Here is a 144,179-nt window from a genome sequence, read left to right on the forward strand (position 1 = left end):
CCCTTGGTTATACTTAAACTAAAAGCCCCACTTACCTTTAAAAATATTGTTTTCATGATCAAGGGAAAGTGTTCCCTGCAGTGTATTAAGCTGCTCAGGGGAGAGAGGGAAAATATTAGAACTTAAACGTGGAAATGAATATAAAAGACGCATCATAAATTTCACAGACCCAGCAGCAGGTACTAAAAGAGGTCTTTATTTTATTAAAATATTAAACGACTCTTCAATTGAGCAAGTGGGACTGAAGCTGAGCTTCAGTAGGTATTGTTCCAGCTTTACAACGGAGCCACTACCCTTTTTAAATGTAAATGGAGGGTATCTTTTGTCATCAACAAAAGTTACAAGGAACAATGGAGAATGGAAGAAATGTCAGGAAAGCAAATGCAAGAAAGCACAGAGGTGGATAACTCAGCTGCAACATCCTTGAAAACATGCCAAAAATCCTTATCTACTGAGGGAGCTCCAGCGGGGACTGAGAAATCACTTATCCCAGAGAGGAGGGCTCCTTGTTTTCTTGTGGAGATGGCATAGGGCCAGAGTAGCCATCCAGAGGAAAATGGAAGAATAGAGTTTAGTAGAAGGAGGCCCAGGTGAAAAGAGAGAGAGTTGTGAGTGAAAGGGAAAAAAACAATTGCTCGCTGTTTTCCACGGCCTCCTAAGGAAGGACAGCCCTTAGGCTGGGTGGGTGCCTCAGGGTCCCTGGGGATTCTGTAGGAGACACCCCCAGTAGATAAAGGAAAAGCTGACACCTCTGCATGGGCTCAGGTAGCAATAAGAAGCTGGGCCTCTTAACATTCCAGCAACCTGTGTACCCTTTACCACACAGTCCAGGCCTGAGCCAAAAGGAATGTTCGCCCTGCAGCACCAATGTAGATAAACCCTCAGTTTACCCTGGTATTAGAAATAGAGAAATGAGATGAAGGAGAAGGCGCAGCATCGTTTGCTCAAATTGCATCTCTCCAGGCTGGTGGTAGAGGCGGTGAATGAGTGGTTAAGCAGATGGGTTTGGGAATTAGAAAGCCCTGACTTTGTAGCCAGTTTTGCCAGCTGTTTGTTACGTGATCTTGGATATGTTACTTAACCTCTCTGGGCTTCCTTTGTCTCATCTATTAAATTAGAAAATAATACCTTCTCCATAGGTGGTTATGAACGTTAAATAAGATGCCTGATAAAAGGTTTGGCCCAGTGTTTGGCAGAGAGAGTCTTACCAGCAAATTCAATGGTATTAGGGCAAGAGAACATTTTGAACTGTTATCCACTATCTTCCCTCTCCACTTTCACCTTCATCCCTCATTTCATTCCTTCACATGGACTCTGTGACCCTTCAGCACTCGCAGCTACACAGGAGTTAACCCTTTTCTAAGAGAAGGGTGTCAGCATACAACCAGGGGAGAAAAGTAGAAAAGTGTTTGGCTCCTGAGTTTCCAGAACTGTGAAACAAGTGTAAGTCAGACAAAGATTTGGAAGTATAAATGATCTCTCTTGGTCTTTACTCTCCAGACCAAGTAAAGATTCTAGGACTGAGAAGAGAGATGATGATTGAGACAGACTGGGTTAGAACAGAATAAGGAGAGATGGCTGAACTTGACCAAAGTACCATCAGCCCAAAGAGAACTGGGTCGGTGCCCTCAGGTGGTTCACTCTCCATTCCTGTGGTCCATGGGCACCAGCTAACCTGAGCACCTATATTCGTTTTCTTATCATCAGCTGCTGGGGGTCACCCACCGATAGCCTGCGTGTGCCCAATGACCACCCAATGATGGTCCAAAAGTGATCCACATTTGTTCCCTAAGATTCTGTTCATTCCTAGCCAACCCACTTTGTGACTCTCCTTCAGTGACCAAAACACTCATTAGCCCAGGCAACTTAAAAGGGCGATGGTGTTTCAAAAAAGAAAAGTCTTCCATATCTAGCAAAGATGTTACTTGATAGAAAGCAGCTGGAAAATCTCCCACTGAGCCAGAACATTTCCCATGTTACAATATCTATTGTTATTTTGATCTGTACCCATAAATCCTCAGACAAATTATGACTGTCCTCCATGCCTCATTTAATCTCCAGGAGCAAAATTAACTTCAGTATTTTGTAATTGCAGGGAACTCCCACTAGCTAAAAAAATTGTGGTTCTGTCTTCTGACCCCTTGAACCACACAGCTGAATGCAAAAAGGCCCATTTCCACAGCAGCAGAGTAACCAATTACTGTTCTAAGCCATGCCTGAAATGTCAATGAGTCTTAAAGAATTCTGAGGTTTACTTCTGCTCCTCTGCTGGGCAAGGCTCCTACAATGGCCTCTTCACACCTTGAAGTGACTGGAGAACTAAGGGAAAGCCACTGTCCCTAAATAAATCAGCTTTTAAAAAAGTCAGACAGGAAAGGGGCAGGGGAGGGCCCAAGAATTTTCTATGGAGACATGGAGGATAATTTTCCAAATTTCCAACTTATTCCTGAGAATTCAGGCAGCATGTGTTGCCCCTGGGGGTTGCTATACGTGAAACATCGGAAATGTGAACAAACCAGAAAGAGCAGGTAGATATTCAGTGAAACAAAGCAAAGAGCAAGGTGTGAATTTTCCATGCAGAATGTGCCCTAAGAATGATATGGGGTAAAGAAAGCATTTGTGAGTAATACCTATGTGATAAGCAACTGTCATGGCAGTTTGGCTTGACTTCTTTCTTCCTTTCCTTGATAGAGCATCGTAAGAAGCGTCCGCAGGGCAAATTTCAAAAAAGGCTGTATCTGAAGCCTTCCTCACCAAACTCCAGTACTGATTACAGGAATAGAGTACAAGGAATATTAACCCCCTTGTAACGCATGGTGCGTTAAAATCTTTACCCTTCCCTTTCCTTAGCCATCATCTGACCATACCACTGAATTTTTCTCCACTTTTCTTCATTCTCCATTTTCGACCGACTGTAAAAGAGATTTGGGCTACTTTCTAGGGAAAATAAGGATGCTGATAAGTAATATAGAGCATGAGTCATGAAGGCAGGAACCATGTCTGTCTCGCTCACTGCTAAACCCATGGTGCTGAGCCCAGTGTCTGGTTCGCAGTAGATTCTTTTTTTTTTTTTTTTTTTTTGCGGCACGCGGGCCTCTCACTGTTGTGGCCTCTCCCGTTGGACGCTCAGGCCCAGCGGCCATGGCTTATGGGCCCAGCCACTCCATGGCACGTGGGATCTTCCTGGACTGGGGCACGAACCCACGTCCCCTGCATCGGCAGGTGGACTCTCAACCACTGCGCCACCAGGGAAGCCCACAGTAGATTCTTATTCATTCAGTCAGTCAGTCATTCCACAAGTGTTTATTGAGCACCCGCTATGTGCAAGATACTGTTCCAAGAGCTTGAAGTATAACAGGAAGCAAAACAGAGGAAGTCTCTGCTCTCATCGAGCTTGCTTTCTGATGGAGCAATTCAAACAATAAACAAATAAAGATACAAAGTGCCAATCATTGACAAATGCTTTAGAAGAAATAAATAAATGAAACAGAATAATGTGACGGGAAATGTCAGGGAAGTACAGGCAGTGAGGATATAGTACATATTGCTTGAGGTGGTCAAAAACCTCTCTGACAAAGTGTCCTTTCACCAAAGAACTGAAAGAGTCAGAGAGTGAGTCATGTGGTTGTCTAAAACAAGAGCATCCAGGCAAAGGAACAGCAAGTCCAAAGGTACCGAAGAGGGACTGTGTTTGCTGTGTTTAAAGAACTGTAAGGAAACCAGCGTAGTTGGAACAAAATGAATGAGGGGGAGAGTGGAAGGAGATATAGTCAGAGAAGCAGTGGGAGCCTTGAGGAGGAAGAAGAAAATGTAGGGCCTTACAAGTTCTTTAAGGACCGAGTCATAATAAGTCTGTAAGAATATCGGTTTTTGTGCCGGATGAAGTTGGAAGCCCCTGGAGAGTTTTGATCAGAAGGGCAACATGACCTGACTTGGATTCTACAATCATCTCTCTGAGTGCTATGCTGAGGGATACTAGAGACGCACCACTGAAATGGGCCAGGGTGGGAGCAGGTAGATGAATAAAGAAGCCGATGAAAAAACCCAGGCGAGAGGTAATGATGACATGAACAAAGGGAGTATGGGAGAGTGGCAGGAATTTGTCAGATTCTGGTTATATTTCAGTGATAAAGAGCTGAAAGGATTTGCTGATGGATTGGAAATGGGATGTGAGAGGAAGAGAGATTCTTACCCTGAGCAACTAGGAAAATCAAATTGCCGTTGACAGTGTGGGAAGACCATTCATGGGAGAAGCAGATTTTGGAGGTGAGGGCAGGATCTGTAGTGCAGGTTGGGGCATGTTAAATTTGAGCTGCTTATTAGATATCGAAGTGTCTATCAAGTAGGCAGTAGGATATATCAGGCTAGCATTAAATGGAGGGGTCTGAGATGGAAGTATACATTTTAGAGTCAAATTATATAAAAGGTATTTAAAGTCATGAAACTTAGTCAACTGAAAGCTGATTGTAAATAGAGAAAAACACCAAAAGCTAAAACCAGGAACTGAACCCCATAATTTAGAAGTCTAGGGGTGGAGAAAAAAATTCAGCAAACTGAGACCAAGGAGTAGCCACTGCAATAAGAAAACCAAGAGAGAGAACTCCAAAATTAATTTCTATTGAAAATGAATGAATGAATGAGATCATGGATTTGGGAGCAAATACCATCTTGGTCATCCTTGCATTTCTACTTACATATAGTCTTAAAAGGATAAATGTAATTATGAAGGCAAATAGTCCTAATAGTAATGTTTCAAAGCGAAACGATCCCAGGAAACACAGAGCACTAGTTTGTGGCCTCAATTTCCCATTTGAGGCTGTAAAGCATTCCAGTTAGGAATGCAGGCACAGGGACTGGGCTATGAGGGCTCTCATTCCAGCTCTATTACTCACTAATTGCATGACTTTGACCAAATTACTTAGCCTTTCGCTGCCTCAGTTTCATCACCTGTAAAATGAGGACAATAACAGTATCTATCTCACAGGACTGTTAAAGATTAAGTGTTAAGACATATAAACTCTCTGAACAGTCCCTGGCATTCAGGAAGCACTCAAATAACTGTTACTATTATGTGACACATGATAGGTGATCAGTGACTGATCCAACTTTGTTTTAAGCCAAGAATTCCCTCCAAAGAAAGAATGCACTAGAAAATAAAGTTATTGTAGGACAGCCCCATGGGGTCCAAAATTTTCTGCTTAGTTATGTGCATGTCTATTTTATTTTTTAACAAAATTTTAACATACCCAGGACTCTTTTGCTAATGTAATATTTCTCTTTGTACTGTGCACATGCCCTCATCTTTTAAAAATCTCTTATGGATACTAAGGAAAGTCCTCACGTCTTAGTTTGTTCCAGCTGTTAGAACAACACAGCATAGATTGGGTGGCTTATAAACGCAGACATTTACTACAGTTATGGAGGCTGGGAAGTCCAAGATCAAGGCTGAGCATATTTGGTGAGTTGTGAGAACCCACTTCCTAGTTCATGGACAGCCTTCTTCTCACTGTATCCTCAGATGGAGGAAAGGGTTGAGGGAGCCCTCTGGAGCCTCTGTTAGAAGGGCACTAGTCCCATTCATGAGGACTCCACCTTCATGACTTAATCACATCCCAAAGGCCTCACCTCCAAATTTCACACTGTGGATTAGGTTTCAACATATAAATTTTGGGAAGACACGAGCATTCAGCCTATAGCACCTTGTTAAATTGAGTGTCTTATTTTAAAAAATAGTCTATGCTTTGTTAACATACTGAGTAGACTTTCCTACAAAAGTTAATCTAACAGGAATCAGGTTTTGTTTTGTTTTTTTCCATCAGGAAAGGAAAGAAAAATGAATATTTTTTTCTATGTCAAATGGAGGGGAGAAGAGATTCATATTGTAATTTTAGTTTCCATATTCTTCCCATTCACTCTCACTGAGTGTTTTAATTTTGTTTTCCTACTCTGAATTGTTTTTCCTTGAAAAACCACTCCTTCCTACTTGTTCTGCTTCATCTCATACTCCAGTGAAGGAGTTCAATTGAAATTGAACCCTATTTCCCTTGCTTTGTGTGTGGTACACACAAAAAATTCTATACACAGTTGATCTCATCAAACAAATCAATCAGAGGATGATTTTCTTTCAAAGTGATTTTTTTTGCTTTTCAAAAGAAGGTCCCAGTAGGATTTCCTTAAGTAGTTTTCATCTTCAGGACATTACTACTACAATCTATTGTTGAGAATTTGATCCAGCATATAGTAAATACTTAAGGAATATCTATTTTTATCAATGATGTGATCTACCTGATAACATAGGCATCTGTGTATATATCTGTCCCTCTCCTAGAGTCAGGATGGCAAATGGATTTTATTGCTTGTTCCAACTCAGATTGATTGGAAAGAGCTGCCTAGAGCATTGAATTTAAGAAGATTTTGAGGGACTTCCCTGATGGTCCAGTGGTTAAGACTCCGTGCTTCCACTGCGGGGAGCGTGGGTTAGATCTCTGGTCGGGGAACTAATATCCTGCATCCCACATGCCATGTGGCTTGGCAAATAAATAAATAAATAAATAAAAATGAAAGGATTTTGAGACCAAATCCAGATTCAGACAGAAAGAGCACTATGATCGATTAGAAGTGTCTGATGTGGGAGCAAGAAGGTATAGTGGCCGTCCATGTGCTTCCCAACCTTCACTAGCAGTAAATATCTTCAGAGAAAGATATCATGCATCTTTGAATCACTCAGAGAGCATAGCACAATTTATGGCCTGTGTAGACAGTGTATATTCATTAATTAAATTAAATGGAAGATTAGTGACTATTTGCAATAAACCAAGTGTCTTCTTATAACATACCTGGTACTTTTGTCACCCAACGAACACATTTATTGAGCATTTACCAGTTGGAAGAAGTCCCTCTATAGACAGTCAAATTCCCTCTCTCCCTCCTTGAAGAGATCAGTGTTCACTCAGTCACACACACACACACACACACACACACACACACACACACAGAGGCACATGCACACACACCTCAATCATAAACCCATGATAAGAGAGATTTTGATTTTGCCTTGGTTTGCCTTGGTTGTAGGACACAGGTGCCCCTAGAACCCTTGTACAGTTACCAACCCTAAGTTCATGATCACCCATGAGCATTTTTGCCTGCTTCTTTTTGCTAAAGTCATGATAGTAGGAAAATAAAACGCAGGTGAACAGGTCTGGCCTAGAAGTTGTATAAATATTAATACCATGTCACACTTCTGACTGCAGTCTCCTAAACTAAAGGGTAATATCGATAGTCCTTTAACTAAACCAGATCATAACCACTAAAAAAGTATATATAATCCAAAGATTTTCTAACCATCAATAAAATGGTCACAAAATTAGGAGAATTTTGACTGATTTTAATAATGATGATAAATTTAAGGTGATAAAGGCAATCTGGCCTTTTAGCAGGAAGCTTTCCATCTTGGGTGACATGCTGAGCAATGCAAGAAACTCCAAGGCAAGGTCAATGATCATGTGGGAAATCTTTCAGGCAACACATGGCATGCTTTGGGTAGCAACTTAAATGTTTCCTCAATTTCACCCAAATATACTATTATGGACCTGGGTCACAAGGAGAAACTTCTATGGGTCTGTAAATACTCTAAAATCCCAAGCAAAACTCAGAAAATGGGTGCATTTTTCTAAGAAGAGATTCCAGAAAAAGTCCAAACAGACTTAAGAAGACCTTCTACAGGGACTTTACTTTGTAATTCATGATCAGCGCCCCTTTCCTCTTTCCATGCCCCATCTTCATTCATCTGAACTCCAGATACATTTTGTGAAATTGTTCATTTTTCCAAGATATATACTATCCATGTCAAGGAGGAGACAGGTAACAGGGTCATATCCGTACAGTGATCTTTTCATTACCCATACTTAGCCAAAGGAAGTGCTCAGTAAACATTTGGTGATGGAAGGGATGAACCATCTATTTATAACAGTGGAGTCATTGAGCTGTTAAGTAAGATTATTATAGGCCTCGAGTAGGGTTTGATTTGGTGTCACTGTGTTCACAACTTGACTTTTTTAAGAGCTACAGATGAAGAAAGAAACTGATTCTAATCCTGAATTTAAATATTACAATAGATACCAATTAGCACAGACATCAAAGAGGTAGAGAAAATTTCATCATTAAGAGGATAAGGATGTTATTATTATAACCAAAGAAAGATGATCAGATGCAAACCTATTACAGCAGCTGTTAATAAAATAAAGCTTCATAAGATGGGTCAGATTACCTCCTTAATATTAAAAAAAGGATTTTACAGATGTATCTTGATGGAACTGAATATGAGGGCAAGCCATGGTACATTACTTCCCCTGTTTCTGCATTCCATGGTGAAGCCAGAAAATAAACCAATAAATGTAATCATGATCATAGCAATATTTATGGAGCCACTGCAATTTCCAATACCTTTCACACGTTCTCATTCCTTTATTAGATTAGAAGGTATTCAGGTTATGTTCAGGGTGTTTAAGACACAAATGTATAACGCACTGGAATCTACAGTTGTTTCATTAACGAGGTAACACATGTGACCACTGGCAATTTTTAGAGGCAAGTCCATGCCTCTATCAGAAGGGAAGTTCAGATTTTCTTAGCATTTCATTCTCCTCCCATAAACACATGGATCAGTCACTGTGAAGGAATTTTCCTGTCTCAGTGTCGTTCTTTAGCACCGGAGGACAAATAATAAGGTTGTAAAACAACCCCAATATAGTGTGTAGGCACACCTTTCATCCATGGTAATTACCTGAAGTCATACAATGTCTTAACGGGTCACAATTATTGTTCAACCTCAGCAAAACTACATAGTCTTTCAAAAGAAAGAGCAAAATGGCTTACAAATGAGGTGACATCTCTGTTTAACAGCCAAGGACAGCAGTGCAAAATAATTTGAGATGGGAAGCAAAGCCTACCTTATCCAACTGAACAGTGCAGGGGAACTTGAAGTTGTCAGAATGCAATTATCCCTGCTGGAATTTGGGCAGGCCAGCACCTGACACTTCCAAGCAATGCCGTAGGTCTTTTTAATGAACATGAGCCCTCCAGATTGGATTTCACCTCAATTCAAGGTATAAAGCCTGCACTCTGAGAATAGAGAGTGCAGAGATGTTAATTAGTTCACTGCTGTCAGGTTCAGAATTGCCCTCCTGGAGATCAATAGGTCTAAGGCCGTCATTTCACAGAAGGAAACTGAGGCCAGGTGAACATCACACAATAAAGAAATGAGTAACTGCTTTTATTGTGTTCCCTTTTGTGTCCCTGAGTCCGCAGTTTCCTCAATTCAATTTAATTCAACAACTATTTATTAACTCCTCCTCTGTGCCAGATCTCTTGCTGGGGTCCTAGGAATTTATAGGGGTAAAGGAAACCTGGTTTCTGCTTTCTAAAAGCTGCTGCTCTGGGTGGAGGGACAGACATGGACACAAGTAATTCTCTCAGAAGGCAGAGTGTGCTATGGGCTAAAGGACAGATAGGACCATGGGAATATGCCAGTGGGAAAGAGTTCCTTCTCTGGAGGAATGTGGGAGAAGTTCCTGGGAAAGGCCTGCCTTGCTGTACTTCCAAAACCCCACCTAACTTCCCAGTGAGTTTGCCCTCCTGATCAGTCTCTGCTCTGCCATTTCTCAGACCCAAGGTTTCATTCAAAACTTCTCTGGAATTCATTTTCTTGGGCTTTCCTGGATTTTGACCTGGGGACAGGGTTGGATCCATGTTTGGTGAGACCTAAAGGATATACAATTTGGGGGTTCTCTTTAAGAAAGAATGCAATGTTACGAATACAACATTATGCCCAAGGGTGAATATATTCGAATAAGAAAAGAGATCACAACAAACTGTTGAAGGCTTAGGAGTGGAATCCCTTTTTTCTTGGGTCTTATTGTCAATTTGCCAGAAATGCTTACATAGAGATACTTCCTACCCCCCCTACCATGCCACCTCCAGCACACACAGCTCCAAGAAACCCCTATCTCTCTCCAAGGGTCCACTAGCTTCACAATAAATCTGCCTTTGCTTGGAGAGATGACTGGCTCGAGGTCAGACAGTGAGTAACTGGTCAATCCAGGACTAGAACCAGGTTGCTTGAGTGAAACGAGCACAGACCTTGAAGTCACACAGACCTGGTTTCAACCTTGCCTCAGGCACTAACTAGCTGCATGCCTTCATGCAAGTCACTTCTAGGTTTCCCCTTTCTCCTCTAGTAAATGGGAATAAGAATCTTAAGCAGTAAGGCTGGTAACTAATCTAATTGCCTAGCATCATTCCTTACTTGAAACAATAAATGCTCAATAAATGGTAACCATCACAAAGACTACTTCTTTTCCTCAGTAATCCTCTATTCTTCCTAGGTAATAGAATTCCTAAATTTTAAACAGGCACCTAGATATCCTGAATCAAGTCTTCATTTCCCAGCCTATGTATCAGATAGATTTGGCCACATGATGAAAGTTTAGCCAACGAAGCATAAGCAAAAGCAGTGTGTCCAACTTCTGGGAAATCTCCTTATAGAGATGGCATATTCCGTTCTCCAACCATTCCTTTTTTCCTGGTGGTGGAGAAGAAGCGTCCAAATTATACCCTGAGGTGATGCTGAGAATGGGGCCACACATATAGGATTTTGCTATATCCTATTAGTCAAGGCAGTCACAGAGCCTACCAGGATTTGGGGGAGGAGCACATAGACCCCACCTCTTGATGGCAGAACGTTCAAAGCATGTGCAGTCATCTTCAATCGATCCCAGTATTAAACCTGTTGAAGGAACTTTCACAGAACTAGGAAGGCAGATAATTTGGCAGTTTGAAATATGTATTCATTTTCTAGGGCTGCCATAACAAAATAGCACAGACTGGGTGGCATTAACAACAGAAATTTATTTTGTCACAGTTCTGGAAGCTGGAAGGCCAAAACCAAGGTGCCGGCAGGGTTGGTTTCCTCTGAGGTCTCTCTCCTTGGAGTGCACATGGCCACCCTCTTGCTTTGTCCTTACATGGTCTTTCCTCGGTACACATGCATCCCTGTTGTCTCTTTCTTCTTATAAAAACATCAGTCGTATTGGATTAGAGCTCCACCCTAACATCCTCATTTACTTTAATCACCACTTTCAAGACCCAACGATCTCCAAATATGGTTACATCTGAGGTACTAAGGATCAGGACTTCAGAAGATGAATTTGGAGAGATGTAGTTCAGCTCAAATGGAATTCAGTTTGACATAACAAATGTCAAATCTAATGCCATTATATAAGTAGAAAAACTGAGGCCCAGAGAGAGAAAATGATTTGCCAAAGTCAGACAATACAGTGAGTAATAGAGTAGGAATGAGAGTTCTTTCCAGTGCAGCCCTTTTCCAAGACTTGTGTCCTGCCTTACAGGGGGCAGGAAACAGAGGCAGAGGAACCAAGAAGGGCCCAGTGTGGGGGCCAGAGATTCCTCTTTTTCTCTTGAAATTCCAGGCTTTTCACAATTATTTTATTCAGACCCAGATCTCAGCCCTGCTCATTCCTTTTTCTATTTCTTGGCTGACATTTCTGGCGTTCAGGTCACTATTTAGATTCTGAATCACAGTAATATTGGAGAATAAGATGTCCTTGTTTCTGCCTTAACATAGATCTGTCAAGACTTTGGGAACATCTCCTCAGTGATTTGCAAACTCAGACCCATTCTGGGACTCTGAGTCATCTCATTAGTCCCCCCTAATTTGCAGTGTATACCCCATCTTTGATTTGTAGTTCTTGGGTTTCAAGAATAACCTCCATTGTAGAAAGGAGTTGGCCTATGTTCTGTCGAGGCTTCTTCTAGGATGCATCTGCTACCTTCTAGGATGGAGATGGGGGAAGGGGAGACTCCAGATGTGGTTTAAGCCGTCCTACCTTCCTAGATCAATTCCCCCCACGTGGGTTGTCTTATTGAAAAGACAGAGGACTGGAGTTCTGAGTTAACTCATTGTATGACTAATATTTTCCAAATAGTTCATTGGGGAATTTTCAAAGTTTCTCTTAAGTGTATATATTCCAGGACCAAACAGACAAAACTGCATGATTATCAACTCAATGAGTTCTATATTCCCCTGCTACAAAATGATGGGGGGACTTCCCTGGTGTTGCAGTGGTTGAGAATCTGCCTGTCAATGCAGGGGACACGGGTTTGAGCCCTGGTCTGGGAGGGTCCCATATGCCGTGGAGCAACTAAGCCCATGCGCCAAAACTACTGAGCCTGCGCTCTAGAGCCCCCAAGCCACAACTACTGAGCCCGCATGCCACAACTACTGAAGCCCACACACCTAGAGTCCTGCTCTGCAACAAGAGAAGCCACGGCAATGAGAAGCCCGTGCTCCGCAACAAAGAGTAGCCCCCACTTACCCAGCAACTAGAGAAAGCCCGTGTGCAGCAACGAAGCCCCAACAAGCCAAAAATAAATAGATGAATTAATTAATTAATTAATTAATTAAAATGGTGGGACTGACCAGAGTGGCTTGCAAGTACTTCCATCTCTGAACTTCAGGGATCAGATGAAGATGTTAGGATCTCATATGCAAAGTCCTGGACAATGCTTTTCTATCAACTGAAAAAGAGAATGTTTTCCAGGATTGATGCAAAAAAAAAAAAGTAACTTAGAAGAAGAGCCCTGCATATTGTAATCGATTATTTACATTTTTTGCTGAACTTATGGAACCATTTGGGGATGAAGAGGAAGCAAAGTCCTTGAGCCTGGGGAGTGTTAATAAAGTTCATCATGTGCTATGAATGCAGGGCTTCTATAGGATTAATAAATGCCCGTTTGAAAATGTTCTCAATGAAGAAAGAGAGAAGATGCCTCCTTGCTGCCTAATTCTGTATCTCTCACTTATTTCCTGATCTAAATCCAGTGTTTACCACTCCTTTTGTGACTAGTGGAATTTTGCCAGTAGGAACACTGCTAACTGAAGGCCTTTAGAAAAGCTAGAGCCATTCTTCTGGCCTTCATTCCTTGCCAGAATCCTTCTACTCTTGCTTCCATAAGGTACTCTTGTCGCATCCTATTACTTCCACTAGTTTCAGAATGATATCACCTCAGTGAGGTACCAACGTTCCTCTCCTTACAAAAGAAAACAGACCTAGTTTCTTTAACCTTTCAGCAGAAGCAAATTCCCCAAATCCCTCTGTCATTCTGGTTGCCTTCTGCTATGCCTTCTCTAGTTCCAAAATATCCTATTTATAGAAAGAAACCCAGAATGAGCTCAGGACTCATAATATGACCTAACCAATCCTCTTTACATGACTAGAATAATTTTCTCTGACTCCTTTTCAGTTTTTCAATGTGCCCAATATATTCCAAGCTCATTCTCTTTTCTTTTATTCCAATACATATGAAATGACAAACATTCAAACTATGGCAGTGTTACTGTTGAGAGGTTGATGCCCATTGTATTCAGGAACTTTCTGGAATTAATGGGTTGAAAAGTAAGCTAGAGTTTGTGATTCGTGTAACATTAGGGTGAAAGGAACAGGTCCCTTCCTTGAATTATTTTTTGTTATTTGGCATTCACTTCAGTTAATAAAGAGATTAGCTAGTTTTCAGTGAAGCCATAATGCAGACAATACCATAGGCTGAAGCAGCATTCGTGAAGAACAGTCCAACCTGGGAATTTGTTAAAAATGCCAAATCTTGGTCCCCACCCTAGACTCAGAATCCACTTTTAACAAACTGCCCAGGAGATTCATGTGCACGTTAATTATGAGAAGCACGGTTTTGCACCTGTGAAAGTTTCCCTCTAGATGTTCTAGGCAGATTTGATCTGAAACATACCTTGTTAGGCCCTATCACAATATAGACACTTTTACTAGTTTTCACTTGCCTTTCCATGATCCTAAGTTATGTGACACCCTGGGGATTTGCTTTCTCTTTTTATTCACTTTCTAATATGATCTTACATTTAGTTCAGTATATTTGCTCACGAGCCCTGACCTGACATGTTGACCTGTCTTAATCCCCTATCAACTTTTCGTATTAACAACATCACTTCTCTACTTGCCACCCAGACTTCCTTTTATTCATTTCTTGTCTGTAAGATGGTTTAGACAGCGTCGTTCAGTTCTTCCTCAATATTCCACGTGGTCTTGCTTCAGCCTCATTGTAGGGTTGTCTGGTTTTCCTGAAACTGAGTTAAGTCACATCCAGATCTTCTGCCTCATGCTACTTGTCAGACTCAGGAATGCACAGAGGTTATTGCAACTAAATAAAACTTTTCGAAGCCTTTCTCTTGCTTGCTTCTTTTTGATGCTCTGATTGTTTCCTTTCTAACTAAACTAGGTTTGTAGATGGAAGATTCCTTGAGTTCTTTTTAGATATGAGCTCAACGCCAGGTTCTTGGCAATTGTTTCCTATTCTTGTTTTCAGAAAGCTTTCCAATTTGTGCATCGTGATTCTTTGCTTCTCCCTCTATTGCCTGTGGAGAACCATTATAGATCAGGAAGTGACTAAGAGAGCCAATCTTTCTTCCTACCTGGTCAGAATCATTTCTTATATCATAAGCAGAACCCTTTTGCTACTTGTTTTTTTTTTTTTTTTTTTTTCCTTAAGCCTCCAAGACAGCAATTTTGTCACCCTCTGAAGCCTTTCTGTGAACACTTTCCTTCATTGGTGATAACAACTGATCCTTAGTTCGGAGAAGGTAACTGTTGACCTCTTGGCAATAATTAAGCATGTGCTCTTCAACTGTATCATCTTCACCTGACTCAATGCCTCTTCATAGATTAGATCTTGGGTCTATTAGACGCTGAGATTCTTTAGGGTAGGGAATTCTTAATATATGGATCATCGGCCTCTATCAAAGTGTCTGGCACAGAGCAAGTACTGAAGGGGAAGGAGAGGAAATAAAAGTAAGGGGGAAGGACGGAAATAATCTATCCAACACAAGGTGAGATGGAGAGCTTGGCAGTTAAGTACAAACAAATAGATTTGGGGAAAAAAGTTGGGAGGAAAGAATGAAGTAGTATCTCATTACTTCTGCCTTGATATGGTGGAGGGAGTACCCAAACCATTCTTTTCAATGTGACTTGCTGAATTTCCTTTTAGAAATTAAGAGAGAGAGACTGTCTCAAGAGATATTCCAAGCATCTGTTAGTTGCCTAAACAAAAGGAGTCTTTTTCATTTCTGATTTCGTAGACTCCTGGTTTGTTCCCTCTCTCCCATTAATTCTGAGACTCTTGACACATCTACTTAATGATATCTTTGTGCCTCCTAGTCTTGATAAGCCCCTTCTTATTAATTTTTGTACCCTTGTTCATAAAGGTACAGGCAGAGGATAAACTTTATGACTATGGCTTTGGTAGAAAACTGCATATGAACATCAAACAATTCACCAATAAAGAACAGTACTGGTGGTTTGAAAGCAAAAATCCTTCCTTCTAGGTTGTATTAATACACTTTGCTTTAAATGTGGCTACATTGTTACATGGTAATCTTTAAGGAACAAGCTTTGTTTACTGTTCAGTTTGAAATGTTCTTACCATTGCTAAAAATGAATGGGATCAGATGAACCCAGACAGGTGTGATATTCATATCATAGCTGACTAGGTTCTTGTGGAGAAAATGAGATGGCCTCCAGAATAAGTGCTCTTGAGATTAAAACTGTGGCAGGTCCAGTACTTGGCATCTCTCTTAACAAATTAAATGACTGCAACCTTTGCTTATATTTGAAACTGGATTTCTGCAGGTGGAAAAAAAGAAAATATGTAAGTGAGTGGATGGAGATTAAAAGGTGGAAAGCTGATAACAAACCAGGAGAAGAGAATTCTTCTTCAGATCACTGAGAAATCAAGAGAGGAAAATATATGTATGTCAGACACCACCTCTTCTCTCCTTAACTCTCTAGAGCAACTCTCATTATATGACAACTCTTGCCCCTCATCTTGGTCTGTGAGTTGTAGGTTTTAGTAATGATTCCAAGAAAGAAGAACAGTGGTCAAAAATATTCCTTGGGAAATATTTTCAGCACAATCATGTATTGTCTAAATCATTTCAGACTAATCAATTGTTCATGTTTTGAATCCCCAGGCACCCAAGCTAACAGTTTAGGGTATCCCACTATAAAATATGACATTAATTTTCAGAATAAGGATCCACCAGAGAAGTAACTAATAGTCTCTATACAGACCACAACTACTGAGGAAAAAGTCATATAAATATATCACCTAGATGACGGTGGGGGGTAATTATGTCCACAGAGTAATCATCTCCCTGTGTTATTTCAAGATTTCAGATCTGTACTAGAGACACTGAATACTTAATTACAGCATTATGAATTGCTTTCTCAGGAAACCAGTTTTGTCCACAAAACCTGTACCCCAAGATCTCTGAGGATGGTATGTGCCAGCTGTTCCAGTCTTAGGGCAGCATCTGCTGGTTAATTCATGGATCGACAAAAAGTGGCAACTTGTGGACAATCTGAGCAGTCCTTTTAGTTGGAGGGAACTGTTGTGTTGGTGACTGTGGAGGTGTCTGGCATCCTTTTATGATGACCTATCTCAGGTCTCTAGGAGCCTGGCAAGTCTAGAACTGTCCCTAATGAGGTCTGATAAGCATTTGAATATATGTATCTTGGCTGGAGCCTAGGATAAGCTAGGTTGACTCTGGAAGCATCTCTAGAGCGATGTCAACTCAACACTGGACTTACAGTAATGATAACCGGGTACCAATGGAGATTCCAATGAACAGAAGTCCATATACAGAATTAGGAAGTGAAGCCTGTTTTCCATAAGTAAGGCATTTCTGGAATAGGAGGGGGAGGGGAGCAGGACCTTGAAGCAGCCACTAAATGCCGATGTTCTCTTGCTTCCAATCATCCTATCGTGTAACTGAGCTTTATACACCTAAGGAAGCACGACTGTCATTCAAATACAGCACTTTTGATCGGCATAAAGAAACTGGAAATTGGAAAGGGCTGGATGGTCTGAAACTTAAGAGCTGTCCACCATCTTCTGCAGCATCTCTCTGTCTCATCCCTGCAGTCAATGGCGCCGCGGCCAAGGCCTGTGACGCCGTTGGTGGGCTCCCCTTCGTGGGAACTCTGGGTGGAGAGTAAAATCTTGGTGTTGGTGCCAAAACGACGAAACCTGAAATGCGTCTGGGGACTTTCCAGGGCACTTGCGCTCCTCTGAGCGACCGGCATCTCCATAACAACTGGTTTACATTCGTCTTCCGTTCCTCTGCTCCGCTGTGGAGGCGCCGGCTGGGGGGAGGCAAAGGGCGGCTTCAGTGGAAAGCTACCTTGGGTTAGCGCCTCCCTAGGCTGGGGGGACGTTGCCAACGACCGGGTTATACAGCTCGTTGCCTGCGATTTCTCGAGCTCTCCCCAGGTCTCCAGCAGGGAGCGGCGCCCCTCTCCCACCTCTCCCTCCTTTACCTTTATTTTACACACGGGTGACGAGGGAGGTGCGGGTGAGGGGTGGGGAGCTGGTTTGTTGTCTTGTGCTTTTTTCTTCTCCTTGAAGTTCATTCTGTGCCTTCTAAGTTACTTTCCGCCGACACGTGACCTCTCCACCTCCCAGCCTGCGCCGCCACTGGTGGGGAAGCGCGGGTGCTCAGCGCGGGGCTTCCTGGGATAGCCCCCTCCCGCGGCTCTCCACCCCAGCCCCCGCTCCTCCGGAGCGCGGCTCTGCTTCCCATCGCGCTCACCCGGGCGCCCTGGTGGCCCGGGAGCCCCCGGATGATGCGGAAGCGACTCAGGGGAAGAAGCAAGGAGCGGACGCGGAGCGCCGAGCCGCTGCAGAGGCACCCCTCCCTGCCTTTGCCCGCGGCTCCACACTCCGCGGCGCGCCATGCCGACCTAGCTGCGCACCGGGGCTGTTAACTCACATTTGAGAAGCCATAAGCCATTAGAGCAAACGCAGTCATAACTTCATTCAACTCGGCCGCCCGAGAGCTCGGTTTACATAGGTTCCTGTGGGCAACTAGTGGCTCGCCCGAGTGCCTCTCGCCTAGTCATCAGTCCCTAAGAGGGAAAGGGAAAGTTGCCGGGCTGATGCGCGCTTCGACGCAAGTAGTTGTTCCCAAGGACAAGTCACTCACCCACACCCCCTCCCCGTCTATCCCCCCATCGCCCCCCACACGCATTTGATCATCACTCAAGACCTCATCAGCTGGAGACCCTTAGTCATGGGGGAAGGGGGAGGGGCACGAACTTTTCTAAGAAGTTTCCTTTTTACCAAAGGAGTCACAATGAGTTGGTCACGTAAACAGCACGGATAGTCGTCGTCGTTGCCGCCCCCCCTCACACCCTCCCCCTGCGCTTTTCTGGTATTATTATTAAAGCGGTAGCCTGCTGGCTCTGATAAGCAACAAGTTCCCCAGCGGTCTTCCCGCCCTAGCCTGACGAGGCGAAGGTTTTTCTTACCTGGCGACAGGGAAATCTCCCGAGTCGAGCTCAGCTTTGCCAGAGCCCCAGGTGTGACCTGAGCAGTGGGCAAGTGTGCAGGCTGGGTTATTTTTATGAGGGTACCCTGAAACTCCCCGGGAACTTTCTGTGCCAGGACCCAGTGACCGGCGGTTGGGAGGCAGCCCCAGGAACCACCGCTATATAGCAGGGCACTTGGGCAGTCATTGGAAACCTCGCTCATTCATTAGAATCACGTAAGAACTCAAAAGGAAACGTGTCTCTGGGAGTGAGGGCGTTTGCGTAAATCTATAGGTTTTACAACATCGATGACAGTTGCTTTGTCTTCTGTAGTCGCCAAGGTGGTTGACAGTTTAAGCTTGCGGATATTGCAAAGGGTTATTAGATTCATAAGTCACACCAAGTGGTGGGCGATCCACTGAGCAAAGCCGAACTTCTCACATGATGACTTCAAACAAGACACATTACCTTCCAGCATCTGTTGGGGAGACGGGATTTTAAGACACTTGAGTCTCCAGGACAGCAAAGGCACGATGGTGAGTAGCAATAAACCCTGCATTATAATTGAAAAATCTTGACATGTTGCTTAACAACGGGCATATCACAGCTCTTCCTAGCACTTCACACGCCAAAGAACAGCAGCTACTCAGGCCAGGAGAATCGGGTTTTTACACAGTGCAACTTTAATTGGAATCATTTGAGATTTAACACAGCAATGTGGAACTGCGTGGAACAAACTTGGAGTTGGGTGTGTGTGTGTGTGTGTGTTATATTGGCTGTTCAAGGCTGATGCTTCTCTCCCAGCCTTCTTGCATTCCATTCTCTGCCTCTATGTGTGTGGTGTATGAGCATATTCTATGATTTATATGTGGGCATGTAATTGACATTCGCAAGGAGGTTAACTTCCATCTAAAAACAATCATGCTATTAGAGATTGGGGTTAGGGGGTGGAGTAGGGGTAAGGATGGGATAGAGACTGGGAGTTTGGGTGCAGATGGGGGTGGGGTTGGTGGGAGAGAAATAAGTCAGAAGGGCATATCACCGGTAATGAAATGGGTAAGCCTCTCCTAGAAGAAAGGGGTCTCATCAACATGTGATCAACTATTAACAGGATGGCTTTGGCAAAGCCGTCTGCACGTGACAAAACGTAAGGAAGTGCAAGAAACCGTCTAGAGCAATATCAAATATCACTTAATTAGAGATTTTTTTATCCTTTTCCTCCCGCTGCGCCGGGTGTGTAATCCGGGAAATACGAGCCCATTCAGCACCTTGGACAGAGCCAACGGATTTGTCCTAGGTGGTGGTACCCCAGGTAGCCGTCTCGGCCCCGCAGAAAGCCGGCCCTGTGTCGCCCTTAAGAAGCGTCTTTTCGGAGGTTCGGCTCACACTGAGATCGGGGCTGGAGAGAGAGTCAGATTTTGGAGCGGAGCGTTTGGAAAGCGAGCCCCAGTTTGGTCCCCTCGTTGAGCTCGCTGAAGTTGGCTTCCTAGCGGTGTAGGCTGGAATAGACTCTTGGCAAGCTCAGGGTTGGTATACTGGGTTAACTTTGGGAAATGCAAGTGTTTATCTCCAGGATCTAGCCACCGGGGTGGTGTAAGCCGCAAAGAAGGTAAGCACCGGGGCGGGGACCCCCTGCAACCCCAAATTTTGAGCTATTTTGATACTCGATCTTCCCGAGAGGACGCGCGGTGGAGGGGAGGAAGTAGAAGGAGAGTGTGAGAGGGGGGTTGTTTCCTGGTATTTGCCCAGTTTGAATTGCCCTAGGTGAGAGCCTTGGGGTAAAGCGAGAAGGGGGGTGGGGAAGCTCAGTTTTTCTGCGGATATATTGAGTTTAGTTAACTTGGACCTGCAAATGTCTGATTCAAATGTAAGATTTCTCTCTCTCTTTTTCTCCCCTTCATCTGCTTCTTTTCCGTTTTCTTTGCCAGGGTGTGTGTGTGTGTGTGTGTGTGTGTGTGTACAGTAGGTTCATTAATTATGAAGCTTTTACACAACATTCGATTTCCTAAATTTTGACTTTGTACCATTTAGAATTAGGCGGTGGAGGTGGTGTGCGGTGAGGAAAGAGGAGGTGGAGGTTGGGGAGAGGGTAGGAGGTAACGCCAAATCTCCAACACAAAATGAATCAAGGTAATTTCAGCTCTTCTAGGCAAAGGATTCATTCTCTCTGTATCCCTCCCTCCCTCTCTCTCCCCCTCCCTCCTTCCCGCCCCCACCTCCTTCCACCCCGCCCCCTCCTCCTGCCTCCGTCCCTTCCTTATTCTCTCTTCCCCTCCGTCGCCCTCGCGCCTGGCTGGATGTTTCTTTCTGGTTGTTTTCTTTCTTTCTTTTTTTTTTTTTTCTCTCCCCTTCTTTCCTCCCTCCCTACGAGTTTCGGGTGCTGGCTTAGAGGGCTCCCGCTTTCTCAGGGGAAGGGGAGCCGCCGAGACCGAGCTCCGCTCCCCCGCCAGGCTGGATGCCTCTCTGAGCCCAGGTCCGAGTCAGTCGGGGTAACTAAGGAAAAGGGGGCCTCTACTTGGGAGGAGAAGGTCCTTTATGGGCCGAAGAGCCAGGGAGCGGGCCGGGGGAGGGGGCCTGGGAGGCTCGAGGAGGTGGAGGAGAACACTCGTAGCTCCGCGCGGCGGCTGGACCGAGCCACCAATCAGCTGGGCGCACAGACCGCCCAGCCACCGCGAGGTTGCACCCGGAGGCGCGTGTGGAGGGCGGCCGGCTCACCGCCGGGCCGCCGCCGCAGCCGCCCGGGTGGACCGGGGGGCGGGGGTGATCGAAGCTGCTCAGAGCCTCCCAGCCTTCCGTTCCACCTCCCCGCCTCCGCCCCGGGGGGACAGCGAGCGCGCGGCAGCGTTGTCCTGCCTCTCCACTGGGAGTCCAAGGACTTGCGCACCCCTGCGTGGGGGCCACCGTCCACTCCATGCTCCTACAACCCTCAACCCACCCCTTCCCGGGCCCTTTGTTCCGGCCTCCCGGCCAAGCCCCGTGGTAGTCTTCGCCCCAGGGCTTGAGCGTTCTGGACTCCTCCTTCCTGGATCAGCCCTTCTTAATTAAGAGGCAAGGCTTGGATGGGGGTACGGGGGAGCGTAGGGGGAAAACCTATTTCCGAAACTCACTTGACTGTTCTAGCGAACGAAAAAAGAAAGAATTCCAACTCTGCTCAGGTGAAAAGGATGGATTCATAGGCAATGCGAGGATATTGTGGAGATTTAGAAGGAAAAAAATAAAAACCAGGCACTAGGATCAGATGACCGTGATAGGCTGCTCGGCACACAAAGGGAGCGTTGGGCAGGGTTTACGGAGCAAGGCTGCAGCGAATGGGGCACAGATTGTTCCGAGATCCAGTCATTTTCTCAGTCAGATCTACGCGCAAGGAGGGGAGGGGAGGGCCTGGGAGGGAAGCGAGACGGGAGGGGCTGGGCTTGGGGGCGGGGGGATTTCTGATCAGTCTGATGCAATTCCAAGCGTGCTGCAAAGGAACTCCAAGGAGTCCGCATCACCATCGCCACCCACCCTTCCCAGATGGTGCTGTTTTAAATACGGATCTGCAGGGCTGAAAGCAGAACTGGGAGATTTATTGCAAAATCCCGAGAAGGGGGCGGGGGGTAACGGGGAATGGAGGGGCAGAATTTAAAGGTGCAACGCCTCCTTTTGCCCAAATCAAGCGGCAGCCGGTCGGCTTTTTTTTTTTTTTCCCCTGTCTGCCTGTCTCTGGATTCACCAAGGAAGAGGTGTAAATATTGTGACATTTTGAGGCGGTTTGATGGATGAGAAAAAAATCATCTGTCACTCTAAATCGCAGAGTTCCCTCTCTCCTCGAGATGCCTTGCTAGCGAATACCCGCTGCTACCTAATACAGCTCCTAGGGCTTTAAATGAATGCACCGTTAAGGGAATATTACGCTTTTAGTCGACATGCCAATTTATCTTGACAGTCGAATGGAGAAAATTGTAGATTTCGAGGCTTCGGGAGACAAGGAGGGAAAATGCTTAACTAATTCTTGTAACCTCGAGATCTTTAACAAACCTCAAAAGTGTCACGTCATCCTCTGTCACACGCGCACCTATAAACATCCTTGACTTGTAGATGAAATGGTTTCGCCTGAAGTGTCGTGAGAATGAGTATCACTTTAAGAATAGTGCACCTGATATTCACTGTTTATGTGTATTTACATAGAGCCCTTCAGCGCGAAGGCGAGAAATTTCAACTGTCCGGTTTGAAACCTGACAGAAGATTAGAAGGTGTTAAAGAGGAGAAGGGAAGAAAGAGGAGAGGGATATTTTTAACCTTAAAAAAATGAACAGTAACCTAGCCTACTTTTGTACCCCCTGGTCTTGTATATTAATATTTCTGTGTGTGAGATTTTTAGCTTGGTCTAGCTCCCCCAATGGACTATATCAGTACTGATTCAGATGAAAATATATTCATTTTGCCAATAGCTTTTTCAGTGTCACTGATAGTAAGACCTACAACACAGCAATTTTTGGAGGATGGAAGAGAATGTTTGAAAGAGCCTTGCAAACTGGGAAGGAGACACTCCGTAAGAGGGAGGTATCACTATGTCATTCTCTGCATACAGCATTTTCATTTGAACCAGAATGCTAGTTATTTTTAAATATCGTCTACTTTATACGGTAAGGCAGTAAATGGGATTTTAAAAGCAAGCTTCTTGTTGGTTCACAAAATATTATTTGTAAAATTGCCAATCAATGTAAATTGGAAAGAATACCTTTAAAATATCTAAAATCAAAATACATATGATTCTTCGTTCACTTATCAGACTCTTTCCCTATCGAATCTGTAATCTATATTCTTAATAAGAGGAGAAGCTAGTGATTTTAGTTTCTTTCCTTTTCCTGGCCTGTCCTCTAGGGGAAGCTTAGTAAGAAACAACATTCCATTATCAGGCAATGTGAGAGGCAAGGCCTGGATGACCACAAAATAGATACTCAGCCACAAAAACCAACAAAGAGAAACGAGGGGGGAAAAAAAATCAGCATTGAGGCATGATTTACAAAGGATTTTATTTCTAATTCTGTGATTTGGGGATGAGGCTCCAATTGCTCAAATAACATTCATTTGATCAAACTGCTTACAAAATGTCAGTTAAAATGATGTCTGACTGAACATACATATACTCCTATCAAAGGCCGGTAAAGCTAATCCTTGCCTTTAATTAAGAAAAACTAATCTAACCATTTAAATGACTCTAGTGAATATGAACTGATAGAATCTGATTTTAAGATTCTGCTTAAAACTAAATTTGTTCTGAAAAGCACTGACTTGCCAGAAAAATAGCTATTTTTGTAGCTTTCTTTTCACTCTATGGATAATTTAATGAGTTGCCTATTTTAATTTTACAACTGCTAGCTCAGAAGTATCTCAAATTATCTTTCTTTGGCTGGTGTCTTCCTCTGCTGATCTGCTCCTGCTGTGTGTGTGTGTGTGTGTGTGTGTGTGTGTGTGTGTGTGTGTGTATAGGCATGTTTCTCTGTGTGTTTCTAGTGCATTTAACAAGCGGTGAGTCTCTAATTTACATGCCATAATCCATGTAAAGAACAGTGTGTGGCATTTAATAAATAAAATGAACATTAACATTTAGTGAGAGCTTACCATTATTGAATCCTATGGAACTGGGGAGGGAGGGTGTTGCCTTTAAGTGAGAAAGATTAAATTCTTAAACAATAAAACGAAAAATTTCTCTCCTCTTTGGCCAATGAGTGACCATAATTTCAAAAATATTATAATCTTTTACTTTGGAAGTTAAAGCTACTGCTTTAACCAGTGTGTCTTGAGAAAGATACATATGGTCCCTAAAGACTAATACGCCGAAACACCAGGGTGCAAAGATCAAAATGTCAAATTTTTATCCCCGCCTCCATTGTCATTTGGCAATCTTTGGAGCATTCGTTCTGAGTTTTTTTAAAGTTCAGATGGGCTTTCCCCCTTTTACCTAACATTCTAGAGGAGTCCTATGAAGAATTCTGTATAATGCAGACTTTATTTGTATTTCCTAGTAATAATACTTTATATACACATAGTGCTTTGAAAGTTCTTCACAGATTTCCTTATCTGATCTCCTCAGCCAGGAGGGTAGGGTAGGAATTATCAATCACCTTTCAGATGAGGAAACTCAGGTTCAGAGTTTCCCAAGACCACATTGCCAGTAAGAGGTGAAGACTGACTCAGAATCTTCAAATTTCAAGGACAATATTTTCAGCTCTCTAGATCGTGCTGCCTCAAACCCTACTCAGGCATCTGAGGGGACTGTAGGCATTATTTCCTCCTATTTTGACTTCTTTAAATTAAAAGAAAAAAAAATAGTTCCCACAAGTCTGTAGTCCTAATGAAAAGTTTTTACCAGTATATGACCTTCTCCTCCTAAGCCATTCTTTCACTCTCCCATAATCGGAGGCTCAAAGAAGGCAGGGATCTTCCTAGGGTTGACATACCATCTAAAGGATAGTCACTAATTCCCCCCAAAAAACAACACAGAATAGGAAGAGCCAAAGGCAAGAAGAATTTTTACTTGCGAGCTGTAGAATCTGGGGCCTGGGAAATTTCTCAGGGGTCACTTAGCCCAGCCCCTATCTGATGCATGAATTCATGTTGGTTTGTTTTCTTCTAACCCTCTGGAATTTCATCCCAGTCTTTTTTTTTGCCCCCCCCCCCAATATCTTTATTGGAGTGTAATTGCTTTACACTGCTGTGTTAGTCTCTGCTGTACAGCAAAGTGCATCAGCTATATTCATCCCAGTCTTACATGCCTGGGATCTTGTTATCTCGGTAGATATTCTGATACTTATGGGGATCATGAGCTTGACAGACCGTTTTCCATTTGCCCAAGAGGTATACTTTCTATAGAGACTCTAATATTCATCATTTTATCTGTAAGCATTAATTGACAATCTACTATGTGCCGGGAGCTGTGCTGAAGTCTGGAGATTCAGCAACGTGTAAGACTAGAAGGTACTTATCTTGGTGGAACTCACAGCTTAGAGACCTGACTTGTCCTTGAATTTGCGCTGTTCCCTAGAAGAAGACAGACTTCTGGATTCTTAACCTTTTTCAAGAGAACTCAGTGAAACAGATTAAATGTCTGAGTTCAAGCTTTGCTGCCAACTCATTGTCAGTAGCTGGAAAAATCAATTAGTCCCCTTTGATCCATATTTCCTCCCACATAAAACAAGGAGGATAGCCTTAGGATCAACTCTAAATTCCATTTTAGCTCCAAGTTTGAGTGATATGATAGATAACTTATTTCTTGGGCTTAAGTCACCCTAACCTTTGGTGATTTACAATTTGGGGTGCCAGCAGTTTTTAACTTGTTTGTTAAGAAGCACATTATGAAAAATCAAAGAAACTTACCTGAACCCAGCACAGAAAGGATCCGGATATTGAACCAATCATTTTCTGAGAAAAGATGACTTGGAAAGTTTTAATTTGAACAATGATCCCAAACTTCTACAGATTACTTTTTAAAGGGATGGGATGATGAGAGACTCACTATCAAATTAAATGCTTATCTTCTTTGTACAAGCAGAAATTCTCATTTTTCAGGTCATTTCTTTTTAAAGTCAAAGATATTACACCCTGAAATTGTCTGGGCCTCATGAATAATGCATGATATACACATGATAATAGATAATCAGATGGACCAACCAGGAGAAACATGAAAGGGAGCTGGTAGCCCAAGGATTGCAGAAGGTGTGTAGGCATTTTGACATCCAGGAAATGCTATAGATTTGTCCTTAGCTAACTCAGCCTAGTGGAGATAATTAAGAAAAATGTGGGTGCAGAAAGGCTACACTCCTTGGGATTGGCTAGATTGCTGCAGTAGTTCAAAAACAATTGGCACAGCTGCCCACACTGGACATGATTGCCCTTTGAGGAGTCAGCTATTGACTTTTATAAAGATGCCATATTTAAAATAACTTCGGATGCACTCGGGATGACATACATCATTCTTGAATTCTATTTTAGACAAATGGCAAAATATATTTCAAAGTATTAATTTAAAAATAAAAAACTTTAAAGTCGAGTTTCTAAAAATCAGCAGTTTAGCAGTGTGTGACCTCCAAATTTAACAGTTCAGTCTGAAGCTAGGAGAAACCTCTGGCCTGTGTGAGGCATTTTGACCATTTATGAACATTTTCTGGATCACCCCAGGAGGTAGTAAGTACTTTGCCAATGTTTTCAACCTCTGAGTGAACGTTAAATGCACTCAAAAACCTTCTCACACTGGGAAAGGGAAACCCAATCAATTGCCCGAAACAGCAGAAGAAAATGCTCTGAGATCTTTGTGCCCAGAGTGCATGCTATGAAGTAATGGAATCCAGGATTCCTTCAGAATATGCTAAATCCCATACCCATCAGCACCAGAAGGAGTTGGAACTGATTTGTCCTACCTCCATCTTCAAGGAAAATAGCAACGACCTACTATCCCTAGGTAATAAGGTGACTGTGGGGAAAAAATAGCTAAGTTGGGTGATTGTAAAAAGGCTCCATAAATATCTAAAGCCTTTGGGATCGGACATTACAGGGCAAGTGAATAGAAAAAAGAGAGGGAACGTGAAAAAAATGGAGCAGAGAAATGAAAAGGGAAACCAAAATAGGGTTAGTATCACATGGGGGCTCTTGAATAGATGTGTCCACTCCGAGAGTATTCTTCAAGGCCATTTGTCTACTGAGCCTGATCTCTACCATCCATGCTCATTATTGTTCTGGTTACGTTGGTAGGAAACAATGATTTCTTCTGCTTTTACCTTCCTCCTCCAGTAAGGGCTTCTGTCTCCCCCAGCAACTTCCACAACCAATGTTTAAGAATGGCCTTGTTATTGCCTCTCCTTGGCATATGTTGGATTAACATGGGCTTGGTAACCACTTCTGTGCTGTGGACTCCACTCTTTTGGCAGTCTGTTCAAGCCTATAAACCCTTCTCAGAATAATGTTTCTAAATGAATAAGTCTTAAAAGCATATGATTACAAAGGAAGCCAATTACCTTGAAATATAGTTTTAAAAATATTTAAAAAGTAGATTGTGTGATATAGTAATATATGTGCTTTCTTAAGGCACTAAATAAGATCTAGCAGCAAGGTGAATACTATAATTTTGCAGTAGTGATAAGCATCAATGTATTTCAAGATATCTGTAACAACTGACATGTGATATGAAGGTGACTGTGATTTCTATCAGTGACAAAGTCTGCAAATACTACTGTGTAGCATTTCCCAAACATATTTGACCATAGAACGCTTGGAGAAGGGGGGCACTAATTAACATGGCATAGATTCAGAATTGTTAGTTTAGTCTCTCTCTGCCTTTCAGTGTGAGCCACTGAGTTTTCCATCCTGGCATTTGGAGAAATTTTTAAAATTCACTTTTGCCATTTGACAAGTTGCCAAGTGGATAAAGAACCAACTGATGAGATGGCTAAGGTGTGGTAGACATGTTTCTATTGGCCGAGCTTGCTGTTACTCCGAAGTTTATCCTCAGTACCACACGGGCTACCCCACTACCCTAGAATCCATTGCTCCATTGAAAAAGAGAAAAAGTCCAGTATCTGTTCATTAACTCAGTGAGCATGGCCTCAGATTCCTGGTGTGACTTCACTAACCTCAACAAGTTATAAAGACTTCATTTCTGTCATTACTATACTATGGGAAAGTATATGCAAATTATGATGGGATGGGATAACATTCATTTTGCATTTATCCAGGGCTAAGTTGTTTGCTTTGCATTTGACATTTATTATTTCACCCTCAAAGCAATTCTCTGAGTTAGATTATATTCTAATTGTATAAATAAGGAAACTGGAGCTCAGAGAGTTTATTTACCCCAAATTATACAGCTAATCTTAAATGGAAAAGCTAAAATTCAAACTAATTTTCTCCGGTTCCAAAGTTCATTATAAAACCACACTTCGCTATCTAATAGCTACCACCCAGATTTGATCTGGGCTGCCCATTATCAGGTTTGCACATACATTTTGTTAAGAGATCTTCAACACAACCCTTTGAGATGGCTGAGAATTTCAAAATCAGCGGCCACAAATGCCGATTTAGAATTATATTGAATCTTTTTTAACTAATGAAAAACTTTCAAACCACTAATTGTCACCTACCAACTTTGAAGCACCATTTTCACAATCATAATATGGAGAGAGTGATGTTACTTAAAGTGTTTGGGGAGGATCAGATAAATTAATAATCAAATCAAACTTTACTGAGTTCACTGTGGTGAGCATTCTACATTTCCATAGTTAATTGAATCCCCACGACGATCTTTCTAGGCAGAGATTATTAGTATTCCTATTTTAAAGATAAGGAAACTGAGGCATCAGTTAATTAATTAACTAACCTAAATTAGCAGCGCCAATAAGTGGCAAAGCTTGACTAAACCCAGGTCCAAGCCCTTTCTTTTAATCAGTAAACTAATCTGTAAGTCCCTATGCAATCTTAGCTGCTCTTATTATAATTGTTGTCATGTTTAAAACACTAACAAGAGAGAAAATTGTCCAGAAATAAGTACATAGTCACTGAAGAGAAAGATTACTATCTGGAACTCTTCACCTGCACGTTCTTCCTTCCACTTACTTTAGTTTATTAACCCCATGGATGATGTCTGACTCCTTTCTTAACTTGTTTAGGGCAGTTCCAAGTTAGTTGACTTCGGAGAGTTATTGAGTAGGAAACGTTATAAATTGTTTAGATTAGGAGTTAGTGTGTTTAGAAGCCTTTTCATAAATTTGCATTTTCAAACTGTTACTGGCTATAGCACTGCAGATGCTGTGATGAGGAACTCCCTCTCCAAAAACACAGTGGATGACAAACCTCCAAAGCTAACATGTTGTTTACAGAGATGGAAAAGAAGAGGATGGACAAGCATAATCCTAAACATAATTACAAGGCTTACAGTCCCTGCTGGGGACTAAAATGTTTATTGGCTTTCCTTGTGCAATTTAATGTTCTTCCTCCCAAAGCCCTACTCCAAACTTGGAACTTCTCTGGAAATAGCATCTCGTTTGAGAGAATGCCAAGTATTTGTGTCTGGGTCCTTTGCGTCTTTGCACCAACTCAGAACTCAGAATAGCAGCTCTAGAAACTAAGGCGGGGGATAGTCTGGGTAAGGGAGTTATACATCTACTTGTGCATCTTCCTAATAAATTTCTTCCATCTTCCTCCTGGAAAACAGCTCTTAGAAAGATGTGGTTTTAAATGAGAGATTGGCTGCATACTGGTAGTCCAAGATAGTACAAGTCAGTGGTCTCTGCAGAGCTGCTAAAGTCATATAAGGAATCAAGGATGTGGAGGTCAATGGGAAGAATTCATCCTGCCGCCATTCTGATCTATGCAAGGAAGGACGACCTGAACTCATAATGCATTTGATATGTCCCAGAGCTCAGAAACCAGCCCAGGGGGAAAGGATGATCTTAAAGGACATTTTGGTGTATGAAAAAGTCTACCTAAAACCTCATCAGAGATAACTATGTAGTATATAGCAGAGTATGAATCCTTACCTTGGCTCAAGGCTGTTAACTTTAGGGGAGATAATTTCATGAGTTCCAAGTTTAGTTTACCAAATGATACACAGTTCCTGCAAGCAGTCCAAATTTAGATAGAAAAAAGCCTTAAAGACGATCTAGTTCACAGGTTTCCCCAGTACACGGAAATCACCTGAATCATTCATTCCTTTGAGCTAAGGTCTGAATGTGCTGCTAGGCTTGACAACCACAGCTTATAGCACACTGCCCTGGTTTCATTGATCAGGCAGCTGAGGTGTACGGTAGTTAAGATTGCTCCACTTACTCAACAAATATTTCTGTGAAACTGATAGTATTGATGTGAACAATCTTGGGCTAGTGAAGTGATTTGCACAGGTCACACAGCCAGAGTGATAGTTTAAACTAGAACCCCAATTCTCTTGACTACTGAGGGCCTTACAATCATATCATGTGACAATGACATTTCTTCTATTTCCCAATAATCAAAACATAAGAAAACAACGGGGCTTCTCTGGTGGCGCAGTGATTAAGAATCCGCCTGCCAGTGCAGGGGACGTGGGTTCGAGCCCTGGTCCAGGAAGATCCCACATACCGCGGAGCAACTAAGCCCGTGCGCCACAACTACTGAGCCTGCGCTCTAGAGCCCAGGAGCCACAATACTGAGCCCATGTGCTGCATCTACTGAAGCCCGTGCACTCTAGAGCCCATGCACCGCAACAAGAGAAGCCACCACAATGAGAAGCCCGCGCACTGCAAGAGTAGTCCCCGCTCGCAGCAACTAGAGAAAGCCCGCACTCAGCAACAAAGACCCAACACAGCCAAAAAAATAATAAATAAAAATTAAAAAAAAAGAAAACAATGAATAGCCTTGCAAGATTTTAATTATCTTGATTTTCGAAGTAAAGCTTTTTTGTATATAGCTTAGATTAATTGCTTAAATATAAACATACTTAACAAAATGTTAATACCATTCCAATATGACATTATTAATTTCAAATTGGTAGCACAAAACTAATTATAGTATTTTAAATTTCTTCAACACTCCACAGTTAATTTACGATTATTGAGACGCTAAGACAAGATAAATTGAAACCTCAAATTTTCATTCATTCCTATATTATTCCCAGTGTTTTCAGTTGGTTCTAGATTTTTATCTGAGATTTGACAACAGCTTTATTTATTATTCTTATAGCTTCCTCCCCTCTCAACCTAGGAAAACAAAAAATTGATTTATTTTTCTTAAAACAATCAAGAAATAAAGATGAAATTCTAAATTTTCTTAAAATCCCTTGTCTTAAAAATGTTAGGAAATGTTTACTAATTTAAACTTTAGATTTTTAACTCATGTCATTTTCCAAAGAAATACTCTTTAAGACTGTTCCTTTGTTCTTCATATGACATCTATACATATAATTCTGCTTTTGAGATTAATTTCTATTATTAAATACTATTCTGAAGTTGTGCTCTTACCAATTCATTGAAGGGTAAATTAGAATTTTATAAATTCTTCCTAGGAATGCAGGGCAAAATCATATCAATAAATAACAATCTGACTTATTAAAAGCACAGTAACAAAAAGTAAAATTAGAAAAAATGTTGATTAGTCAAGCAAATAGTCAAGAATATGTCAAACTTTGACATATTTTTTTGAGATAAATTGGCATCATGTAGGTTAGCATGATCCTTTTTTATGGAATTCAACTTATTTTTACTCACTTTAATTAGTTTTTGTGTGCAGATAAAATGGAAGGCAATGGAAATTTGGCTTGCAAAGTAGTTCTAAGATGATCTACATCCACAATCTGGTTGTAATATCATAAAAATATGTTTATTATGTGAGAATGGTAATTCAAGTTGGCATTCAGTATAGACATAAAGCAATGAGCAATGCAAGTTAATTTCAGTTATTTATCCTGGGAATTTTTTTTTTTTTTTTTGCTAAAAAGGCCAGAATATATGATAGCATTGGCTCATTCTTCCCAAAGCCTCCTGGAAAACATGTCTATGAAATATAAGCTCCTCAGTGCTAAACATTTTACTGCATTTGGGAGAAGCATAAAATTTGGTAAGAAAGGAAGTGTTGGGTCTTCATTTTTCTAAGTTAGTGTGGAGCCTGCCTTAAGGAAAGCTGACCGTGGGCTGAATTTGCATCCCAGAAATATATTTAATTTGTATTACGGACTCAAAATCTGACTTCCAAAATTGGATATCTAGCCCTATTTTCCCCCACCTCACACACATCAGCCTCTCTCCCAGGTCATGACTACTGTCCAAGCAGAGAAAAATTAATTTCCCTGAGTACATATGTAACAATAACTAAAATGATAATTAATTAATTAATGGGTCTTGGGATTTAAATGTGTGGCTCTGCTTTCCCCCATTCAACCACATCTCTCTGCCCTCACGTTTTTCGAACTATTATATTTGTCCTATCCATCTGTATCAACATCACCCTTCCTTAGGTTCAACTAGATTCTGCACTTCTTGTTACCCTTCTTGGTAGACTAAGGTTTCAGAAGTTCCTACTTAACAGCAAACACTCTTAGTAATCTTTTGATCACAGAGTCCCTTGACAGTTTCTCAAAATGATATTATGAAGGGGAAGTAAATGTTCCCTTTTTCTACTCAGTTTCTTTTTAGAGTGTTGATTTCATTCCATGTCTGGCTTAATTTCTTCTTGGGATTGCTGGATTGATTTTGCAGTTACCATTGAATTCCTTCAACATGCCCTAAACAGACAACTGTGCGTAGTAGGAATGATATTTCAGCTGATCCCATGCTCTTCAGCCGGCTATCAAGAATTAGAAGGCCCCAAATATTTGGTCACATTGGATTGTGAAATCATAATTGAGATATACCTGACAAGTGAAATCATCAGTTAAACTTGATTCTAGGAATCACGTAGGTTAACATGATTCTCTTTTATGGACTTCAACTTAGTTATACTGTATTCTAATTAGGTTTTGAATGCAGACAAAATGAAAAGAAATGGTCCAATTTAGGAGAAAGTTCAAACTTCAAAAGTCATGTAGTGTTGTGTAGACCTTACCTTCTGAGAGAAATTACTTGAGAAGATGAAAGCACTCTCCTAATTTATCAGGTAAATGTGTACAACTTTGGACATTAAGTGGAGAACAGAAAAATTGTTCTTAAAAAATTTTGTTGAGAAGTAAAAACAAATGTCTTATTAAAGATCTGTTTCTTTTGAAAAATGCTTCATCTGAAAACTAAGGATAGAATATATAGCTTTGACATAAGGGCTCATCATTTATGAAACAATCACTTCTGTCTCCAAGTTGCAAGGGAGGGATTTGTCATTCTGATTGAATCTTCCCTTTAGTTTTTCCCAACAGCTGTGTTCAGATAATTCATGACTCCAGTGTTTCCTGAGCCCTGGATAATTTCACAGACATGTCTAATACGGGCCTCCATATTTTCAGAAGAATATGGAGATCTTGGAGGAGATCCAGGGTAGACCAAGGGACATGATTAATGGATTGGAAGTTGGAGTTTATGAAGAGCGTTTGTGAGATCTGATTTCTCGCTACGAGAAAAGGCTGAGGGGTGACTTAATAGCACAAGAAGGTTAGGAAGCAGCTGTTCTCCATCTTCACTAAGGTTGGATGAAATGAAATAAAATATAAATTGCAACAAGAACAAAAATGTGTTACAAGTGGGAACTTCTAAGCATTAGAATGGCTGGATTCTTAGGTCCTCAGAAGAAGGATGAGTAGTCTATTTCCCTGGTCTGCGGTGATAGGCCTATGAGTAGTGAGGAAGATGAGATAATCTCATAAGATCCCTTCTGGATCTATCTTTCTATAAGTCTACCTAACCATATTTAGAAAAATTATTTTCCTGAACTATGTCTCATTTTCTCCCTACCACTACCTCCACCCCTGATCCCTTATCCTTTGTCCGCCTTCTGTAAAACACTGCTAACCAAAAATGGCTAGGGCACTGATCAACTATGGGGGGGGGGCCCTCCCCAGCTGCTGGCTGCCCCTCCAGCTTTTTTTTTTTAATTAGTTAATTATTTATTTATTTTATTTTTGGCTGTGTTGGGTCTTAATTGAGGCACGCGGGATCTTTCATTGTGGCGTGCTGGCTTCTCTTGCAGGTTTTCTCTCTCTAGTGACACGCGAGCTTCAGGGTGCATGGGCTCTGTAGTTGTGACGTGTGGGTTCCAGAGCTCATGGTCTCTGTAGTTCGCGGCACATGGGCTCTCTAGCTGAGGTGTGCCAGCTCAGTAGTTGTGGCACGGGGGCTTAGTTGCCTCACGGCATGTGGGATCTTAGTTCCCTGACCAGGGATCGAACCCATGTCCCCTGCATTGGAAGGCAGATTCTTTACCACTGGACCACCAGGGAAGTCCCTGTCCCTCCAGCTTTGGGAACAAGTTTCTTGTCCATCACTGCTACCCCTTGGCCACTAGGGTCATGCTGATGGTCATTCTTCTATAAACTAAACCTCTGACAAGGGAAAACAAAACCAAACAAAGCATAATTTCCTACTTCTAACTAACTCACAAGTGGCCCAATGGATTAAAAGACAAACATTATGTCTAGAATTTGAGCAGCTAAAGGGCTGAAATGTGTTTTACTCATCGCCTTGATTCTAGTCCATAGAGCATAGGCTGGCAGTAGGTGCTCAGCAAGTTTTTATCAATTGAATGAATGGAACTAAGAAGTGAAGGTAGTTAACGGAAGTTGAGAAAGGTCAAGAGTGTTAGAGGTTTCCAAATGATTCCACATGTGAGACAAATCTAAAGCCTAATCCTTGCTGCCACATGTGTGCCATTGAGGACTTTATTCCCACCAGGCCTGGGCTATCCAGAGGACTTGGACAAGGCATCACAAGCTGCTTGGGTCCTTCCTCCAAAAAAAATTCACCATAGGCACTGTGTAGATTCAGAATCATGGAAAAATAGACCAGATTCTTAGTGTGATTTTTAAAACATGACTTTAGGAAGTTCAGTAATTATTTTTTTCTAAATTATATTTTTGCATATGTTGCTAACTTTCTCCATGAAGAATATAAAATTTAGCAGTAGGAAATCTCTCACCCCAATCATCACACAGCCTAAATAATTTGGGTCTCAAAAATATAATCCACTCCTTACAATCTGATTCAATGTCCTGAAACCCTTTGGTTTAAACTTGCTAAATCTCCTGGCTCTTCTCCCAGCAAAACCAGCAAAGAGTCAGCTACCATTGTCAGTTCTAACTTTTGTCCTAAGCCCTCAATCACATCCCTTCTGACTATGCTTACAGAAACATTATAACAAGTAAACCAATTTATTCCTCACTATTATTTTTAAAATGTTCTCAGGGAAAATCTGGTAACTCGGAGGGCTACAAGTTGAAGACTTATATGTCTGGGAGTTAGTTGTTTCATAATGGTTCTTATGCTTTTTTTTTTTGATCCAATTAAATATTATTCCCAGATGGGATCAGTTTTTGACCTTCTTGTGCTACTCTCCTAATCTTGGCCCTTCTAACATTTTCTTACTATGGTTCCTTTCTTTTGTTTGCCACTAATGGCCATGCCTGGTTACATAATTCCTGTAACAGGTGTTAACCAATTTGGACACATTTGAATATGGCACACAACTATTCGTATGGTTTATGAGAAGCTTACAGACAAGAAGTACACCTCATATTAAGGTACCATCTAATGAATAGGGATATTATTCCTCCCTTAAGATTTTTCTCAGGACGGGCCTTACTCAATAATTTGGAGGATTGTGAGTGACAGTTTGGCATTAGACTGGGGCTTTGAAATCATGAATTTGACATCTTTGCCACTCTGCTCAGCGGGAGAGTTTTCTGTTTACTTATTATTTTCCCTATGCTAATTACTCCAATTTTCAGCAGTTTTTGAGGTCAATTCATTTGATTCTGAACGCCTTTTTTTTTTGCAAGGAAGACTGAAGGCAGGAGTAACTAGGAAACTTAAGTAAACATAATTAAACATAAAATGCTTATAGTGATAGTAGAATTGACCTCAGCCAATTAAAATTATTAATAGAAAAAATATGTCAATGTCAAATCTGAGCTTACTGCCTTTGTTCCCACTTGGGTAAATGAGGATTAGTTCACATTTCCTGACAAGAATAGATGGGAATTTCTCCCTTACCTTTGTCCTTCTAGAACATTGTGTTAGGATGGTATTAGACCAAAACCAAAAATAGGGATTTTGACTAATTCAAAATTAATTTTGTAAGTGAAATAGGGAGCATTTTCTTTTCAAGCAGTGAAGTTTTTCCTCCTTTTGGTGATTGAGGAAATATTCAGATCACAAACTTGGAATCTTTGCTCCTAACACAGCAATCATGTCAGAGACCAATCTTTAAGAAGAGTCAGAAATACGTGCTCTATATTTTCAGCATCACCCGTGATCACAATAGGAAAATGATTTTGTAAAAAGTTTGATCTTAGATCAGACCTCTAACACTATCTCTATATGCTACCTGAATTAAAAAATTATTCAGAATTCCATTCAAGACACTGGTACAACTTTAATTTACCTTGGTGTCGTTTTTAAATGTAAGATGTATTTTTTTTTTTTTTTTTTTTTTTTTTTTGCGGTACGCGGACCTCTCACTGTTGTGGCCTCTCCCGTTGCGGAGCACAGGCTCCGGATGCGCAGGCTCAGCGGCCATGGCTCATGGTCCTAGCCGCTCCGCGACATGAGGGATCTTCCCGGACCGGGGCACGAACCTGTGTCCCCTGCATCGGCAGGTGGACTCTCAACCACTGCGCCACCAGGCAAGCCCTGTAAGATGTATTTTTAAGGCAAATAGGCAAGTGTTTAAGTATGGGCTTTTATTGTTTTGGTAACACCATAATCACAAATCAGAAAGTTTGGAAATGCTCAGAAGTGTCCAGAGGTCTGATTCATTAGAGGGTTTATCTGAATTGGCGTTTGATCTTCTTTTATTTCTTAATATTCCTGACATTTCTATTCATCTGTCTTTTCCTCAGTGAAACTGCACCACACACTGGAAAGTAAAGATATATGCATCTGTATAACATCAAGGGAGAGTAGGAGTAAGAAGACTGGCCATAGATACAATCAGAGTCTCAGAAATAAGGACACTCCTTCCTTCAGAAGAAATGCTGACGTGGCGACGTGAATTTAGCATATAGATTTGCCATAACTTCTCACTCAACAGCACTGAGAATGCTAAGATTCTTGATACGCACTGGCTAGGTATTTTTCAGGAAGGAACTAAATTACAAATGAGCTTAAAAACCTGAGGAAGTAATTCATTTTCAAGCAAATTTAAAGTTGGAAAGTAAGCACTGGTTTGAAGTTAGCATAAAATTATTTTTAAAAAATCTTAGGGTAGGGCTCCTCCAGTACTTTATAAATCAGTACATGTTTTGTTTTTTTAAATTTATAATCTAGCCTCTCAAATTGTTTTGCCATATTAAAAGAAATTGTGTCTGCATTCAGCCTACACCCCTGGGAGTCAATTCAGAGGTTCTTTGAGGTGGCCAGGCTGGGCTTCTTGGCCTCTGTCCTTCATTGCTTCCAACTAGCCAGTCTATTTCACTTACATTAAATATTCCACAATATACTTCACCATCTGTGCTGTATGGTAGTTTGTATTGGTCATGTATACCCTCAAGTTGATAGAGGTGCAAAGGTAAATGTGTGACACTCTAAGAATATGCATGTATTTGAATAATTTGACTATTCAGTCCAACAGTTTGCAAAAAGGCTCTGTAAGATCACACATCCTGATAACACTTCCAAGAAACAGACAGCTTCCCTTTATTGGGGGTGGAGAGAGAGGCAGGGATATTTCTATCTAGAGTTCCTGATTTATTAAAGTCTTATCTCTGGCATTTAGCTGTGTGAACTTGGGCAAATTATTTTGTGGCACTGAGCCTCAGGTTTTCATTTATAAAATAGGAATAATAATTTCTGTGACTGGTCTTTAGGAGCTCTAAAACAGCTAATATAAGTGCACTCATTTTTTAAACTGTAAACCCTTAGGTAAACTGAACTGAGTATATAATGATATTATATACTCAGTTCAACAGCACACTCTTGATAACCACAGGAGGGTCCAGGAAAGGAAACTGTTTATAAATCTTTCCCTTTCCCCAAATTAATGTTGGACTGTTTAGACAAATTTTTAAAGCAGTGAGTCTTAGCAATTATTAGGTCAAACCCCTTTGAGATTACAGAAAAAAATGCACATACACATAGAACTGCCTACCAAATTTGGGGGGAATGGGAGATTGCTATGACACTCATTTATGCATCTCTTAAGAAAGAGTGTTTCTCAAAGTGTAACCTCAGATTTTCTGCTTCCCATTTGCTAGAGGTGCTTGTTAAAATGCTAATTTCTGGACGCTGCCCCACCCTTACTAAATCACAATTTCAGGAGGAGAAATCTGCATTTTAATAGGCAACCCAGGTGGTTTTTTATGCTCGGAGGAGGTCCAAGGACTCCAAGTTAAATGCTGGGGTCTTGTTCCGTTCCTTATTCTAAATTTTAAGTTCTGTCCTAGTGCTTACGAATCGGTCGAACTAATGGGAAGAAAATTCAGCTTTAAAGCAGGAACCTAGGTAGACGTTTGAAAACGTTCGTCCAATGGCAAAATGAAAATGGTCCTCTGGACCCTGGCCACTTAAATTCTCTCCAAGGGTCTCGGCTACCTGCAACTAAGAATCCGAAAGACTGCTCTTCTGCTGCGGGGGGAGGGGCGCGAGGTGAGGATTAATTGAGCCAACTGCCCATCCCCTACACACACACACACACACACACGTTAAAACAGAGGCTTTTTATTTATCTTTGCTGCCCAGGTTCTTTATTAAAAGGGTTGTTTTATGTGTGTAAGTTTGCTAGGGAGGGAACTGAAAACATCTGCAGAACCATGCAATGCCCTTTAACGGAACTCTTCTAATAAAAGATGTATCATTTTAAATGCGCTGAATTTTGATTCTGGTAATTCGTGCACTAGAGTGTCTATTTCGAGGCAGCGGAGGTATCATATGACAGCGCACGTCAAGGCACCGTGGAGCCCTCTCGTGGACTCCCACCCACTTTCCCATTCACCCGGAGAGTGCTGCTCGCGCAGCCGCTCCCCCAGGCGAGCTAGCATGAAATCTCCCTGCTGCCGAGATCAAATGGAGCTCTTCGCTCAGGGGGTGCGAGTATTACCTCCGCCATGCAATTTCCACTATCAATAATTTAACTTCTTTGGTGCAGAACAGAAGGAGTACATACCGGGCACCAAAGACTCCCCCCTACCACTTCTTTTTAACCAAAGGGAACGTGAAAAAAAGAGTCTGGGAGTTTCGGTGCCGAAGTCTTCTCCAGAGCAGCTGCCTTGATGTTTACTTTGACAAGTAGTGACTAATAAGGTGGGTTTCTTTTCTTTCTTTCTCTTGCCGTTTTTCTCTGGTCGGCTAGAAAGCGTATGGCTTGAGTGAGGTCTGTCATTGCCTCGGCTTCCTGGCTGGAGCAAGTAACTTGGTGTAACGTTATCTGGGGGCGTTCATTAATAAAAAATGCCGTTATTATCTTGATTGAATTCCTATTAGGCAAACTCCGGAGAGGTCAGTGCACGAACTCTGTTTAAGCCGCGGCGTGTTTAAGGTAGCGGAGTAAACCAGTAGCCCCCATGCTCCATGCGATTTCATTGTGTGCTAGCGTTTTCAAGCTCCGTCGTGCGGGAAGGTGCGGGAAGGTGTGTCCATGGCCCGGGAAACGTACGCCCTCTCCCTCAGAACTTGGGTGCCGGGATGGGGCGGAGGGAGTTGCCGAGGAGGGGAGCAAGACCCTGGGGGCTCTGGATTCGCGCTCGCTAGCTCCCGCCCCGGCGCGCACAGCCTGGGTTTACGCGGAGGGCGCGGGACGCGGGGTTCCCCGGGGCGGGGGCTAGGTCGCCTCTCAGAGCCGCGGGCGTGGCGCGCGGGTCCAGTTGGGTCGCCCCAGGGACGGGCGCAGGGCTTGCGGGGCCACGTCGCGGGCCCCCAGCGACTGGCGGAACGGGGCGCGCGGGCCCGGGGAGCTCCGGAAGCCCGGGGAGTCCCGGAGGCCGAGCGGGGGCAAGGGAAAGGCGCGGCGTCCCCTTTAAGCGGCCGCCCCGCACAGGTCTCGGTGGCGGGGGCGAGGTCGGGGGGGGGGGGGGGGGGGGGGGGGGGGCGGCGCCGTTTGACCAATCGAAGCTCAACCGAAGAGCTAAATAATGTCTGACCCGAGCTCGAGGCGCAGGCTGGAGCTCTGGGTCCCCGTCGCCGCCGCGCCGGGGCGCACCCGCCCGCTCACCGTCCCGCGCACCCCGTCGCGCCACGGGCTCCGGGGCGGGGCCGAGGAACCGGCCCGGCGCGCCCCCCACCTCCTCCTTGAGAAGCTTTGATGAGACGCTTGAACTGCAGCTGCCACCCGCTGCTGTGGGGCCGGCGGCGAGCGGCTCCGCGACGGGGACCGGGGCTGGGCGCAGGGGCCAGGAGCGGGCCAACGATGTGACTCCGCCGCCGGGGACCCGTGAGCTTTGTGTGAACCCCGAGGTAGGCGAGCATCGGGTGTGGGTCTTGGCGCGGGAGCCGCCGGTCCTCCGGCGAAAGTTGGCTGGGGGCGGGGGGTCCTGAAGTTATGGGAAGAGGCCAGAACTCCTCCTTTCCTCCCTTGCACGAGTCCCGAGAAGGGGGGACTTTGAGTTGCTCCTTCGGAGCTTTCTCCTCCCACCCCACGATCCAGAGGGGCAGCCAGGACCCCCGAGGGAGAGGGACGCCAGGAAGCCCCGAAGTGGGGGAGAGAAAGCCAAGAGGAGAAGCAGAGCTGCGCGATGGGAGAAGACGGCGCCCCGGTGTCCCCCGAAACCCTTCCCCAGAGGCCGTGAGAGCGATTTAGGGCGCCAGCTGTCGGGGGCCCCGACTGAGGTGACGGGCTTGGGGCTGAGATGGGAATCTTTCCCATGGGCTGGGAGGTCCCCGCGCAGATTTCGGGGGGCCCCTTGCTCCCTCAGCCCGCATCCCCGTCCGGGCCTCCAGCCGGGCTGCACACTGTCACCTGCTCCCCAAGAGTTGAGATCAAAGCGGACTTATCCAGGTCCAGTACCAGTTTATCTCAGGAAACCTGAGACACTGCTGCAGCTCGGACGTGAAAGGGGCTGCGGGACTCCGGGGCTAGTTGTGCCCACACCTCTCTCCATCCCGTGCCCCTCCCTTGAGGCACCTTACAGGAAAGTAAAAAGTTTTGACTTTCGGGGGCTGGGAAGGATGTGTGTGTGTATTGGGGGGGGGACAGGTTGTGACTCGGGTAGGTCTCTGGGGATGCAGAGCCGGGAAGAGTAAATGGGTGAGTGAGCCGTGCCTGGAAAGAAATAGCTGAGGGTTGGAGGCTTTTTGCTCGACGGGCAGAGAAGGGGAATTGCAGACCGGTGGCACCCCTAGGAAAGAAAAGCCTTGGGGCTGCTGGGGTGAGCTAGAGTCACTGTTGGAGGATGCTGTGTTTGTGTGGAGCGGGTGGAGCGGGGTGGAGGGACTCGGTTCGAGGGGCCCGAAGGAGGTGGGGGGTGGGGTGGGGAGAAAGGCTCTAGGGAAGGTAGAGGGTGCCCTCTGCCGGCCAAGCTGCCCCGAGCAGCTGCTGGGGGTGGGGAAGTGGTAAGAGACGGCTTTGCGGAATCCCTTCAGTAGCTGGTAGGAGGGACTTGTTGAATGACGCTTCTGACTCCCGACTCGGATGAATTTCGACTGGTTGCGCCTCTTTGGCTCCAATGCAAAAAGTTTTCCTTGAGCTGGGGGAGCTTTGACAGGCTACGGTTAGTGGTGTGTTAGGGATTCCTGGATCTCATTTTAGTGTCCTTCAGGGATCTTAACGCTTACTTCTCTACGTCAGCAGTAAACAGCGAACGTTTTCTGACAAGAATGCAGGAATGTTCTTGGCCAGAAGCAAAGAAAAGCATATTTCTGAGTGTTTATTAATTCTAGTACAGTTATCTTTTAAAGCAAAGCCATATGTAATTGGGAACGTTGATTTTTCACTGCATATAAGACTGCATATTGATTTCTAATAGGATATAATGTTATTAAATGAGACCTTCAAATTGGCTTGACTTTTGGGAAAATACCCCTTCTCCTTTAATTTTATCCCCCCCAAATCTACTTTTTATATGTTCCTTATAAAGTCAGAGGCTTAAAAGTATATTTAAAAGTATATTTGTATATACTTATATTTTTTGCATTTTAATTTATTGAGGTATAGTTACAGATTTAATTCATCTAAACATGGGACCCCTCGATGTTTACATTATTTTTTAGGTTGAAGGGTTCTGAGATTATGGCATGTAGCACTTCAAATTATTATTATTATAAGTAATAGATCACAAAGTTTTGACCCTGGGAACCACACCCCTTTAAAACAGCCTCTAACTCCTGTTCCTTGATTTTGCAAATACCTTGCTTAAGATTCTTCTTTTGTAAGTTTACTGCTGGACTTGCAGCAGAGGTAAGAGAAAGGAAAGAGACACTTGTTGAAATGTAACCATACCTTTACTGGAATTTAAAACACATTGGTTACCCTTACTGGAATTCCAGGGCCATAAAGTCGTTGTCTTTTTTTTTCTTCCACTTTATTTTGCAAAATGTGATAAATGTTGGTAAATATAGACCGGTACTAAGTATTATGACAGGAGAAGCACTGTGTATGTAGAGCTATTTTAAGTCATTACAGAACATTTTCTATTTGTGAATGATATAAGCAGAAAGAAATGATTTCCAGATAAATAAGACTTACGTACATGTTTTGAAGCATTAGAACATTGCAGACACACTTAGACATCACATTTTTTTTTAAGGAAAATAACAGAGTAATTTTTCACATACCTTTGGAGCCTTTCATTGCCTATTCAGAGCTGAATTAGTAACTGGAAATCTTGTTTATTTTAAGATGATATTTAAGGTCTTTTGAGATTTATAGCAGGTCAACATTTGAATATCCAGAAAATAAAGCATTTAGGAACTCTGTTTTAGGATGTCTTTTCAATAAGTGTAACTTGCAAACAGAAGGAACTAAGAAAGTGATCATTTGCCTAAAATGCAATGATCTCCTCGAATGATTCATTTATACTATGTGAGTCAATTGCCTAAATCTCAAAATGGCCACAGAAGGGTGGGAAGGTGCTGGAATATTGCTGGTTCATTTTGATTCACCAGGAGAGAGGGAAGTCCTGTAAATAATGCAAATTTCTAAAATCCGGGCTCAAAGTCCTTGAGTTTCCTGTTTAATAGCGGGCACCATTAGAATGTAAGTTATTCTCTTCTTCCTGGAATGGTTAAGAGTCCCAGCTTTTCAGTAGTCAAAAGGCATATGATTGATAATCTCATTTCTTTGCAACATAAATAGCTCTGGTTTGTAACTTAAACACACACAGCAAGCTGAGCACACCCACCTGATAGTACAGCAAAGAGCTTGTTTATGTTTTTGTACATTTGTCTTCAGAATCTTCCGTAAGTATCCAACACCTCCGCCACCACCCAACTTGGGTCACACACATCCATCCACAGCCCCTACATGCAGGTAGTGAATTTGTGGAATGTAGCAGCCAGCAGCTTTGGGTCTCAACCATAGACTTAATCTTCTACTGAGCTTCAAGAATATTGAAGATGTACACAATGGAAAGGTCATATACTAGTAGTTGATTAACATTTTAGGTTTTGGAGGTTAGTCCCAGAGTAGACAGAAGAACGATTTTAGACTGGTTGAATGAAAACAGCATGGAGAAGTATTGAATATATGAAAGCTCAACTCTGAATACGTTTTAAAATGAGAAGCACTGCTATTTCAGATGTCCATAATGCTGAATTTATTTTAATGGTTGAAACATAATTTTCAACTTTCATCTCCCTGTGTAGAAGATTTGTTTGTGTGAGGGGGCTAGCCTAGCCTAGCCCAAAGCATGTGAATATCTCCCTTCAATAATAGGGTGATTGCTAACTTGTCTCAACTTGTTGTCAAACAATTGTTATGGAGCACAGCAGTTTCCACTGATTGCAAAATTGCTGCTTAATTGAAGGACTCTCAACCATCTAGTGCAGCCTTTCAGCCACTGGCAGCCTCTGTAATCTCAGGCTGTGAATTGCATTTTAATAGAGGAAAGGAGGAGAGAATTCCGGGGAATTCTAGGTTTAAAACAACTGGCTGTTGTTCAATGGAGGAAGAAGTCATTTGAACGTTAAGTTGCATTGTGATAAATTTTCTTTGTCAGGATGAATAACATGCCCAGATCAGCATTTAGAAAGTGAATGAGTGAACTTCTTGGTTACACTCTGCATCCGTTTACTCTGTTTAGGATGGAGTAATGCCAAACAATAATTGATGTTGGCACGTGAAATCCGTATGTCATTTGTATGTGGGGTTTAACCCTAGGAGACAGAGGAAGGCATTGGTATTTTTAAGCTTAGACAAGCGTCCTCAAAGTCTCCTTAAACTTCCACTTAAGGCATAGAATTACTTAATCCTAAATCATTTTATACTTTAAATGCATCTCTGACTTTCCAGAATACTTATACTAAAGGCTTAGAAAAGTCATGGACCCATTTATTAAATATATGGAATCATTATTGATGATAGACACGAAACAATGGAGCTCACTAATATATGGACTTTGGAAAACCTTTTTGGGGGTGAGGGAGTGGCAAATGGGCATGTTTTCTAAGTGAACTGGAAGGTGTTCTTATTTCTGTAAGAAAAACATGAATAAGAAGTATTTAAATGAAAGTACTCAAATTCAAGTACAAACTCTGGGACACTTATACTCTTGGTGAAATAAATCTGACCCAATAATACTGGATGCTAAGAAGTGACTCATTGCCTTGATATCTCATCTATACGTTGCCTAAAGTTTGAGCATGGTTCCATTAGATGAATTGGGGACTGGGTGTAGAACAGGAGAGTGACTGGGGGGAAGCAAAGTCAATTCACAAGCTTCAGTGACAGCCATAATAAAATAAAAGTTTATTTCCAAAGAGCCCAGAGAATAATGAATGTTATGCAGTTTTCCCCAGAGGTTCACTTGAAAGAACTTTTCATTGGTTGTCACGGTAGTAATGTCTTGATTTTGAAACCTCACAGAACCTAGTAGCTCTTAAATGTGCTTTCATCTTGGTTCCTTTGGTCTGACTGAAGCTTTAAGACGACCCTCTGTGTTTTTGACATGCCCCTGCATTTTAAAGGGATGAGGCAGGCAAAGGAAGATTCTTTAAATCTAAGACAGCATAACTAGGAAATCTGTAAAATCATATGGTAGAAAAATCACTTAACTTCAAGTGGCTTATTAAAATCAAACTAGAAGGCAATCTTTCCTTTAATTACAACTAGTATGTATACAATTAAGATTTATGTGATGGAAATGGAAAGATAAACGGACAGTTTCAAGGAATTTAAGCAACTCATCAAAAGTTGAAGTAATAGCGCCACCTAGAGAACAAAATCACCAGCTTTACCAGCCAAACAGCTCATTTGCCATATGAGCCATTTTCTAAGACTACAGTTACTAGGATTGCCTTGGCACCCTATTCGGATTTGGTGAGTGTATGTGCGGGGTGGGGGGTGGGGGGGGGGGGGCAGGGAGGGGATGGCTTAGGATGCACTTCGGATTGTAGATGAGATTTTAAAACAGCCAGATCCATACCCATACCTCAATACCTACACTAAGTCCCTTTAACATTTTAATATTAGCCAGATGTAGAATAACCTGCCGGGAATAAAGGCTGGCCTCCTTTTTAACATTTATTATTTTCAAGGATATATGCTGAAGCATTGAGTACAAAGGTTCTGATTTTATTTACTTGCTACAGGCAATTCATTGCCCTTTCTGAGATATAATAACACCAAATAAATAGAGTAGAGAGACCTTAAAAATGTCTTTGATCTGTGATGATCTCATTTTAACTTTAATGATTTGAGAAGAATTAAGAGTAAAATAAAGGGTCATGTATGTGGCAAGACTTTAAACACCAAAAAAGTAAGGGGCGGGGAAAGGACAAGGAGAAGGCAATTTTAAGAGTTGCCTCAACCTTAGAATAAATAAAGATGTACATCTGAGCCAGCACCAAAACCGGTAACGGAGCCAGGAGCCAATAATTACAAATTAGCTTAAAATTCTTTGATGACAAAATCTGCATTTCATTCATTTTTGCATGCTTCCACAATAGTATCCAAAATGATTCTGGTAGCAGAAGAGGCACTTAGGCAAATATTGTTGAACGAACAAATAGATTGACTAATAGTTGCCTCAGATTCTGACTAGCAATGTGGGCAATGAAGAAACTCTATAATTATAGAAAAATGTGTATTTGTTTTGCTGGCAGAGAGGCAGAAATTGGAAGAAATAAATGTAATAATAGTTTTGTTTTTCTAGTATGTATTATAACTGTCCTTTAGTTGGCTTAATTCTGAAATTTCTTATGTACAATTTGGCTCACTCGTAAAGTTGTCATGTTTGGACCATATGAAATGTTAAAGCTGATTTAGACAGTAGCAACTATAAAGCTACTGGTGGGGGCTTCCCTGGTGGCGCACTGGTTGAGAGTCTGCCTGCCGATGCAGGGGACGCGGGTTCGTGCCCCGGTCCGGAAAGACCCCATATGCCACGGAGCGGCTGGGTCCATGAGCCATGGCCGCTGAGCCTGCGCGTCCGGAGTCTGTGCTCCGCAACGGGGGAGGCCAGAACAGTGAGAGGCCCGCGTACCGCAAAAAAAAAAAAAAAAAAAAAAAAGCTACTGGTGGATTTTCGTTTAAATGTTTTCAGTTTTGGGGTACTGGTGGGCGATGCCAGTCCTTGTGCTTCAGGGAATGGAAAATGGTATATGTTAAGTTGGTTCCAATTTCTGGTAAGCAGTTAACCAAAGAAAGTCATTATATTGTCTGTGTCATGCGTAGAAGCAATCAGGTGCAGAAAACTTTACTTTTCAGGAAAAAAATTACTAAAAAAAAAAGCTATATATCTATAGCTTATGCGTATATATAGAGAGATGGGGGTGCGGTGGGAGAGAGAGAGATGGACGGAAACTCCTTGAATAACATTTTTGCCACATGGGATTTGGTCTAATCGCTCTTGGTTTGGAGCTGTTACCATCAGCATTTGCTGCCTTTTCTGATACTTGCTTTCTGCTTTTGAAAACGGAACCTGTGCTCAGATTGAAACAAGTTTTTCTATCTTTTCACATGTTCATCTGTTTCTTGAATCATGGGGAGTGTTCTTAAACACAGATAAATTTCTTTTACATCACGCAGAATCTGAAGGCCGAGAAATTTGCTTCATGCTGCGGGCAGAGATGCTTGGTGGAGTCCCAGGCCACATTCCTAGAGCAGACTGGTGAAGGTGTTGTCTCTTACGCAACATGGGGAGAGCACATCCAGCATTCACACACTGTCTGATAATGTATCTGAAGTCACAGATGATGGGCTTATCATTCTGAAACATAAAGCCAGCAGGCATTCTGTTGGATGATAGAACCTGGATCATTTACAGTTACTTAAATGTAAAATACTGTGGTTAGGTTAAAAGTCAACTGTATAAATAGAGAGAATATGGAGTTGAGACAAGGTTTTGGGCTCTGACTTAGACTGTACAAAGGAAACTCAGACGTTTTAAATAACTGCAGGTTCAGTGGGAGCCAGTGGTGTGTGTGTGTGTGTGTGTGTTGGTGTGCGGTGGGGGGCTTTGGACGAAGCTATTGCGGTTTTGGTCTGTACTAGTAGAAGCCTAACACGCAAATGGAGAAACTAATAATTTCCCCCCATTTCTAAAGTAGACTATGTGTGGAATATCTTCAGTTTAAGGAACTGAAATAGGTTGCTTTAGGTACAGCATTGACAAATTGGTGTATATTGAGATCATTATGATCATGATGTATAGGAAGTTGGAAACCATTGGCAAGTGAGGAATGGCTGAGGGAACTTGGACTGGGTGGCCTGGGGACAAGGAAACTTAGGCTGCAATGGTGAACGTATTCTTTCTCCCTTAGGTAGTCTAAATCACATGATGGGAGGTACCTGGAAGGCTGGGTTAAGAAGAATTCTGGAGCTGTCCAGGCTCAATGAGAATGTTCTGTTTCTGCCCGCCGCGGCTGGGGGATAGAGTGGCAGCATGTGTGACATGTTTTTGACGTCCTAATTTAGAGGACAGTCTTCACGAGTGTAAAGAACTGGCACATGGAGGAGGGAGAGGGTTTTTTTTTATGTTGCCCCAGACAGCAGGTCTAGGACCAGTGATATAATTTAGGCACTGTACGTAGTATCTAGAAGAACTTTCAGTTCCATTTAATTAAGCAGATATTGCAGGCTCACTGCATACAAAGCACTGTGTTGAGGGAATTACGATCTAACAAAGAAAAAAAGAAGCTTCTTTGGAATATGATCAGTTTCCTGTTATAGATGTTTAAGCTGAGGCTGAAACCCATTCAGAAAGGACAGCTATTAACATGGGAGGTCAGAGTTAGGGATATTCTGAAGTACCTTTGAACTCCTAAGTTTTTCAGATATATTGATCATATCATAAGTATGCTCCTTATTTTGAGTTCATATACAATCCTAATGACGATCATATGTTTCTGTCTTTGGATCCTCTACCTGAGATAGGGGCCGTATCATGAATTGAGCATCAGAAATCCTTCTCATTTCTTTGCAAAGTGCTGGGCTTTTACTTTTTTCATGCTTACAAAAGTAATTATTTTTCCTTTGGATCAGACAGAATGGAATGTTTAAAAAAAGAGTCCTCATCAGATTCAGATGCCCAAATTGCTTAAGAAATTAGCTTTTGACATTAGATTTTTTAGAGAGTTCAGCAACTGAACTGAAAAAAACCCTCAACATTCACCTTCCCCTTCTGGGAACTGCAGAATCCTCAGCTTTCCAAAGAGTTTCTTTTTTTAAATGTAAACTATCAAAACAGTGGACCCCTCCCCCAACCCCTTCAGGCTCCAACGTGGATGGAGTTAACTTTTTTTTTGTAACTTATTTTGCTCTTCTGTAAATCATTTGGAGATTAACCAACATGGAGATGTCATTAAAATGCAAGTTTAGACCCTAGGTTGCATGGCCCACTCCTAGTACTCATGAATATTTATTCTTCATGGTCTCTAATACTGCTTTCAAATATTCATATTGTCAGTCATCAAAGCAAGCAGTTTACTGTTTACATCCCCCTTAGAGCATCACATATTTTATATATAGTTCATGTTGCTACATGTATGTTTTCTCCTGTTTCAAAGCTTTTCTTTAAAAAAAAGTAAAAGCATTACACGCAGGGAATGATTCTTTCATTTATTAATTCATCAAGTGTTAATTGAGTGCCCAGTGGGTGCCAGGCACTGGGCTAGATGGATCCATCCATCTTCAGGTGCCCCTGGATAAGGAACTCCATTGATTCTGCCAGGTAAGTCTTCCATTACCTCTTCATATACTCACTTCAAAAGAGTATTTTAAAAATCTATTGAACAAATTCTCTGAGTCATTTCAGAACTTCCTGCCCACCCTGTATTTTCAGTTATGGATTGTAATATTTTGGAAGAATTTATGTCACTTTTAAGAGATTAATCTTTTTTTATATATATAGCAATCGGGTATCATTTCATGTTCAAATTAAGGCAACAAAAATGCTTGTTAGTGTCTTAAACATTTTGCTATTATTTGAGGATATTTCAAGAGGAACTCTTTTATTTATTTATTTTCGGGCTGTGTTGTGTTTTCGTTGCTGCACGTGGGCATTCTCTAGTTGTGGCAAGTGGGGGCTACTCTTTGCTGTCGTGCGTGGGCTTCTCATTGCGGTGGCTTCTCTTGTTGCAGAGCATGGGCTCTAGGTGTGCGGGCTTCAGTAGTTGTGGCTTGCAGGCTCTAGAGTGCAGGCTCAGTAGTTGTGGTGCACCGGCTTAGTTGCTCCGCGTCATGTGGGATCTTCCCGGACCAGGGCTTGAACCCATGTCCCCTGCATTGGCAGGTGGATTCTTAACCACTGCGCCACCAGGGAAGCCCTCAAGAGGAACTCTTGTAATGATGCTGGTAGAAGCCACAGTAGAAGGAGAACTTCTGGACTAAAGATGCTGTTCATTTCCACTGATGTTATGATGGATTTTTTCTGTACTTACAAGGACATGTTTGGGCCTTTTAGTATTCAGGAGTGTGTCTTTTATTTTGCAGTGTTTATAAACCCTGTGTGTTTCCTCCCTAAAGAAACTAAAAATGTGAAAATGCTTCCATTTACTAGAAGCTGGTTTCATGATTATGCTGAGTAAGAAAAAGAAGGAAAAATCAGTGTAGTAAATACTATATTGCCTTTAAACGTTAGTCAATAACATGCTTAAATGGTATTTTTTTTAAGAGTTTCCTAAAACCACTTTTCAATCCATTGGGTTGGTCTCCTTTCACTGTGAAGTCAGGAGGTGTTTTTGCTCAAATACATGGAATAAATAAGAATCCGTATGTAGTGTTTGCGGATCATGTAAATATGTCAATGGAACTAGAGCACAGTTTGGTACCATCAACTCAGAAATGTTTAGCTTCTTGATATACTGAACAAGGAAGCAAATTTTCATATTCTCTTGTGAATCTCAAAAAAAAAAAAAAAATCACAGGATCAGGAAGTGGTAATACATCCCATTTTCCTTCTAATACCAAACCTATAGCCACGTTTCTAACCTTCTCCTTCACTCCTGAGCAGGGCAATCAGAATAAACCATAAATCCATAAATAAAGAAAGAATAAGCCGTAAATAAATAGTGCCAGGACTATTCCATTCATTCTTTGTTCTTTGAGACAAAATCAGAGGGTTAGACACAGGTCCTCTAACCTCCAAATTAGTGGTATAAATGTAAATAAGTACATTGTAGGACTTTTTTTTTTTCCTGTAATACAGTCTTAACTGAAAATCCCAATGTGTAAAACAAAAATAAGCAGGGCTGAGTTAGTTGAACTGCAGGTGGGAACATCAGTGTCCTGTCTCCTTGACCTCGATTTAGCCCCTTGCAAGAAGCCTCTCGACACTCTTGTCTGCAAAACCCGGTTGGAAAACTGTTGTTCTAGAGAAAAATCAATAAGTGGAAATCCCAAAGTCTTAAATCTTCCTTCCTTCTTCACGAAAATCACTGTCCCCCTGCCCGTTCCTGTGGCCGTTCTCTCGCATTGAGAGCTGTGTTCATCTGCTTGTTTAAATTATTCACGGATGGTAACTTGGTAACATAGATACGGGTATGTGACATTTTCCCCACTGCATAATTTTTAGAAATAATCATAGACGTGTAACGGCTGAGAAAAAAACGGTAAGGTGCCCTTACCTTAAAGATTTTATTAATCATTGAAATTTATCACCATTAATAAAATTTATTTTAAAATGTTCTTCCTAAAATACCAGTATATTTTTCTGGTTTTCACATCCCTGGCAATGATTTTCTTAAAACTTTGAAGTGTCTATCATTCCAGAGCATCTGATTGTTCTTCAGAATTAGTCTCATCTAAGAATTTAGGGGAACCCTCGCCATCACTGTTCCATGCAGTATCGGAGATTTTTTTAATATATATATATATATAAAAATTTATTTATTTGTGTGTTTTTATTTTTGGCTGTGTTCGGTCGTCATTGCTGTGCACGGGCTTTCTCTAGCTACAGTGATCGGGAGCTACCCTTCATTGCGGTGCGTGGGCTTCTCATTGCGGTGGCTTCTCTTGTTGCGGAGCACGGGCTCTAGGCACGCAGGCTTCAGTAGTTGTGGCTCGCGGGCTCTTGAGTGCAGGCTCAGTAGTTGTGGCGCATAGGCTTAGTTGCTCTGCGGCATGTGGGATCTTCCCGGGCCAGGGCTTGAACCCATGTCCCCTGCATTGGCAGGTGTATTCTTAACCACTGTGCCACCAGGGAAGCCCCAGTATCAGAGGTTTTGACGACTTGCCCTAGTGCAGTGCCCCAGTAGACATTGGTACTGGGACCAAAAATCCCTAACTAATCACTAACGTTCCTACATGATTTTATTGTCATATGTAGGTAAGATTGCACACCTCGGTAATAACCTTGTCCAAAGGTGTAGTGCTCCATACATTAAGAAAATGCATCCACATGTCTCATTCCACTTGATCCTATAAATAACCCTTTGAAAACCATTGGGCAGACATTATTCCTATATAACAGTTGAGGAAACTGAAGCTCAGAGTAGTTAAATAACTTGATCCAAGATGTACAGCTATAGAACCAGAGCAAGGATTACAGCTCCGTGACTCCTCCTAATCCAGCCCTCTGACCATCATGCTGGTTGTCTACAACCGTGAACTGCAGAATTCAGGTTAGAAACCGTATTTCACCCTTGATGCTTTAATGTGGGCGCCCAGCACAGATGGAGACCAGTGTTGTCACCCTGGCCTAGTGTCCACTCTCTAGAGAAGAGATTGGCAACCTTCTGTGTGCCAAGGAAGAAGATGATGATGGGAGGATAAGAAATGTTTTCTCTAAGGAGTTTTTAAATTTAGTTTCCTTTTTTTTAAAAAAACAAAAAACTCTTGAAAAAAGAGAAAAAGGATATGTCTTGTTCTTTGAGCTTCTTAGTTATAATTTTGCTTAAAGCTGAGGGTCCTGTAAGTGAACTGTTGGAAAGCATACCATGGAGCAGTGGTTCTTAAAGACGGTGATCATCAGAATTACCTTTGAAACTTAAAAAAAAATACAGCTATCAGGTCCTAATCCCTGAGATTCGTGGGTTTGGGCCAGAGCCTGGCCATATGTTATGTTTAGAAACTTCCACAGGTGGTTCAGGTGTGCAGGAGGTTTAAGAATTGCTGAACTAGAAACCAAATAAATTTAAAAAGACATCATTTACTTTGTCATCCAAATACTTGGATTTGAGCATGGTTAGAAGTGGTTTGCAGTCTTGTAAATAATCAGAAATTCAGAAGCTTTGAGGTTGGAGGCCTGTTGAAGATATTCTTCTGACTTGAAAGATAGTGCGTAACTGCAGACTTCCATGTGAGAGCAGAAGGCCTGGCACAACATTCCTGGGCCCAAGCGTCGAATTGGATTCCAAGGCCACCACTTACTTACGAGGTCTAGGCCCTTGTACAAACTACTTCCCATCTCTGTGCCTCAACCTCCTAACAGGGTCATGGTAGGGATCAACTGTGTTAATACATGTAAAGTCCTCAGGACAGTGCTTGGCATAGTAAATGCTTAATGAATTTCAGCCACTGTTGTTATTACTGGCACTTTCCAGCCCTAAAAGAGTACCTTTTATGACTTACTGTCAAGACAATTAAAAACTGTATCAGCATGCTCCATGCCTAAATCTGCTTCACTTGGTACCAACGGTGACAAGACCAGAACTCTTTTGTTGTAATCTTTGGAGGCTAATTTGTTTACTCATTGACTTGCTCTTCCTTTCATCCATCTGAGTCCTACTCATCCTTTAAGACCCAGCTCGAATTTGACTTCCTCTAGAAAGACTTCTGCCCAAGAGAAACCTGTTCTATCTGGATTCCTGGGTCATCCATGGTCTCTATCTTACAATTTAATAGTTAATCATATAAGCAATAATTGCACAACTATTAAAACATTATTAGGTGTCTTCTCTATATCAGGTTCTCGGCTAGGAGCTGTGGATGTGATGTCTTAGTCGAGAAAAACTTTCTAGAGTATCCTGCTTAGGATGCTTACAGCGTGTTCTACATTGAGCTGTAATCGTTGGCTCACGTGTCTAAACTGTTCTGCATCCCCCGCCCCCTTTAACAGTGAAGTTCCAAAGGCAGGGATTCTCTCATTCATTTTGGTGTCCCCAATATCTGTGCTCAGAGTATGTCTATTAAGTGAACAAAAAGTTAAAAAGTCAATTTTAGGAGAACACTAAGTCATAGTCATTCTAAGCAATAAGTTTGACAAGTTGATGTCCAAACAAGGCCTTCACACATAACCCAGCCATGGAAAGATGGGCAACCTTTGTAGCTCTGGTGGGAGAAGAGGCCAAAATGTAGCTTTAAAAACATTTGTGGGGTTTTTTTTTCCTCGTGGAATAAACATGGGCTACAACTTACTTTTCTTCACATGAGGAAATGACAGAAACATAGCCGGTTATGACCTTCAACTTCAATCAAGTGACCAGAGCTCTGCTTATGAAACATGAGCTTGTATCCTTGACACTGACATACACCTTGGAGGTGTTAACTCATTGTCCCTGTGTGCCTGTAAACATTTTTTTAAGAATTGTTTTTGATCTTGTGAATCTCTAACTAAATGATTAACCATGTGATATTGACCATTCGGAGCGACATTGAAACACCTCCCTTGAAAGCTATTGACAGTTAGCTGGGAGTGTGCCCACTTCCATAATTGATTTTCTTGTTGTATTTGAAAATCAGTGAGGATTTAAACTCAGGATTCAGCCACTTGAAGAATCTATTAAGAGTTACCAGGTTAATTATTCCTGCTTTACATGAAGCTTCCTTGAAAATGATTTTCTTAAAGCAAAGCACATCTAAACTTGGTAAGTTCTTAATAACCTGTGCTGAATGAATAAATGAATCCTTAACTAAAACAGAGCATATTCTGATTCTTAATCAGAGTTAGTTTAAGCCTCTTGTGCAAAAGGAGACTCTGACTGGAAATAATATAGGATAGTAAGCCTCCTAGGGAAATTTCTGTAAGGAAGCATGGTCAACTGAAACATGAAGCTGAAAGTGAGAGGACATTGCATTTGACCCAAAGTGGCCTGGGAAATTCTTAGCAAGGTCCATCAAAGTCATTAAGTGGTGGTCTCAATGCATTGTACGGTTTAGACCACTTAGACCTAATTGGAACCAGGCACCTTGTACAAGGACCTTCCTTAACCGAAGTAGAAAGGAGTTCTTGGGCTTCCCTGGTGGCACAGTGGTTGAGAGTCTGCCTGCCGATGCAGGGGACACGGGTTCGTGCCCCGGTCCGGGAAGATGGCACATGCCGCGGAGCGGCTGGGCCTGTGAGCCATGGCCGCTGAGCCTGTGCGTCCGGAGCCTGTGCTCCGCAACGGGAGAGGCCATAACAGTGAGAGGCCCGCGTACCGCAAAAAAAAAAAAAGAAAAAAGAAAAAAAGAAAGGAGTTCTTTGCTTTCTTCTGAGTTCCAAAGAGACTTCTGGTTTCCAGACCAGGTGTCTAGATAGCAGTACCAAGTTAGGGCACCAACAGTGAACTTCCTCCTGTGGTTATTTCCTACCTCTTGGAATGGAATGTTTCACTTCAAGAAGGTGAGAGAAGCAACCTTTGGGTTTTCATGATGAGTTTAACATTGTGGTCCAGCTTTGACCATCCGTTTAAAGGGAGATCTGCTTTCCAGATGACCATAAATATGGAGAAGAGAAGGTTTTCTTTCTTTTTTGTTTGTTTGTTTGTTTTTTGAGAAGGTTTTTTCCTTTTTTGCCTTTTTAGAGAGTGTTTTTCTTACCATTTCTAAATTTGGGGTAAAATTAGGGAGCATCTTCAAAAGTGTTTGAAGTTTGCATTTTATTTTGGAGGAAGATTGGAGGCCTGCCTACGTATGACAGGCACATGGCTCCAACAACTACACTGCTCGCAAGGATAAGGGCCATCCTTTTGGATCATTCATTTGACATTGATCTTGCATCTGTATTCAGGTCTGTACCCTTTAAGTCTGCTCCATATATGTTTCCCTAATTTCCCTGTTAAGGCTTCTAGAATTTGCAGTATATTCAATTGCAGATGACCACATATGGAGTCATTTAACCACATGTCTTAATCTTCAAAGTCTTTCTTTGTCAGCCTGCTCTTGTGTTCTGTTTACATTTAGATTCCATCTTTTGGGAGTTTTATTTCCTCCCCACCATCTAAGTGTCTCAGAGACTTTTGGGAATGGGTCTCGTTCTCCTTCTGTGTCTGGCCATGGTCACCCCTCAGCTTGGTGTTGTGCTTTACAAAGGTTGTTTATAGGGTTGCCCTTTAGAGTTTATAGAGCCCTTTTCTACGTGTTGATGACCCTTGGCAGGATGCTGTGACAGGCAGGGTGAGAACTCTAATCCTCCTTCTGTCACAGAGCTGAGGCAGCAGAGTCCTTGAATTGGCTCACCCATGAAGGTTCACCCATGAATTTGCCCAATTTGTTGGTAAAAATATGGCCAGTTCTTAGCCATTTTATAGGGTCAACTTAATAGCAGGTGGGAAAGGCGGACCAGAACTCAGGTCTTCAGTCCCCAGCCCCAGAGACAGTCCTTTATATCCAAGTGTCCCACGTTAGATTGGTTTCCAGAGAAATGTCCCAGAAATTGAGATGGTTCCCCCAAAGACTTTTGGTTTTAGTCACCACCAGGACCTAGAACTGGTTAAATCTCTTGAGTGTCTGTTGCCTCAGAGCAGTGTGGGAGATTCTTTGGTGCCAAAAGCAAAGCCACTGGGTTAAACATTTTTTTTAATTGGTTATTTTTAATTTAAGTTTTTGATAATTTATTTACATGATTCAAAAATCAAAATAGTATTAGAAAGTCTACGTTGAGCTCAACACCACTAATCATTAGAGAAATGCAAATCAAAACTACAATGAGGTATCACCTCACACCGGTCAGAATGGCCATGATCAAAAAATCTACAAACAGTAAATGCTGGAGAGGGTGTGGAGAAATGGGGACCCTCCTGCACTGTTGGTGGGAATGTAAATTGATACAGGCACTACGGAGAACAGTATGGAGGTTCCTTAAAAAACTAAAAATAGAACTGCCATATGACCCAGCAATTGCACTACAGGGCATATACCCTGAGAAAACCATAATTCAAAAAGAGACATGTACCAAAATGTTCATTGCAGCTCTATTTACAATAGCCAGGACATGGAAGCAACCTAAGTGTCCATCAACAGATGAATGGATAAAGAAGATGTGGCACATATATACAATGGAATATTACTCAGCCATAAAAAGGAACAAAATTGAGTTATTTGTAATGAGGTGGATAGACCTAGGGTGTGTCATACAGAGTGAAGTTAAGTCAGAAAGAAAAACTAAAACCATATGCTAATGCACATATATGGAATCTAAAAAAAAAACAGTACTGATGAACCTAGTGACAGGGCAGGAATAAAGATGCAGACATAGAGAACAGACTTGAGGACACAGAGTGGGGAGGGAAAGCTGGGACGAAGTGAGAGAGTGGCATTGACATATATACACTAGCAAATGTAAAATAGATAGCTAGTGGGAAGCAGCGGCATAGCACAGGGAGATCAGCTTTATGCTTTGTGACCACCTAGAGGGGTGGGATAGGGAGGGTGGGAGGGAGCCTTAAGAGGGAGGAGATGTGGGGATACGTGTATACATAGAGCTGATTCACTTTGCTGTACAGCAGAAACTAACACACCATTGTAAAGCAATTATACTCCGACAAAGATATATATTAAAAAAAAGAGGCTACATTGAGAATTCCTGCCCCACCTGTGCCATGCCCACCTGTATCCCCACCCGACACATACCATCTGTGGGTGGTCGTTTGTATTCGTCTCATGTGAATACAGTGTGTTTTATGGAAATACAGTAAATATGAATATTGTTATATTCCCCCAGTTTTAAAAGATAGTATGTATATGTATACATCTGCTGATTGGTATCTTGCTTTTATCACTTACCAATATATTTCAGAGAGCTTTCCATTTCAGTGTATGGGAGCTAACTTGTTTACAGTTGCACAAATTCATTGTAAGTATGCACTATAGTTTATATACTTTCCTTTAGCTAGAAATGGGACTCCTTCTAGCATTTTTGCTATTCTATGCCTTGTTGCAATTAATAACCTTGTGTATGCATCATTTTGTACGTATGCACCTACCTGTTGCTGTACATTTATTCTCAGAAGTGGAATTGCTGGATTAGCAGGAAAATTCATTTAAAATTTTGATAGGTATTGCCTTTTTGTCCTGCAAAAAGGTCTTGAACTCTTTGTACACCCACCATCAGTAAATGAGAATGCCTGTTTCACTACAGCCTCACCAACAGAGTGCATGTCAGTCTGAAAGATGAGAAACGGGAGGCGACCTTCTAAGTGAGGTCTCAGTCTCTTCCGAGTCCCCTGGTTTTCAGTGGGAATACTGCCCAGTTCCGAGAGCTGGTGCCGGCATCAGTTCCAATGGAAATAATGCCTCACCATGGCGTGGGCTTACGCCAGCTCTAGTGACACACATGGAATGGACCCACATTGCCACTTGCAGAATTTCCTGCAGTGGAAAGTTGAGCATGCATTCATTATTCACCCAGCTAGCAATACTGGGTCTAAAGAGCACAACAGTGTTTACTGGACTAGAAAAGGAAATTGTTCCACTGCAGCGCCCTGCGTACCAGGCTTTCAATGCTTGTTTCCCAGCTGCTAACCTTATTTCTAGGGACTGAGTTCAAGAGAGAGATCCCAAATCACAGAGGAAGTCTTGCTACATTTGGAGCTTTCATACCCAAGGGGGTGCTCTTTTGAGAAATAATTTTGCACTTACCCCAACATTTGTAATTAAATAATTAGTGCTTTATAAGGTAAAGTAAAACTATGGGATACAATGTTGCAATATTGCTAGACTTCCCCATTAAAGTTGTCGGGTAGTTTTCTGCATGTTACAAATAGGGCATCCTGTGAGAACATAAGATTTATAGCCTAGAGAACATCTCCACATGTTGAAGACCATATATTACACATCATCCTCGCACGACTCTGCCATTCCCACTGGTAAGATTGATTCTCCATCTTATTCTTCTCTGAGGACAGTGTGCTCCGTTCAGAAAAAACTCACTTTAATTCCACTGCACAGAGAAGTGTGCTAAATGAGCCTGGCCGAATGGTCATTCAATCCAAACGAACATTCTTCTCTTTCATAGAATTTTTGAAGGGGCCACTTAAAAGAGGAAAACCAGGGCTTCCCTGGTGGCACAGTGGTTGAGAGTCCACCGGCCGATGCAGGGGACATGGGTTCGTGCCCCGGTCTGGGAGGATCCCACGTGCTGCGGAGCAGCTGGGCCCGTGAGCCATGGCCGCTGAGACTCGCGTCCAGAGCCTGTGCTCCGCAACAGGAGAGGCCACAACAGTGAGAGGCCCGCGTACTGCAAAAAAAAAAAAAAAAAAAAAAAAAAGGGAAAGCCACTCCTCTCTCCTATGTGGACTAGTTGCACTTGGGGAGTTAATTGATGACTGTATCTGCCCTACACAAGAAACACAAAATAATTCCTGGGTATAAGGGTGGACTGCCAGAAGCTAGCTGACACACCACTGACAAATGCAGATACCCATTTTCTTTTGTTAATACCTGTCAAGGCTTCACAACAGGCATTTCCAGTTTTGTTGTCAGCTGCTCCTCGCAGCTGCTTCTTGAAGGCTGCTCTCTGCCGAGGGCTGACTAAGGCCAGAAGCGTGGTGTTCTTTTATGCTATCATCTAACCCACCACACACGTTCAGGATGTCATCCCAGGGATATGTTCTGCATCAGCTCCGTGTAGCTGTGGGGTCCATTTTGCCTTAGTCGTTCACGCGGAGGGCCTCTGGGTATCAGTTTCTGGCAGAGAACATGCGTGAGATCTGAGCTCCATCACCCTGTTCCTTTGGCTTTTTTGACTCAATGGCTTCTGTTTGCACAGTCTGCTGCTCTGTCCATGCTGGGCCACCTGTTCTCCTGTCTTTGTGGTCCTAACTAGGTGTCTGAACTGCTCCCCAGGCATATATTTGACACTGTCTTGCCATACTTTTCACTCCCATCTCAGCCCCTCAGCTCTTTTCTTGAGTAACAGGGCAAACCTCATGGGTCAGAAGTGGGGTAACCTAGGCTACCAGGCTCCAGACTTGGAGGGGATTAGGTTGAGATACTGAAAAGAAAGGTTTTTATGTCAGAAGTTTTTTTTGGTTTTTTTTTTTTTTTTAAGACACATGGGCACTTGGGTCTTGATTGAAATTACAGTAAGTCCCCTACGTACTGAAGAATTCTGTTCTGAGAGTGCGTTCATAAGTCCAATTTGTTCGTAAGTCTAACAAAGTTAGCCTAGGTACCCAACTAACACAACCGGCTATCTAGTACTGTACTGTAATAGGTTTTAATACTTTTTACACAAAAAGTACATAGAAAACAAACACAAAAAAATAAAACATTTTTAATCTTACAGCACAGTACCTTGAAAAGTACAGTAGTACAGTACAACAGCTGGCATACAGGGGCTGGCATCGAGTGAACAGGCAAGAAGAGAGTTACTGACTGGAGGAGGGAGAGGAGGTGGGAGATGGTAGAGCTGAGGGATCCTCAGCAATAGGAGGAGGGCAAGCTGCAATTTCACCCACGCCTGACGCTGATGGCACAGGCTCTGGTTCCTCGCTGGATTCAATTCTACCTACCCTCTTGAAAAAACGATCCAGTGATGTCTGGGTAGTAGCTCTTCTTTTCTCACGATAGATGACACGGTAGCACTGGATTGCGTTCTGAACGGCTGCTGCAACCTTCGTGTACTGTTCTACGTTCGGGTCCTGTGCCTCAAAAGCTAACAGTGCCTCCTCAGATAAAGAAAATCCCCTTGCCATTTCCTGAAGCATGAATCTCTTCGGTTCTTCAGTTCCTTCTTCTTCTTCTTGTCTCTCTTCGTCCTTTCTCTGGGCCTCCAATTCCATCAGGTCTTCATTAGTAAGTGCCTCGTGTTGCACAGCAACAGTCCTGTAAAGTACACAAAAGCACAACCACTTGTAGAGGGTGCATGCACCTGACAGTGTACGCCAGACACATCAACTAACTTATGTGATTGGACATGTGAATGCACGTTTGCATCTTTGAAAGTTCGCAACTTGAAGGTTCGTATGTAGGGGACTTACTGTATTCTTACTCAAGTGGAGTTGACACATATATTTGGCAGTTATAGTTCCTGGTCTGAAAAGCATGTGGTTTTGTTCCAGTGCCCGAAGAAATCTTCTCAGGGGAAAATGTCCTGCCATTTCAAACAAATTACCTTCCTGCAGAGTTTTGACACTCTGCCCTATTAAGTATGCATGTATGGTTGGTACCTTGAGGGAATAATTCAATATTGGGAAGAGGGTAGTGAAGAAGAAACATTAAGATGATGTTCAACCTCTGTGGAATTAGCGTGTAAACAAACTACTTATCAGGAATGATCACATGCGGCTTTGCTTAAATAAATAAGCAGTTGGTGGAATAGACCTCCCTCAAAATATGACGCCACGTTCACATCTGACCCCATGTGGAAAGAGGCATGCAAGCTAGCCCAGGTTTAGATTTCCATTTCCACCACATGCCAGGCATATGGTCTTAGGCAATTTACAAAATCTCTCTGAGCCTCAGTTTTCTCAGCTGTAAACTGTCAATAATTAGATTATTTACCTCATAGCTAGTAAATGTTAGCTGTTATTTTAAATCGCTTTTTAATATGAAGAGAAGTTTGATATTACTTATTTAACCAGCTCCCTAGAGCATCCTCCAAAACTCACCCCCCCATATACACCACTACCAATACTGTATTTATTTATGGTACTGTGTAGAAACACAGCCCTCATCCCCTTGTTTAGATTAAATGTTTTGATGTTAGAGTTTGCATGACTTCTGTAGGAATCAGTGTGGAGTGAAAAGGGTTGGAGCTAAACAAACGTTCTCACAGTCCTGATACTCACAAAACCACAGAACTGAATGTTTCCGTATAGGTACATTCTATGATGTAGATATTTTCTGACCAGCCATATGGATCTTTTGTCATCTGAGATGTTAATATTTTCCTTGTATTTTATAGTAGCTCTGGAGCACAGCCAGTTTCTGGAATAGGGTGCACCTGGCTCATTATGTACAGGACCCAGAAACCGGCTTCCTTGTGCTGTTCAGATGAACGGTGACACACAGAAGAGTTGAGGGCTGGGGTAGGGCAGTGGGCGGGGGAACGCAATTAGTTTTGCTCCTGCATTAAGCTACAAATAGTGAGCACTTTCCTGTGTTTTACAATAAGCAATTAAAAGAAATTATAGAGGTGGATGCAAAAATAACCTGAAGGACAACTCGATGTGTGGAACCGCCAGTTTTCTCCATGTGTAGAAAAGGTTAATCCTAGAGAATGCGCAGAACACTGCGCTGCTGCAGAAAGGGTTGCGTGTCCACACGTGTTTGGCCTCTCCCCACACGCTTCTGTATGGTATGACTGTGCATCCCAGAAGAAGGGCTGTGGTGTGTGCATTTGTGCTTCAGTGGAATTTAACAAAGCGATTCCTGAAAATGGTCTCATAAAGGTGAGCAACAGAGCTGCTGGCCTTCTCTTGCTAATTTTATCTTTCCCCTAGTATTTCTTGGTAGTAGCTTTTAAGGGAATGGTATTCTTTTGATTCTAGAGGCAACTTATCCTCCGTTCGGGTTCTTCCCCCACCTGTTTTCACCTCTCTTGCTTTTTTAAAAATTAAAGTTCTGTGTTACTTCCGAGGATAGGGTCTAATCTAGAGAGAGGTCTCTTCATCAGGTGAGAATTACCCATCCCATTCTCTTTGTACCCCTTCTGACTTAACGACATTGAAGTCTTCCAGTTTGGACCTAAGATGGGTCTAATTATGTACAGATATTCTTTCTTTATGGAAATTGCTCAGATAACTAATTAACCACAGGCATACATTGGCTATGGAAATTTTCAGGAGCACCATCTGCGGAAACACTGAGAAAGGTATACCTCTACCACAGCTTTGGGGTCCATTAAGAGTGTGTTTGTATGGGGACGGTGTCTGGTGGGTGTTGGCTCACAGCTGTCGGAATCCCCACGGCACCTCCTGGCAGGAACTCAAGAGTGTCCAGCAGCACTCTGAAAGCAACCTGTCGATTTGACATTGCCGGTTCTGAAAAAAGAGACTGAAATAGGACAGACGGGTCTTAACTTTCTTCCTTTGCCTTTTTTTTTTTTCCGACTGTAATTGTTCTGGCATATTCCCAGTCTCCACATTGTGGCCGACTTCTTAAAGGTGGATTTTCTTTATCCTCTGGTTTGAATTAGTGCATGTTCTCCCCTTAGGGACAAAGAATGCAGTTGTGTCACCCTTGCATTTTTTTTAGACAGAGCATGCTCCTTCCTGGATCCAGGAACTTGGAAGACCATGTTCTACTGTGCTTTCACAACAGCCCCCGTCAGTAGGTGCACCTTGTTTGTGATTTGGAGAGGCAGTCCCTTAGCTTTGTTGACATCTGTACTGGGTGGGGCTCAAGGTGGATACTGCCTGGGAAAATAGGGTTTTGTGGCATCTCAGCCTCATCTCACCCACCCATTTGCCAAGGATGTAACAGCCACGATATCAGGGTTCCCAGTGTGAGTCACTTGCATTTGTACTGGTGAACTTGGTGACTTCTTGGGGTTTGGTAACTAGCCATCTTTTTTAGTCCTTTGTAAAAAGCCTAAAGAGTGGACCAGTCTCTAGCAGTTCTGTTTATGAAATTACCCTACCCCATCGACTCCCTGATAATGTTGTTCAACTCAAAGTTTTTACTTTTCTTTGGAAATCTAACATTTTTTTAAAACCATTTTGGGTGCTTCAGTCTTGAAGCAAATGATCCCAGATGTTGGAACTCAACTGAGAAATCGGGTTGCTGCTGGGTACCTTATTAAAATAGAGACAGATTTGGGTTGGAGAGGGGATTTTGATGCTTGGTACGTACGCTAATATACTTTAGGGTTTGGTTGTTTGCTGCTGTTGTTGTTTTTTGTTTGTTTTGTCTTGTTTTTGTTTTTGTTTCTTTTGGGTGTGCCGTGGGGCTTGCAGGATCTTAGTTCCCCGACCAGGGATCGAATCCGTGTCCTCAGCAGTGAAAGCGTGGAGTCCTAACCTCTGGACCACCAGGGAATTTCCCCATTGCTGTTTTATTTTGTGAGTTTTTTGTTTTCTGTTTTAACTTCATAGTACTTGGTAGGAGGTAGCTCGATCTGTTAGTTTTAGGACAAGCGTAGAAATAAGAAATCTCCATTAAGTGGGTGAGTCAGTTCTTTCTGCCTCTGTTTCACCATTTCACAACAGAAAGAACTCAGGAGGATCAGAGACATCCGGCTGAAAGTAATACTAATGTGCCTGGAAATCTACTAGCTGCTCTAACTGATCACATCATTTCCAGTATCATTCTGATCAAGTGAGTGATGTTAGGGTTCTAATGATCAGGGAGGCCAGTTATGCTTGTACTTGCCTTGTAGCATTGAGATAAAATTTAATGATTGAGTGGAAGTCCAGATTTAGATCAGTAGGACTCTGTAAATTCTCATTCAGCCTGTCACGTTTATAGGTATCCTGCACTTCATGGTATGAACACAACAGTGGAAAAGCCAGTTGACATAAAGGGAACCCAGATTTTACTTAACATTTCAAAAGCAGAACTATTTTGCTGCATAATAAATGTCCCAATAAAGCAAGTTGAACCAAGGAGGTTACTTAAGTTGATGTTAACCCTGCCGTTTTCCGTGTCTTAAGTAGACACCGCTTTTTAATTGAATGTTAACCGCCATTTGGTTTTATCACTTAGTCCGGTGCTTCTGAACTTTAGTAAGTATATGAATGACCTTGAAGTTTATGAGTCTTGTTGAAATGCAGATTCTGATTGAGTGGATGCTGTGATGGTTTGGAGGAGGGGAAGCTGAGATTCTGCTTTTCTTATTAGCTCCCAGGTTTTGCTAATGCTACTGGCCCATGGATCCCACTTTGAGAAGCAAGGCTTCATTTAATTTCCACCCATGGACACTTATCCCATACCTACATTTCCTAAAACTTGTTTCAGGCTCCACAAGTTTCTCCTTCTGTTGTAGTATTCTTAGTAACAAATTGGCATTGCATTAATACACTTAATTGATAGATGTAACACTCAAAAAATTATCTGAAGTTGGAGATTTAGGTTGCATGAAATGAATTTTGTACTTAAATTTTTTCTATAAATTCAAAGTCCATGTGTTTAAATGTAACTTAAATGCCTGTGTTACAATGATGTTTATATCTCCTTATTTACTATTTCCAGAGTCATTTTCCCTTCACGGGAAATTTTTCCCCATGATTTCACAGGACTTGTAGAGATCAACACCTAGCATTAAATGTGATGGATACTTGATAATTTTTTCAGGCCCTTCCTTACGCAGTGGGTCACTGAAACTTCACAGAACCAGGTAGACAGTGTCTTCTTAATTAATGTTACTGTCTACCCTGTGTGGAAATTTAATAAATAATACCTTGCTTTTTGGCAATTTAATAGTCAGAACATTGTTAAATATGAACTTCAGCTCATTATGACAAACTCCACCTGAAATTCTAAAGGAAACAGAATCCTAATTAAAGAGGTTAGGCTTTTTAATTGAATGTTAACTGCCATTTCGTTCTTGTAATCTAACAACTGGCAGTTTAAAACAATACTTTAAAAAGCATTTTTAGACAGTCTCCTTATTTGATGGGCAAGTGACCTGTGTATGCTTGAGACTTCTTTAGGAGGGACTAGAGATGTACACTGTTGGGGCAGTATCTCTCTGTGTAGAGGAGGTGGAGGAAGGGGGCAGAGTATGGATAAATGGATAAGACTGCCAGCTCTGGGTGCCTCTGGCTTTCTGGAATGCTGCCTTGGTTCCCGTAGAACAGCAGGTTTCCCAGAGCAGTAATGATGGAAGCACTTGTAGACCTTTGCATGGTGGCAGCTGTGCCTGGGGTTGGAATGCCAGGTGGAGTGTGTTCTTTGCCCAGGCCTGGTCCTTGTGCCAGGCATTTCCTATCTCTTATTCCAAAATTCATTCCATCATTATAGCTCACTTTTAAGACTTACTGCTCTTACTTTCATTGCACCTCCCTAAATACTAGGCAAATATTACCAGTACAGAGGGGAACTGAGTCATTTAATGTGTGTGGGAACCTAGTTTGTGCAAGGTACTGTACAAATTGTGGTAATTCAGAGAATGCCCAATCCCTCTCCTAATAGAGATTACGGTCTGGTTTTACTTCTGGATAAGGTAGGTCTCCAACCAATAGAAAAAATCCTTTTTCAGAAATGCGGTGGGGGGGCGGGAATAGAAGGAATGAATAGAGGGCCAGAGCTATAGGGCTTTCTATCAAAGATGTATGTAATTTTGTCTATCAAATTTATGATTCAGGGAAATACACCTTTTTTTCATGGTACTTGCATGTATGTGTCACTCCAGGTTTGAACTAAGAACCAGCAATTTCTCTGGCGTTCTTAGGCTAAGTAATGTATCCAAGTGTCACTCAACACCATGAGCGTACTCAGGGATCAGAGAGTAGTAGGAAGGACTGTGTTTTATAAGAAGTGTAATCAGATACTCTTGGACATAAACTATGTTATGGTTAAAAACTACATTTTTAAAGGAACTTCCTTCAAAGCTTTGGAACATATGCATTATCAGGTATCATTTACTAAAATATTTATCAGTTTCAGTTGATTGGTCTTTCAGGTGAGGAGGTGAGCATCTGTAACGATCGTGAGCTTTTTTTCCCTCCGTTGTATTTGTGGATTCCAACTACCCATTATTTTCTTTGAGGGATGTGAGGTGTTTCTCTTTTAAGTCTTCTTGGCTAAACAATATATACCTAATGGGAAAACAATACAGAAATAATGCAGAGGGATGGAGGAAACTAGTCCCTGTAGGTGAAGGCCTAGTTTTCCTTTGGAATCCGAGGTTCTAACCTTGTTCTTTCAGGGGAACCAGGGGAAGTGGATGAGTTGATTAAAAACTTTGGTCCTCTTTCCTCCTGTATGACGTGGGGATAATTATAGTTACCTGCACCTCTAGGGGCCTATGAGTCTTAATTAATATTTGCAAAGCGTTTGGAGATCTTCGAATTAAAAGTGCTGAGCAGTAGAATCCAAGTTCGGTGTAATCATAATTGGAATGAGAGTTTATGTGCCCGCCTTCCCTCCACCTCCCTCCGTTCTGTTCCTTTGGCCCAGACAGACACAGCTCATGGTTACCACCCAGCTCTGCACACGTCTCTCTAAACCCTTTGCTTTTGGCAACTTAATTAAGCCTAAAAATACATACATACGCACATACATACATACATAGAATAAGTTAAAAATTATGTCCAGGCCCCTTAACCCCAACTCCACACTTACGTAACTCCTTAGTATTTACTTTCAAAGCTCAACAGCCGCTAAGAATAAAGTCAATTAATTGACGTGTCTCTTCCAACGTATCATTCTTTCAGGTTCTCCTACACATTGTGATAAACTGGGCTTCTTGAAGCATTCCTCCCACTCAGAAACTCTAGTTGATTCTTCCGTGCTTGTACAGCAGGGTCCAGACTCTTCAGCATCACCCTCAGAGCCTTTCAAAACTTAACAGTCATTCACTCTTATTCCTCACTACTCTAGAACTCTTCTGTCTAGAAATGTACTCCGTGCCTTTAACCAAGCTGCCGTCCATCCACTGGGGTCTTTTCTGGATACATTAAAATCCTTTCTATCCTTTGCTATGGTCTTCACAAAGCATTCTCCTTTCTCTAAGTGGAAATAGCCTCTTTCTCTTTATAGAATTGTACCTATACTTTTCTGGGTCATTTCTACCTTTATATTTTAGTTACTTTACATATATGTCCTACCTCCCTCCTAGACTGGAAGGCTTGAAAACAGATCCATGTCTGATGAATGAACAACCAAAAATAAGCCTAGACTTGCAAGATTTCATTAAATTGGGCTCTTAATAGATTTTTGTATCAGGTATGTTAGGAATTAAATATTAATTGATAATTTTGCCAACATTAGCATTATCCCTGTTGCTTATAGGACTGTCTAACGTGAGCAACTATATCTTTGAACTGTGTTTCCTTTGACTACATGCTCATAGACAAAACCCAAAGGGACTGGGAAAAAACAAAGCCTTGTATTTTTCCGCCTGTATGCCCAAATTATCCATATTATTGTTTGGTTCCCCTTCTTAGCTCTGGCCATGGAAACTTGGCTCTAACATGCCTAAATTTTTGCAGAGCTTGCTTTTAGAGGAGGACTGAATTGTCTGAAATTCCATCTGCTGAAGCAATCAAGCCATAAAGTTGAAGGGTCTTGAAGGTCAGAATATCATCTTAATGGTGCTGCCTTTAGAAAGTTGGGCTCTAAGATACACACAACTGCAGAAAACTGTGTCCATACTTTATAAGCTGCTTCTTTGACCACCGTTCATAGCATCACTTCTCTCCTCCCTGTGGTTAAATATTTTAAATTAAAAAACATATATATTTAGAACATGGCCTGATGGTAAAAATGTGGACAATGAGACGGGGAACCTTTTAGCTTTATGATATCTGAACAGTAATTGTCTCATCTGTATAATGTGGATAATAATACCTGTCCTATCTCCTTGTGGCAATCAAATTAGACGATGCTTGTGAATGTTCTGCAGTCTTTTAGACAAATATAAGTTATTACTACAGCCTGCTGTCATGGATATTCATTTGGTTGAATGTTTAAGACTTGTGAGTCATGCTTAAAAGTAAACCTTATTTCTATTTCGTTGATTTTCTTTTTAGCTCTGTGCACTATATTTAATTTTTTGAGAATGGGGCTAAAAACAGCCTTCCTAGCATTTTATACATGTGGTTGAGTTGATTGTTGTAAGGCTTGGAACAGAATTAACAGCAGTGAATTTTGTAATGTATAAATAGATATATAGACTAACAAGCTACTTAGCAATTTTGCATAGCCTCTTTATCTCTTGTGTAACACTCACCTGAAGAAACTGTCATATAAGAAAATTGTCATGGAGGTTCTTAACCTTTCCTGATTTCCTAATACAGTGTATAAAATTACTCATTGAAGAGGTAAATAGGACAAAGAACATTAAAAGACTGAAAGTTCCAAATTTTGCTATAATTATTATTACTGCCCCCTTTCCAAGTCTTCTATTAGGAACAGAGCAGTAAAGGAAGTAGTAGGGGCAGTTAGTGTGTTGTAGTGTTATTTGCTTTTAAAAAATTATTACTCAAGGTAAGTTATACCCTATTAGAGAAACTCAAGCGATTCCTCATGGCTGATAATTACCATCTATCAAATACTTGAGAGCTTGTAATTTGGGTTTAGTACAGCCTGTACTTGACCTAATAATTTCAGTGAGTTCACTGGTGCTTGCCATATGGAAAGGCTTCCTGTGAAAATGACATCAGCACTGTTTTCTCATGGTTTAATAAACCCATCAGTAAGTTTTGACTGAGTCTACTACTACATTATTCTGTGTTAAGCATTATGGGGGAATCACCCATGATCCAGCGAGCTTATCATCCAATTGAAGACTGACCATAATTAGCAAGCACTGTTACCAATTAACCAGTGAGTAGGGAATGAGGTACATGTTATGTGGAATTTTAGAGGCAAAGGAGGGCAGTGTGCGCTGGAGTAGTTTAAAGAAGGTGGCATGTGTGATTTGATGGTTGAACTGGGTCATGAAGGATAAGCAAGATTTAGTCAGATAGAGAAAAGAGAATTTTCCAGAAGAAAGGAACAAGTCACTTACAGGCACTGATACATTTGGGGCTCCAAGGACTCTGGCCTGCTCAGAGGAGAGGTGATGAAGCACTGAGTTGACATGAGAAAGTTAGCTAAGTAAGGTGACGCCAGATTTTGAAGGGTGTTGAATGCCGGGCAAAAGAGGTTAGATTTGATCTGGTGGAATAAAAAAGTCATTGCAAGTCTTTGTATAGGAGCATAAGATGAGAGGTTAGTCAGGTCATCAGAGTTAAATGGAGCAGAAAGGATGTCATATACATTGGGCGGGGGGGGGGGGGGGGGGGGGTAGCGCTGGGGGCATTGTAGTCAAAATGAGATGGCAAGGGCTGAGCCGAGACAGTGGCAGTGGAATGGAGAAACAGGATGGACAGGAGAAGTATTTTAAAGGAAAAATGAGCAGGACTTCTTCACTGACTGGATTTAAAGGCTCTACAAGAAATACATTGGCAGAATTGATTCCAAGATTTCTATCCTGCAACCTGGGTGGTCCAAAGTATCAAGAAACCATTGTCAAGGGTAAGCTGTGACAAAGCAAGAGAGAGGCATGGACATATATACACTACCAAACGTCAGGTAGATAGCTAGTGGGAAGCAGCCGCATAGCACAGGGAGACCAGCTCGGTGCTTTGTGACCACCTAGAGGGGTGGGATAGGGAGGGTGGGAGGGAGGGAGACGCAAGAGGGAAGAGATATGGGAACATATGTATATGTATAACTGATTCACTTTGTTATAAAGCAGAAACTAACACACCATTGTAAAGCAATTATACTCCAATAAAGATGTAAAAAAAAAAAAGAAAAGAAACCATTGTCAGAAACAGAAAAGTTAGGAAGTGACGTTGTTCCAACAAAAAGTATTGGCCTTATAAGCCAGTAGGCAGTTAGCACTGTAGAAAGTCACTCAGTTGGGTGGGGCCGTGGCTTGGGGTTGGGCTTTATCACCAGGTAGTTTAATTACTGAATGTCTGCAGATGTTCTGCTTTGAGGGATGCCCATGTTTGGGCTTCAGGATGAAAGCCAAGTAATATTTACTCAGATGCCATTTGTTCCTTTGAAAAATTTGCTTGTGGAACTGATGAGAAAATGATACTTAAAGTGCTAACTATTTTTATAACCGAAAAGTTATTAATAGGAAGATAAATGCGACAAGTGAAAAGCAGTAACTTTACAGGGTCAACTTCTTTAAGTCCAAGTATAGAAAAAAGGATCATTAAAAGACTCATTACTATGATAATAATAAAATAATTTTCCCACTCTGTAGTTTAAGATGCCTCCGTGCCTTGGGCCATTTTAAGCAGTGAGTGTGGGCACTTAGTAAATACTTACTAAACTTTTTCATTCATTCAGAGATTCACATTTTCTTATTCATCTTTTTAACATCTCTGAAATTGGGTTACAGTTGATGTCATTTTATTGTCGTTGGCTGTGTAGCAGTTGCAACATAGTTGTCATTGCCTTAACCAATTTATTTTGCTTCATTTTCTTTTTTACATATGCACAGAAGTTATCTATGATAAAATATGTCCAAATAAGTCTAAAAGAACTCTCTTCCATTCTAAGTGGTAAAGAAAGCAATAGTTTAACTGGCTGCGTTTTTGATATCCTAGTGGTACCTAAAATGGTGTACTTCAGAAGGATAGTATCTTAGATTTCATGAAGTATGGTATTAAAAGATAGCTAATCACAGCAAATGTCTACCAGTGTGATAGAGGGGAGGAGTAAAATATTCTAAATTTGACTTTTTTCATCGGCCTGCATTTGAGGTGCCCCTTGGGTTGTTTTAATTTGGACCGGAAACACTAGGAGAAAGGATTTTCATTCAGTGGTGTAAATACAGCTGCCAGGAATAGAAAGCTCCTTGGAGGATCCATTTCTTTGATGGTGTGGAATCCAGAACCTTCACAAAAGTTCAGGTATTAGCAGACTGGATATCTGTGTTTTATTCAAACCAGTGTGTCCTCCTAATCTGAGACTGTGTACTCCAAGCAGTTCTGAGCATGCTTGCTACTCATGCAGAAGCAAGAGTGAATCTGCAAGGAAGTTGGTTGGTGTTTGGGGACGGTAATGAAGTCTTGTAGTAGTAGAAAATGTGATCTCTGATAAAATTGGAGGACGGAAACATTGGGTTCTCGCTCCCAGAGTTTCAGCTCTTTCTGCAGTATGACCTACTGACTGGAGGAGGTAGGTTACCTTCCTGGCAAGTGACACCTCATGGACAGAAAAGCAGTCCCCTTTCCTACCGACTGGCACAGCGTAACAGCTGTGGCACGTGCGTGTCTTTTTGTAAGCCCTTGCTCCAGAACCCAGAAGTAGGAATAAAGTTAGAATGTTGGGCTCGGGCGGGGGAATGCTTCCCATTGCTACTCAGGGACGCGATGCCTCAGGTAAGTGATCCTCAAGTCCTTCACCATCCGACGGGAACCTTGTGTCTGTAGGTATGTTTTCACCTCGCTCTTCACTCATTCTAATTGGCTTCCCAGAGCATGCTTGTAGCTGGAGAGCCAAATTTAGAGTATAGCTACTCTCTGGCAAACAGGAAAAGATTAATTTTGTAGTGTGCTGTTAAGGGACTTCCCAGAAACCTTCAAAAGCCCAGAAAGAAGCACCAGCTCAGCTGCCTGTACCAAAATGTGCACAGTGCCGCCCGGCTTTTTAGAGGTACGATCGACTCAGAGCTCACGCACACATGTGCACCCAGGTCACGTTCCAATAAAAAGAGAGGCTGAACTCTCTTAGATGAGTCTGCACAAGAGCCAGAAAAGCCGAGGGGTGAGGGGCTGAGGGAGTTAGTGGAGACACACGTCGATGCGCATGTGGCAGGCACTTGAAATTGCCTTCGAGCTTTTTGATGCCCCCTTCTTCAGTTCTCTCTTTTTTCCGGTACGCGGGCCTCTCACCGTTGTGGCCTCTCCCGTTGCGGAGCGCAGGCTCTGGACGCGTGGGCTTAGCGGCCATGGCCCACGGGCCCGGCCGCTCCGCGGCACGTGGGATCTTCCCGGACCAGGGCACGAACCCGTGTCCCCTGCATCGGCAGGCGGACTCTCAACCACTGCGCCACCAGGGAAGCCCCAGTTCTCTCTCAGGCAGACACGTTGCTTTCGTGATATCAGCCCCAGGCAGAGACGCGTCATTAAAATCAACGTGTAGAAAATGATTTCTGTTTGGGAACGAGCAAAGCTTATTTTCGTTACGACCACCCAAGGTGTAGTAGAAAAACGTTGAAGCTGGACTTGGGAGCCCCGAGTTCTAATAGAAACTTTCTTCGTGACGGGAGGCAAGTCCTCCATGGCCTTTGGTTTTCTTCTCGGTAGAACTGGATGATCTGACGCAATGATCTTTCTCCTTTGTTTTTGTTTGTTGGTTGGTTTTTGGCCGCACCGCATGGCTTGCCGGATCTCAGTTCCCTGACCAGGGATCACACCCGGGCCAGAGCGGTGAACGTGCTGAATCCTAACCGCTAGACCACCAAGGAACTCCCTCCTTTCTTCTAATGGATTATCTCCATGGGAGGAAAGAGTCAATGGGGAGCCTCCTTGTAGCTCCCTGACTTGTTTTCTTGTTCAGGCCTGGATAGCCCCTAGCTAGAAAGGCCCCCTCAGACCCCACAAGCCACTACTGGTCCTGTCACACGTTCCTGCCATAGGGCCATGCTGCTGGCTTGAGGGAAAAAAAAAGATTACTATTACCCTCGCCGTTGTTGCTTGGTAACATTTCTGCTGTTGTGTTTCCTGTGACAGCCCGAGCAGAGATCATTAAAAATTAAACTTACAGAGCTGCTCAAGTGGGAGGAAAGAGGCAAACTCGAAGCCACAGTTTCTTTTCACTTGCTCAGGAGCCACCTAATCTCGGGTTTACATGCTAAACCTTGGGGCCAAGGCTGCACAGCTCTGGTTTGTATTAAGGCCCATCGAGCACACTACTGACATTAACCTGTGTCTGGTGCAGCTGGAGTTTATCACCAATACAGCAGAAACCTTGACCGTGCAGAATGGCCTGGAATTACAATCAGATGGCTGCTTTGTATCCCAACAAAAGAAAGCCCTAAACAGTCTTGTGTCCTGTTTCTGCTTTCTCCCTACAGTTCCACCAGGTGAGAAGAGTGATGACCATCCTTTTCCTTACTATGGTTATTTCATACTTCAGTTGCATGAAGGCTGCCCCCATGAAAGAAGCCAACGTCCGAGGACAAGGCAGCTTGGCCTACCCAGGTATGCGGACCCATGGGACTCTGGAGAGCGTGAATGGGCCCAAGGCGGGTTCGAGAGGCCTGACGTCGTCGTTGGCTGACACCGTTGAACACGTGATCGAAGAGCTCTTGGACGAGGACCAGAAAGTTCGGCCCAGTGAGGAAAACAATAAGGACGCGGACATGTACACGTCCCGGGTGATGCTCAGCAGTCAAGTGCCTTTGGAGCCTCCTCTCCTCTTCCTGCTCGAGGAATACAAAAATTACCTGGATGCCGCGAACATGTCCATGAGGGTCCGGCGCCACTCGGACCCTGCCCGCCGCGGGGAGCTGAGCGTGTGCGACAGCATCAGCGAGTGGGTGACGGCGGCGGATAAAAAGACTGCAGTGGACATGTCAGGCGGGACAGTCACGGTCCTCGAAAAAGTCCCCGTCTCGAAAGGCCAACTGAAGCAGTACTTCTACGAGACCAAGTGCAATCCCATGGGTTACACAAAGGAGGGCTGCAGGGGCATAGACAAGAGGCATTGGAACTCCCAGTGCCGAACTACCCAGTCGTACGTTCGGGCCCTCACCATGGATAGCAAAAAGCGCATTGGCTGGCGGTTCATACGGATAGACACTTCCTGTGTATGTACATTGACCATTAAGAGGGGAAGATAGTGGCTTTATGTTGTATAGATTATATTGAGACAAAAATGATCTATTTGTATATATACATAACAGGGTAAATTATTCAGTTAAGAAAAAAATAATTTTATGAACTGCATGTATAAATGAAGTTTATACAGTACAGTGGTTCTACGATCTATTTATTGGACATTTCCATGACCAGAAGGGAAACAGTCATTTTTTGCGCACAACTTTAAAAAAAGTCTGCATTACATTCCTCGATAATGTTGTGGTTTGTTGCCGTTGCCAAGAATTGAAAAACGTTAAAAAAAAAAGTTTAAAAAATACTACTAATAAATTGCATGCTGCTTTAATTGTGAATTGATAACAAACTGTCCTCTTTCAGAAAACAAACAAAAAAAGAAAGAAAGAAAAAAAAAAGCCTAACAAAAATTTGAACCAAAACATTCCGTTTACATTTTAGACAGTAAGTATCTTCGTTCTTGTTAGTACTCTATCTGTTTTACTGCTTTTAACTTCTGATAGCGTTGGAATTAAAACAATGTCAAGGTGCTGTTGTCATCGCTTTACTGGCTTAGGGGATGGGGGATGGGAGGGGTATATTTTTGTTTGTTTTGTGTTTTTTTTTTTTGTTTTGTTTTGTTTTGTTTTTTTAGTTCCCACAGGGTGTAGGAATGGGGAAAGAATTCCTTCCATCTAGAGTCTGGTTGATAAAAGATTCATTTGTATGTTGCAGAGATGTCGGCAGTATCAATCAGATGACTGGAAAGTGAATAAAAATTAAGGCAAACGAATGACGTGCTCACTCCACTTCCCGTGACGCACCTCTTAGGCGCCTGCTCACCCTCTGGGCCTTGGTCGGGGGAAGATTCTTTGGTTGGAAAGATCTCCATTTACTCTGAGCACATTCTTTCCCCCCCACCCCCTCTGGTCCCCTCCTTGTTTTGTTTTCTCGAAGGGAGAAAAATCAGTTGCGCGCTCTGAAATATTTTACAACTGCTGCAAATGAGTAGACATGTTTTGTCACATCGTGGCACTCATATAAGCATGGAGAACAGTGATTTCTTTCTTTCTTTCTTTCTTTTTTAGATGAGAGAAAAACAAAAAATAATTCAAAAATAAAAATTCTTTTAGATGAGGGGTAAACATTTGGGTCAATCATTGTGAGGCTTAAAAAAAAAATCATGGAAAGGCATATAACTGTCTTGCAAGCAAAAGGTAGAGTTCTGTACAGACCCAGAAACACCTAGATCAGAGCAGGAGTCCACACTGCCAGTGAAATGAGACTGAACAGCCTTCTGGAGGCTGTGTGGAGCTGACCTATCATTTCCAGGTGGTGCAGAAGGAATTTCTGAGCGGCTATGCTGAGGTCTAGGTGGGGTGGAGAAGGGTACTTGAGACATTCCAGAAGGGAGGACTCTGAAGGACCCTCAGGGGTGGCTCTGGAATGACACGCGTCAAGTTGCTTGGACCTCGCGCTTTAAGTGCCTACATTATCTAACCGTGCTAAGAGGTTCTCGCTGGAGGACCGCGCGCTCAAGCCGATTTACACCCTCCACCTCTGAGTAATTTTGCATAAAGCTGGATTAGCCTGGAACATTTTTGGAACTACACGATGGCATTGTGATCATGGAATGGATTCGATGAGATGGGAGATGTTTGTTACATGAGCACTTATTGCTTTGAAATTAGACTTGAGGAAACCAGGGTTTTGTCTTTTGAGAACTTTTGGTAAAGGGGAAGGGAACAGGAAAAGGCCCCAAAACTCAGGTTGGATGACCATGGCTACCAAAAGAAAATCTTGTCCAGAGACAAGACTTTGGGATGGTGTCTGCCCATCCAGGACACTAAAGGCTTGAAGGCGCTATGCTCGGTGGAAGAGGCCAGGACAGAGCTGACAAAGTTTTGCTCCCCGGTAAAGGCTGCAGCCACCTCGTGACCATCCTGTCTGTTCATGGAGAGGGTCCCTGCCTTACCTCTGCAATCTTGGGTTAGGAGAAGTCGAGTTGGGAGCCTGAAATAGTGGTCCTAGGTAAAATGGATTCCAGTGGATATTAGTGCCCATTTAGCCCATCGTGTAAACCTGAAAATGTCCTGGATGGGGTCCTTGAGTATCAGAAAGCCTCAAGAAACTTGCTGCATCTTAGTAGGGTGAGGGATAAGCAAAAGAGGCTGTCCATCATGACCCAGGGAATGAAGATACCATCAGCAAATAATGTCTACTTGTTCAGTCTTTCATTTAGAACGAGGCTATCTTTTACGGTACCATCCTGAATACCTGTCTTTAAAAGAAGGAATAACTTATGTAGTATAGGTTTGTTTTGTGCTGTTTGAAACTACTATCTTTGTAATTATCTTTAACATGTAATGAATACTCGGAATATCTGCTGTCTGATCAATTTTCACAGCCTCCTGTCAAGGGACAAAATTCTAAAACAAAACAAAAAAGTCCCCATCACAGTCTCGAAGTGTATTGTAAAGGCCGGATCTCTTAAGTGGCCGAGCAGGAGGCATTCAGCAATCATGTGGTCGGTGGCAGTCTCTTATTCAATAAGCTACATCACAGTCACCTGCTTGGTGGTTTACGTTGACTTAAGGTTGATTTTGTTAAAATCTTTCTCTGTTGCTGTTCATTTTTGTTCCATTTTGTTTGGTTTTGTTTTTTTAAAGTCTCGCTGTGGTCTCTTTGTGGCAGAAGTGTTTCATGCATGGCAGCAGGTCTGTTGCTTTTTTCTGGTGATTCCCATTGACAATGTAAATGTCTGTGGCCTTGTTCTCTCTATGGTAAAGATATTATTCACCATGTAAAACAAACAAAAAATATTTATTGTATTTTAGTATATTTATATAATTATGTTCTTGAAAAAATTGGCATTAAAACTTAATCGCATCAGAAGCCTATTGTAAATACAAGTTCTATTTAAGTGTACTAATTAACATATAATATATGTTTTAAATATAGAATTTTTAATGTTTTTAAATATATTTTCAAAGTACGTAAAATCTGGGGGTTCTGGGTTTTATTCTCTTCACTGTAAAACAAACATGACAACGTGTTTTGTTATAAATACGTGTGTTCCTTGCTTTAAGACCAACCTGACTAGTTTTAGCAATTGCACAGCCCTCCAGAGAGGATGCTTATTTCAGAGCATGGGAGACCAATCCTGCAGTCTGTGAGCTTTCAAGAAGCTCTAGGATTGGGCCTGTCTTCCACAGTGGAAAACGGGAGTGTCATTTTCTAGGACACTTGAAAGTTTTCCCCTTTGAAGTGATATACTTTCATCAAATACCAAGCCATGTATCCTAGCAACATCAGGATCCGTGAATTAGGGCTGGCTGGCTCTATTTGATTATAAAATAACTGTTAAAAAAAAATCAAAGTAGGTTTACTTAGGGATAATGAGGATAAATTGGTCCAAATTTAGAAAGTCAATGACTGAAAAAAACATAGAAATTCAATATTTAGAGGCAGGTCATGTACCCTCCGTTTGGAAATGGTGCCGTTTGCATTATGTGCTCGTATCCGTTGCACTGATTTAATTTTTGTACGTGGAACACGCAGATTTTATATCACAGTACCCACGAGCTAACAGATTGCTAGGATTTCTAAAAAGATTTGCCTCTTTCATGGCTGCCAAGCTGCTGGGTAATTTAGTTAAAGTGTTTGAAGTTATCGCTAAATCTTAGGGAAATAAATGGAAGGATTTTAAATGAGAGAAAGGGCCATTAAGGAAAAAAAGCATCTGTTCCTACTCTTCAGACTCCCCATTTGAACACTGACAACCCATCCCAGAACGTGGTGAACTATATCTGTGCAATGTATCATTTCTATTTCAAACATACACACACATGGTTTCCTCTTGTATTGTCTTATAAATAAGGATCAAGAAAGTCATAACAAACATAGATTTGTGGGGATGGAAGGAAGGGCAGATCGAATGAGAGGAATTCCTCCATCCTAATCTATCCAGTGAGTTTGCAAAGTACTCTAAATCCTAGGAGAAGTCCCGACGGCCAGTGAAGACAGCAATGGGCTGCCAGTGAGCCAGTGAGCCCAGCAATGAATTAGAACTTTAGGAAACTTCAGACTTAACCAATTTTCACAGTCGAGGAAGACTAAAAGGTTTTTGAATCTTGAGTAAAAAGAAGTGAGAATTCAATGTGACATTCAAACTCCTTAAAGGAGTTTGGTAAACATGACAGGAAGTTTTCATCAGAAGATGAGGTCAGAGAAACAAGCAAACAAAAGATGGAGACATCTCCTAAATTAACCAGTTTGAACTTAACAGGACTAGTCAATTTGTACTCTAGTCATTGGGTAAGCGGTTAAACCTCTTTCATTATGAAGATGCCTGGAAATAAGCCAGATCATTGCTATTGTTTTTCACCTTATTCATAAGCCTCTGTGGTCATTAGCAGTGGCTATGAAGTCTTTTTATTAGCTGTACCGATTCTGTGAATACTGTCACAGTTCTGAGTGAGAATCTGAACTAATTCGTAGAATGGATCAGTGTTAAATTTTCCCTGATTCATTTAAGAGGTTACTAGACTCTGGATAAAATGTCAGACACCTTATGAACTGCAACAGAAGCCTTCATGCCTGGCCTCAGCTCAGCCAGCACCCTAGCAGCGTTAGGGCTTAGGCCTAATTAAAACATACATGTCTCCTCCATGTTCTCGCATTAAGCCTGTTCTATAAGACAGTTAAAGTGGAAGTGGCTGCATGTTTTGGTAAGCCATTGTTAGGTAAAGGATGTTGACAATTGGGATAAGAAACAATTTATCTACATAATGTAGGTAGATAAATTATTTAGCTTGGAAAGAATGACCCACAGATTTGATCCAACCTTAAAATGTTGAACAGCAAAATTAGTGATGGAATCTGGGCTTTTTTTAGTCTTTTTTTAGCTGCGGGTTGTTTTAACTTGTTTTAAAGGTTGGGTGGGGGCTTCCCTGGTGGCGCAGTGGTTGAGGGTCCGCCTGCTGATGCAGGGGACGTGGGTTCGTGCCCCGGTCCGGGAAGATCCCACATGCCACGGAGCGGCTGGGCCCATGAGCCATGGCCACTGAGCCTGCGTGTCCGGAGCCTGTGCTCCGCAACGGGAAAGGCCACAACAGTGAGAGGCCCGCGTACCGCAAAAAAAAAAAAAAAAAAAAAAAAAGGTTGGGTGGTTGGTTTGGGGGGAGAAATTAATTGGGAATCTGACTGTTGTTGGTTACAATAAGCTGACTGGTGGTTGGTGCTGTGAACTCCCCACCTAAGAGCCAAATTCAGTGGCTAGAGTAGGTGCAGCCACTCCAAACCAGCCAGGCTTTACGTACGTTCCAGCTAATAAATACCCGGCCCACACCTCTATCCCCTATTCCTTTAATTCTAGCCACCCTTTCATTCTTTGTAGGGAAAAAAAAGGCAACCTCCTTGCGTTTTGATATGTGAGTAGAAGCAGTAAATTGCCTGAAGAATATATTTAAATAGTAGAAAAATATTGTGGCCTTACCCGTGATAGTCCTCATTAAGAAAAAGAGCCATTTATGTCACACTCTCTACAGGATTTCCATAGGCCTTTACCTCAATTCCTTGAATTAGTTGCTAGGCACAAAATACTAGATCAGGAGCTCCCCGACCTGACATTTGCTTTTCTGAAAAGCAACAACCCTGGATGCTTGGTGATGTCAGTAGCATGGACTCGTAAAAGCTAGTCTTCCAATTCATTAAATCTTATCCCACCCCCAACACACATGCAAAATAAACAAATAGGACCTGTGCATTCATTGTCTATTTAAGTGCGAGCTGCTAATTTTTTATATGTGGCAAAACAAAAGTACTTTTCCTTTGCCAAAATAAGCCCTTCTGCCCTAAAATACCCCACACAGAACACTGTAATTAATGACGGTATTAATAATCATAAGCCTGTAAGTGACAAGAAAAAGTGTTGGTTGAAAGACTGAGCTTGGGGTGTATGTTCTGCATTTAGAAACATCACAAGGATGCTTCTGCAGCACTGCACTTTGGTACTGTATGCTGTTCAAATGGTTCCTTAGAAACCAGGAGCTGCTCTGTGTAGAATGGCTGAACCCGGGGGAAATATTTTTGTCTAGCTTAAGTGCTCACATTTTGGAAAAATCCATATCAAGAACTGAGGTACACATTCGAATTAATTTAGTCTCCATTCTCCATTGAGCCTTAACATGAAAAAATAATCATAATGGTTTCCAAACTCGAATTTGGTGCATATCAAGGGGGGGGAAGAGGAAAAAGACACAAAACAAAATAGAAACGCTCCAAACATCAGAGACCTTCTCCAAAAGGTACCAAGAGCGTTCAGTTGGAGACTGTACTACCTGCCCATGCATCTGATTGGACTAAGCAGTGGTCCTCAAGGGGTGCTCTCCAGTCAGCAGCAACAGCATCTCCAGGAACTTGTTAGAAATGTACATTCTCAGGCCCCACCCTAGACCTACTGAATCAGATGCTCTGGGGGAGGGGCCCGCAATCAGTGTTTTTAACAAGCCCTCCAGGTGATACTCACGAATCCCTGGACTAGGGGGAGTAGACAGTCTGCCACATACTCTTCTAGACAGTAGGAAGACAGCACAGCCCAAGAAATTGGATCTGTGAGTTCTAATCCCAGCCATGCCACCACCTCTTTCCAGGACCCTGAAAACATCATTCAAACCATCCAGATTTTCATTTCCTAAAAAACACAAGAGCAATGGGTGCTCCCAGGTGGAGCAGTGCTCAGTGATGGGAGACTGCAATGATTTAAAAAAAAGCAAGCATGAAGATGTGTGCTGGGAAAGCTCACTGCAGTTGATAGTCAATATTTTTTTTCTTTTTTTTTTTCAAAGCTATAGCAGTAGTGGATACAGGACCCAGAGCATGTAGTTGTTTGTAACACATTTGGAATGACCGCAAGGAATGAGAAGCAACATGCAGCAAATTAATAAGAAAAAGATTATTCCATCTGGGGAGCTGGTCTCTGCATCTGCCAACATGGCCCCCTCTTTGTGAAACAGAGCTATATTAGTCACACATTAAATAAGCTTCCTGAATTAATCAGCTATTAACGTCCAGCTGAGGAGTCCTAGGTTCACCCCTCCAGAAAGGCCAGATTGCAAATGCAAAGGGCTTCTCCAGCCTCGGTGGCAAACCTTTTCCTGATCGTAGGAACTATTTCTGGAAAGGAGGACGGGAGAATAATCTATTTGCACCTCCACCCCTTCTGTGTGAGTGTGTGTGTATCTGTGTGTGCATATTCCTGCACGTGTTAGACACTGCAAACTGCATTTGAAGATTCTCTGTTTAGGAGCTGGGGTGGAGGGTGTCCAAATACGTTACCCATCTGTTGGACAACATGGAAACCTGAATTCTGACAAGCCTACCTTAGGAACCAGGAGTCCTGGTAGTTCAGTCTTTAACTAGGATGACCAAAGCCATTTCTGGTCTCTGGACCTCCAAGCCCTCATCTATTGTAGGAAAAGACTGAACTGGATGGTCTTGGAGGTAAATTCCAGCCCTAAGAGTCTATCATTCCATTCTTCCTACTTCATCATTTGTGGTAAAAGAGGTTAAAAGAGGTCTGAAGCTCTTAAAGGTTGGGGAACATTATGAAAGTTCACGGCCCATCTCCTGGATCCCTCCATGCTTACTGCTTGGCACTTAACACAAGATTGAAATCAGGAGGTACTTGTGTCAAAATGGGAGTTGAGGAAGGGGGGAAATGCCCCAAGGAAGCTTTTCACTTCATATATAAAATGAAAATGTTACCAACTGTTTGACAATCAGGCAGAAAATGCCTTGGAAGAGGAGCCCAAATATTCTGCAAGGTGCAAACATTTTCTGCCTGGCTCTATACTTGCTTTCAAAGCCAGACAATATTTGCCTGTGTTTTATGTCACTCCATGACAGAAATGGTGCCCGACAAACAGAGATCTGGTATGTTTTGCTGAGGTGAGGTTAGGAAACCCTGGATCAAACTGCAGGATTTGCATCCTGTAAAGTCACTGTTTATAGAACCCTCCAAAGCAGAAGGGACTTGCCTCTCAGTTCTTTTGGGTTTATAGCTTCACCAGGGTCATGCAGCTCTCAACCTGCTCCTCTGCTACCCCCAGCACTCTAGGTATAGCCTCTTTCTGGAGACAATAGCCTTGAAGACAATGGTGTCACATGATGAATCATGGCAACACCACACCCAATAGACTTCTTCACAGCAAACCTTCAGGGAAGGTCATTCTGAGTAGAACTTTGGCTAGCTTAGGAGACAAACCTCGCTGGTTAGGCAGAATCTGGAATTCCTCGTTCCAGCTACCCAACTTTGGCTTATTCCTGGGCCAGAATCCTTTGGGCCTGAATCTCTGAAAACCTATATTTTCTTTCTAGTGCCATCTATGTCTGCTCCTCGTTCATGCTGATCTTCCCTTCCTGGCAACCTCAGGACTCTATTTATTCTGGGATCCAACTGCTCACCCCTCAGAGTACAGGACCATAGATTTTGGAGCCTGAGGGTTGGGGGTCTGAATTTCAGCTCTGACACTAGAGCTGTGTGTCTGTGGGCAAGTTACTTAACTTCTCTGTGCTCCAATTTCCTCACTTGTAAAGGACAGGTAAAAATACTACCAGTTCCCTCATAGGATTTTGTGAAAAGCAAATGGGTCCATGCACATAAAGCACTTAGAAAAAGGATGGTCCCATGGACGTGTCAAACTCTTACTCTGTTGACTGCGGATGAGCTGGGCTCACCTAGAGCAGATATCAGAGACTGTTCTCGAATATTCTCTGACTCCTGGAGAGGATCCTATTTCATGTGTTTCATCAAGCATCCAAGGCCGCTTGTCTTTTCTGGAAGACTCAGGGAGTCAACTCTTGTGTATCCCGTAGCAATATACTCCTTGGCAGTTAAACTGTGGCCAATACACACACTTAGGCAAATGGAGAAGGAGATACACTACCATCAAAGGCATCTTTCTAGATTGTACAATCCAAATGAAGCCCATTATCCTTTAAGTGTCCATCCCAGCTGAATGGAAAAGACTGACGCCAGGGTGAAATGGATGAACTCACAGAGTCAGAAAGAAAAACAAGGCGCCACAGCCGTACTTCTCAAAATAGCTGTGGCCCGTCAGGAAGATCCCACCTCACCGCTGAGCCATCCAGCCCTTCACACAATAAGAATGACCAGTGCTCACTGTGAGCAGGCAGTGTCCGAGGCACATCGTGCAGACGTGCTCACTTAATTCTCACAAGAGTCCATAGACTAGGTGGTAGGATTAGGACTCCCATTTTAGAGATGAGGACACTAGGACACAGAGGGTTCAATTAAGTTGCCAAAGATCACTAGTGAGTAGCAGAGCAGGACCTGGAGTCCAGGCAGCCTGGATCTGGGGCCACTCTGTTAACCCCTGCAAAATAGAAACAGTGTAAGAGCATTGGGAAAATATAGAAACAAAAAAAATGGAGGGAGCTACGTATCTAAGAAGAGTTGGACCTCCATCAAGCAGGTGGAGCACTAGTGGTGCTTATAGTTTTTAGCTTTCAAGAGAACACTGGCTTGCTCTTTTAAGGGTTAACGTGCCAAGGGGGTCAAATTGTGTGCGGGCCCTTCCAAAAGTGGACGCAACTCTGTGCTGGGCAATCTGAGGGCAGGGTTTCCAGAGCTTTGTGTCAGTTGTCTCCAATACCTGGAAATGAGGCAGCTGTCACCCAGTCTACCTCATAGCAGCTCGGAAGGGCTTCCTGTGAGCAGCCAGGATTGGGTAGACAGGCAGAGTGTTCTGGAACCACTTGCTAAACTCAGGAATGCCCAATCCTCCCTAGGTCAAAAACGTACAAAGTTGTTTTGTGTTTGGGCTTGGTGGAGGAGAGAAAGTGCAGTGATCCTGGCCCTGCTGGGTTGGCATCAGGAGCAGAGCAGCACATGAGCCATCTCTCCCCTACTCTTCCATGTAGGGCAGACATTGCTAACAAGTCCTAGCTGAGCTTAGCTGCAGTCTCAGAACCGTCTTTAAGGCTGTGCTCTGACTCAGGAGACGAACACGGTTTGCTGTCCTGATTCCCCCAGTTTCTCAAGATCAGATCCTATAGGTGATGGGATCGATCTGGCAGCAAAGTCAAGGTGCTGAGGACTGGATATGCCCATCAGGTTGGAGCAGAATTTGGGTGTGAAAGGGCAAAGCATGTTCTGCAGACATGTGAATGTGAGAGTGAATTCCATGGCTTCAGACAGATGATCCACTGTGAGAAGCCCAGTAAGGAATGATTACCCTAGGAACTGATTGAACATGGGGAAGAATTTGACATAGGCAATAATATTAGTACCAGACGCCATGCTGTTGTACCTATTTTGTACCAGATGCCATGTACCAGATGCCGTGCTAGACCCTTTGCATGCTATTTAAAATACACGTCAACTCTGTGATACATACAACTTTAGAGACAAGGAAACTGACAACAGACAGCCTAAATAACTTGCCCCAAGGTCACACAGTTAATAAATGATAAAGTCAGATTTGAAGCCACATCTATAGAATCTCAAGACCTCCAATTGTTTTCAAATCAGCATTGTTTCATTTCCTTTCATTGTTCGTATGTTACCTACAATTCTTCATAAGTTTGCTGTTGCCTCTGTTAATAATCTCTTGGCATGCTCACTATGACCCTGGCATTTTTCTCCCCCCCCACCGCAGCTTTATTAAGATATAACTGACATATAACGTTGTGTAAGTTTAAGTACAATGTGTTGCTTTGATACACTTATATATTGCAAAATGATTACCACCATAATGTTAACTAACACCTGCATCACATCACATAATTACTGTTCTTTTTTGTGGTGAGACCATTAAAGATCTATTCTCTTAGTAACTTTCAAGTGTACAATACAGTGTTGTTAACTATAAGCACCATGCTGTACATTAGAGTCCCCAGAACGTATTCGTCTTATAGCTGAAGTTTGTATCCTTTGACCAAAATCTCCCCATTTGCCCCACCCCCAGCCCCTGATAGCCATCATTCTAGTCTCTATTTGTATAAGTTCACTTTTTAAATTTTTATTGTTTTATTGAAGTATAGTTGGTTTAAAATGTTGTGCTAATTTCTGCTGTACAGCAAAGTGATTCAGTTATATATATAGAAAGAGATATATATAGATATATATATACTTTTTAATATTCTTTTCTATTATGGTTTATCATAGGATATTGAATATAGTTCCCTGTGCTATACAGTAGGACCTTGTTGTTTATCCATTCTATATATAAAGGCTTACATCTGCTAATCCCAACCTCCCACTCCATCCCTCCCCCAACCCCCTCCCCCTTGGCAACCACAAGTCTGTTCTCTATGTCCGAAACAGAGTCTGTTTCTGTTTCCTAGATAGGTTCATTTGTGTCATATTTTGGATTCCACATATAAGAGATATCATATGGTATTTGTATTTCTCTTTCTGACTTACATCACTTAGTATGATAATCTCTACTTGCATCCATGTTGCTGCAAATGGCATTATTTCATTCTTTTTTATGGCTAAGTAATATTCCATTGTATATATGTACCACACCTTCTTTATCCATTCATCTGTCAATGGACATTTAGGTTGCTTCCATGTCTTGGCTATTGTAAATGGTGCTGCTGTGAACATAGGGGTGCATATATCTTTTTGAATTATAATTTCGTCTGGATATATGCCCAGGAGTGGGATTGCTGGATCATATGGTAATTCTATTTTTAGTTTTCTGAGGAACCTCCATACTGTTTCCATAGTGGCTGCATCAACTTACATTCCCACCAACAGCATAGGAGGGTTCTCTTTTCTCCTCACCCTCTCCAGCATCTGTTGTTTGTAGGCTGTTTAATGAAGGACATTCTGACTGGTGTGAGGTGGTACCTCATTGTAGTTTTGGTTTTCATTTCTCTAATAATTAGAGCTGTTGAGCAACTTTTCATGTGCCTGTTGGCCATCTGTATGTCTTCTTTGGAGAAATATCTATTTAGGTCTTCTGCCCATTTTTCAGTTGGGTTGTTTGTTTTTATGTTGTTGAGTTGTACGAGCTGTTTGTATATTTTGGAAACTAAGCCCTTGTTGGTTGCATCATTTGCAAATATTTTCTCCCATTCTATAGGTTGTCTTTTTGTTTTGTTTATGGTTTCTTTTGCTGTGCAAAAGCTTGTAAGTTTGATTAGGTCCCATGTGTTTATTTTTGTTTTTGTTTCTATTACCTTGGGAGACTGACATAAGAAAACATTGGTATGACTTAAGGTTCAGCTTTTTTAGATTCTACATATAAATGAGATCATACAGTATTTGTCTTACTCTGTCTGACTTATTTCACTTAGCATAATACCCACATGGTCCATCCACATTGTTGCAAATGCCAAGGCCCCCAATCTTAATCACCAGACCAGTGGCTCTTGATCATGATCTATACATCTGAATCACTTAGGGAATGTTTTAAAAATACATATGCCCAGGCCCCACCCCAGATGAGTTAAATCAGAATCTCTGGGAGCGGGACCCAGGCATCTGTATTGAAATTCCCCAGTGGTTCTGTTGACCAGCCAGGGTAGAACCACTACCCTAGACTCCTCTTCCCCTGGGTAAGCATGAGTCAGAAATATCAGAGAATTCTGGTCCTAACCCAGTGGCTAGGACTTGGGCATTGTAGTTTAATGTCTGGGGATTAACCAACTAGACCCTAGACCTAGGGGAAATCAAATAGAGTAGAAGACTTGCCATGGAACAAAGAACAATTCTAGATATGAAAATCAACATTCAGAGTCAGGATGGGATGACCAGATAGCTCAGTTAAACACTGAATCCCGAACTAGGGTCCTCAAACTCCTTCAGATTCACTGTGATCAAGAACAGGAGAGGCACGAACTCTACAGGAGGGCTGAGCCTGCAGGTGAGGGTCAAGGGGCAGCAGTGCAGAGAAAAAAGCTCCACTCGCCAGGAGGCAGGCAGGTCATCCCCTGTCCCACCTCTGAGCAGGCTGCTCTGAGCCAGAGACAAGCCTGCACACGTCACTTCACTGAAGCTTGTCTTATTCTGCTGGACTCCAAAGGACTTTATAAAGTTCAAGCAAAAAGAAGATTTGATTGTTTGGAATGTCTTCTCTGTTTTCAGAGTGACCATTAGGTTAGCATTTGGCTTTGTCTTTTGCCCCTTCTAATTTTTCTGTCTCCCCCCACCCCTACCTCAAACTGCCAAGCAGTCAGTTTGATTGACACTTAGTAGGAAAAAACATCTCTATGTCTCTTGGCCCCTTCCTGGAGGGCTTCTCTGAGCAGCAGTGCAGGAGATGCCCAGCTTAGCCAGGCCACGGGGCTCACTGGAACCGGCGAATGCTCTGTGTCAGCAGGCAGCAGGGTCAGCTGGTAGGAGGGTAAAAGTGGGCAAGCGCCTGGCTTCTTCCCCGTGTTTTTCAGAACAGGAATCTGAGTCCCTGGAATCACTAGCCTGTGGGACCAGAAGCTATTTTGAGCCTTCTCTCATCCAGTGGAAAGTTAGGGGTGGTGTCATCCGAAACTGCCAAAGAATATCCGATTTCACCCTTATCCGGGACACGTCCCTAGAGGAAATGGAAGCAATGTTAGAGAGACCAAATACCTGTGTCGGAACATCCCTTTGTTTTTACTTGTGTGCCATTTTTTCTCATCCGTTCCTTCCGTTTTCACCTCACCCTTTCCACTACTCTAGTTCAGGTCTTCGTTACTTCTTGCCTGGAGTCTCATGATAGTCTTCTGGTGGGTTCTCTACCTCCAATCTGTTACCCCCACCACAATCTATCCTCTCGTGATAGCAGAAAGATCTCCCTGAAGATTCGATGGAAATCATGCGAAAATGCTTTGTAACACAGTATACACATGGCAACGCCCATCAACTGACTTGGCAGGAGGCAGGGATGCTGTCCTTACTCACTGGTAAGGACACAGGGATAAAGTCCAGTGCTTTTGCAAAAGGATGAAACAGACAGCTGAGTGGAATGTTTTAGGGTAACAAGGGTGTCAGTTGGTACACACAGTATCGGAACCTTTAAAAAAGTTCTCAAGAAGTCATTCAAGATGGCCTTGTCTGCTCAGCAATTGTATGACAGTGTGATTATCCTGATGAGAAGTACGGGATAAAGACCTAATTATGCCCATTTCTCAAGGAACGGAGGCTGAGAGAGGCTGGGTGATTTGCCAAACATCTCTCAGTGAGCACATGGCAGAACCTTATATAAATTCAGAGGACATGTGCTTTCCAACGTGCTATTAATACAGATACATTGATGTAGAAGGATGGACGGATGGATGGATGGATGAACAGACAGTATGATTTTCCTTCCTTTGACGTATTGAAGGGATTTCCATTGTTGACAGAACATAAATCAATCAGACTGGCGTTCATAGCCTTCTAGGATGTGGTTGTAGATTATTTTCCTACTGTATTTCTCGGACCACTCCCAACCTACCCCTCCCTGTTCTCCAAGTACACTCTGCACTCTCTCTCCACCATTCCTTTGTTCACTTCCTGATTCCCTGATTGTAAAAACCCCACCCAAGCATAACCCACTGCCAGATAAAATACAGGATTCCCAGTTAAATTTGAATTTCAAATAAACAATGAATAATGTTTAATATAAGTATGTAGAAATACTGCATGGGACACACTTAACATATTATTTGTGTTTATTTAAATTCTAATTGAACTCGGTGTGTCTTGGAATTTCGTTTGCTACATCCAGCAGCCCTACCCATAAGATGTTGCTCTACCCATATGCATCCTCTGATTTTACTCAGCCCATCTCAAAGTCGGATTCAGCACTTCTTTGTGTTTTCCATACAGAATTCATTCTTACCAAATCATTGGTGAACAATGTGTATTTTACTGAATGTTTCTTAGTAAATATGAAAGGTGGGGTTTACGTTCCATAATACCTATCATTTCATCTTAAAAGAATCTTATTAAAAATGGCCCCCTGAGCCTCCGTTTTTGGTGAAAAAGTTGCCAAGTGTTCCTTTGACCTCTTCCCTACACGGCATTCAGCCCTGCTCCCCAGCTCCCACTCTCTGTTACACAGGGAAGCTTCCATCTTCCCAACCCAGGCACTGGCCCAAGGCACTTTTGAACAAGATGGTGGACTTATCAAAGCAACCTTTCCATTAATCAGGCCTCTTCCTACAAAGGAATCATCTACTAAGAAAATAAAAATTGTTCCCACATGTTATAGAATCTTCAAGGTTCAATTTTATGAGGCCTTCAGGATTTTCCCAGAAAAAAGTAATTGCTACCTCCCCAGGCAGTAGTTATGTGTCTAGGTGACTGAGCCCCTTGTTTTACCCTATGCTTTTCTAGGGCCATGGGCATTTTCATTCATCTATGCACCCACTGCAGTCCATATAGCCATCAAGCACTCAACAAGTGTCTATGAAATTGAATGACACAGTATAACACCACATTTTAAGTGCATTTAGCCCCAAGTGACTACAAAAAGATTAGCAGCAAAAAAAGGAGTGGGTCCCAGCAGTCAGGGAAAGCTATTGGATAGTTCAACTGAGTGATTCTCCATCCTAGTTGCAGGTTAGACATCTGGGGAGTTTTGTAAAAAACCATGAAGTCTTGGGCTTCCCTGGTGGCGCAGTGGTTGAGAATCGGCCTGCTAATGCAGGGGACACGGGTTCGAGCCCTGGTCTGGGAAGATCCCACACGCCGCGGAGCAACTAGGCCCGTGAGCCACAACTACTGAGCCTGCGCGTCTGGAGCCTGTGCTCCACAACAAGAGAGGCTGCGATAGTGAGAGGCCCACGCACCGCGATGAAGAGTGGCCCCCGCTTGCCACAACTAGAGAAAGCCCTCGCACAGAAAAGAAGACCCAACACAGCAAAAATAAATTAATTAATTAATAAACTCCTACCCCCAACATCTTTAAAAAAAAACAAATAAAAAAACCCCATGAAGTCTAGACACCATCCCAGATCAAGTGAATCAGAATCTTTGGGGGTGGAGCTCAGGCATCTATATTGTTTTCAAAGCTCCCAGGTGATTTTTACTGGGCAGGCAAGGTTGAAAACGATGGGTGGTTGCTAGAGATTTGGACTGACATTCTTCTTTGGGTCTAACCCATAACAAAGGAGCGAGAATGGGGTATGAGGGAGAGTTATGGATTTCTTTTCATTTTTTCATACAATGTGTTTTATAGTTTACACAGTGCTTTCACACATGTGTGGACACATATGCGCATACCATACCCACAACTCAGTCTAGCCATCGAGCCTTCGCCGCGTATTCCCTTCCTGAGTGTGAGGACCAGGTGGCTGCAGATGTGCTATGCAAATATGAAATCTTGGCTCTGACTGGGTTGGGCATTAATTCACCAGTTCCCAATTCCACTTTCTCTTGTTTGGGTTCTGGTTTCACAAAGACGTCCATAACTGTGATACGTTTTTGGGTAGGAAAGGATGAAGAACTTGCTAAAGCAGAACTGGCCAGCCTTCCACACCTCCATCCCCACCACACACCAGCCTGAACTGACCATCAGAGGAAAACCAAAGGAACGGCTTCCTCCTGGTTTGGATACATTCCACTTGAAGCTCTTCCAGGCCTTGTGCCGCAGAATTCCTTCCAGTGTATGTGAGTGTCAAGAGATGGGTTCTTGAAGTGGAGACTCTGAAAATAAGGATGAGCATGTACAGAGAGAAAACATGGGCCTGAGAGTCAGCAGATTGGAATCCCTGACCTTGCTCTGCCCCTCTCCAGCTGCCTGATCTGGGCAAGTCCCCCCTTCACTTCTCTCAGCCTTGGTCATCTCCTCTGCAAAAGGAGGATGCTGGATTTGATGATCTTAAAGTTCCCTCCAGCTCTAAATACTCCATGGCTTCTAAGTCTTGAAAAGGTACATGAGAAGTCTGTTGAAACTCTGAAATAACCACTTCTAGGAAACTAAATTCTCCCCCTGAGCCCTGCTTACACACGTGCTCACATGATGCACTGAAATGAGCGCTGGATGGGAAACAGAGGACAAGCTCAGGGCCCAGCTCTGCCTTGAACTGGCACCATGTTCTTGAGAAAGACATGCTCTGTCTCTGGGCCTTAGTCTTCTCAGCTATAATCTGATGTTAGACTACATCCTCTTGACTGTCCCTTTCAGCTTGGTCATGCCAGGGATGTTGGGTGTGCTAGTGGCTGAGAGTTCATGTCACAAAGAATGTGAAATTTAAACATAAGACAACATTCAAAACATGAAGGAGAGATCAAAATTAAAGATGGAGAAGATACCAGTTGTCCAGGACAAAGGAGTGAGCCAAGCTCCAGTGCAAGCAGAAGGAAGGGAGAGAGAAAAGGAGGAAAAGAGGAAGGGAAAGAATTCACAAATAAAATTTAAGTTCTAGGTATATTTTATCCAGTCAAGGGAAAATACCCGCGATAGCATCTTCATTTAAATATGGAAATTGTACCACGTTTCAGACAGAAAGCTCTTCACATGAACAAGTATTTGTTTGCAAAATCAGCTCCCTTTGTGGTTAAAAAAAGCTTTTTTTTTTCTGTAGACTGATGTGATTTTTTCAGAAGAGAGCTAACTAGATAAATAAGCCCATATTTTGCCAATTCTTACTGATAAATAATAACTGTGTCTCAAAGTCTTGAGTCTTATTTTTTTGTTTTTGTTCTTTTTTTCATTTGGTCCTTTCAAGAGCCATTTTAAGGACCTCCAATTTTAGAAGCACACTTTTTAGCTTCACACTTGAGGCCCCTGGTGATCTGGCCTCACCTGGGGTTTCAGGTCCCATGCCTCCCTGCTCTCCTGCACAGCCCTTAGGATCCACTTTTCCTGAAACACCCGCTGCCTGGTTCCCATCAATACATTGCCCTTCCCACCCCTGGCCCTTTGCTTGTCCTTTCTCACTCCTGTCTCTGGATAAATAAATCCTTCAAGACTCAACTCCAATGCCACGTCCTCCTTGACGCTGCTCCTGATTTCCCAAGCTAGAAACCATCTCCCATAGGCCCTGTCCTGAAATCTCCATCCCACTTTAATTCCAGCCCTCAATGGACCCTTAGCGTTTTCAGTCATGCCATTATACTCCTAGAACACAGCTTTCTTTCTTCTTTAAAAAATTTATTTTATTGAAATATAATTGATTTATAATGTTATGTTAATTCCTACTGTACAGCAAAGTGATACAGTCATATATATATATACATCTTTTTCCATATTCTTTTCCATTATGGTTTATTACAGGATATTGAATAAAGTTCCCTGGGCTATACAGTAGGACCTTGTTGTTTATCCATTCTCTATATAATAGTTTGCATCTGCTAATCCCAAACTCCCACTCCATCCCATCCCCACCTCTCCTCCCCCTTGGAAACCACAGGCCTGTTCACTATGATTGTGAGTCTGTTTCTGTTTTGCAGATAAGTTCATTTGTGTCATATTTTAAATTCCACATATAAGTGATATCATATGGTATTTGTCTTTCTCTGTCTGACTTACTTCACTTAGTATGATAATCTCCAGTTGCATCCATGTTGCTACAAATGGCATTATTTCATTCTCTTTTATGGCTGAGTAATATTCCATATATATATATATAATATATATATGTACCCCATCTTCTTTATCCATTCATCTGTTGAGGAACATTTGGGTTGCTTCCACGTCTTTGCTATTGCAAATGGTGCTGCTATGAACATAGGGGTGCATGTATCTTTTTGAATTAGAGTTTTGTCTGGATATATGCCCAGGAGAGGGATTGCTGGATCATATGGTAATTCTATTTTTAGTTTTTTAAGGAACCTCCATACTGTTTTCCATAGTGGCTGCACCAATTTACATTTCCACCAACAGTGTAGGAGGGTTCCCTTTTCTCCACACCCTCTTCAGCATCTGTTATTTGTAGACTTTTTGATGATGGTAGTACCTCATTGTAGTTTTGATTTGCATTTCTCTAATAATTAGCAATGTTGAACATCTTCTCATGTGCCTGTTGGAGAAATATCTGTTCTTTGGAGAAATATCTATTTAGACCCTCTGCCCATTTTTCTTTTTTTTTGCCCATTTTTCAATTGGGTTGTTTGTTTTTTGTTGTTGTTGTTGAGTTGTATGAGCTGAACACAGCTTTCTTGAGAGCAAGTTTTGCTTCTCAGGGCAGCACACAGCACAGTGGGTATGAGATTAGGCCCAGCTGTTAGACAGACTTGGGTTTGAATCCTGGCTCTGCCCCCAGTTTCTGGGTTACTTGACCTTGGAGGGTTACTTGACCTCTAAGCTGCAGTTTACTACTCTGTAAAAGGTGGATGGTACCTACTTCATAGAATTGCCAGGAGACTCAATGAGATAGTATATGTGAAATAACACTTAATATAGCACTAAGTGTATGTCAGGCACTGTAAGCACTTTCTATGTATTAAACTCAGGAACCTCATAGCAGCTAAGCCCCACTTTACACATGAGGAACCTGAGACGCAAAGAGCTTAAGGATCCTGCTCCAGGACACATAGCTAGTAAGTAGCTCATTCAGCTCCATGGCCCATGCTCTCAGCCATTGTGCTGTATTGCCTCTGTTCTAGAAATGTTCCCAATTTTTGTCTGTGAGTAAAATTTATTTCCTTAAAGAGCCTAGCACACTGTTGGCATGAAGTAGATACTCAAGAAATCATTATTTGAATGAAGTGACTCAATATTTAATTTGAAGAAAGTTACCTGGTTAGATGCCTGTTGGCTAGAATGTGATTGGCTATTTGAATGGTGTATTTGTGGTGAACTGAGAAACAAGTGGTGAGCCTACAGGCTTTTCTAGGTTCCCTCCACTGCCTCATTTCTACCATCTCCATTGGTGAATCTAAGATACATGGCATCGGCCCTTGGAAGAAAAGATTTCACTTTAAAAATTGTTTTCTTTCCAAGGAAATGTCAATATACTGAAGACATCCAAAGGATGTCTTCCAAGGACATCCAAGGAAGAATAATGACATACCAAGGTTACCTTTCACTGTGTGACCTTAGGTAAGTCATTTCATGTCTCTTAGATATAGTCTTCTCATCTGTAAATTGTTGGGGCTGAACATAATGATTTTAAGCTCTATTCTGTGTTGTTATACATTTCTGTCTTCTTTTGATATCTCAATATGTGCTTTAAGGGGATATAGAAATGTATAAATTTGACCTATATAGGATGTTTTTGCCAAATGCAAAGAACAAAACAGAAATAAAAGCATTTTTTGCTTGTAGAGTTATTATTTCCATTACTATCCATAAATTTGCATGGTATTAGTAATAATAGCACCTCCTGCAAATTTAATACCTTTGCGTTTGAACAGGGCTTTTTGAGATTTTTCAAAGGCTTTCACCCTCATTGTTAAGTCTCCAGACTATTGAAAAACACTGCAACAAAAACTTGAAAGACAGAAGCATAGAAAGCCTGAATTCCATCTGTACAGCTAGCACTTATTAGGCATCCATCATTTCTAAGTTCTGTAAAGAAACTTGAAAGACACACCCTAAACTCAAGCCTTGTGCTACCTAAGAGGTAAGACGTGCAAACACATCCAGCTACAGATTAAGAGCATGAAAGTATTGGGCAAACAATGGCCTGCCTGAAACATCCCAGCAGCCAGGCAACAGGCCAAAAGGTCATTCTAGGATTTTTCTGCCTTAATAATCATCTCTTCCAAGCGTGTGGTGCTTAGAGTTTCCAGAACATTTCACATGCATTTCTTCATTTAATTCTTAGAACAGACACACACACCATCACTGCCACCACTTCCATATCTGTGTAGAATTCTATTCTCCTAGTTTAACAGATGGGGAAACTGTGATTCAGCACTGTAAAAAGACCTGCCTTAAGTCAAGAAATTAGTATAATGCTAACACAAGATTCAAATCCATACCTTCTGACTCCAAATACTGCTTTCTTGTCACTTTCTTTTTTTACTTTTATTGAAGTATAGTTGATTTACAGTATTGTGTTAATTTCTTCTGTACAGCAAAGTGACTCAGTTTTATATATATTTGTTTTTCGTATTTTTTTCTATTATGGTTTGTCACAGGATATTGAATATAGTTCCCTGTGCTATACAGTAGGACTTTATTGTTTGTCCATCCTATGTATAATAGTTTGCCTCTGCTAATCCCATAATCGCAGTCCTTACCTCCCCTACCTCCCCTCCTCCTTGGCAACACAAGTCTGTTCCCTATATCTGTGAGTCTGTTTTTGTTTTGTAGTTATGTTGATTTGTGTCATATTTTGGGTTCCACATATAAGTGATATCATATGGTATTTGTCTTTCTCTTTCTGACTTACTTCGCTTAGTATGATAATCTCTAGGTCCATCCATGTTGCTTGAAAATGACATTATCTCATTCTTTTTGACGGCTGAGTAATATTCCATTGTATATATATACATATATATAATATATATACATATATATTATATATATATAATATATGTATATATACCACGTCTTCTTTATCCATTTATCTATCAATGGACATTTACATTGTTTCCATGTCTTGGCTATTGTAAATAGTCTTGTCACTGTTTTTTATCTGAGGTCTCCTGGAGAACGGGGAAGTAGCTGGAAAGCTCTGGAGGTTTTGGTTACCATCAGGTTGAATAAGAGAGAACAGGTGTGCTTGGATGAGGCAGGGAAGCCCAGGTACATGGAGGAAAAGAATGACGGTCTTTAGTTGCTTAAATATTTTAAATTGGAAAGGTATTTTTATGTCCATTTACAGATGAGGAAACTAAGACTCAGAGAAATTAGTCCAAAATCACATAGCTAGTGGCAACGTCAAGATTTGAACCCAGGTGTGCCTGGCAGTAAATAAAATGACTAGAAGCATAAGTTTTGGTATGAGCCCAGCTCTCCACAGAGATCTTAGTCCAGCTCACTCCCTAAGCCTGGTATCTTCATTACACAATGAGGCTGATAGTAACTACCAATAAGATCTTGTTTTATGTATTAGGTGAGATGATTCCTGTGACACACTCAGTATGGTATCTGGTGTATAGGAAATGTTCTGTAACTACTAGCTACGAAGATTATTTGCTAGACCTCACTGCTTCTCTTAAGTACCATCCCTCCCCTCCATCATGCCATTCCAGGAAGATACAAGTGAATGTAAGAGATGGAAAAAATATGATCAAGTAGAATGGATGTGTTTATAGCTGTCCAGCTCACACTGACCTTCTCGGTGGACTGCCTTTGACACATAGACACAAACACGTGGATTGGACAGAGCTGGCTAGATCAGAGGTGAACACGGATCTAAGTGGAAAGAGTCAGCTTCTCCTCTCTGGAAATTTGAAAGTGGAATTGGGAAAGACATGACAAGTTTTGCTTATTTCTAGAGCTATTACATGTAAACGGGAGAGCTCTGGGATGGCCGTACGCCTTCCTGTGAGCTGAGGATGATGGCAGTCTGTGGATAGAGAGGGGGTGAAACCAGTCTGCAGAGGAAGGCAGTAGTGAGAGGGTCTCCTGCCCCAGTCCCCTCCTAAGGCCCAGCTCTGACCCTGTCCTTGGGTTCCATGTCCACGTCCTCCGTGTCACCTCAGCTCGATCAAGGAGTCCCACCTACTACAGCAGCAACAGGAGCCCTGTAGCCCTGTTACTCAGCTCACATGGTGCGGGAGTCCAAACCCCAAATCTCCTTTGAGTCATGAGGATTTCTTCTTTAGGAAAGAGGACAGTGAAACTGCATACCCAAGCACCCAGAGGAACACTTAAGCCAAGCTCTGTCTGGATTGAGGCTGTGTGATAAGCCTATTTCAGATGATTTGGGCTCTAAGGACATGAGATAATATAAAATACTGCCACCTAAGATTTCAGGGGTTCCAACTGAACTCTGAGCCACATTCATCACTGACATCCAGGCATGCCTAGTGTGGGCAAGATAATAGTAAGGGTTTGCATAAGAAAATAAACCTCAGTCTAAGGGAAGACAGCATTAGGCGGACAGTCTTGGTGTCTTGGCAATACAGTCTTAGTCAGCAAAGGAGAGGGGCAGACCCCAGCTCAGTGTCATGCCTCCCAGCCTAGTTCCCCAGGGTATCTCCTCTGGATCCTATAGACAACGTAAGGGTATATAGGGAGACAGAGGGACGCTGTGATAAAAGCCAACCAAGCTCAGAGTCTTTAAGAATTGAGGCTACTGGCAGTTTGGTAGCCTCACCAAAACACCAAACTTGAGAAGAGGCATTTTTTTCTACCACCACTGCACAGAACCCTATATGACCTTGACACCTCTTGGCCGTGGTGTCAGGTGGAAGACCGTGGTGTCCAGCAAAAGTAGCTCCCCAGGAGCTTTGACAGAACAAGGCGGATGCCATGTAGAAACCCAAAGGACAAATGTCTGATACACACACAGCAGCCCCTGTGGGCTCTTGGAAATAATTAAGAGAGGGAAGACTTTTAAAAATAATACCAGAAGTACTGCAAGAGCAATTAAGGCTGGTAGGGAGGTGGGCTTCAGTAAAGCCTAGGTTTGAAATGACAGTCACTCCTGGGACATAAATATGCACTCAGGCAACCACAAAGTTTGGGACCAGATGACCTGAAAGAATTTAATGAGGCTGAAAATTCAGGCCAGTGATGTGAAGTGCAGACGGCTGCTGAGTCGTGGGATTGAGAGTCATCCAGCTTCTTAACCTTAACCTTTTCACCTTAATGCAAATGGTAACCTCAGTGATTTACAAAGCAGCTTCTCCTCTCCTATTTGAATATCACTACACACATCCTCATTAGGGATTCAGGGGGCAGAGAGGATGCCAGCCGGGTCAGGAGGCAAGCAAGACCCCACTTGGATTTTCCTGGTATCAAGGATGGTCATTGGTATAATATTGACTCTGAGAAGCCTGACAGGTGCCCTGGGGATTCAGGAATGTGCAGGTATCTTATTCATAGTAGGAAGAAGATTCCCAGTGAGTGCATTGCAGTAGAAAGACAGAGTGGGAGTTTGTGGTCACACAACCTCAAATTACAGTTCTACCACTTACCAACCACGTAACGTTGACCATGTTAAATAACTTCTCCGATCTCCAGTTTCTGTTTCTGCAAAACTGGGATAACAATGTATGAAGGCAATAGTTAAAACGCGCCTTTTACTTTTCCTGTTATAAACTGACTCTCTTGTAACCCCATTGTTACTTTCCTTTCCTCTTTCAAAACCCAAATGCCCAGGGGACCAGGCAAATAACCTAAGGGTGTGTAGGGCCACGTGGGGACCTGACCAGGGCATGTAGGAGAGCGCCTGTCCCATCTGAAGAAGCTTGCTTAGATCCAGCCTACTCTCACTTGTGGAAATGCCAGCCTGGGATCATCAGATGTGATGTTTCAAGATATGCCAGAAATGTGGAGTTTCATATGCAGTCTCTCATTTTAAATGTCGCAACTAATTCAATTTTTTTCAACAAATACATTATAAGGCAAATCCACGACAGGCTGCACTCAGCCCGTGGCTGCTGGCTTGTCTTGGGAGGAGAAGGAATCTGATATCCCAGACTGAGTCTCACCTCAGAAACCAGTTCAAAGCCCCCAGGCATCATTGGCTTCCCCCAAACAGGAGGCCAAACTGAGGGAGGAAGGAAGACTTGACACAGGGATTGTTCCTGGGGCTCCCTAGAGGGGCTCTTGGTTACGCACATTGGATCAAGGGCTCCTGTGTCCCACATGCAGCTTTCGGAAGTCCCAGGGGAATGACACCTCCTCCGCTCCCATCTTCCAGCACGAGGACTCAGATGCCATGGAGCTCATGTTCCCCCATGCACAAGATTGCACTCTCCAGGAAGTGTTCCAACCTCCAGGCTCTCTTCTGGGTGGCCTCACCACTCCCACAAGAATTGGGTAGTTGAAATTATCCTTTACACAAACCTGAGGGATTGGATGTACAAGCTTGTCAGGGGATTGATGGATTTTGACATTCTCTCTCAGGCTGCTCAAACTCAGATGAGAAACAAATCATCTTGGCAATCAGGTGGAGGAGGAAATGTCACTGAGAGTCAGCCACAGACAAATGCAGATGGAGGTCCCTTGAGAGACACTGGTGGCAGAGGAATTCAACACATTACAATAAGGTTGTGACCTCTGTAGATTAAGAAGTTATCAAATTCACAAAGAACATGGTGATCGTTAAACAAATCCTAGCCCAGCAGAGGGGGAACACTCTTCCAAAGATTTTATCTTTAATAATCAGATGATTTTAAAATCATCTATAGCTAGCATTGCAGGCAGAATGAAAGGTGAGAACTCACATGTGTTAAACATCTACTGTACTCCATGCATGGTGGTTATATATAATGTCTAGCTAGGGGACATGACACAAGTTACTTAGCAATACTGAGTCTCAATTTGCATCTGTAAAACAAGAATGATAGTGTATCTATCTTGTAGGATTATGATAGGAAATAAGGCAAAGTATATGAAAACCCCTTGTACTGGGTCTGGTACGTATTAAGAATTCAATAAATCATCTCTATCATTATCTTATTACTTCAGTGATTCCTCACAACAGCCCAGGGATATTATTTGCATTTCAAGATGAAAACTTAAGTGCACAGAAATTACTTGTCCGAATTGCTTGCCCAGATTCTTTTAGCCAGGATTGAAATTTGAGTTTGCTTTTTAAACTTTTTTTGAAGTATAGTTGATTTACGGTGTTTCAGGTATACAGCTAAAATGATCCAGTTATACACACACATATATATATATATATATATATATATATATTCTTTTTTAGATTATTTTCCCTTATGGGTTATTATAAGATATTGACCATAGTTCCCTGTGCTATACAGTAGGACCTTGTTGGTTATCTATTTTATATACGGTAGTGTGTATCTGTTAATTCCAAATTCCTAATTTATCTCTCACTCCACTTGGGTTTTCTTTTGATGTTTTTTTCGACAAAGTTCTTTTTCTGGTTTGGTGATATTAGAAGCCAATTTGCTAAATTTTTCTAGCCATTTTTCTCTTCAACCAAAATGGAATGAGGCAACATTCAGCGCCTGACTAAACCTTCCCAAGGCCCTTGGTTCATTGATGCCTTCCTCTCCCCCACACCAAACAGTTTCACCCACTGGGTGCCTGGGGCCAGGCCCTCTACTGCCAGTGCCCCCTGTACCCTGGGTCTTGGTCCTGGGGTGTCCATCCCAGGCTAAGTCACTCCCACACCATGCAGCTGTTACCTCACACAGGATGACTTCCTGGATGGGTCTGCCCCTCGACACTGGGTTCTTATTCTCCCCTTCCTTACTACTTTCCATTCCTGAACTTTGTCCCCCGTCTGCCGTGTTGCTTGCTCCTTCGTCCTGACATCTGATTTGGCTTCTCCATCTTGACCCTCATCCTGCTGTTCAACAGGGCTCCAACAAGGCTGGTTCCACTCTTAGGACCTCCCCCTCCCAGTCTGCCCTGCCCATCCTCGTCCAGGGTGAGACTGAAACTCAGTGAGCTCAGCGGATCAGCTCCTGGGGCTGTGCTGGGGGAAGGATGGGGGTGTGAGAGCCACAGCCTGGGCGAGGCACTCCAGAAACTGCTTTCTTCTGGAAGAAGAACTGAAGTTTCAAAGTTAGCTTTCGCTTTGAAGCCTAAAACAAATATCGTCAATTTTAATGGGAAAGCCCACCATTTATTCAGTAACAGCTGATTTTCTGAAAGAAAGGTAGATGGCGTGATAAAACATTTCAGTGTTAAGACTTACTCAACCTGATTTCAGAAACATTAAAAAGTGTTTTGCATGTCAGTGTCTGTGTGTGTGTGTGTGTGTGTGTGTGTGTGTGTGTGTGTGTGTTTTCAAGGGGGCACTGGTGGGAGGGTGTGTGTTAGGATAAAGGAAGCATACTACTACAAGTTAGTGAAATTTTCGTTTTACCCAGAGTGATTCTTAAAGCAAAGAGTTTATCTGTGAATAAGTAAAATCAGAATCTCTGTTTATTATCTGTTTACAGAAAGGCAGGCTAAGCCCTGCTCTAGCTGCAGGGGATGCAGGCCTGGGGAAGCTACCGTGGTGTCCTCCTAGAGCTCTCTGTCCATAGGAGAAGACACACTCGTATATGGAAAATGCCACCATAATGTGTTAAGAAGGGGCCTGAGCCCTTAACACCGTCTGGGGTCTCAGAGCTAATTTCTTCAAGGAACTTTCACTTGAAGAGGATTTTGAAAGGTAATAAAAATGATAACTGGCACTTACTGAAGAAACATTATGTGGTAGGCACTGCTCTAAGTGTTTTCCATCCATTACCATTTAATCCTAAAAACCGTTTTATGAGATAAGGATTATCACTCTGCCTGTCACACAAATGAGGAAAGTAAAGCACAGAGAACTTAAGTAACTTGCCCAAAGTCACACAGGTTGTAAGTAGCAGAGGCAGGACGCAAACCTAGGAAGCCTCAGGGTTGTAAGTTAATCAGAAAAAGAAAGGAGAACACGAGCAAAGGCACAGAAGAGTTATGCAGCAGACGCTGTGGGTGCTGGGGCCATATCCCGAGGTAGTGTTCCAGAGAACTCTTCTTGCACTCTTGTGGCTTTTCTCTCACCCAAGGGAGGCAGTGCTGCTGTGCATGGTGGGCTAGGTGTGCTGCTAATGAATTAGCATGTTAGGGTGTGTTGGTGTGAGTCGGTGTATAAACACCCCAGCTCCCTTACCCTTCAGGTAAGAGCTCTCTAAGGCATGTGTTTGACACCATTTCCCAGCACTTTCTTTCGGGATTAAGCTCCAGACACCCACAGTGACAGCTGGTCTGTTAGTACACCCTATATCGGCCACTTTCCTTCACTGCATAATTTCCCTACCCCTTTAGAGGTATTTCCTGAACTTCCCAAGTATAAACTCCTTAAACTTGAATCCTTGTGCCAGGGTCTACTTCTGGGGAAACATAAGCTAATATAAATTTAATATTGCTAAAATATCAAGTAAGAGACTGAAGAGGCATAGTAGGGTCCATACAGCCGTATACCCACAGATGGTCCGTTACTGCCCTAGGACCATGTGTTTATAGACTCAGAGAACATACGATACATATGATATCACTGCAGGAAGTCCCTACGAGATCATCTGTTTGTCTCATTCCCATTTTGCAAACAATAGACCTAAGACCTAGAGTGGGAAGTGACTTGCCTGTGTCACTTAGCAGAATTGTGGTAAAGCCCAGGCTCTTGTTGCCCAAACACAAATGTTGAGATCCTAGTCACGGAGGCAAACTAAGGAGCTATTTGGAATAATTTTTGCACCAACTGCACCACCTTTATCAAACTTAAAAAAATGAGGAACTTGAGAAATTCATTTCTGGGGCTCCTTCTCTAAAACCAGCTTGTGGCCAATAAACTCACCAGAGCCAACTAGAGCCCATAGTTTGACCATAGATTGACCATTCGGTCAGTCCAGTCTGTTCATTCCTAGGAAGCAATGGCAGAAAAATAATAAAACAAAGACATGCATATATGTGCATAATACAGCATTATTTATAAGAACGGAATAATGGAAGCAACCTGAATATCCATCAGTAGAGCAATACCCAGTGTCGTTGAAGATATCCATGCTATGCTACATGGAAAAAGGAAGTTGTGGCTGCATATGTATAGTCTGATCCCCTTTTTGTTTAAAAAAAAAAAAAAACCTTATGTGTAGATAGATATTTTGCTTCATAAGCACAAGAAAATTCTGGAAAGATACCAAACTGTCAACAGTGTGTGGTGGTTTAGTTTTTGGAATATTCACTTGTGTTTGTCCCACCCTGTGTTTCTTCCTTTCCTTCACTGTAAGCAGATGGTCAGGCCTTTTTGTGGCCTCTTGCCACGAGGGAGATTTTTGTCCCAGGGCCAGAAGACAAAATTGTCTGCAAGACACTTCTGATCTTGGTCTGGAATTTTATAAAATATAAACGCATTGAGGATATTACCTTTGGCATCCTGGAGGAGCGGCAGAAAGAAGGGAAGGCCTTTGAAATGGAAATGGGATGGAAATCTGTGAGTCCTGAGGTACTCCCTGAAGGAGGAAGACCTCAGATGGCCTGGCCTAGAGGGCTGGGAATTCTAAAGCCTCACCAAAGATTTTCCTGGCTTTGAAAGAGGCAGCAGAGGAGCCAGCACTGGAAGAGATCATGTGGTCTGAGACCATGGATGCCTCAGCCGTAAATATCATAGACAAAACCCAACGGCTAAAGAGACTTCCCCAGGACTTGGTGCTATGTAAAACCCTGGGACCCTTGCCCACCCCATGAGGGTGACAGTAATGGCTGACATCAAATTCCTAATAACCTGATAGGATGAGGAGCGTGACTGTAGGCTCAGAACTGGATTTAATTTATGTAAAAGAAATCAAGTGCTTTTTCTTGCGCATCTGAGTTTGTAAAATAAGATTCATGTTCACTACAAGAAACAGGGCTGGAGATTCAGAGAGAACCTCACTTCTTACATCATGTCATTTCCAAGTAATAGGATTATGGATCGTTTTGATTTTTCCCTTTTGCTCCCCACAGTGCCCAGTATTTTTCTAATAAACCCATTGTTAGTGTTCATTAAGTCATCCCACCCTCTCAGGCTGGTGGCAACCTCTCCAGGGGGACAGAGTCAATTGTATAAGCTTCATTTCTGACCCTGAGACACGGGTCCTGTTTATTCGTTTAAACATCACTGGAAAGAGCCATTTGCTCAAATGGTCTGTGACATTTGCACCAACAGGAATGCTCACTCTCCTGGATCCTGAATTTCTGGTTCTCCAGGACTCTAAATTCCTCTGCTCTCTAGAAAGGAACCCTCTCTCTACTACCTCTTCCTCCATCTCCTGACTCAAGTATTCCCCTCAGTGTTCTTCTAGTTGTGAATTTACCTTCACACTCATTCTCCAGATTTCCTCGATGAGATTCTTTTACGGTTTCTCTAGAGGGCTTTCCACTTAGGAAGAGAAAATGCCTCTGGAGTGGATAGGAAGGAAAGAGGATGTGCTGATGGCCGGGATCGGCTGTAGACAGTCTGAAGTGGACGCTGCTGTCAGGGTGCTACAGAAAAGACCACCCCATTTTGAAAAATGCAGTCATTCCATCTAAGCCCCTGCGTGGAAGAAGAGGAAGAGGCACCTTTCACACATCAGCCCTTGGGGCCCACCAACCCATCCAGTCTCAGTACCCACTGCTCTCCAGGGCACAGCCTCTCAACTGTCAGGCTACAGCTCTCCATTGATCATCTCAAGGGCACAGGTCCAATCTCTAGGTCTTTGTACAGGCTGGTTTTCCCCCACACCCTTTTTAAAATTTTATTGGAGTATAATTGATTTACAATGTTGTATTAGTTGCTGGTGTACCGCAGAGTGATTCAGTTAAACATATACATATGTTCATTCCTTTTTTCGATTTTTTTCTCATATAGGTTATCACAGAATATTGAATAGAGTTCTCTGTGCTATACACTAGGTCCTTGTTGGTTATCTATCTTATACATAGTAGTGTATATATATGTTCACCCCAAACTCCTGATTTTCCCTCCCTCCTGCCTCGTTTCCCCTTTGGTTACCATAAGGTTGTTTTCAATATCTGTAAGTCTGTTAGTCTCGATATCTGTACAGTTTCGATATCTGTAAGTCTGTAATAAGTTCCTTTTTATCATTTTTTAAAATTCGATTCCACATGTGAGCGATATCATATGATATTTGTTTTTCTCTGTCTGACCTACCCCACCCAGCACGATAATCTCCAGGCCCACCATGTTGCCGCAAACGGCATCACCACCGATTTCCCTTCTTAATGAACCATTTCCATCACACTTATAATCTAATTTATTTCTCATTGAAGCTTATTCTACCTCCTCCCAGCTATAGTCAACTTCTCTGAACACAGATATTACCTATACATACCTTGATGAGTCAGGAGTCTCCAGAGAAACAGAACCAATAGGAGATTTTGTGTGTGTGTGTGTGTATTATTGATATATATATATATATATATATATATATATATAGTTGACCTTTGGACAACTTAGGTTTCAACTGCATGGGTCCACAGTGGATACTTTTCAGTAGTAAATATAACAGTACTACATGGTCTGTGGTCTGTATCTGTATGTATGTAATATATATATAATATTATGTAACATATTATGTATATAATATATGATAACATATAATGTAATCTATATCTGTTTTTCTGGGGGGAGAGTGAGAGAGACTTATTATAAGGAGTTGGCTCACACAATTGTGGGGACTGGCAAGTCCAAAATCTGTAGGATAGGTTGCAAATTCAGATAAAACTTCAGTTTCAGTCTTGAGTCAAAAATCCACATCTAAAAAAATTACCTTTCCAGCAACATACAGACTGGACTGATGTTTGATCAAACAACTGGACACTATAGCCTAGCCAAGGTGACACGTGAAATTAACATTACAATACTTCTACGATTCTATTATTTTCCATGTTTGAGTCATATCTCTTCAGTAGGGCTTTAAGCTATTGCAAGGCAGGGAACAGAATGACGTTATGAATCAGGCAGAGATGAGTCTCTTGAAAGCCCTCATATAGTAACCAGAATCTCAAATACATTTCCTGTGACTGTGAACTTAACCATTCAGAGAGAGAAAATGTGGGCTTCTTATTCTTTCTGCTACAGCCTTCTGGATACTTGCTGTGGAAATGGGGTTTTCACTGAAGCTTATTTCAACAAGAAAAGTGGAAGCAATCTCAGCTAAGCCCTTGAGTTAGCCACTGACACAAGGGGTCAATGGGAGTAGATTGTTGAAAGTTGTGATTTCAATGAAATTCATGATTATCTCTGGATTTCTTGAAGCCATGCTAGCCATGATGGAGAGCACACAGGGCCAGCTGGGGAATTGGGCAACAGTAGGTCAAACATTAATTGGGCCATCCTCCCTCCCCGACCTGCTCTGGATCAGAGAAGAGGGGTACCAAAAGCAAAGGGACAAACTTGTCTGCTTCTGCAAGCCTCCAGAGTAAACCACAGTTCATAGCAGCACTTTAAACCCATCCCCACTGCAGCTGACTCTGGGGAGAGATGCAGCCCCATTATAGAATGTCTCTGGTGTGGCAGCATTGAAATGTCTCCTGGCTCTTCTTGTTCTTTCCCTAAGACCTGTCATTTCCCAGAGGGACAGTACATAGCATATAATACTTTAATATTTAATACAAAACACATTTCAGTAGTACTTCATCTGCCTGTATCATGTTCCTAGAAGTATATTTAGAATTTTAAGCTGTTCCAACTATTACACATTTTGCCAAATTTTAGTCATCGAGGGAGTTGTGTTTTAACATCTGTTGACCGCAGATGTTCAGCAGTATGAAATATTCTTTTAAGATGCCAAAATGCAATTAAAATCATAATATTTCTCTTAGTAACACATCACGCCACATCAATGGAAATTCAGAAAGATAAAACTCAATGAACAATGGATGGTAATAATTCTCTAAACAAATCAGCTGTGGCTCGCAGCAGGGAAGAATTAACTTTTAACTAAATTAGGTTAAATTAATCAATGCCAATTTGCCCAGCTCTTGAAGAGCTGGTTTTTTGTTTTTTTGGTTTTTTGTCAAACCAGACAATGGTCAGGTGGAATGAAACACAAGAAAGGACATTTTTTTGGCTCAGAGGTTGACGATAATTGGATAACAAACGTTTTACCTTACGTTTGGCTGGGCCACTAATTCAGAATATGTCAGTGTTTAAAACACTGAACGCTTCTCTTGAATGCCAACGTGGGGGTGTCTGATTTATGTACCTGGGCTCCAGATTCAAAGGAAGGTGTGTGACACATGGCCTGGACATGCCTCAGCCTGGATGATGATCTCTATCCCAAATAGTGGAAGAAACCCATCACACAAGCAGAGGGGTCTCTTCCTCTGACCTTATTAGGATCTGATGCTGTCTTGTTTTGGCTGCTGAGTGGGGAGGTAGGAGCAATAACTGGAACTTCCAGAAGGGAGAACTTTCTCTTCAGTGTTAATTAAGCAGTACCAGGAGATCTCACTGTTCAAAATAGCTCTCTCCCTGTCTGAAATTCTACTGCTCGAGTTTTTCTTTAGGTTTAAAATCTTGAAAGCTCCATAATGTTCCCGAGTAGAACAATGAAGCCATTAGTAGTCGATGCCTTCCTTCAATTTTTTTTCCAATTCAATTTTAGGTCTAATTTTATCGGCTTCCTGAGAATAAGTTTCATATTTTCATGAGGATTGGGCCTACATATGTAACTGATTCAAACATCTTAATTTGTTGACTAAATCAGTCCAAAAATCAGTTAAAATACTTTTTTGTGCAAAAGTGAATTTGTCAAATTGGGTGACCCACTACTTCTTAAATTCATCATTGATAGATTGAGCACTGTTATATGCCAAGCCCGGTACTTGTTCCTGGGGCAACAGAGATGAACATCCATAATCTCTGTTTCTGTCACCGTGTCAGTGTGATGGGGACACAGGTATATAACCAGACCATTGTCATGCAGTATGATAAGTGATGGGGAGGTAGGCATAGGGCGCTTTTGAGCACAGAGCCGCAACCAACCTCATCCTGGCAGTGTATTGATGACTGAGTTTCTAAGTGCATTGGAAAGGTATAATGAGGAAGTGCATAGTCAGTAGAGAGTGTTTATATAAAGTTCCACTATGTTTCTATTCCTGGGCCAGGTGTTTGGGTTGGGGATGTGTGTTGGAGAAGAGAAGAAGTTGGAAAGCAAGAAAACATCATGCTGGCCATCAGAGTTCAGAATTTAATTGCAGGAAATAAGATGGAAGTGGAGGGAATCAAGACAATCTACATATTTGTAAAATATAAGCAGCATGTTGTGTGGGCAAACAGTAAGTGACATGCGTGAAGAGAAAAGGAAAAGAATGATATAGAGTGAAATCATCTCAGAGAGGTCTTCCAAGAGGAGACAAGTGTGAAATAGACATGGAAGAACTGGTCCATTTGACAATGGTAAGAGCAAAGGGCTCAGGGTATCTATGCAGTGGGGGTAGCAGGGGCAAATGTCTACAGCTGGCAATGAGGGGAAAGTTTTTGTTGTACTATGGGTATTACAGGGGGCATGGGGAGGGGATTGTGCAATAAGGGACCAGAATAAGGGTCTGAGGTTGTGTTTTGTGCAGGGTCTTTAACTCACCCATTATTGAGGGCCATGCACTGGGCTACATACTATGATTATAAGAATGAGTAAATTCCTGCCATCTTGAATCTTCTAATCTAGTCCTAAAAGATACTTAGATTTCTCAGAGCCTCCGTGTGTCAGTGTCTATGCTCCTTTCATTACATCCTTCCAATAGGGTCCACCGAAGGAAATCTCTCTGATCTGTTCAGCCACAATAATGTATAATGACGATAATAGTAGCTAATGTTATCAAGTACCTCGCAGACCAGGGTACTGTACTAAACACTTTACATGCCTTATTCACAAGAATAGTTAACATCTAAGTGTTTCCATGTACCAGGCACCATGTGATACTTACAGATTTCATAATTTAATCCTTACAACAAACTTTAAAACTATGCAATACGATTATCTCCATCATCTATGAGAAAACCGAGGCTCTGCAGGGTCAAATGATTTACCCAAGGTCACCTTAATTTTTGCGGGGAGAGGGAAGATGCTCAGAGAGTGGGATAACCAACACTCGTGCGCTGCCTGATGTGGTAGAATGTGTAGCACACGGAACAACTTCTGAAGCGTGCTTGCCAGAAAACAGTGAACACAAATCTAGTTAGGTCTTTAGATCTACCTTTTGGTTTATTGGAAATAGAGGGATAAAGAATCAAAATAAATGATACCATGAAGAAGTAGATAGAGAAATTTAGAATTGGGGAGTGTAGGGACTGTAGGCCAGCTGACCTGATTTCTTGAATATCTCATTAATATATATTTTTTAATATAATATAATATAATAATAAATAGATATGTAGAGAGATAGGAAGTAGAACTTGGTTTGGATTGAGTTAATTTAATGTTTGGGTGTTGTTTGTTTCCTAATTTGAGCAAACAAATTTTTTTAAAAACTTTTTTGAATAAGTGAGGAAATCTGAATGTGGACTGGTTATTGGAAGATGCAAAGGAAATATTCTTAATTTTCTTGGGTGTGATCATGGCACTGAGATTATGGAAGGAAATGCTAATATTTTTTGAAGATATGTACAAGTGAGTTAGGAAATGACATGAAATGTGGGATTTGCTTAAAAATATTTAGCAACAATAGCTGTAACAGGAAAGGGTAAATGTTGCAAGCATGGCAAAGGTTTGCTAATTGTTGACTCTGGGTGATGGATATTTGGAGGACGATTGTATTAGTCTCTCAGCTTTTCTGTGTGTTTGAAATTTTTTTTCATAAAAATTTATTTTTAGAAATGCATAGCTTAAATAATTAACAAGGCTGAAAATGAATCCTGCTATACCACTGAGCCCAATTTTGTGGCCAGAGTAGGTGATCAGTAAGTACATGGTGAGTTATTGGAACTGGAGCCTGGAAAACAACTGCAGCATGAATGGAAAAGGCTTTGTGCTCCTAGCAAACAATCACAGCAGTAGGGGCTGCAGACAGGAAATCTCTCTTCCCTTTCAGAATGCTGCCTGTTGCTTTTAATGAAATATCCTCTTTCTCTGTTTGCCTTCAAGGTTGCCCTGGATGTTAATTTTGATCACAATTCATACAGGTGATATTTTTAAATGTGAGCGAGATGGGCCTTTACGGTGTGGTTCACCTTGTAAGTCTGGCCTGCTTGATTACAGAGAGCTTTGAATGCCGGCTGAGGCTTCAGCCTTGTCTTTGAGGATAGCAAACAGCAGCCACAACTTAAACATGGGCGTGATGAAATCAGTGATTTAAGTGAATCAATTTCCAGTTTCCTCTGCCTTTCCCAAAGGCATTTCCCTTATGCTAGGGTAAAACTACGCCTCAGACGTGGCTGCGGAGGATTGGGGGATACAACAGACAGAAAGACCCTGCCCATGCTAATCTACTGCTTTGAACATGACCAGACTCTTTTTCCATATCAAATCTGCAGGGAATAACAGAAATGACGTCAACAAATATTCTTCTGGATATTGATTTATTAGATGAAATATGATATTACTGATGCTTTGCCTAGGGGAAACAAGACAGTAATCTCTGTATATAATATGTTTATAATAAGATGCTTGTGTCTCAATTCCAGAAGCTGGTGATTGAACTCCCAGAAATGAACTGGCACCAATTCCCATGAATGAAATGACTATGAATCACTTCATTCTTGAAAATTAAAAAAAGATGTGACTTAACAGGTGATGAGTTAGGTGGATGTGCAATATTTCCGCACTCAGCCACAATACATGCTCATATTATTGGTATGATTCGGAACCCTTTAAACATTCCTGCATCTGAGCCTTACAAGAGAGAAGAAACTGAACATATCTGTTTAAACATGCTTAACGAATTGTTTTTGTGGAGGCCTGTCTTTCAGTGTTTCAGATGAAGTGTTGTGTAATTTTTACAGCATGGAATGTCCCATGTAGCCAGGGCATCCTATGAGAAACAAGTTTCTGCTTTAGAATAGTTCCTTCGCCTACATAAGAAATAAAAGGGAAAGAGGACCAGAATTATCAGTCACTTCTTTTTTTTTAAATTTATTTTATTGAAGTAGAGTTGATTTACAATGTTGTGTTAGTTTCTGGGGTACAGCAAAGTGATTCAGTTATACATATATATGCATTCTTTTTCATATTCTTTTCCATTATGGTTTATTACAGGATGTTGAATACAGTTCCCTGTGCTATACAGTAGGACCTTGTTGTTTATCCACTCTCTATGTAATAGTTTGCATCTGCTAATCCCAAACTCCCAATCCAACCCTCCTCCAACCCCCTCCTCCTTGGCAACCACAAGTCTGTTCTCTAAGTCTGTGAGTCTGTTTGTATTTCATAGATAAGTTCATTTGTGTCATATTTTAGGTTCCACATATAAGTGATATCATATGGTATTTGTCTTTCTCTTTCTGACTTACTTCACTTAGTATGATAATCTCTAGGTCCATCTGTGTTGCTGCAAATGGCATAATTTCATTCTTTTTTATGGCTGAGTAGTATTCTAGTGTGTGTGTGTGTGTGTGTGTGTGTGTGTGTGTGTGTTTATACACCACATCTTCTTTATCCAGTCATCTGTTAATAGACATTTAGGTTGCTTCCATGTCTTGGCTATTGTAAATAGTGCTGCTATGAAGGTTGGGGTGCATGTGTCTTTTCAAATTAGAGTTTTGTCTGGATATATGCCCAGGAGTAGGATTGCTGGATCATATGGTAATTCTATTTTTAGTTTTCTGAGGAACCTCCATACTGTTTCCATAGTGGCTGCATCAACTTACATTCCCACCAACAGTGTAGGAGGGTTCTCTTTTCTCCACACCCTCTCCAGCATTTGTTATCTGTAGACTGTTTAATGAAGGCCATTCTGACTGCTGTGAGGTGATACCTTATTGTAGTTTTGATTTTCATTTCTCTGATAATTAGAGCTGTTGAGCAATTTTCCATGTGCTTATTGGCCATCTGTATGTCTTCTTTGGAGAAATGTCTATTTAAGTCTTCTGCCCATTTTTTGATTGGGTTGTTTGTTTTTTTGTTTTGTTTTAATTTTTGGCTGCATTGGGTCTTTGTTGCTGCACACGGGCTTTCTCTAGTTGCGGCAAGCAGGGCCGCTCTTGGTTGCGGTGTGCAGGATTCTCATTGCGGTGGCTTCTCTTGTTGCAGAGCATGGGCTCTAGGCATGCGGGCTTCAGTAGTTGTGGCACACGGGCTCAGTTGTTTTGGCTCCTGGGCTCTAGAGCGCAGGCTCAGTACTTGTAGCGCACAGGCTTAATTACTCTGCGGCATGTGAGATCTTCCCGGACCAGGGCTCAAACCCGTGTCCCCTGCATTGGCAGGCAGATTCTTAACCACTGTGCCACCAGGGAAGTCCTGGGGTGTTTGTTTTTTGGTTGTTGTGTGAGCTGTTTGTATATTTTGGAAATTAAGCCCTTGTTGGTCTCATCATTTGCAAATCTTTTCTCCCAGTCCATAAGTTGTCTTTTTGTTTTGTTTATGGTTTCTTTTGCTGTGCAAAAGCTTATAAGTTTGATGAGGTCTCATTTGTTTATTTTTGCTTTTATTTCTATTGCTTTGGGAGACTAACCTAAGAAAACATTGGTACAATTTATGGCAGAGAATGTTTTGCTTACGTTTTCTTCTAGGAGTTTTATGGTGTCATGTTTTATATTTAAGTCTTTAAGCCATTTTGAGTTTTTTTGGTATGGTGTGAGGGTATGTTCTAACTTTAGTGATTTACATGAGGCTGTCTAACTTTTCCAACACCACTTGCTGAAGAGACTATCCTTTCTCTATTGTATATTCTTGCCTCTTTTGTCAAAAATTAATTGACCGTAGGTGTGTGAGTTTATTTCTGAGCTTTTTATTCTGTTCCATTGATCCATATGTCTGTTTCTGTGCCAATACCATGCTGTTTTGATTACTTTAGTTTTGTGCCAGTACTGTGCTGTTTTGATTACTGTAGCACATATGAAGATGTGCTCATGTAAAACTTATAATCTTTTGTCTTATATATGAGAGAGTTATGCCTCCAGCTTTGTTCTTTTTCCTCAGGATTGCTCTGGCAATTCTGGGTCTATAAATTTTAGGATTATTTGTTCTTGTTCTGTGTAAAGTGTCATAGGTAATTTGATAGGGATTGCATTAAATCTGTAGATTGCTTTGGGTAGTGTGGCCATTTTAACATTGTTTTAATTCTTCCAACCCAAGAACATGTTATATCTTTCGATTTCTTTGAATCTCTTCAATTTCCTTTATTAATGTTTTATAGTTCTCAGCATATAAGACTTTCACCCCCTTGGTCAGGTTTATTCCTAAGTATTTTACTTTTTTAAGGTGATTTTAAAAGGAATCTTTTTTTACTTTCCCTTTCTGATATTTCATTGTTAGTGTAAAGAAATGCAACAGATTGCTCTATGTTAGTCTTGTATCCTGCTACCTTGCTGAATTCGTTTATCAGTTCCAGTAGTTTTTGTGTGAGTCTTTAGGGGTTTCTATATATAGTATCATGTCATCTGCATATAATGACAATTTTACCTCTTCCCTTCCAATTTGGTTACATTTTATTTCTTTTTCTTGTCTGATTGCTGTGGCTAGGACTTCCAATACTGTGTTGAATAGAAGTGGTGAGAGTGGGCTTCTTGACTCCTCTTGTACAAATCCAGAATCCCGTTCATCCATCACAGCAAATAAAGCTCTGCTGTGAAATACAGTAGCCACTAGCCACATGTAACTATTTAAATTTAAATTTAATTAAAAATTCAGGTTCTTAGTTGAGCTAGCCACATTTTGAGTACTCAATAGCCACACGTGGCTAGTGCTACCATTTTGGACGGCGAAGGTTTAGAATATTTCCATTGTTGCGAAAAGAATGGGGTCACTGATATCATTCCCACCCCCTCATTTTTTTCAAGTTAGAAGAGGAGCAAATGTCTCTATAGCCTTCATAGAAAGATATTGTAGGATCAATAAAATACCTGAAATTAGTTTCTCCAAAATTCATTCTGAAACTCTGAAGACTCAGTTTAAATAGTATAAGATTTTGACTAAGTAGGGTTTGAAATATTCAAAAAGAATGACTAAACTGAAAGAGTTTTGGAGTGTACCTAAGTGGTTAATTGGATTTTTGATACTTGATTAAAAAATAGCATTTTATTAGATCCCATGTGAAGCTAAGAGAATGGCCCAGTTTATCTATATCTATATCCTACTGATTGGAAAAGCATCGCCATGATGAAGATGTGTTCATGTAAAATTTATAATCTATTATCTTATGTGTTGTCCTTGAGAAGAAGTCAGAACAGGACACAAAGTAGCAAATGAGAGTTTCTTCTTAAATGTGGTATGAAAGGAATTACTCACCTGTTAGGTGAATGGGATTATCAAGGACAGGAGAAAGGGATCCAGAGGCTGGAAGTAAAGTTACTTTCAAAGCTCTAGGGTTGGTAGTTTATGTCTATTTCCTGGAAGACTTCTAAATCTAATGAAACGATTTGGGTGCGTTGTTTTTTCCATAGATAAAACGAATGTTAGATTAAGCAGTGCCTATTAGCCGGTGATGTCTAGTTTTTTTAAAAAAAGCACTACTGTGGGGGAAAAGTACCTACCATTATTTATTCAACAAAGAATAAAGCATCCACTAGTATTAGTCACTGTCCTAGGCACTTGGAGTATGTGAGGAGAAATAGGCATTAAAGAGATAATCAAATGAATAATTGCAACTGAAACAAGTATCTTAAAGAAGAGTAAGGGGTCCTATAAAACCATGTAACAGGGGGACCAAACCTACTCTGGGGAGTCAGAGAAGGATTTCCTAAAGATGTGACATTCAAGGAAACAGCCAAAGATGAGTAGGATTTATCCAGGTCAAGAGGTGGGGAAAGAACGTATTGGGGAGGAGGATGTGTGTGTAGACTTTGTAAAATGAAACAGCATTAGGCATTTGTTGTGCGGCAGGGTATAGCAAGCAAGAAATAGGAGGGTAATGTGAGGCTGAGAAATAGGTGGGCACCTACTCATGCAAGACCTTCTATTGCCATGGTCAATGAATAGATTAATCAACTAAATATGCATTTATATAAGTATTGTTATTGTTTGCATTTTAGTGAAGAGTTATAATACACAGTAAAAGACATAAGTATGCAGAAGTACATAGAATGGAACGCTACTTAATCACCTATGATTAATCACCTACTTAATCCTTCTATGAAAAGAAGGATTTCCAGATGGAAGGCAAGAGTGTTTTCAAAGGTGTAGAGGAAAGAAGGAATACTGGAAATCATTTTCTGGAAATAGTTAAGGGGAAGGGCAAAAGAAAAAGTTAAATTGTTGATGAGGCCAGATTGTTGAAATTTTTAAATGACAGGATGAAGTCAATGAACCTTACCTGTTATGCAGCCAGGAACCATTGATGATTTCAAAGGAGAACTTTATTTAGGAGGATTCATCAAGTGTTAGGGAATGGTTGGGGAGAGAAAATGTAAATGGATATCAGAGTTTGAATTGGATGTAGCGGCCAAAGGCAAGTTATGTTACATGCTTGATGTGAAGATGAAAACTTTAATGAGCAAAATTATTGAGTAGGTAAGTGAAATAAAGCTATTGCAACAACGAAGTAAGGAAGGGTTGAACGTGTGTACTGGAGGAGCAAGAAGTTGAGGGGCTGTGGCTATGAAGGGCCTGCGTCTGGAAGCCAACAAGAATTAGATAGCGCATTGCTGGTAGCCTCCCCAGCCTCTATTTTCCTCTTCTTCCACCAAAGCGTCTACATTTTCCTTTGGAGAGCTGCCCACACCTCAGCTTCAAGTTATCTCCAGCTCCTGATTTTAATAACTGACTCAGGAATATACAGGTGACCCTATTTGAGCCAGTAAGAAACAGAGAGACGTGTGCTGGGGCTTCCCTGGGAAAGAAGCTGGTTCCTTAGGAGCTATCACAGGTGATGGTCTTTTTCCTTCTTAAGAGAGTGGGGGATAAGGATGTGAAGCTTGGAATAGCTGCAGGCTTTTTATACAAGGGTGAGGAACCAGGGTAAGAATAACAGGCCTGTCACTGGGAGGAGAGCAGAGGCCATTGAATCAGAGATGCAGGTCCAGTACCTGAAGACACTGAGAACATCTACACTCCAGGCATGTGAGCCAGTAAATTGCCTTTTTTTGGAATGGGCCTGTTTGTGCAGAGATTTCTGTAGCTTGATAACACCACAGGAAAGAAAATGATACAAAGGGCAGACAAAAATGAGTTCATTTTTAAAAACAGAAAGTTGATGAGAAATTATCACCAGGGAGAGTTAGTTTTACAACTATATGATAATATGAGAATTGACTTTATAATCAAAAGGACGGATTATAATCTGTATGTCGTGATGCAGTAGCACATGGAATTAAAACCAAAGATCCCACTTACAGCCATGTGCTGCTGCTTATTTTTTCCAGAATGGTTGCTTGCAATAAAGAACTGTGACTAAAAAATGAAATTCAAAAATGTAAAGAGTATCCAAAAGTACCGGTAACTTATTAACATATAGGGGTCTATCTTTCCAGACATTTTTGCACATACACAAATTTATTTTTAGAAAACTGGGGTCCTAATGCATGCACTGTATTATACCCTGAGTTTTGCACATAACAATATGTAATAGACATATTTCTGTCCATAAAATGAAGATTTACCTCATCTTCTCACTAGCAGTTTCACATACACGTTTTTAAAAAGAATATCCTCAGAGTAGTAAAGGGAAAGGATTTAAAGCCAATGCACCTGCTCAGATCCTGCCTCTGCCCCTTACCTCGCAAATACTCCCTGGTTCCTCACTTCTCTTTTGCAGTTTAAATGAAATGATGACTCTGCATTCCTTAGTACGATGCCTGGCACAAGGTAACACTTGACAATGAGAGTTACTATCATCATTTTTAATATTATTAAGGTACTGTGTGCTGTAGGGGCCAAGGTGAGGCGATATAGAAGATATATATCAGATATAAATATAAAATTGAATTAAGCCCTATCTGTACACAAGAGAAACAAGTCAATAAGAGAAGTGAAAAGAAATACCCCCAAATTATCATATTCCTTCATTACTAATTTGAAGGTCAAATAATTTTTACAGCATAACTGATATAAAACTTGAGCAATGAGATTGTTAAGACAGCTGAACCCTTAAGGCCCCTATTTAATTCCTTCTCACCTTCCACAAATTAAGATGAACAGAAACATAAGAGTGGGGTTTATGGTCTTTATGAAAAAGTGATTTTCTCTGTGTCCTTAGGCAGAATGCCTTCAATTGACACAGGCTCCATCTGCACTCCAGGCAAAACTGCACGTTCTTCTTTTTTTAAATGTGTGTTTTTAAAATACCATTTGGCATCCTCCCTACAAAGCTTAAAAATTAGCTTTTGAAAAAAAAAATCACCCAAAATGTTGCCTTGCGTGTAGAGGCAAGCAAATTGAATTCATGTAAATGATCCTTAAGAAATATCTTTAAGTCTATTCCAACAACAGCATTTTTTAAAATACACATTGATTTGCTTTTAAAATTCTAGTCTCCTTATATTTTTCTTCCTCTTTTAGAAAAGACCTGAATTATGCAAGTATATCTTGTATTAAGAAACCTAGTAAATGAAAATTTCTATTTGCATCATATAAAAATTAGGGAATCGTCATTTACTCTTCAAAATGATTTTTGAAAATAATTCAAAGTAAAATTCCCTTAAATAGAAAACTTGTCAAGGAAATTCAAAACAGAATTTAAATACAACTTTTCAGAAACTCATCTACTATGTATATAACACAACAATGAACATGAAAAACATTGTTAATATATCCTCCATTATACTCCCAGCAGTATATGTATGTCTGTAGATATTTTGAGCTAGAAAGAGATGGAGGTATCTCTAGCACATATTGCCTTGGTGATACAAGAAGCTGATCATATCCAATGCAGATTGGCAAATGGTAATAATAGAAGTCGTTTGTTCATTGGGCTGTAAGATCTTCCAAGACAGGGGCTATGTCTTGTTCATGTTTGTACTGGTGCTCTTTTCCCTGTAGAATGTTGACTCTGCATTTTAAAACTGCCATCTTGTGAATTATTAAATAAATAATTGGGTTAACTGGATGACTTTAGAAAAAATAAAGCAGATCCCTACCACACTCTTAAATATTTAAAAAATTAATTAATTCCACCTGGATCAAAGATTCAAACAGAAAAAATCATAGAGACTCCTGAGAGACTAGGTCCTTGGAAACTCTTTCATGGCACAGAACACCTAAAACTTTGAATTAAGTTGTTAAAATATATTTTAATGCATGGATGAGCTGTCAGGAAATTAAAGGGAATTTTCAAAATCCTTGAGTCTAGAATTGGCAGTAAAAAGAAATGATCTAGTACTGAAACTGCTTATTCCTGGTAGCTCAAAGCCTTAGTTTTATTTGGCCCCATATGAGGTGAAAAGTTAGAAGGGGACAAAGCAGAATGAGAAAATAAAGCAGAAATTCTCAAATAAAGAAGGCACCCTATACCCCAAAGGTTGACATCCTCATTAGATAATAAGTAAACTTGAAACAAGAAGAAACTGTTGGCCTGTCTCAGACTTGACTCTAAATGGAGCTGGGGGAGGAGAGGACACTTCACCCCAAATTCCTAACCACAGGCTCCCACTTACATTAGTTTGGGGGATGAAATTACAGACATACCTTGGAGATATTGTGGGTTCAGTTCCAGACCACCACAATAAAGCAAATATTACAATAAAGAGAGTCACACGAATTTTTTAGTTTCCTAGTGCATATAAAAGTTACGTTTACGTTATACAGTAGTCTGTTAAATGTGCAATAGCATTATGTCTAAAAATGTACCTACTGTACCTTAATTTAAAAATACTTTATTGCTAAAAAACGCTATCATCTGAGCCTTCAACAAGTCATAATCAAATCCCTGATCACAGATCACCAAACAAATATAATAATAATGAAAACATTTGAGTTGTTGCAAGGATTACAAAAATTTGACACAGACACAAAGTGAGCAAATGCTGTTGGAAAAACGGCGCCAATAGACTTGCTTGACAGAGTTTCCACACACCTTCACTTTGTAAAACATACAGTATCTGCCAAGCGCATGTAATGAAGTAGAGCGCATTACAGGCACAAGTTATGCCTGTAATGTTCTTATGCAATCCCCCCCAAAATAACTCTAGTTGAAAATTTAGCTCAAAATAATAAAATGCAGTTATTGGACTACTTCATAAAGTTGTGTCTAGATAATGAGTGAGAGAATAATGATGGTATAAGAGGAAAATAAAATTATACACTATACACAAAATGTCCTCCTGATGGGTTGATAACATGAGAAAAGCAAAATTTTAAAACGTTTAGTAAACAATATAAAAAGAATGTATTTTTAAACTTGAAGTAGGGAAGGACTTCTTAAACAAGATACAAAATGTGCAAACCAAAAAGGGATTGATAAATTTGATCATTAAAATTAAGAACTTCTGTTCATCAAAAAAATACCATAAAGAAAGGAAAATGACAACCCCTAAACAAAAATGATGATGAGCTTGGAAGGGGACCTTCCATCGACTACACCAGAGCTCTTTCTTCAGGTTAATATGGATCTGTTCACCTGTGTTTTTCAAGTAGGGACATTCATTTGGTTATAATACCACTATACTCACACCATCTTATCTAAAATATGGTCATTTAAGTTGCTATAAATACAGAATAGCTGGATTTCCATGAAACATTGTTCTGATCTTCTTTGCCAGCATCCTTTAGGGAGTTCTTCCATTTGTTCATTCGACTGCTCATTCATTCATTTTGTCATTCATTTTAATTAGTAAACGTCTATTAAGCATCTACTTTATACCTAGCACAGCACTAAGCTCTGAACATTCTCAAGAGAACCAGACTGGATGTTAAAAATTAATTTATTCATTCATTCAACACCTATCTCTTGAGCAACTACAATATACCAGGCACTGTTCTAAGCACTGAGATATAGCAGGGGGAGGGGGGATGGGGACGGGGCAGGGAATGGAAGAATTTCCTGTCCTTATGGAGTTTAGTGCCTAGTGATATCTACTAATATCACATGAACATTAATATCTAAAGTTCTCTATACCCACTCTCACTCACCCAAGAATTTCAATCCCTTGTAAAACTCCCCCTTCCCCCCACCATCAATGCATTTCTGGCGACTACCAAGAGGGTATAATTCATTCCATAATTCAGAGTCACTCATCACTGGCCTTTGCTCTACAACTAAGTCAACCACCAAGTTGGAAGGCCTTAATTGGTCCAGGTTCTGGTAATGTTATTATTAGAAATATAAATTAATATAACGTTAATAGCTATCATTTAGTACGTGGTGGGCACTAAGTCCCTAACATACATTGTTTAATTCCATAAGATAGTCTATGTAGTCTTTAACTTTGAAATTTATCAGTGTAGATAGTAGTGTGTGGGGGGGTAATTAATTTCAATCTATACCTTAGGGTAGCTAATTATCCTAATTAATTACCCTAATTAAAACCACTTTAGGGTGATTAATATTCGAAGGTCTCTAATCAGGAAAACACACTTCAAGAATGGCTTGTTAGCCTTTGAAAGACCCTATTAGAGCCCCACATTCCAGAGGCAGTTACTACTAAACTACTTTAGTCCTTTAACTATCATGATCTGTAGTCAACACCAAAAGTTTATTAATTAGCATAACAGATGTTAGAAATCATTTTTCATTGAAATAGGTGAACCGAGGAGTGTTGCAGATGCTGCACTGGCTAAAAGTATGATACAGACACTCTCCATTCCTAAAATAGAATATAAAAATCTAGTCACCCAGTAGCCCAAAAAGGAACCCCTGGGTTTAGGATTCTGAAGATAGTGTTACCTGGCTCCTGCTAGAAATTTAAGCAGAATTCTACCTCTAAATAGTGTCAGAGTCACCTAAAGAAAATCACAGACAGCTGAAACTTTGTAACACCTACAGAATGGGTTCTATGACTGTTTCATGCCTACTTATCTGTGGCAGAATTCGGCCTGAGATTTGCTTTCATTGCAAAGTAGCCCCTGTTAGAGAGATTTTGGAGGAGGAAACCCACAGCCCTCATCTACCTGTGACTATTACAGGCTCCTACTCTCTACCAGAAAGAACCTAATAATAATAATAATCCTTGGAGGATCCAATATTTGTGAGTAAGCAAGTAGGCTTAGTTCCATTTGCCACAGGTAGGGATCATTATCCCATTTTAAAGAGGAGGAAACTAATAAGATTTGAGATGTTAACTCACTTCATCAAGTTCTCAGAATTAGTAAGTAAGGGGACTGAGATTTGAGAGGCAGGTCTGTGTGATTCCACAACCCTCATAGCAACCCCTTAACACTTACATAAGCATGAAACTCTGCCTCACGTAATTGGGCACGTGGCCATCTGTTACACTCTTGCCTTTCGAGGCAGAGCTTGTCTCTCAGTCCATGGGTGAGTTGCATACACACCTGTTGTGAGGTTTACTATTCAAGAATACAGACTCATTCTAGTAAGCCTCTTGTCCGCATTACCACTCCCTTGACTTGGGCTTTCTCTGGCATATTTTTTGAGGGCATAGGTGGTTCTGGGCAGCAGACGTGGAGGGCTTTTTTAGCTGCGTCAGCCTCAGGATGGAAGATGTGAAGCATCCTGAAATCTTACTACTTTCCTAAGGATTTCTCTGAAGGACACTGAGAGGTATCCTGCAGAGAGAAAAATGTAAGAGGGGGACAAGCTGCTAATCTTATTAAAATAGTCCAATTGTTTGAACTCAGATGCTTGACGGCATAGGAATAGGCACTGATCAGTTTACAGCCATGTAATACAATCAACATAATGTCCTGCCTGAAAAAGAGACAGCTCCGACCCACCCCGATGGAAGCCCAGGCTGGAAGCTTTCCGGTGAAAGCAAGATGCCCAGGTCAGTGGACGCTAGGGCTTCATTCCTCCTGAGTAAGATGGCTCGCTTCTCCCCACATTTTGATACTCTGTACATGTTTATAGTCATGCCAGGATGACATCACCTTTCTGTTAACTCTAGTGTTGCACAGCTGACTGATGTTTCACTCTCTACCCTTAAGCCTTTGAAATCACCTGTACAAATGGTCCAGAAGCTCGCTGGATTATACCTGGTGTCAAGGGGAAGGATTTACTTTGGCAATAATAATAATAATAAAGCAATCATTTACTGAGTGCTTATTATAGGCCAAGTACTAAGGAAAATGCTTTACATGCATTATTCTAGAAGAGATCACAACAGCCCTTTGCTGTGGGTATTATTATTATTAATATGAGTATTATTATCCTCATTTTACAAATAAGGAAACTGAGGCTCAGAACGTTTAAATGGCTTGTTGGAACAAGAAATTAATCTGAGTCTGCTTGACACTTACCCCTTCTCTTAACCACTATTCTTGTAGGCAATCAACCCGTGGTGTATGAGATGCTGTTTGATTGCTATCGCTGTGTTTTAAGCCATCTCTTATGAAGAAATAAGTAGTGATCTACCTCAGTATGGTAAAGAGAGCATAGTATTTGGAATCGGGGGACCTGGAATCATTCCTGCGTCTATTATTGGCAAGCCATCTAATCTTGAACAGATTAATTTCCCATAGTCTGGATTTTTGTGTTTTGTTTTTGTTTTTGTCAGTAAGCTGGTAATGATACAACCATCATCCAGTTATTGTGTGAATCAAATAAAATGACAGCTCCATAATGATCCGCTCTCTCCCTTCCCCATATCACTTAACTTATTAGTAACTATGCTAGAATCTATATAGATCTTCTATCTCCCAGTCCTCTATGCTTTCTTCTTGACTGGGGAAACTTTCGACTCTCTGGTTATTGTTAGTAAGGCTGGGCTACTGTCTTTGGCTCTTGTCTAGTTTGGTATGTTGGAGAAGTCTTAGGCACATTGACAGCTGAAGCCTACTCTTAAGTGAAGAAACGGGAGGAGAACTATTGTCTAAAACACAGGCACAAGACGCAATAAGCAGAGGCCATTTAGCACTGGGGCAAATACCTCAAGAGCTTCTGAAAGCATCCCCACTTGGCACACAGAACTAATTATGTTTATTCAAAAATGCAGATAATCGTGTAATATGTTTTAGAAAGCTATCCACTAAACATGTTCAAATTTTAAAATAAAAGGATTTCCTGCCTCATAAGCTACACCTGCTATCTGGCTAACTCAACCATCCAGAAAAATCTTCAAAGCCTCCCTATCCATTTATCCAATAATTATTGAGGCACCTACCATCTGCCAGAGACTGATGTTGGTGCTAGGAATGTGATAGTGAACAAATTACACAAAAAGTCCTGCTTTTAGGAAGCTCACAGTCTTGTTGAGGGGTGGAGGGGAAAGAGGCAATGAATAGAGAGTGCTGATTACAAAAATCAAATAAGAAAAGACGCTATGAAGTACTGAGGTTGAAGATTAAAACTGTAGATAGGGTGGCCGGGGAAAGATTTACTAGGAGAGTGAATTTAAGTGAAGACATGGAAGATGTGAGGGAGCTAGTTCTTTCCATGTTTGGGTAGCATCATCGAAGGAAGAAGGAAAAAGGAATGTCTCAAGGTGGGAGCATGTCTGGCTTGTTGAACTCCAGCAAGCCCAGGAGCAGAGCGAGAGAGGGGGATACATTAGAGTCGTAATGGGGCAGGGGAGATTGGGTAGGTCGGGCCTTGTAGGTCATACTAAGAACTTCAGCTTTTACTCTGCATTAGAAAATCTGAATTGATATATTTGCAAGATCTGTCTGGCTGCTTCTTGAGAATAGACTACCAAGGGTCAAGGGCAAAAACAAAGAGACCAATGAGAAAGCTATTTCAATAATCCAGGCAAGAAACGATGAGGCTTGGACCAGAGTGGGGGTAATGGGAGTGGTGAGAAGGGGTTGGAAAAATACTTAAGTAAGTAAGTAAGTAAATAAATAAATGTTGTTGTCCTTTATTTGGAACTCATAGGTTTTGACGACAGATTAAATGTGTGGTCTGAGTGCAAGAGATGAGTCAAGAATGACACCTAAGTGTTTTGCCAAAGCAATGGAAGGATGATGGAATGACGTCAAGACAAATCCCAAGCTTGGTCACGTGGGAGACAGTGCCCTTCACAATCTCCTTCTGCGCTGCTCCCACCATATTCCTTCTTGAGTTCTGATCCATTTTCAGTTCTCTGAACTCATCAATGCTCCCTCTTGCCTACAGGCCCCCACACATGCTGTTCCTTTTTCCTCTAACACTTCTTACTCCCCGCAATTCCCCAAAAGAGGGGACTCATCCTCAGCATACGATTGGTAGTGTTCAAAGAATAAACGATTGAATCAATACCTTAATATTCTGGGTAACTGAGGTTTGTCCTTAGGATACTATGATGCTGGAAATAAGTTTGGTCAAGGCTGAGAGGGAAGACAGGAGTTGAAGACTTTCAAGGATATGGGTGCCACTGTCACTGAAGGGTCTGGGTGAATGGGGGTGGAATAAAGACTGGAGTGCTTTATTCAGACCCCCTATCAGGGTCAAGGTGCTCATCCGTCAGTTACTGGGAATACTGGCTGAGCCTCTGACTGGAAATTGTCTCAGCCACAGGGTACTTTACAGCCAAGGTGATGCTCTCTCATAGGGAGCAGCCTGTGTCCAATGACAGCTGATGTGAGGATACAATGACTGGCTTCCTTGATTCCATTTGGGATAATCTGAGGGGACTTCCTGGCAGCAGAGCTCCTCATAGGATGACTGAGGCTTGAGTTGGAACCACCTTGGAGATCAGCTTTCCCCTCTGCCCCATCCTACCTTCCTCATTTCCTTACAAGAGCATGTCCTAATAAACCTTCTGCATGCAACTTCCCATCTCATCCTGTTTCCATAGAACTCGATCTAGGACTGGAGACATCTTTCTAAAGGACAGCTCTATGGTAGACTTTAGCAGGGAGGATCCCTCTGTGTATCTTAGGGGCTCAGGGAGCCATGGCAGGAGGTGAGACAGCTGTGAGGCCGAGGCCCTAAAAATTGGAAAGGTTCATTAGTGAAATGATGCAGTATAATTTCATAGAAGATTATTCTCTCTGGAGGCTAACAGATGGCTCTGCAGCCAAATTCGGGACTCTAATTCAACAGAGAGATTCTGCTGATGTCACCAGTGCTTGAGCTGTGTGTTCTAGTGTGGGCTTTTTAAGGGTTTTGGTTGTCTTTTTTTTTTTTTTTTTTCCTTTCACAAACAGCCATAGAACCTCGAGAGTTAATTCAGCCTTGTAGTCACTCCAAGGCCATCTGTTGTTCAAATTAAAATACATATTTTTAACTTTAACCTTTCAATCTCTGAAGTTTTAAACCTTTGCAATAGAAACAGTCACTTTGCAACAGCTTTCCAGCTTCCTGATTCAGTGACATCAATGAAAGGGTAATGTCAGTTTTGAGGACGTCAGTAAGGAACGTTGGCAGGGCTGACATCAGTAGGGGGACATAGAGAATTTACCAGGCTATTTTCTGTTCTTGCATGACACGGTAACGTGCTCTGCTCTCGTTAGCTGGAGTTCATCGAAACTCTGAATAGATTTCATGAAGGATAGTTTAGGAATTCACATTTATTCTGAGATATTCATAAATAAAGAAGGATCTAGAAAAAACACTGCAGAATTTGGCTCCTTTGTTAGTTCTATTAATCTGTTGACATATTCTAGGGTAGACGCCAGAATAAAATATAACTGAGATGTTAATTTCTTTGTGAATGATTTTTGTTCTCATTTAAAAAGTCATGCATGTTTATTGTAGAAAATATGGAAAAGGCAGAAGACTACAAAGATACTCATAATCCTGCTGTCTAGAGATAAATGCTTTTAATGTCTTGGTGTATTGCATTTGTATTTTAAACGGTTAGTTTAAATACCTCCTGAATGCAGAGATGAGGGGGTCATTATGACCTGTAATGTGTTGTCCTTGATATTTGAAGATGCTGTTGCTAATCCCTGACTAAAGGGGGCATGTGTCTTGAATCTATTTTATCTTATTTCTTCCAAATACCGTATCTACCAAAATTCATGATTTTTTTGTGCCACTCCATCCACCTTACCTGTGACACATGAATAAATTTGCTAAAACTATTTGAAACTACACAAATTAAAATGGTATGTTACCATTCTCTGTTCAACTGAATTCAACACCCTTTTTACTTATGATAGGTACTATGTATTCTGCACTGTGCTGGGTGAAGTGTAAGGATGGGGTGGGATAGAGAGATACAAATGTAAAGACCACACAGTTCCTGATTCTAGAAGCTCATATGTGTTCATTCATGCAACAGATATTTATTTGTTATTTATTATTTACACCTACCACATGCCAGGCATTTAAGCATTAGCAATATAGTAAAGAGCAATAAGGACAATGTCCCAACCTTCGTGGGGCTATCTTCTATTGGAGTAGGAAAAAAAAAAAATCAATAAATGAGATTATTTCAGGAAGTATGTATTAATGATGTTTTTTTATTTTCTGTATCTTATGATATTTTTCTTTTTATTTATTTATTAAGGTATAATTGACTTAACATCATAGTAGTTTCAGGGGTACAAACGACGATTTGATATATGTATATATTGCAAAGTGATCCACCACAATAAGTCTAGTTACCATCTGTCACCATATATAGTTACAAAAATTTTTTTCCTTGGGATGAAGATGTTTAAGATCCAGTCTCTCAGCAACTTTCAAATGTGCCTTACAGTATTATTAACTATAGTCACCATGCTGTACCTAACATCCCCAGGACTTATTTATTTTATAACTGGAAATTAGTACCTCATCTTATGATGTTGTAATATCTTAAAAATCTTCCTGGCAACGGGGAGAGGCTGCCCCTCTCAGGGCTAACCAGTTCTTAGAGATAGCAAAGGGCTCAACCTGGAGCACGCCTTTCATACACAAACCGACTGATCCTGAGTCTCTACTCTCCAAGCACCCTTCTTAACTAAGTCTCACACAGCAAGTCAATATTTCCCCTGCCCTGAATCATCCCAGGGACCAGCAACTAGAGACCAGACCTATAGCCCAAAGTGTGCCAGAATTATTCAAACTAGCCAGTCCTAAGCCATTTGCTCTGTCCTGCCTTGCCCTTCCCAAAGAAACCCCAGTAAAGGCTTGGGCCTTCCCCTCGCTCCTGCTTCTGCTTCTTGAGCAAAAGTGAATGCTTCCTCTGTAGATATATGCGGCGTGGTGGGCCCCTTTCTCTTGGGAAATGTATTGATAAGTAGTACCTTCTTTCAATGGCATTGACCTCTCCATGTTGTCACTCAGTCACCCCCAGAAGTTAAAATCATTGAGACAAAGTGCTATGAAGGCAATAAAAACAGGAGTGTTACAGAAAAAAGCCGAGGTGTGTCGCTTCAGAGTGGGAATAAGGAAATACTTTGCTAAGAAGGTGGCATTTGGGCTGAGACCTGATGGAGGAGTCAGCCAGCAAAGAAAGTTCTAAGCAGAAGTGATCGCAAGTGCAAGTATCCTGAGGCAAGATGAGCTTTGCTTCCCGTGAACAGGAAGGCCTGGCTGGCTGAAACAGAGCGAGCTGGGGCGGAGTAAGACAGGAAGAGGTGGGAGGGGTGAGTGGGGCAAAGTTCATGGAGGGCCTTGCAATGGGTGGGCCAGATATGCATGCAAATAGCTGTTACCATGTATCGTGAACAGTGTATGATATTTTCACTTGTCTCAAAGTCTTTGGAGATACCGGTGGACTCAAAGGTTTGGGTCTCAGGTGCAATTCCAGGAACTGTGGCATAGCAAGGAGAGTGACAATTCTAGGTGGATGCATTTGGTAGCACTCCTTAAATCACACTCTGGCCTTTATCTTATATTTCCTGTAAAGTGGGTCTTCGTAAGTTGAGAGAGGACCAGTTTCATCCAGCCGTGTTGAGTAAAATTGTAAATGTGACAATGTGCACATAAAAAGGGCAAGGACCAAGTGCAAGGTGCAATCCCTATGTCTGTGGAGGGCGAGGGAGGGGTGTTTCTCTTTAATAAGGTTCTTGTTGAAGCTCAGCTTACTGACTGTCGGGTTCAGAGCCTACACGTGAATCATATTCCCAAGCTACGCCTGAATACTGATTAGAATGACAACTAGCGGGCTTAGTTCTCACAGCTTTTTAAAGTCAGACACAAGAGGACACGGCCACCTTTTTGGTTCAGTGTGACATAATAGTGTTGTCATTTACCTACTACGGTCACAAGGGTATTTAATTTCTAGGTTCAGAAAACAGACTCCAAATATTATAGAGAAAATTTCATTTTAATTCCTCTTTTCCCGTAACACAAAATATTTTCTCTTGAGCCAGTCTTGGGTTGCAGCTTCACTCAGATGAAAGGGTGTGGTGGAGAATAGTTTATTAACAACAATAATATGGGTCAAGCTTTACACTTAGGGCTCCACAGTTTAATACCTTTATTATTGTTACAACTCGGTTTTGTAGCTGCCTTTGTTTTCCCCACTTTATAGATGAGGAAACTGGGACTCAGAGAGTTTAAATTTCCCAAGACCGAGCAAGTAGCGTGGCCCCGGATGCTCGGTGGAACCCGCCTTCAGTCAAGTCTGTTTGCTTCCAGCCTGTATTTCCCACCACGCACGTCTCCCAGGGCCTCATTTAACCACCTGCCCAGTAGTAGCAGGCCTGCCTCACCTCACACAGGTGTGGTTAGGACTGGAGAAGGCCAATCAGGTTTGCTGAGGCCTGTACAGGTGGCAATTGTAAAACAGAGAAAATAAAAGGAAGCCACACAGTGGGCTGCACCCCCTCACAGACAGGCCTCACCTCAGAAGCAAGGCAGACGGCTCTCCTGGTACTGATTTGGGAGAGAATGCACATCCTGGGGACATCAACTCTGCAGCAACTCCCGGTGAGTGTTCCTTTTTACGGAACTGGGTGAGGCACAGGTTTCAATAGAAGTTTCCTATTTAGTAGAGAAAGTAGCGCTTTAAAATTGTTTACAGAAAAGCCTAGACCAATAATATAATATGATATAGTATACTCTATAATGTATTCTCTCTCTTAATGTATTCTCTGTACAATATAGTCTATATATAATATGTTCTATGCATAACATATTCTCCGTATAATATATTCCGTATGTAATTCCCCTAGTATGTTTCCCCAAGACAATAGTAATCATAACAGTCCACTAAATAGTTATTTTGTGGATGTTTATATTTATTCCACATCATCTTTCAAAAAGGATAAGATGTACCTTAAAATGTACAAACAAGTTAACATTATACAGAAGATTGTAATACAAAGAAAACTAAAGGCAGGGAAGTAAAATCAAAGCAGAGACAGGTTATATTACCCCATACATGTGCTTTTTAAAGCCCTTCATCCTTACTAAAATTTGTGTGCATTATCCCCATTTGATCCTTGAGACAATCCTACAAAGTAGAAAGATTAGGCATTACTAAACCAGTTTTACATATGAGAAACAGGTGTGATGAGCTTAAATGATCTTCCCAAGGTAACAGAACTAGTAAAGGTAGGCTGGGACCAGATTAAGGTTTCCTACCTTCTAGCCCAGTGCTCAGTGAATTCTGGTGCCCGAGGCACCAGGCTGGGGGAGATCCCGGGGAAAGCAGGGTCAGTCCACTGGACTCTTCTTCAGCTTGTTTCCAGGTATCATGCAAGTCCCTCCTGCTGCTAGCCGGCTGCCCACGCCCCTGCCGAGCTGCTGCCCACCTCACTGCTGCAGGTCACCCCTGCCCAATCTCATTTCCACCTGCCTCTTCCAGTAGCCTGGACTCCTCCTGTGTCATGAAAATCACCCCATCCCATTTTCATATCCCTCAAGGGCTAATTCCTAGCCAAGTGAGGACCAGCTGAGTGTAAATATCTAGGATTAGACATATGTATTGTTGACTGAAAACAAATGCGCAACCTGAAAGTTGAGAATTAGGTTTTATTTGGCGGACAAAACTGAGAACTGAAGCCCGGGACACAGCCTCTCAGATAGCTCTGAGAAACTGCTCTGAAGAGGTAAGGGAGAAGCTAGGATATATAGGAGTTTTGCAAAAAAGACCAGGTAGTCAGAACATCAAAAGATTATTGTTAATTCAAGAAAACCAGATACCTCAAGTTAAGGAATTTAGCGCTTTTCTATGTATGGAAAGATGCAAGAGTCTGGGCTCACTGAAATCATTCCTTGGATATGCACCTCAGCTATCTGGGGCCAGTATCCTGTGCTTTCTCATCTCCTCAGGGTGCATTTTTGGGGGTGGCTGCAGCGACTGAGATGGCGGGCATCCTGTTTCTATCCTGAGTTCCCTCAGGGCTCACCATGGGGGTGGCTGTAACGTGATGGCTTGATGGCTGCAACATCCTTTGTTTACTGATATGGCAGGCAATATTTTTCTTTTTTTTTTTTAAACATCTTTATTGGGGTATAATTGCTTTACAATGGTGTGTTAGTTTCTGCTTTACAACAAAATGAATCAGTTATATATATACATATGTTCCCATATCTCTTCCCTCTTGCATCTCCCTCCCTCCCACCCTCCCTATCCCACCCCTCTAGGTGGTCACAAAGCACTGAGCTGATCTCCCTGTGCTATGCGGCTGCTTCCCACTAGCTATCTACCTTACGTTTGGCAGTGTATATATGTCCGTGCCACTCTCTCACTTTGTCACAGCTTACCTTTCCCCCTCCCCATATCCTCAAGTCCATTCTCTAGTAGGTCTGTGTCTTTATTCCTGTCTTACTCCTAGGTTCTTCATGACATTTGTTTTTTCTTAAATTCCATATGTATGTGTTAGCATACGGTATTTGTCTCTCTCTTTCTGACTTCACTCTGTATGACAGACTCTAGGTCTATCCACCTCATTACAAATAGCTCAATTTCATTTCTTTTTATGGCTGAGTAATATTCCATTGTATATATGTGCCACATCTTCTTTATCCATTCATCCGATGATGGACACTTAGGTTGTTTCCATCTCCGGGCTACTGTAAATAGAGCTGCACTGAACATTGTGGTACATGACTCTTTTTGAATTATGCTTTTCTCAGGGTATATGCCCAGTAGTGGGATTGCTGGGTCATATGTTAGTTCTATTTGTAGTTTTTAAGGAAGCTCCATACTGTTCTCCACAGTGGCTGTATCAATTTACATTCCCACCAACAGTGCAAGAGGGTTCCCTTTTCTCCACACCCTCTCCAGCATTTATTGTTTGCAGATTTTTTGATGATGGCCATTCTGACTGGTGTGAGGTGATATCTCATTGTAGTCTTGATTTGCATTTCTCTAATGATTAGTGATGTTGAGCATTCTTTCATGTGTTTGTTGGCAATCTGTATATCTTCTTTGGAGAAATGTCTATTTAGGTCTTCTGCCCATTTTTGGATTGGGTTGTTTGTTTTTTTGTTATTGAGCTGCATGAGCTGTTTATAAATTTTGGAGATTAATCCTTTGTCAGTTGCTTCATTTGCAAATATTTTCTCCCATTCTGAGGGCTGTCTTTTTTATGGTTTCCTTTGCTGTGCAAAAGCTTTGAAGTTTATTAGGTCCCATTGGTTTATTTTTGTTTTTATTTCCATTTCTCTAGGAGGTGGGTCAAAAAGGATCTTGCTGTGATTTATGTCATAGAGTGTTGGCAGGCAATATTTTTCATTCACAGTATGTTAAGGCAAATGATGAACCAAAGGAGTTAATTCTAGAGAATGATGCTTTGAATAAAATAAAGACCCTTCTAACTACAGGGAGTGGGCTGCTCCCATCCTGCAGCAGCTCCTGCACAGGATCGAAGCCCACCTGATCAGGGACGGGCAGTGAGGGGTCCCCTTGGCCTCTACTAGTTGGATAAGATGCCTCTGAACCAGCTTCCAACTCCTCCAGATTCTGATGGATTCTAAGGGAATCTGTGTTGCTGTGTGGCTCTATCCCAGCCTCACTCCACCATGGCAATCTTTTCATGAGAGCGTTCTGGAGTTAATACCTTCAATCAAAAGTGTGGCTGCGTGTGGGAGAATTCAACAGGCCTGCTTCAGCTGGGGTCGGGAGACTTTTAACATGCTTTAACCATACCATGGAGAAGCCAGTAACCCTGTATAACGTTGCTTCCTGGCACAACCTGGCTCTCTATATAGGTTCTTTACAAAGCTTCTGTTTTTTAGGTTGGTGATTAAAGGTTTTCCCCCGAAGCATGGAATTATATCTCTATTTTTTAACGTTTAAAAGCATTTCTCAGTGACTTTGAATATTGGGAAAGGTCTGAGCATTAAAGCAGCCTTTAAAGCAGCAGATTTGAACATCCTTGGATTTTGATATCCAAGGGGCGTCCCGGAACCAATCACCTGCAGTTACCCAAGGGACTGTATTTTTAAGGTAATATATGTTAATGCTATTCCTAAGACCATCATGAAAAGCTATTGGAGGAAGCAGAGTGAACGCAGGATCATGAAACACATAGAGAAGATGGCCAAAGGCTGCCCTTGGTTTTGTTCCCACATCACCCAAGCTAAGATTCAGGCCCTCCTCTGGCCTTCCCCTCCATAGTCACCTCATCCCCAGGTTAGACACCAGTGTGATGTGTGCCTAGAATACATGTATCAGACATCTCCTTTGTGACAAGCTTGTGCTAGGCACTGCCTTTAAGGAGCTTATGGTCTTATTGAGGATGAAAAATATGAATATAGCTATGCTGCACTCCGTTGAGAAAAGGATTAAAGGCAGTTTATCTAGAAAAAGCAACCATAACCATGTAAAATGAGGCTAATATAAAAATGCAGGTCATAGATGAATGAATAAACAAATGTGATATATGCATACAACAGAATATTATTCGGCCTTAAAGAAAGGAAATTTTGACACATGCTACAGTTGGATGAACCTTGAAGACATTATGCTGAGTGAAATAAGCCAGACACAAAGGGATGAATACTGTATGATTCCACTTACATAAGGTATTTAGAGTAGTCAAATTCGTAGGTACAGAAAGTAGAATGGTGGTTGCCACAGGCTGAGGGGAGGCATAATGGGCGTAGAGTTTCAGGTGGGGAAGATGAAAAAGTTCTAGAGATGGATGGTCGTGGTTGCTGCACAACAACATGGATGTACTAATGCCACTGAACTCTACGTTTAAAATGGTTAAAATGGTCAATTTTAAGTCATGTGTATTTTACCACAATGAAAGAAAAAGACACAGGATTGCAAAGGCTTCGAAAAAACAAACAAAAACCTCATTAGTATTTCTGAAAACATTGACTGCAAGTTGAAATGATATTTTGGATATGGTAGATTAAATAAAACATTCTATTAATTTTTTTTTAATGCACACCACAGATGCAGAATCATAAAATCAAATACTTTCGGGGAGCCAGCAGGTAGCATACACGCGTGAAGTGACAAGTGGTATGTACGTCAACAGAGGGTGCGTTTGTGACAACCAAGAGATTGTATGCCTGGCCTGAAGGCATTCAGATTCTATCTTTAAGAAACCCCAACTAAACAAATAAAACCAGTCCTCAGCCTCAATTACCTGGAGGCAACCGTTAGTGACATGGACATTCGAATGTTACTCGTTTGCTAAGAGGGTATAACAGATTTGCCTTGAGCTCTCTATAGCAACCAGTGTGAAAAGAGAAATTTAGCCAGTTACACAGTTCACAGGGTGGTGGGATAAAAACCAAGTAGTTATTCAGAAGCACACATGCTACTGAGACTGAGATAGGAAAGAAATTTCCCCTGAGAGTCTCATACAAAGAACACTGAAATGTAATGAACAGAGGTTGAGACAAGTCCCATGGGCAGTTTCCCATCCCATCCCATTGCTCACTGAGGCCCATTATTTCATAGAACAGTGTCACAACAACAGTTCCCCCAGAGGCCAGTGGTCCAGGGAGAGGCAAAGTAGTGCTGAGTGAATGGTCAAGGCAATGCATGCAATTGATGTTCAAAAGAAGGCAAACTAGCTGAGGGGCCATCTGTCGAGAAGCTTTCTAAAGGCCATGAGGCAGCAGCTCGAGCTTTGGGAAAGGGAGGAGTTAGATTCCTGCCTGGTACATAGTAGACGCTCAGGAAACTTTCGTCGCATGAGTGAGTGGGTAGAGAAGAAAACTACAGGCATTTCAAGGCCAGAGGACTAGAGAGGGCGTTCTGGGGAATGATCTGGCTGGAGGATATTAGGACTTTCTTGGTGGCAAGTGGTAAAAACCTAACTTGACCTTGATTTGGCAAAAATAGAAATGTATTGAAAGCATATTGGAGTGCATCTCATAATCGAAAGAGTTGAACATGAAACAGAAAGAAGGTAGGCTGAAGGTGGGCCTCTGGTGGACAGGAGATGTGCAGCCCAGATCCGTCTCAAAGAAGGATGTGTTGGCCCAGATGCTGGCTGTGTGGTCAGTAGAGAGCCTTCAGCTGTCAACTCCTTCAGGGTTTGCCTCAGCTATAGAGCTGTCTCACCCAAGAACACACCCTTCCCTGGGCAGCCCACTTTCAGTGACTGGTCACTGTGGGAGTATAAAGACCAGACTACCTCGGTCCATACAGGACAATTCCAATGAAGTGTGTGCTGCAGAGCTCTCTGTGGGGTCGGCCAAAGCTTTCTTAGACCTGCGCTGCAGTTCAATTTCTCCCTCTACCCAACCCTGCTTCCTCCCCTCCTTTCTATGAGTGTTGCTTCCTAATAAATACCCTGCACCCCAAACTCCATCTCAGGGTCTGATTCCATAGAACCCAACCTTTGACAGCCTAAGAAACATATAGAACCAAGGGCTCAAAGGCCACCAGGATCCTCTCTCTCTGTCTCTCATCTCCCCTTCTCTCTGCATCTTTGCTTCTATCTCTTCCACTCCAAATTGACTTTCTTCAGATATTGGGAAACCCGATCATGAAGCGTTTCTCACAGTTTTCACCACAGAAATGGACAGATTGCTATTGTTTAGTTTCCGATTTTTAAAAAATGTTTGAAACCCCAGGAAAGGATAATGAAGAGCTCAGCTGGGGTCAGGTGCCCACCCCCAAACAAATCAACTCTGGCCTGGATGTCCAAGCATTATAATTGGCCAGACTTGAGTCAAAACCTGTTTCTCAGGGATAGGATTATATAGGAACAAACATGGCAGCCATAAAGCCATGGGGTTTGGGGGAGGGTTGCTGAGCAAAAAATGATGATATCCTCTACATTTAATTTTAGAAGATTAATTTGGGATTTTGAATGTCAGATATAAGAGATAAGATGTCTTTACCTAGTTCATTGATTTTCAAACAAACACTTAGAGCAACCGGACTCTTTTTCAAACAAAATTTAACTTGGGAACACCAACATAATTAGTAGATAATAATGGAGCTCCTGGTTTGAGAGGAATTAGGGGGCCCGGAATCCAGTCTCTTGGTCTTCTTTAATTCCATTTCCCAGCAACCAATGAGTCACTTCATTATTCATTCATTTATTCATTTATTTTACTAGTTATTACTGGATACTTATCCTGTCCCAGGCATTGTGCTAGATGCTGGAAAGACAATGGATGAGTAAAAATAAACACTATTATTTATGGAGCATACTATGAATGGTCCTTAGAAGACAGTTTGAAGCCCACTATTCTGGGCAATTTTGTGGGAGTAGGGAGAAGGAGAATATGAGATTGAGATAGAAGAGTGACATAATTAAAGAGATGCTTTAGAAGTACTGACGTGGTGGTTTTAGGTGTGGTCAATTGGATTTGGTGAAGACTGGCATGTTGATTAATTGGGAGACCATTGCAATAGCCAAGACATGAAATGTTGGGTTTAAACTACAGAAAAGGCAGAGGAAATGAAAAAGAAGCATGGCTACAAGAAATATAATGTAAGAAAAATTGATGAATCTTAGTGACAAACTCTTAATGAATCTGGCTAGTGTCTATTAATGCACAATATTAAAACAATCCCACATACATATATAGGTACTATGAAACCTCCCCCCCACACCCCCCACACAGACTTTTTCCACTCAATCGAATGTGCAATATATTCAGATCCACATCACTGTGCTTACATATTAATCATTCATGCTTTCTTGACAGCCAATTTCAGTTCCATTTTTTCAGCACCCTGACCACTCACACGTAATTCTCATGGCTCCAAGTACAACACTGTCTCTGGACTGATAGCAGCCTGTCCCATTCCTTATGTCTTCTTTGTATTCAACTGTAATCAAGATTAAATTCCTGAATATTTACAGTTCAACTAATATCAAATAATCCTTTCTTTAGCCAAGACATTGTTCTTTAGTTTCTCAGGGATTTATTTTGTGCTGTATGAAAAAAAATTTAATAGTCCTTTTACATGTTTTAAGTTCATGCATAGTTCAATATGAGATATGGTGCATTTTTTTGGCTGCCTTGTGATGAGGTATTTTTTGAAACATCTTTGGGCTGGAGATGCTGCTTACCTACCCCCTTTGTATATTCACCTTGCAATTTAGATTTTCTAAGAATTTTATGAGAAAGTTTCTTATCAGTCATCATTCCAATGTCCAACCCCACTCACATTTCACGGATGAGGAAATTGAACCCTAGAGAGGTTAAGAGACTATATCCTGGACTAATTTCAGTCCTGTGTTCTTTTACTACTAGAAGATGAAATGAGAAAAGGTAGGGACATGTATATTTTATTGCAATCACCATAAAGTATCAGAGGAATTTTTATTGGCCACTGAAGTGCTGATCACAGGCAGTTCTCTGGGGGCAAGGTTTAAACTTTATTCATTCCTGCTGCAAAGCCTTTTTATGTATGTATTAAGAGTTTTGTGTGTTCCTAACTATCCACCTAGCCTGCAGGCTACTTGAAGGCAGAGACTGTGTACTATGTGTCTTACATTTCACATACTACTTCATGGGGCACAAAGATTCTAGGTCACATTTTATTCATTTGACAAATATTTATTGGGTACCTACTATGTACTAGACACTATTCTAGGTGTTTGAGATATAGCAATAAGTAAAAACATAGTCTTTACCACAATGGGAGATATTGTATAACAGGAAAATAAGACATTGAACAAGACAATAGTCAATAGGTAATCAGAAGTGTGATGAGGCTTACAAAAGCGAGGTACAAAGTCTGTGGGAACAACTATCAAGAGACCACCACCTATCCCTCCCCTTTGTTCCCAACCTCCCTTTTCCCCTGCCTCACCCCTCCCTGAATCCATGAATGAAACTGGCTTCAGTGACATAAAGCATGAGTGTAACTTCCGTGACTTCTGTGTCTCTTGGGACCCCTTCTGTTGGTCAACATAAGATGACACCTTAGAGAAAATGTTATTGGTGACCTGAGTACCAAATTGATAGTGGCTCCCAGAAAGGAACAACTGAAGAATGACAAGCCTGAATGCACTCATTCATTTATTCAGCCAGCATCTGTTGAGAATTTATTCTGTTCCAGGTACTGTGGGCAAAACGAATAGCCACCGCCATCATTGGGGAGCACATGTGGTGAGGGAGACATATTTTGAACAAAGGATCACATAAATAAATGTAAATTACAACACCAATAAGCCCTACACCATGCTATATGGGTTTAAGAGTGTATATAACACAGTAATTTGATTTGTCTAATATCTTAGATACAACTAACCTGCAACCTTGTCATTTCCAAAGCCTGAACTCTCAGTGTCTATGTCACAGTAAGTCAGCTACTACATGAACATTTCCAGGCCATTTTTCCCATATTCATTCAACTCAAATTATTTCAAAGTTCTTCCTTTTATGGAATTTGGGTTGATCCTCTGGTGTTTAAATGTAGCTAGCAACACTTTCCCCCCTCCCAGCCCTGGAATTTTAAACATCCCATCCTGTGACATGCTTATAAGTTCCCAAAGAGATGTCCTTTCTTTTGGACATATTGCACAGTCCAAGCTTGGCTAATAGGTAGTTGGCATGCCCTCCTTCCTGTCTTCATACTCATGGAAGACATTGCTAATTGATCCACACACACTTTGCCACTGTGCCCAGATGAAGCTTCATAATCTATCTCAATACATCATCAACACAGCACTCTAGGCCACTATGATTAATCAGTTGGTTTTAGCATTAGGGTTGAAATCTTTTGCCATCCAAGCCTAGCAATGTCTCTATAAAAGTGAAGTGCATGGAACTGGATACGAGGTTTTGGCATTGGCTTCCAATGTGAGATCTAGGCTACCCATCTTTCTAACCTCCTGAAGATTCCACACTCCATTATCAATGTTTCCTACCCTAGATGTTCCATCACCTGGCATGTTTTTGCAAATACTATGTGAAGGGGAGAGACCCAGACAAATGAATTTATACTCTCCCTCCACTTTCTAACTTTATTACCTGAAGCTCATTGTAACCATTTGTAAAGTGTGGCTACTGATGCTTATTTTACAGGTAGTTGTAGGGATCAATGAGACAATGTAGGTAGATTTAAAAGATTATGATACATTTTCTAGTCTCTTCTTTTTCCTTTCTTCTGACCACTTATGGTCTAGGGTAGTCTTTCCACATTTCTAGATCAACCAAAAACTCCATCGAAAATTGTAAAAAACTCCTGAAGACTAAAAAAGATTTGAATAAATGAAAAGACATCTCCTGTTCTGTCTTAAGGTAACTCAACATTATGAAGATGTCAGTTCTTTTTAAGTTAATTTATAAATTTTAATGCAGTTCCAATGTAAATACCAACAAACTACTTTATAGAGTGAGACAAGTTGACACCAAGCTCGGTGCTTTGTGACCACCTAGAGGGGTGCGATAGGGAGGGTGGGAGGGAGACGCAAGAGGGAGGAGGTATGGGGATATATGTATATGTATAGCTGATTCACTTTGTTATAAAGCAGAAACTACCACACCATTGTAAAGCAATTATACTCCAATAAAGATGTTAAAAAAAAAAACAAAACAAGAAAGAATTGCTAAGAAACACTGAAGAAGGAAAAATTACAAGGGAGAATTAGGCTTACTGTATGTTAAAATGATATAAACTTCCATAATTAAAAGAGTTTGGAATTGGTGCATGCATAGCCAGATAGACCAGTGAAAAAGAACAGGATTAGATCCCAAAATATGAAGAGCGTGTGATAAAGGCGGCATCTCAAGTCACTGGGGTAAAGATGGACACTTTTTTTTTTTTTTTTTTTGTGGTACGCGGGCCTCTCACTGTTGTGGCCTCTCCCGTTGCGGAGCACAGGCTCCGGACGTGCAGGCTCAGCGGCCATGGCTCACGGGCCCAGCCGCTCCGCGGCATGTGGGATCTTCCCGGGCCGGGATGCGAACCCGTGTCCCCTGCATCGGCAGGCGGACTCTCAACCACTGCACCACCAGGGAAGCCCCTGGACACTTTTTAATAAATGGTGCTAGGACAACTGGGTAGCCATTTGAAGCCATGGGCAAAATTAAATCCATATCTCATATCATTCATAGTAATAAACTCCGAGTGGATTAGGTATCTAAATGTAAAATAATGAAATCATACAAGCGCTAGAGGAAACCATAGGTAAATCCCTCTTTAACCTCAGTGCGGGGAAAGCCTTTGTAAAGATGATTCAAAATCCAGAGGCAATAAAAAAGTAAAGTTGATAAATTATTCTACATAAAAAATTTAAAACATTTTACATAACAACACCATAAAGTCAAACTGCAACTGACAAACATAAGTAAAGTAGAAATTTATAACTTGATCCTAACATATGTCAAATAATAATCTCTCTCTGCCAGAAAGCAATTTTTTAAAAAGGTATGTTTTCAGTTGCATCTATATGCTGTATAATACTTTCTACCAGTTACTTTGAAACTGTTAGAAATTTAATCGTGGAGACTAAGTAATTTACCTTAAATTTAAAAAGAAAAAAACTGTGCATAAATGCTGTAATCTAGTTAGTAAAAGTGTTTCTCACAGGGTTATGGGTTAGAAATTCTGAAACAACTATGTATACACTAGAATTGAACAAATAAGTAGATAAATTGTGGGTAATGAGAGCTGGGTTTCTTTTTTTTTTCCTTATTTTTTTCTTTTGTTTAACATATTTATTGGAGTATAATTGCTTTACAATGGTGTATTAGTTTCTGCTTTATAACAAAGTGAATCAGCTATACATATACATATATCCCTATATCTCCTCCCTCTTGCATCTCCCTCCCTCCCACCCTCCCCATCCCACTCCTCTAGGTGGTCACAAAGCACCGAGCTGATCTCCCTGTGCTATGTGGCTGCTTCCCACTAGCTATCTATTTTACATTTGGTAGTGTATATATGTCCATGCCACTCTCTCACTTTGTCCCAGCTTACCCTTCCCCCTTTCCGTGTCCTCAAGTCCATTCTCTACATCTGCATCTTTATTCCTGTCCTGCCCATAGGTTCTTCAGAACCTTTTTTTTTTCTTTAGATTCCATGTATATATCTGTTAGCATATGGTATTTGTTTTTCTCTTTCTGACTTACTTCACTCTGTATGACAGACTCTAGGTCCATCCACCTCACTACAAATAACTCAATCTTGTTTCTTTTTATGGCTGAGTAATATTCCATTGTATATATGTGCCACATCTTCTTTATCCATTCATCTGTCGATGGACACTTTAGGTGAGAGCTGGGTTTCTTATTGTTGAGAAAAAAAATTTATAAATAAGGAAAGAGAGGCTGTTAGAATTAACCCTGTGGTTTTGGACTGGAATCAGAGGTATCAGCATAGACTCACTGGTTTTGCTATATATAAATGCAAGCAGATAAATAAAGAAATATAGATATATATGTATATGGGGGTTTGTATACATATGTATAATATTTTCTAGCTGTGCCTGCGGAGAGGGCCTTGTAGCAATAATAGCCCAGTAATAATGAACACACTCATTGCCCAGATCTTGGTCTCTAAACACCATTCTCCAAAGAAGGGAACTCCTAGGAGAAGTGGTTGATTTCAAAACAGGGTCAAGGTAAACACAAGGTGATTCTGGAACTTATTGTGGTGACAGAAAGTAAGAAAATGTTGAAAATAAGATGACAGTATGTGGAAGAAAACAGGAGGCAACCTCAAAGAGCTCCCAATGACCAAAGTTGGAATAATTTGAATGACAAAATAAATAATGATATTATTAGATTTTAATCCATAGAATAAAATAAATATCCATGTGTCCATACAGATATAATAAATAATCAGATAAATGGGGGAATGTAATAGCTGTTTCTCACAGTAGCTTCCAATTGATAAGCATAGAAGGAAAGAGGAAAATATTAGAATCACCATTAGACAAACATCACAGTAATTGCTGCAGACAAGACACATTGATGGATGCTAAAATTACTGGGCAAAAGTTTGAGAAGGAATAGATACCTGAAAATATCTCTCCCAAAATACTTATCAATTACAAAGGGAACTGTAATAACTTTCAGTGAAGGAACTGGTCAGACATCAACTTAACCAAGTAATCAAGGTAAAAAATGTCACCAGCAATAAGACATGTCGACATCATTGAACCCCTTGATAGGATGCACTGAGAAAGATACAAGAGTGTTTTTGTAGTATTCTTGCCAAAAAAATGCATAGCCTCAATCTAATCATGGAAAAATAGCAGACAAATCCAAATTGAGTGACATTCTACAAAGTCACTGACCAGTACTTCTCAAAAGTGTCAAAATCAGAAAAGACAAGGAAAGACAGAGGAACTGTTACAGACTAGAAGAGACTAAGGAGAAATAACAACGAAATACAATGTGGGATCATCCTTAGGATCCTGGTACAAAAGAAGGACATTAGTGGAAAAAATGATGACTTTCAAATAAGGCCTGTAGTTTAGCTGCCAGTATTGCACCTGTGATAATACCCTGTTCTTGAGCACTCTACTACGGTCATGTAAGATGGTTATCGTAAGGGATGTGCAGTGAGGGATATGAGGGAACTCCGTACTGTTTTTGCAACTCTTCTGTAAGTTTAAAATTCCTTTAAAGTCTTTTTTAAAGGACCCTCACGGGAAGTAGAGGAGGCCTTTATAAATTAGGAATCCCCAGCAGGGCAGGTATGCCAGTCCTTGAAAGTCTGTGGCCTTTTGTGCCTCTGTGCATACACAGAGTTTCCGTCTGGGCTTGCCATAGCGTCGAGGAACATTACCTCAACTCCAGAGTTGAGGATGGAATAACTGCCGAGCCCTAGGGCTCCCATTCACCATTCTGCATCCTCACAGACCTTGAATAATAATAAGAACCTCATAGTCCACTACTAATTCATAATGAATGACCATTTAATGAGCTGAATTTCACTGTAGAAAGATTTTACTAAGGAAATGTGAAAATAAGGCACATGTAGCCTGTTTTTTTTAAGTTAAAATAAATGCATTGCAGCATTATTTATAATAGCGAATGTGTGGGAAAAGACTAGTGTCCAAAGCTAGGGGATTGGTTAATAAAACTTTTGTTATATTCATACACTGGAATGCCAAAGAGCAATTAAAAATAATGTTGTAGACAATTCAATGATTTTTCATGTCATATTCCCAAAAAGTTAAATAGGTTAAAAAATAACATGTGTGTGAAAAGTGTATGAATATATATATATTCGATTTATCAATATACTCATAGATAGATTGAAAGAAAATTTGGAAAAATATTCTCTAAAATAGTAACAGGAGTTAAGACTAGTGAAATTACTAATTCTCCCTTCATTTTTATGAGTGGTTTTTTTTTTTTTTTTGCATTTTCTAACATTTCCTCTGAACATACATCCTTTTCTAATTTATAAAAATGTTGTTTTAAAAATAAAGTAGGAGACTTCTGGTTTTAAAATGGTGGAGTAAATGACACTGGTGTCCCTTCTCTTCTCCAAAGTCACCCTGCAACAACGAACAGAAGTAAAACAGGAATGCAAGCTCCATCTTTGACAAAACTAGGAAACAGCTAGAAATCTGAACCACGATATGTAAGGAAGGGGATGCTAAATGCAGATACCACCAGGGATGCCTGTGAGAAGACAACGCCAGGACCTGCCTGAGAGTTCAGGCAAAACCTCAGGGTACTGGTTCTCCTAAGAAATGGGAGACCCTGAGGAGAGAAGCCACCAGTTCCTTTAAACAACGATCATGTAACTTGCAGACTTGTGATGGAAGCTTCTTTGGTCCTCATTTGTCAGCTCAGAGAAGTAGGGAAGCTGGGGCTGAAAGCAGAACCACACAGATGTGACCTCTTAATAGGAAGCTGAGACAGTGGAGAAGCTGTAAACTGCCAGTGGCCAGCTTTTGCTAGCAGTGAAAAAACAAAGGGAAAAGCAACTCTCTTGCACGGCCACATACACACAATCATTCACGCAAACCTGCCTGATAAGTTTTATTACTATATCAGTTAAGATTATGCTCAGCTGTAGGGGCTTTCCTGGTGGCGCAGTGGTTGAGAGTCCACCTGCCGATGCAGGGGACACGGGTTCTGTGCCCCGGTCCGGGAAGATCCCACATGCCGCGGAGCGGCTGGGCCCGTGAGCCATGGCCGCTGAGCCTGCGCGTCCGGAGCCTGTGCTCTGCATCACATCCATATTCCTGACTGCAGGAAGAAGGCCTTATTCTACTCCCACTTTTAAGGAGCCTACCTAGAAGCCACACTCAGAACTTTTGCTTTACGTATTGCTGGATAGAGTTAGTCACATGTCCATAACCAGTCATAAAGAAAGCTGGGAATTTTAGGGTTTTAGCTGAGCACAATGACAATGAATTGAATCTGGTTTCTGTTACTATAGAAGAAAGAAATGGATGTTGGAGAATTCAATTAACATCTCTACCACAACTATGAACTAGAAAGAGTTCTTTATAGCTCAGAAATACAGTGTTGTTCTGTCCCTGTGGACCTCGTGCAAATAGCTAGTCCAGAAAGAATTTATCTCATTCAAAGATAACTTGTAATTAAAAAGGAATCTGTACACAAACTACATAAAGGTATTACAAGAAAAAGGAGGAAAGAATCAGAAAAAAAAATGGCAGATGAAGAACATTCACCAAAACAAAGTTGCCATCAGACAGATAAACTTATCATCAAGCATATTGCCATATACCCCAAGAATTTAGTAAGATTTTAACTATCTTAAAGCAGAAGGCAAGAGTCAGGAAAGGAATGAATAGATATGACTGTGACTACTATAAGGTATACTGAAGGCAGGGCTAAAAAATATGAGCAAAATGAAATAAATACGAAAAAAGATAGAACCATAAAATCCAGTCAAAGCTCAATGAGTGAAAATGTTCATAACTGGTCTCTTTGGATTGCAGATGTTCAATTCTGTACACAATCAAGATAGCGTTCAAAAAATAAAAAGAATCAAATGTACAGTGTTCCAAGAAAATAAATGTCAAACAAATTGATGCCAAGATATAGCCTAGAAGTTACTAGATTTCAAAGATATAGAATCTCTTGGGCATCCAGACAGAAAGGGCAAATCATTAATGTGGGTAAAGGAAGGGTGGGTGGGAACGAAGTTGACCTCTGACATCCCCCCAGCATCGTTTAACATTAGAAGATAGGGGAACAATGCCTACAAATGTCTTGCA

The 144,179-nt window shown here is 41.6% G+C and overlaps 1 protein-coding gene across 4 annotated transcripts; it reads left to right on the forward strand.

Moving 5' to 3' along the window:
• Nucleotides 1-18,629: 18,629 nt before the first annotated feature.
• On the forward strand, nucleotides 18,630-77,142 carry BDNF (brain derived neurotrophic factor). Of its 4 annotated transcripts, none has more exons than XM_027115138.1 (2): nucleotides 18,630-18,946; nucleotides 73,408-77,142. In XM_027115138.1, the coding sequence occupies exons 1-2, from the start codon at nucleotides 18,944-18,946 to the stop codon at nucleotides 74,173-74,175; spliced, it is 771 nt and encodes a 256-aa protein (XP_026970939.1). In that variant the 5' UTR covers nucleotides 18,630-18,943; the 3' UTR covers nucleotides 74,176-77,142. The 4 variants fall into 4 exon arrangements, with proteins under 4 accessions (XP_026970939.1, XP_026970942.1, XP_026970941.1 ...); XM_027115141.1 differs by lacking the exon at nucleotides 18,630-18,946 and adding an exon at nucleotides 19,689-20,019; XM_027115140.1 differs by lacking the exon at nucleotides 18,630-18,946 and adding an exon at nucleotides 38,964-39,289.
• Nucleotides 77,143-144,179: the final 67,037 nt, after the last annotated feature.

The sequence above is a fragment of the Aethalodelphis obliquidens genome, unplaced genomic scaffold (assembly GCF_003676395.1).
Source record: "Aethalodelphis obliquidens isolate GAN/ISIS:26980383/991018 unplaced genomic scaffold, ASM367639v1 scaffold14, whole genome shotgun sequence".
NCBI classification, from domain to species: Eukaryota; Metazoa; Chordata; class Mammalia; order Artiodactyla; family Delphinidae; genus Aethalodelphis; species Aethalodelphis obliquidens.